Below are 139,212 nucleotides of genomic sequence, written 5' to 3'. Positions count from 1 at the left end.
CTGAAGTCTGCACGCTCTAGAGAGCCCGTGCTCTGCGACAGGATGAGCCACCTCAAAGAGAAGCCTGCTCGCCACAACTAGGGAACGCCCACGTGCAGCGACAAAGCCCCAGTGCAGCCAAAAATTTAAAAATCATTAAGAAAATAAAGTCTTGGGAAGGAGAGGGACACGCCAACCTTTGAGTTGGGAGGATAGGAGAGAAGAAAGGATGGAGGTTAAAATCAGAGATGTTGGGAGATGGAGAGAAATGTGCTCATATTGATGACCTCCGTCAGTCAAAAGACAGTTGAGGTCACCTTCTGAGGCTGAGGCAGGGGGACGAGTAGCATGAGTGAGTGGTGGGAAAAGTTTGGACCAGCCGTTGTGAAACACAGGAGGAAGTGCCCTTAGAGAGGGGTGGGAGGACTCTCTGGGAGCAGAAGAGCCTCACTGATGTTTCCCAACAGATTTGCCATTTGAGAGGAGCCATTCACGTGGCTCTGTTGACTTTCACCAGCCGCACTTGGCAGTCCAGGTGCAAAAGCCACACAGATGGACAGTGGGATCGACTCCAGCCTGGGAGCTGGCGAGACCAGTACTGCTGAAAGTCAAGGGCTGAGAAAAGGAAATGCCTCCGTGGGCCACGCTGGGCCGCAACATATGTCTCGTCATTTAATCCTCACAACAGCTCTGCAAGGGAGATATTTTGGTCTTTGTTTTTCCCAGGAAGAAAGGAGACTCAGAGAAGTAACTGGCTTGGCCAAAGTCACACAGCCCTGAGGAAGAGAGCTGAGCTGGAGTTCACATCCAAGGTAGCCTGACTCCCAAACCTGTGCTCCTCATATTGAAACATTTATCTAGTGCTTATTGCATGCCAAACACTGTGCTATGCCCTTTTTCATCCATCCCTCCCTCTTGTTCAGTCTTCAAAATAACTCAGTGAGGCAACCCCCTCATGGTCCAGTGGTTAGGACTCTGAGATTTCACTGCCAGGGCCCAGGTTCGATCCCTGGTAGGGGAACGAAGAGCCCACACATGGTGCTGTGCAGCCAAATAAAAAATAGTCTTTTTAAAAATAGCTCAGTGAGGCAGGGATCAGGATTTTCCCTGTTTTGCAGCTGAGTTACAGAGGAGGACTAAGCCATTTGGCCAAAGTCTCCCAGCCAATGAGTGGCAGAGCCGGCATCCGAAAAAGGAAGTCATAAACCAGTATTGTCCAGTTATTTGAACATGCTTGAAGCTGCAGACTGACAGGCAAAGACAAACGTGTAATATCAGTGGCGCATCTGAGCCTAGAGCTCTTAACTGCTACACTGTACTGCTTCTCTCTTTGCAAGTCTCTGCACATCTTCATTTTTATACCGTTTTTTAATGAAAATTCCAACCATACAAAAGTAGAGAGAATTTAGTGTTAAGAATTCATGTGACCAAACCCAGATTCAGTTCTTTCCCACTTTTCCCCATTCTTACTTCATCTCTATCCCGACACACTTCTTTTTTCTAGAATATTTCAAAAACAATCTTAGGCATCAAGTCATTTCATCCATAAATACTTTGGTAAGCATTTCTAATGAGGATTCTTTTTTTTTTTTTTTTTACATAATCACAAGCCATTATTTTAACAAAAATAACAAAAATTTCTTAATATTATTAAATCCCAGGCCATTTTAAGAGGCTACTGATTGTCTCAAACGTCTTTTTAGTTAGTCAAATCAAATCCCAAAAAAAGGATCCAAATAAGGTCTTACACGTGGGATTTTGTTGTTTTTGTCCCATTAACCTCTTTTCATCTGTAACAATCACCTCCGCTACCATTCTTTGTGCCACTGATTTGTCTTTTTGACATATCAGGAACTGAAGTTCAGAGAGGTTAAGTGACTTACGGAAGGTCACCCAGCTAAGAGCTAGACTTCTTATCTGGGACTGCCCCCGGAGTCTGTGTTACTACTAGGAGGAGCTTTAGTGCCAGAGGCGGTCCCAGCTTTAGTGCCAGAGGAGTCAGGCAAAGCAGCAGGGAGAAGGTAGATAGAGATGTCACCTGGGCCTGACAAGGAGAAGGTAGATAGAGATGAAAGCGATAGCAGTAACAACATTGTTTTTGCTTTTTGACTGATTCAGTGCTTGCGAGGGGCTGGACATCTATTCAGAGCTCCATGGCACTATTTCATTCAGTCCTAACTACAACCACAGGTAGGTCATACTTAACCCCATCTTACAGATGAGGAAACTGAGGCACAGCTTGGCATATGGGGTTACCCTAAGTCGCACAGCTAGGGGAATAGGTCAAGTTAACCTCAGAGTCTGTGCTCTTCTTGATTGTCACTGAGAGGGTACTTTTCAGAAAACTGAGATTTTGAGGCCTCTGGGTTGGGGGAGAGAATGCTGGCCCGGGAGCCAGACACCTGGGCTCAGGCTCCGGGTCTGCCAGAGACAAGCAATGTGATGCCCAGTAAGCCACACCCATCTCCAGTGTCTTCATCTGCCAAATGGAGTGACCCTAAGAGATGATCCCTGAAGGTGCTTGCCCCTCCCCAGGGGCAGGGTTCTCAGAGGACCTCTTCCCCGGGATGGATGGCGCAGGCCTGGGCGCAGTGATGCCGGAAAGGAAACCACCCTCCACCTCTCCTTTCATTTCCACACGGCTCGGGCTTGCTTAGATGTTTTCTTGGTGCATCATAGTGCAGACCCTTTCCACGTGTGCGGAGTGTGCCATTCTTTCTGCAGTCCCCATGACCTCCCTGGAGGGTGGGGTCTGCCTGCCTCTTCCTCTGGAATTCCCCTCGAGCCTCTGTGGCACCTGGAGTACCCTCAGAAAGGATGTGGCGAGGGTGACTGTTTTTCTTATGGTTTGAGATGGCTGTCACATGCTTCGATGTCATCCTCGTTGAAGAATCATTCTGAATCACAGGATCAGACAAATAAGTCATTGGCTCAGAGGCTGAAGCCAGAGTAGTTGCCAGAGGCAGGTCCATGGGGTCTAGGGTGTGATGCAGAGCCCCAGATGCCAGGGCAAAGCCCGCTGGGCCTGGCTGCACGCCATGGAAAGGCCGTAGAGCATCAGGATCTTGCCACTCAGGGCTGGAAGCCCTCTAGACACCTTACTTCTGTCCCCAGATCCAGATGACCATGTGGGCAGCTACAAGGTCTCTCAGGAGTAGGCGGTGTTTAGAGAAAGGGCTGCCCCAGGGAACACGGGGAGCCAATAAGGTCTGAATGGACGTCTACATAAATGATCCTGAACTCAAGTATCAAAAGTGCTTTACAAACAGTGAGCTACAATAAACCCTGACTATAAGGTCCTGAGATTGCAGAGCAACAAGTAAGAGACTCCCAGGCACTAACAGATCTGGGTTCAAGTTTAGGCTCCTCTACATATCAGTTCTGTTATTTTGAGCAGGTTACTTAACCTCTGTGTCTTAGTTATCTCAACTGTAAAATGAGTCAGGTAGGGTAGCGGTATCTCTGGGTCTTTTCAGCCTGGAAAGTCTAGGGTTCTAGGTGATTGCTTCCAACACTCTACCCCTTGCTGAAAATTCATGGTGAGAGAAGGGACTCCATTTGCCCAGGCATATGGCACATACCTGGCAAGTGACAGACGTTCAGCAATGTTGTTGTTAATATTTTCTGTCAGGGGACTAATACTGGCTGTCATTTACTGAACAGTGACTATGGATGACCCCCATGGTCTATGTGTTATCTATCGCTGCACAACTTATTTTCACAAAACTCAGCAACTTAAAACAATAATAAACATTTATTTTTTTCACACAGTTTATGTGGGTCAGGAATTCAAGAGCAGCTCTTTATTAACTCATGAAGTCAATACTATTATCGCAGTGGTTCCAGTTTAGTGTCTCTAAGGAAGTTCTAGTGAAGATGTTGGTGCTGGGAGTATAGTTCGGTTTATCTTAAGGCTTGCTGGAGCTGGAGGAGCCACTTCCAAGATGGCTCATTCACATGGTTGATGAGTTGGTTCCCCAGCAAGTGCACCTCTCCACAGGGCTGCTTGAGCATCCTCATGACGTGGTGGGTGACTTTCCCAGGGAGAGTGATCTGAAAGAGCAAGACAGAGGCTGCCATGGGCAAAGTCCACTGACGATTCCCAGAAAGTACAAACAGAATCTGGGTAATAAAAAGGCTAACCTTTTTATCCCCTTTGAGTTTACCCGGGTTTCACTTTCTTCTAGGGTACCATGTGCAGAGGCCTTGCAGCTGGCACTTCAGACCAGAGTTCCCTGAGAAATGGCTGCACCCGACGCTTCAGCTTGGCGGGCCATGTGCAGAAGTGCCGCCCACGACACAGCCATTCAAGATGGCGGTGGCGGGCCTTGTGCAGAGATGCTGCTCCCAGCAATGCAATCTGAAGCCAAGAATGGCACAGCTACGTCTGACCCACAAGAGCTCTGGCCCTACTCTGTGCTGACGGGAACCCTATAAAGTGGCCCTGCTAATGGCCTTTTGAAGAGAGCATGTACTCCAGAGTGAGAACTAGCACCTCTCTATTCTTTGATTAAAGAATATAGCTTTCATTTGCTTTTGAACCAAGCTCAGCCTTAGAACTCGATCTTGTTCTAATAGCTCAAACAACACTGGGACTGAAAGATCCTTGTCAGGGACCAACTTGAGAGGATCGTTGACAACATTCTGGCAACCTGAATGGGATGCACTGTGCCTTTTTCATCCTAGCTCCAGCAAGACAATGGTGGAGGCTTTGGGAGGTTGGCCTGAGAATGTCTGACTCTGATCTTTGAGCTCACTCTGATGGAGTAGGACTGCAGCAGCCCTTGGTCAAAGTCAGTGCAACTTCGCCCAGCAATCTGATACCAGGTGTGGCGTACACACAGCGTAGCCCTGTGTGTGCAGAGCTGTGCCCCTTGAGAGGATCACACTGTGGCATCGCTGGGATCAGAGACTGAAGCTCATGCACGTCTGCCTGCTGCCTCAGACTGGCCTCTTCTTGGTACCAGACACCCAGGAATGATGGGGGCCATGGACAAAAGGGAGCGGCAGCAGTCTTGCCCTCTGTCTCTCCAGGAGTGCTGTCTTCTTGACCCCTGTACAAGGCAGTGTGTTGGCACCAGGAACTTTTGGTCTCCTCACCAACCTCCAGGGAATGGCAACATTCTTCATAGTCACTTTCAGTTTGGTAAAGGAAAGTGACTAGCCCTGTGAGCTAAGAGGTGAGACTAAGGAAAGACCCAGGTAATGAGGATGCCTGACAAAAACAGAATGGGGGCATTCGATCCAAGTTCAGAAAAAGGCTCCCAACGTAGGTAACAACCTGTGACTTGACCTCTTCCGGTCAGTGCTAATTTCTCTGAAATGGGCTGGGGAGCCCTGTGAACCACTCCCCCCAAATAACAGAGATATAGAGGAGGAAAGGTCAGAGGATAAAAAGGCCCAGAGGCAAGCCCACCTACTACTGGCTATTACCCTCCAAAGTCAACTGGTTGGTACAGGAATTTGGACTAACTGCACCCAGAGACATTCAACTCTGCTAAGTACCCTGGCTCCACTGGGGGGTAGCATGCCAGGACACTGGGACCTCATCAGTGTGCGCCATGCATAAACAAGAGGGCCGCTGAAGATAAACATGTCTTTGTCGCCCCTGAAGAGAGGCAGATTCTGGCCACTACCCTCATAGGTAGATGGTCCAAATAGATGAAGAAAGACAGGCCAGGGGGCTCCTACGCTGTCATTCCAACTGACCCCTGAGGAGACCCAGCTGAAATTGCACAGAGGAAGGAAACCTACTGGATTCTTAGTAGAAAGCAGTGCCACTGTCTCAGTTCTGAACACCAGATCAGGCAGACCCAGGCACGAGAGATGTAACATGATGAAACTTCAGGGAAGGCATTCATAAGCCACTAGAATGTAAATTGGGTGAACATACGCTCATGACTTCCCAAAAGTGAAAGTTGCTCAGTCGTGTCCGACTCTTTGCAACCCCTCCAGGCCAGAATACTGGAGCGGGTAGCCTTTCCCTTCTCCAGGGGATCATCCCAACCCAGGGATTGAACCCAGGTCTCCTGAATTGCAGGCAGATTCTTTACCAGCTGAGCCACAAGGGAAGCCCAAGAATACTGGAGTGGGTAGCCTATCCCTTCTCCAGGGGATCTTCCCAACCTGGGAATTGAACAGGGGTCTCCTGCATTGCAGGCAGATTCTTACCAACTGAGCTATCTGGGAAGCTCCATTCCTTCCTATATGTCCCCAAAGGCCTTGTACCCTTGCTTGGAAGAGATATCTTACATGAATTGAGGGTTACCACCCACCTAATGGGAGAGATTGGGGGCAGGAGGAGAAGGGGACGACAGAGGATGAGATGCCTGGATGGCAACACCAACTCCATGCACATGAGTTTGGGTGAACTCCGGGAGTTGGTGATGGACAGGGAGGCCTGGCGTGCTGTGATTCATAGGGTCGCAAAGAGTCAGACACGACTGAGCAACTGAACTGAACTAATGGGAAACAAATTGGGGACTGGCATTCCCTTAGACAAAGGACACAAGATGACAGTGTTAATGGCTGAGAACAAACCTCCACAGGTAGAGCAAGTCGATCTCCCCAGAGTAAATCCCAAGGTCTGAGTACAGGAACTAGTGGACGAGCCGTAGAAGCCAATCCCGTGATAGTCCATCTAAAACCTGGGCATACGTGGCCCCTAGAAAACAGTACACTGTCTATCAGGAGCTCTTGCTGAGCACTGCCCCTATCAGACAGGGCCTAATTGACCAGAGCATCATTAGACTTTGCCAGTCACCTTGTAATACTCTCATTCTCCCTGGAAAGTTCAATGGGGAAAACCAGAGGGTACAGGACCTCAGGGCAGTCAGAGAAGCCACCAAGCCTATATACCAGCAGTCACTATTCCTTACACATTGCTGGCCACTCTGTGGCCCACCAGGGCCTGGTGTTCTGTATTAGACTTAAAAGATGCCTTCTTCTGAGTCCATTGGCCTAGAGTCACAAGAAATTTTGCTTTTGAGTGGCAGGATCCAAACACGCAACAAAAACAACACTGCTGGACATTCCTGCCACAAATGTTCAAAAATCCTATCGTCTTTGGGGAAACTTTAGCTAAAGACCTAAAAGATCTATGTCTAGAGGAGTGAATCCTTCTCCGGTAGGTAGGCGGCATTCTGACCAGCAACCCTACTAAGGAGACCTCTGACAAAAATACCGTAACCGCCCTGAACTACCCAGCCAATAAAGGATATGAGGTGTCCGAGTGTGTGCTCAGTCGCTCAGTTGTGTCCAACTCTTTCAGACCCCATACGCTGTAGCCTGCCAGGCTCCTCTGTCCATGGGATTTCCCAGGCAAGAATACTGGAGTGGATTGCCATTCTCTTCTCCAGCGTATCTTCCCAACCTAGGGATCGAACCTGCATCTCCTACATCTCCTGCATTGGCAGGTGGATTCTTTACCACTGAGCCACCTGGGAAGCCCCATGAGGTGTCCAAGAAAAAAGGCTCAAAATCACAAGCTAGGATGACCTATCTAATCCTCATTCTCACAGGAGGTCAGAGAAGCCTAACCTGGACAAGCTATCTGTAGCCTTGACCCTCCTAAAACTAGAAGATAGTTTTGGCGCTTCCTGGGGATGGCCTGATTTTGCAGCATCTGGATCCTTGAAAATGAAAGTGAAGTCGCTCAGTCATGTCCAACTCTTTCAGACCCCATGGACTGTAGCCTACGAGGCTCTTCCATCCATGGAATTTTCCAGACAAGAGTAATGGAGTGGGTTGCCATTTGCTTCTCCAGGGGATCTTCCCGACCCGGGGATCAAGCCCAGGTCTCCCACATTGCAGGCAGACGCTTTTACTATCTGAGCCACCAAGGAAGCTCCTATCTGGATCCTTAACTATGGTCTAATAACCCTCTATATGAAAAATTGAAAGGAAAGGTTGATAATCCTTTGGAATTTAGAATGTGGAGGGGTCTTTGAAGAATTTAAAAAAGCAACTACTTCAGGCCCCTGCTCTGGCCCCCCCAGACTTAGCTAAACACTTCCACTTTTATATTCATGAGAGATGGGGAATAACCCTTGGGGTATTAGCTCAAAAATTGGGACCTCCTTACCTGGGTGCTTGTTTATTTCTCTAAACAATTAGATAAACCCCCTAAGGGATGGCCTCTTTGCCTATAGGCTGTAGCAGCTACCACAGTTCTGCTATAAAAAAAAAAAGGCTGAAAAGTTAACATTTGGTCAGCCAGTCACGAGATAGACACCACACTAGGTTTAGGCTTTAGTAAGTTCTCAGGGAACAGAACTTACTCTAGCTATGACAAACCTAGACAGTGTATTAAAAAGCAGAAACATCCCTTTGCTGACAAAGGTCTGCATAGTCAAAGCCATGGTTTTTCTGGTAGTCATGTATGGATGTGAGAGTTGGACCATAGAGAAAGCTGAGCGCCAAAGAATTGATGCTTTTGAACTGTGGTGTTGGAGAAGACTCTTGAGACAGCAAGGAGATCAAACCAGTCAATCCTAAAGGAAATCAACCCTGTATATTCCCTGGAAGGACTGATGCTGAAGCTGAAGCTCTAATACTTTGGCTACCTAATGTGAAGAGCTGACTCATAGAAAAAGACCCTGATGCGGGGAAAGATTGAGGGCAGGAAGAGAAGGGAATGACAGAGGATGAGACTGTTGGATGGCATCACCGACTCAATGGACATGAGTTCGAGCAAACTCCGGGAGATAGTGAAGGACAGGGAAGCCTGGCGTGCTGCAGCCCATGGGATTGCAAAGAATCGGACACGACTTAGCAACTGAGCAACAACAACAAGGGAGCAGAATGACTGCCTCCCAGAAGGTTAATTCAAGTTCAGCCTATTCTTTTAGACAGCACAGTGGCTACCGAAAAAACCTGTCACATGCTAAATCCTGCCAGCCTGCTACCCACAGAAATAGGGCCCCTGACACATGGTTATACAATGCCATAGACATAATCTGTAACAGTTGCCCCAACCTAGGAAGTGAGTCTCTCCCAAATGCTGAAGAGGAATGGTTCACAGATAGGAACAGCTTTATGAGAGAGTGAAGAAGCCCGGTGGGCTACACACTAACCTAGACCCAGTCATAGAGGCATGAAGCCTACCCCTAGGGACTTCTGCCCAAAAGGCCCTCACCTAGGCCTTGGAACTTGAGACAGTGAAGATCTTAAAGGCTGATACAGCTTCCAGGTATGCGTATGCCATCCTCTACACACACAGAGCTATTTGGAAGAGCAGAAGTATGCGGAGAATAAAGAGGTGACACGTGGCTTTAGCATATTGAAACTCATCGAAGTAGTACAGCTTCCATAAAAGGTGGTAGTGATTCACTGTAGGGGTCACCAAAGAAGGATGTCAATAAAAAGAAACAGGATCTCCCTGGTGGTCTAGTGGGTAGAACTCTCTTGCTCTCAGTGCAGGGGGCCTGGGTTCAATCTCTGGTCAGGGAGCTAGATCCCTCATGCCACTGTTAAGAGTTTCCATCCTGTAACTAAGACTCAGCATAGCCAAATATATATATATATATATGTTATATAGATATGCTGTATATATATATATGTTATATATATATGTTGTTCAGTTCAGTTTAGTTGCTCAGTCGTGTCCGACTCTTTGCGACCACATGAACCGCAGCACACCAGGCCTCCCTGTCCATCGCCAACTCCTGGAGTCCACCCAAACCCATGTCCGTTGAGTTGGTGATGCCATCTAACCATCTCATCCTCTGTTGTCCCCTTCTCCTCCTGCCCTCAATCCTGCCCAGCATCAGGGTCTTTTCAAATGAGTCAGCTCTTCACATCAGATGGCCAAAGTTTTGGAGTTTCAGCTTCAGCATCAGTCCTTCCAATGAACATCCAGGACTGATCTCCTTTAGGATGGACTGGTTGGATCTCCTTGCAGTCCAAGGGACTCTCAAGAGTCTTCTCCAACACCACAGTTCAAAAGCATCAATTCTTCGGTGCTCAGCTTTCTTTATAGTCCAACGCTCACATCCATACATGACCACTGGAAAAACCATAGCCTTGACTAGATGGATCTTTGTTGACGAAGTAACGTCTCTGCTTTTTAATATGCTGTCTAGGTTGGTCATAACTTTCCTTCCAAGGAGTAAGCGTCTTTTAATTTCATGGCTGCAGTCACCATCTGCAGTGATTTTGGAGCCTAGAAAAATAAAGTCAGCCACTGTTTCCATTGTTTCCCCATCTATTTGCCATGAAGTGACAGGACCAGATGCCATGATCTCCGTTTTCTGAATGTTGAGCTTTAAGCCAATTTTTTCACTCTCCTCTTTCACTTTCATCAAGAGGCTTTTTAGTTTTTCTTCACTTTCTGCCATAAGGGTGGTGTCATCTGCATATCTGAGGTTATTGATATTTCTCCTGGCAATCTTGACTCCAGCTTGTGCTTCCTCCAGCCCAGCATTTCTCATGATGTACTCTGCATATAAGTTAAATAAGCAGGGAGACAATATGCAGCCTTGATGTACTCTTTTTCCTATTTGGAACCAGTCTGTTGTTCCATGTCCAGTTCTAACTGTTGCTTCCTGACCTGCATACAGGTTTCTCAAGAGGCAGGTCAGATGTTGTGTGTGTATGTGTATATATATATATGTATGTATACACACATTTGACAGGGAAACCTGGCATGCTGCAATCCATGGGGTCGCAAAGACTTGGACACCACTTAGAGACTAAACATACACAAATATATATTAATATATAAAGAGAAACAACAAGACAGACACAAATGCCAAGAACCGGTAACTTGGGAATTACCCCTCATACCTTCAGATCCACCCAATTTTTTCCCAATATACACAAAGGAAGAATTTGACAAAGTGGCATGAGTGGCTAGTTAATGAATGTGCAGCTTGTCAAGCCATCAGGGAGTCTCATCAAGGAACTCACCGCGGGAGAGAAGCCCTTTACTGAGCTGAAGTCATGGTACCCCAGGGCACAAAAAGTAAAATCAGTCAGCTAGTTGAGACATGCCCCACTTGCCCAATAAACTTCAACAGCAGATCCTGCAGAGGCCCCCAGATAAGACCCATTCAGACCAGAAGAACATACCCTGGGGAAGACTGCCAGATTACTTTCACTGTCATGCCGAGAGGACTGGGCAACTTCAGCTATCTCTTTGGTGCCAGTACACATATATTCTGGGTGGACAGAAGCATGCTCTGATAGAGCTGAAGTGGCAGCTGAAGTGGCTAACACATTACTAGTAGAAATAATCCCTAGGTTCAGGTTCCCAGAATCCCTACAAAACAATAATAGTCCAGCATTTGTGTCTCAAGTGATGAAGAGAATAACCAGTTTATGTCTTGGGTTTTGCAATCAGCCTGAAGACCCCAGTGACCAGGGAAAGTAGAGAGTTCCAAGCAAACCTTGAAATGGGCCTTAGCCAAACTTTGTCAGGGAACTCAAGAAAGCTGAAACAAGTTGCTTCCAATTGTCCTGCTCTGCATGTGATTAGCCCCAAGAGTTAAGTTCATTTGAACTCATGTATGATAGACCCATTCCCCTAGCCCAAGAGAAAGGACACCTCAGCCCCCTTGAAATGGAACAACTCAAGTATGTCCTCCAGGTAGGAGAAACCATGAAAGCTGTCAATGAATATGGTAACCAGGTACTGCGCACACCCACTGACCTGACCCTACATAACTTCCCGCCAGGACACTAGGTGTACCTAAAAACCTGGAAAACCAGCAGCCCACAAGAGACCCTGGTCATCATTGCCTTTGCCCCTCCTCCCTGGACACACTTATCTCAGTGCTTGCAAAATGAAGGCCTTTTATTTCCAATTTATACTTCCCATTTTAGGAATTAAAACATGCTCCCTACTATTACTCCATGGTGAACAAATTTCTTCTATAATGTGACCAGAGATATTCAGGAAGGACAGAACCCCACTGATTGTTAGACCTGTCTCGTTCAACTTGAAACAAGAAAGGACCATCAGACGTATTTAAGAGGAACCCCAATAACCAAGGAGGAGACGCTAAATAGCACCCTCCTCCCAAATGGTAATAAACTGTAAACAAGTTGAAGGCACAGCTGGTCGCACTTACGGACCAACAGCATCAACAATTATGTAAATCAGGCCATCCAACTCAACGGAGTCGATTTTGGTACCTGGGTGCCCCAACAGGATCCTGGATATACTCACATGGATGAAAAACTAGAGCTCTGATTCTTCAAGGATTCAAGCAAGTAACACAGGGTCAGTGTGCTTATGAAGAGAATATGCGTTCTTGGGTAAGCCTCCAAACTCAACGAGGGGCTGGGTGTCTGAAATCTTAGAGGGGATACATCACCATAAGTACTGGGACCAGATCCAAACTTCTTTTTTTTAAATCTAATTCAGTGGCTGATTTTTTAAAGAATCTGTGTGTGTGTGTGTATGTGTGTCTTGTTTTGTTTGTTTGTTTTCAATTTTGGCTCTGCTGGGTTTTCGTTGCCACACAGGAGCTCTTTGTTGCGGCACTCAGGTTTCTCCAGTTGTAGTATGTGGAATCTTAGTTCTCTGATCAGGGATCGAACCCAGGCCTCTTGCATTGGGAGTGCAGAGTCCTATCCACTAGACCACCAGGGAAGTCTACTACAAATTAGGAGTGCAATGGTTATTGCACTCATTATGGTGCTGGTGATCCTGACCAGGGGAACCACATATAACACTATCAATGCAAAAATCTTAAGTCACAGTGTGACAGTGACCAATGAGACTGGCCTCGACTTCAAGCTATTACAAACATTTAACATGTGAAGTAGGCCAAACCCTTAAACCCCATACAAAAATCTGTTGGCTCACTGGCCAGTATGGCCCTACAGAACCAAACTGCCCTAGATTACCTGTCAGCTGACCGAGGAGGGGTCTATGCACTAGCCCATTGGTCAAGCTGCCCTCATGTCAATGCAAGTGGCCTGACTGAAGGAAGTGCACACAGGCTACCGAGAAAAGCAATTTGGCAGACCAAGGCCAGTGTCATCTGGCTGAACAAATGTGGAGCTGGTGAAACAGGCCCTCCCCAGGGCCACTTGGTGGCTACCTTTCCAGGGCTCCTTAATAACTGTTGTCCTCCTACTGATATTTGAGCCACATATCTTAAATTGTCTGGCATCCTTAGTCTCCAAAGGTTAAAATCTATAAAACTTTAAATGGTGGTCACTCAGGCATATGAACAATCATGGCTAAGGCTTGATGAGAACATAAAGCAACTGGGGAGTTCTGCTCCTTTCTCGAGGTTGTGATGATGCCCAAACTCAGCAAGAAGCAGCTGCAGAAGAAGGACCTCTTTGACCCTCGGTGCCCCTCAAGAATGAGGAGCAAGACAGCAGAAGACAGAAGAAGGACTTGTCACCAGCAAAACCCATGAACAATTCCCAGGGAATAAAAATAGAATCCGATTAATAAAGTAAACTCTGTGGCTTCCCTGGTGGTCCAGTGGTCCGTCTTCCAGGGCAGGGGGTGCAGGTTCGATCCCTGGTCAGGGAGCTAGGATCAGGCATGCCTTGGCAGCCAGGAAACCGAAACATAAAACAGAAGAAATATTGTAACAAATTCAAGAAAGACTTTAAAAATGGCCCACATCAAAACAATCTTTAAAAAAATAAAGCCTACCCTTTCTTTTTCCTTTGTGCAGTTAGTGTCCTTGGCGTAGTTTTACTTGCTCACAGGACGTCACCTGCAAAGGCCTCGCACTCGAGGTTTCAGACCAGAGTTCCTAGTGGGGAATGGCAGCGCCAGCACCTCCGCTCTGCAGGGCTGTGTGCAGAAGCACCGTGCGTGACACTCAGTCCATGCAGCGCGCAGAGATGCTGTACCCAGCTCTGCGACCTGGAGCTCCCCCCGACCCGCAAGACCTCCACCCCGCCCCCACTGACAAGATTCCCATAAAGCAGCCCCGCCCCTGGCTTTTGCAGGAGCTGGCACCTCTCCATTCTTTGATAAAAGAGTAAAGCTTTCCTTTGCTTCTGAACTGATCTTGGTCTCATTCTGTTGGTTGAACACCACCAAACAGACGGACTCATGCTGGGAACCACATTGGGAGGGTCTGTAAAAGTGGTAAAATCTTTAATGAGCTAGACTCAGACATCTCACCCTATCATTTCCCTTGTATTCTATTGGTCACATAGATCAACCCTGATACAGGGTGGGGAGGAGAGGGCCTGTGTACTGGGAGGCAAGAATTATTGAGGACTATCTTGGAGGCTGAATACCACAGTCTGTTCTTAATGTTTTGCTTTCTTTTTAACTTTTTAAAATGTATTTATTATCTTGACTGTGCTGGGTCTTCGTTGCTGTGGGTGTGCTTCCTGTAGTTGCAGCCATCAGGGCCTATTCTCTAGTTGCAGTGCATGAGCTTTTCATTGCGGTGGCCTCTCTCGTTGCAGATCACAGGCTCCAGGGCACATGCTGTTCAGTAGTTGCGGCTCATGGGCTTAGTTGCCCTGCAGCATGTGGAATCTTCCGGGACCAGGAATCGAACCCACGTCCCTTGCATTGGCAGGTGGATTCTTATCTACTGGACCACCAGGGAAGTCCTCTGCTAAGTGTTTTAAAGCTATTCATTAATCTATTGCTTCATGAAGTTGATACTGTTATCATCTCCATTTTACAGATAAAGAAATTGAGTCACAGAGAAATGAGGAAAGTTGCCTAAGGTTACACGTCTAGGAAATAGTCTGGAGCAATTGCTACGGACTTAATGTCTGTGTCTGCCTGAAATTCATATGTTGAAGCTCTTACCCGCAATGTGATGGTATTTAGAGATGAGGTCTTTGGAAGGTAACTAGGGTGAGATAAGGTCATGAGTTGGAGTCCTAGTCCAATGGGATCAGTGTCCTTAGAGACAGGAGAGCTTGCTTCCTCTCTCTCTTCATGCACACACATGAGGAAAGGCCAGGCAAGCACACAGCAAGGTGGTAGCCGTCAACAAGCCAAGAAACCTCAGAATGAAACCTACCTCGCCAGCACCTCAATCTGTAACTTCCCAACCTCCAGAACTGTGAGAAATAAACTTCTGCTGTTTAAGCCACCCAACCTGTGGTATTTTGTTATGGCACCTCGAGAAGACTAAGACAGGCCTTGAACTCATAGTTCAGGATTTGGACTCGGAGCTTTAGGCTGCTTTAGCCCCTGTTCTTAAACTTTGCCTGCCTCTGCTGCTGCTGCTGCTGCTAAGTCGCTTCAGTCGTGTCTGACTCTGTGCGACCCCATAGACGGCAGCCTACCAGGCCCCACCGTCCCTGGGATTCTCCAGGCAAGAACACTGGAGTGGGTTGCCATTTCCTCCTCCAGTGCATGAAAGTGAAAAGTGAAAGTGAAGTCGCTCAGTCGTGTCCGACTCTTAGCGACCCCATGGACTGCAGCCTACCAGGCTCCTCCGTCCATGGGATTTTCCAGGCAAGAGTACTGGAGTGGGGTGCCATTGCCTACTCCATTGCCTCCCTCTACTGCCCCATTAAAACTGGTCTTGACTTGCCCTGACCCTTGTCTGCCCCCTGGGCTGTGCAGAGAGACTCTCTTCTCTGATAAAGGGGCTGGAATAGCACGGAGAAGATCTGGGAAGGAGCTGGAGGAAGCCTCATGACAGACTCAAGGCCCAGGCTCAGTGCTGACCCTGGTGCTCTAGTCCTAATACCCCAGAGAGTCTCGGGGGCCAGCTCTGCCCACCCAACTCGGCCTGCTGCTCCCCGCCCCCACCAGCTTGAACCTAGGGTTTGCCACACACACCCTCGGGTGATCCAGATCGTAAACAGTAAGCGGGCGGAAAACAAACTATATTTAAACCTGCAGTTGCCCCATAAACAAAAGCTTAAGAGACAAGTGATGATTGGGAGAAAACAGTAGAAACACACTTAAAGACCAAGTGTCAATATCTATAAAATGTTAATATTCTGAAATAAACAAAGGCTGCCAAAAAAAAAGCAATTTACAAAAGAATAAAAGTCAATGTCCCCTCCTCTCCCAAGCCAAATCAAAACAAGGCCCTGTTCCTAAAAATGGTTTTAATTTCTAAAATCTCGTTAAAACTACAATAAAATCTGATGTTTCCTCTGATATTCAGCCTCCAAGATAGTCCTCAATAATTCTTGCCTCCCAGTACACAGGCCCTCTCCTCCCTGCACTGTATTAGTGTTGATCTATGTGACCAGTAGAATACAAGGGAAATGATAGTGTGAGATGTCTGAGTCTAGCTCATCAAAAATATTTAAGATTAATAGTATCCAAGGTTGGTGAAGGTAGAGGGCAATCGACATTCCCACTACTCTTGACCTTGGGGGAGGGGGTGCAATATTTATACATGTATTCAGCAGTTGTAATCTGAGGAATCTATTTTATAAAAAAACTAGAAAAATGATGTTATAGTTAGCTCTTAATAAATAGGTATAGATACTCAAATCTATAGATCTATTTAAATACAAGGATATTTTCTGCAGTACTGTTTGTAGCAGCAAAATCTTGGAAACAACCCCAATGTCTGTCAATGAAACAAATAAATAAATTGTTATGTGGTTGCTTAGTGAATGTGTGTGTGTGTATGTGCGCTCACTTGTGTCCCACTCTTTGTGACCAATGGACTGTAGCCTGCCAGGCTCCTCTGTCCATGGGATTTTATGGGCAAGAATACTGGAGTGGGTTGCCATTTCCTCCTCCAGGAGATCTTACCAACCCAGGGATCGGACACTTGTCTCCTGGGAGTCCTGTGTTGGCAGGCGGATTCTTTACCACTGAGCCACCTGGGAAGCACCTGGTTGGTGGAGAGTATGCAGCAATGAGAATGAACACACATTGTCACGTTCAAAGACACAGATGAATCTCACAAAGAATGATGAAAAAAAGAGAACATACTATGTGATTCTATCTTCATAAAGTTCGAAACAACCCGAACTAATTTCAGCTTTTAAGAGTCACGGGACTTTTCTGGTGGTCCAGTGGCTAAGACTGCATTCCCAATGCAAGGGGCCTGGGTTCAATCCCTGGTCAAGGAACTAGTTCCCACAGGCCGTAACTAAGACCTGGCACAGCCAAATAAATAAATTAGTAAAATTAATTAATAAAAATGTCAAGATAGCGTTGCCCTCAGTGGGTAGGCAGGAAGGGGTGGAAGAAGGCTCCAGGAAGACTGCTACTGATCCTGTCCCTGACCTGGGTGCAGTTATACAGGTACACTCATTTTATGAAAATGCCTTGAACTGTACAGTTATGGACCGTGCCCTTTTCTGAACACATATTATACTTAAAGAAACAATTTCCTAAAAAGTAAAGCAGAAACATACCCCAATAAGCATTCCAACTGTCTGTAGACTAAAAATAAATATACCTAAAATGACATGGAGCTTTTTATATAGAATATCAACAGGAAAAGATGTCAGCAATATATCATTAGGCACAAACAGAAAAATACATGCCACATATATGTAATCCAATTTTTTTCTATTAAAAATAATATATGTGTTATGAAAATAAACTTATACATCAAAAGTGTTGTACAGTCATAGAAAATGGCTGGACAGAAATCTTGACAGTTAAAAAAAGTCACTGTTCCTATGGATTAAAACTCAAGGACCTGGGGCTCCTTACTGAGGCCTCTAATGGGATCTATCAGGAAATCTGAGCTACAGATGAGTGAGCTGGGCTCTCACCTCAGTCAGAGCTGGGCCCTGGCCAGGAGGTCAGAGGGGACTTAGGATCAAGGTTTCTGGAAGCACTGTGAGACCCCAGAACCGCCAAGTCAAGGCCTGGGGAGTGCATTTTAAGGCCCCTCTGGGTAGGGGGAGGACAAGAGAACTGCCCTCATGGGCCCCACTGGTGGTGGGAAAAGGGGGGAAACAGAGGGGCATCCCAGCCCTACCCAGGGACCCCACTTAATCAACACAACCCTGAGAGGTAGGCATGACTGTTTTCATTTCTAAATCAGATGGCGAGGTATTAAGTACCTTGCCCAAGGTCACCCAGGTAGTAAATGGAACAGCTGGGCCTTGAACCCAAATCTGTCTGAAACTCAAGAAGTGTTCTGTCGTAGGCTGCAGAGGAAGGGGATGAAGACAGCAGGAAGGAACAACCTGCCCTTGACAAAGACTTAGTAACCCACCCCGGCAGGTAGTTGCAGGGCTCAGAGCCTCCAGAGCCCCCCCACCTACCAGGAATCACAAAAGCAGGTTCTGCCCAGTGTCTGCAGCCATGCCACCCATCTGGGGTCATGGCTCAACCACTAAACCTGGCCCCAGAGGCCGCTCTGTTAACACAGCACTGACAACTCTGCTGGCAGCCCAGAGGCTGGCACCATCCAAAACAGATCCCGGGAGGGAGAGCCTGCCCAGTCCACTGCTCCTCTGCACACAGCCACCCCCCACACCCCAAACCCCTCCACCCCTCCTTTCCTTGTCCCCTGCTCCTGGGTCCTGAGCCCCTCCGACTGTTGTCTGTTGGGAAGAAACAAAGGATGGGGCCATGGGGGCTAGAACAGTCTGGGTCCTAGATTCAAGTCCTTGAAGTTTGAGCCAGATGTGACCTGGATGATTGTCCTAAGCAGCTTAAGAGAAGCTAATTTAGTCAATGTTACTCAAGGTGGGGGCAGGAGTTAGGGGTTGGGAGCCTACTATGTACCAGTTTTATTCAGTTCTTACAGCTGTGAGAGGTGAGTATCTGTGTCTCCATGTTACAGATAAAGAAACTGAGGTTCGGAGGGGAAGTTACTTGCCCAAAGTCACCCACAGCTTGGAGTCTGGAACCAAGAAAGACCTAGAGTTTGAGCCTGGCCCTGCTACTTACTGGCTGTGTGGTCTTGGGGAAGTTACTTTACCTCTCTGAGCCTCTATTCCCTCATCTATAAAGATGATATTAAATATCTATAAAAATGAAACAGAAGTCGCTTGGTCATGTCCGACTTTTTGCAACCCCATGGACTGTAGCCTGCCAGGCTCCTCTTCCATATGATTCCCCAGGCAAGAATACTGGAGTGGGTTACCTTTCCCTTCTCCAAGGGATCCTCCAGACCCAGGGATCGAACCTGGGTCTCCTGCATTGTAGGCAGACTTCTGTCTGAGCCACCAGGGATGCCCACTAAATTTATATCTAACTTATTATTCTGAGGATTTGAAAAAGGTAGTGTTAACACTCTTAGCATGAGGGAATTCCCTGGCAGTCCAGTAGGTAGGACTCAGTGCTCGCACTGCCACGTGTCTGATCCCTGGTCAGGGAACTAAGATCCCACAAGCTGCACAGCAAAACAAGCAAACAAAAACCCCAGCAAACGCCTAGCATGGTATCTGGCACAGAGAAGGTCCTCGGTCAGTTTTCTTATGATTAATTTAATTATCTGACCAATGAGAGGGTTCACTCCCAGGAGCAGTGAGGCCAGGGGAAGTTTTTAATCCTCCCAGATCAATCCAAGAGGTCTTCCTGAGAGAAGCAACACCTGTCACTTTTTTAACTCAAGACTATGAGCTCACTCTGTGTGTGTGTGTGTGTGTGTGTGTGTGTGTGTGTGTGTGGTTGAGGTGGGGCCGGAGCAGGGGGTATTTGGTAGAAGGCAGCACCATGCAGGGAGCAGGGGAGAGTTGCATCAGTCTGCTGTCTGGGGGTCAGATCAGGTCTAAACACGGGCAGACCTCCAGGACTCGTTCTCGGAGGAGGTCCCAACAGCCTGCTATGGCACCTTGGATGATAAACAGGTTGTCACCCTCCGAGCCCCAAGTGAACTTGACAAATCCTTGGCAAAGCTGAGAAGAGGCCCGTCTATAAATACTCCATGACTCAGGAACAGTGTCCTGTTGAAAGGACTGCTGGTGTTTATGGTTCTGCTGCTCTGTGGATGCATTCCAGCTCGTGGACGAAGGTCTGGGCCACCCTGAGGTCTCAGACCACCCAGTCTGCTCTGCTGGGGCAAGTCTGGGGCCCGGGCCTGGCTCACCAACCAACGCCCAGCTTAGAGTCCAGTCCATCGTGAGAGTGAGAAAATCTCTCATCTCTCCAGGTCTCCTGTCATCCAGGAAATGAAACACGTTGGCTCCCCATGCTTTTGCAGATGGGCTATAAGGCAGGGTTGCCTACTGGTTGGGCACACAGGTTTGTTTTCTTTCGGGGTTTTTGGATGCTGGAAAAACATAGACTCAAGGCCCAATTTCATGCTTTAACTAGCAATGTGACTTTAAGTCAGTCACTTCACTTTTCTGAATCTTGGTTTCCTGGACTATAAAATTGGAACAATAATGGAAATTCCTTTGCAGGATTGTCATGAGGATGAAAAGACAATCTGTAATGCACTTAGCACAGTAACCAGCATAGAGTAAACCTTCAGTTAATGACAGACACTAAGATTACAAAGTAAGCTGTTTAAAATATTTTGAGGGACTTCCCTGGTGGTCCAGTGGCTAAGACTTTCCACTCGAAATGCAGGGGCCCTGGGTTCCATCCCTGGTCAGGGAACTAGATTGCACATGTCGTAACTAAAGAGCCCAAATGCTGCTATGAAGATCAAAGATCCCATGCTCCCGTGTGCTGCAAAGGCCCAGGGAATAACTAAGTATATATTTTTAAAATTTTGAAAATGGAGTGCTTTAGGATTTGGTTCTTCCAGAGAGATCTTCAGGGAGTCATTAGATAGCCCAGATCTTCACCATCTCTCTGCTTTGTAATTGTGACAAGCCAAGGTATGAAGAAAACAAAGCGGTTTCCAAGATTGGTAGGAAAGGGCCGGGACTGTCATTCATTCGACATCTACTGTGTCAGCTGCTGTCACTAACATCATCATCTCACGGGACTCCCCAGCCAACAGCAAGGTGTAACTCCCAGAAGACCAAGGTCCCGTGAACCTCACCGGATGGCAGAGCTGGCATCTGCACCCTGGCCTATGTCCTGCCAAAGTCCTTGCTGTGTGTGACCCATCCCACCACACAGCCTGGCTGCCTCCATGGTCTAGAACAGTGGCCACAGAAGGGGTGGAAGCCAGAGAACGAGGAAGAGTCAAGAGTTTGGCTAGAGTCTGGGAGAACTTAGAGAACTGGAAACACAACTGAAGATAGGCAGCTGACTGGGGAAGACACACAACTTTAGGGCCACTGCTTTCTGAAGTCAACCAGTGGACAGACGGGAAAGTACAGCTGAAGTCAGAGGAAAGATCAGCCTGGGATGGAGGGGAAGGTTCTTCGCTCAAGACTGTCTGAAATACCTTCTGAACTTACAACCCCCACAAGACCCTCTTCTTCATGGCTTTGAGGGCCCTTTCTGAAGACCCACCTCAGGGCCTTTGCATGTGCTGTGTGCTCTGCCTAAAATAATCCCTCCCCTTTCTCAACTGAGATGTTACCTGTCCATAGAGGCCTTCATGAACCATTCTATTTAAATAGGTCCCCATCCTATTACTCCTGGATTCAGCACCTGTTCTTTCCTAAAATTTATCACAGTCTTTAATTGTTTTACTCAATTTCCTTGTCAATTTTGTCCCCACCTCCACCCAATAAAGTATCTGTTCCATGAGTACAGGGATTGGATGTGGTTGTTCACTGATATATCCACAATCCCTGGCATATAGTAGGAGCCTAGAGAGCATTTGTGGAATGAATGAAAGATTCCAGCCCTAATCTCCTAATTTCCCCCTTTTTCTGATTCTCCACTCCTTTGAGAGGGGTTTCCCACTATTTCCCCAACATACCCGCCTCACCCTCCCCACTTCTGTGTCTTCACTTGGAGGGTCCTCACTCCTCTGTCCACTCAAACCCTGTCCAGGGCTTGGCTCCTCTTGGACCTCCTTTGGGAAGTCCACTGACCTCTGGATCCAGGGCCCTGGGAAGTGAACCACAAGTGAACACTTGAAGTGAATGGTGGCCCTGCTTGAAGTATCACTATGTATGTGATCTTGCGCAAGTCACTTCAGGGTGTTCGTTATATCCTTGGCATTGTACCTAAGGAAAATAATGCAGAAGCAGAGAAAAGTCATACATGCCAAAGGTATACTTTGAAACATTTAAAATAGAAGGAAACTTTTTATTTTTAAAAAGCACGTTTAAATTTTTATTTTTATTTATTTATTTATTAGTATTTGGCTGCACCAGGTCTTATTTGCGGCACACGGCATCTTCAGTCTTTGTTGTAGCATGCGGGATCATTTTAGTTGCGGTATGTGAACTCTTAGTTGCGGCACATGGAGTCCAGTTCCCTGACCAGGGATGGACACCGGGCCCCCTGCACTGGGAGTTCAGAGTCTTAGCCACTGGACCACCAGGGAAGTCCCGGATAAAAATTTTAAACAACAATAATGTTCAGTATAATAATAATAAAAGCTACTTTTTATTGAGTGCTTGAACAAGCCAGGTAGCGAGTAGGACATTAAGAGCTGTGGTTAAGAGCATAGGTTTCACAGCTTCAAGAGCCTCACCACTTCCTCTCTGTGATTTTTTTTTTCTCTCTGTGATCTTGAACCAGTGGCTTTACCTCTTTGAGCCTCAGTTTCCTCCTCTGTAAGATGGAGACGATAAAGATCCCTATTCCTAGGGCTTTTGTTGTTATTGTTGTTAAGTAAATGTTTTATTGACTATAATCCAAATAGGGAAAAGCTACAAATAAGTGTACTGCTGCTGCTGCTGCTAAGTCGCTTCAGTCGTGTCCAACTCTGTGCGACCCCGTAGATGGCAGCCCTCCAGGCTCCCCTGCCTCCGGGATTCTCCAGGCAAGAACACTGGAGTGGGTTGCCATTTCCTTCTCTAATGCATGAAACTGAAAAGTGAAAGTGAAGTTGCTCAGTCGTGTCTGACTCTTAGCAACCCCATGGACTGCAGCCTACCAGGCTCCTCCATCCAGGCAAGAGTACTGGAGTGGGGTGCCATTGCCTTCTCCGAAATAAGTGTACAGCTGAGTGAATTGTCACAAAATAAGCAGGGCTGTGTAACCAGCAGTAGGGCAGCTTTGAGGATTGCATGAACCAACACCCAAAAGTACCAGAGCACTGGTAACAGCTGGCTAATAATGCCTGCTCTGATTTCATGGGCATCTTGCTAAGTACTTTCTTTATGTGCATTATTTTTATTCAGTCTTCACAATAACTCTATGAGGTAGGCACTAATATTACCCTCATTTCAAATAAGGAAATCTAGATTCAGAGAAGTTAAATATACTGGCCAGTGTCACAAAGTTAGTAAATGACACAGGTTAAGCGAGGAACCCAAGTCTTTTGCCAAAACCTTCCTCCCAAAACCCCTGATATACTGATTTCCTGAGACATCTGTCGCAGCATCAACTAATTAAGGAAACAAAATAGAAAATCAATGACCAACTTGAAAAACTATGGTCTTCTGAAATGAGTCGATTAAATAAATATTTATTGAATAACTACTATGTTCCAGGCACTGTTGTAAGCACTAGAGATACAGATCAAGCAAGATAGAAAAGTTTCCTGTCCTCATGGAATTTATATTCTGGTGAGAGAAGACAGACACAGATGTAAATAAAGAATTTCTGATAGTATAAGTGCTATCAAGAAAATAAAACAGGATAATAAGATGGAGTGAGTGAGTGAAAGTTGTTCAGTTGTGTCTGACTCTTTGCGACCCCATGGACTTATACAGTCCATGGAATTCTCCAGAACAGAATACTGGAGTGGGTAGCCTTTCCCTTCTCCAGGGGATCTTCCCAACTTGTGAAGCTTTAGATAAGGTGTTCGAGGAAGACCCCAAAGAGGGGACCTGAATGGCGTGGAGGAGCCGCCACATGGCGACCCTGGGGAAGTTCAATCCGGAGGCGCCACGAGCTTGGGTGTTTAAGGAACAGATGGAATATGAGGCAACCATTCTAAAATATCATTTTGAAAACTAAAACCTGAAGCAAGTAAAATTTTTAAAGTACAAGATACACTAAGATGCTATCTCATCCCAACCTTTCCTAGATAGACAGAATTCTCAGAAAAGTGAAATGGTTGATTTATTGAGGTGTGATTATGGGTTTTTTTTTTTTTTTTTTTTTTTTAACATTTTCTGTTTTGGAAATATCTTCTGTCTCTACTGTTGTCATATTATGGTTTCTGCAATTTTTTTAAGTCAAGGAAAAAAAAAGGAACATTCTAGGAGTCTCACACAGAGACTCCTAGAACTGAGTCAACTAAAAAAATATCTATTGAAAAAAAAATGTGTTGAATAGCTAAGTCAGTTGTCTGGTTACTGTGAAGATTATGCACGTGAGATGGACATATCTTCTTCATGAACATGCTGTGCCATCTCCAGCCGGTCACACTCCTTCTCCAGACCACAATATAGAGCAGGGAGGATGCCACACTTCCTGGAACACCGACCAAAAGTGAGATCCCTCATAGAAGAAGACACTGGCAAAGTCAAGCCTTTCTGCTGCTATTCATGTGACACACAATTATAAGCATACCTTTTTTAATATTAAGAAAAAACACATTGAATCATTAATAAAAATCAATCAGAAGAATGAAACAACAAGCCATGGACTGGGAGAAATTTGCAAAAGACATTTGATAAAGAACTGCTATCCAACATACACAAAGAAGTCTTAAAACAATGATAAGAAAATTAACAAATGAATTAAAACATGGGCAAAAGATCTGAACAGCTCACTAAAGAAGATATATCGATGGCCAGTAAGCATAAAAAGGACATGCAACATATATGTCATTAGAGAATTGCTAATTAAAACAGTGAGAGAGATTTCCCTGGTGGTCTCGTGGCTAAAACTCCATGTTCCCAATGCAGGGAGCCTGATTCGATCCCTGGTCAGGGAACTAGATCCCACTTGCCACAGTGAAGAGTTCCCATGCTGCAAGAAAGATCAAAGATCCTGTGTGCCGCAACTAAGACCCAGCACAGCCGAAAAAAAAAACAACTAATGAGATACCACTACATCAGTTCAGTTCAGTCGCTCAATCCTGTCCAACTCTTTGCGACCTCATGAATTGCAGCATGCCAGGCCTCACTGTCCATCACCAGCTCCTGGAGTTCACTCAAACTCATGTCCACTGAGTCGGTGATGCCATCAAGCCATCTCATCCTCTGTCGTCCCCTTCTCCTCCTGCCCCCAATCCCTCCCAGCATCAGAGTCTTTTCCAAGGAGTCAACTCTTCGCATGAGATGGCCAAAGTACTGGAGTTTCAGCTTTAGCATCATTCCTTCCAAAGAAATCCTAGGGCTGATCTCCTTCAGAATGGACTGGTTGGATCTCCTTGCAGTCCAAGGGACTCTCAAGAGTCTTCTCCAACACCACAGTTCAAAAACATCAATTCTTCGGCACTCAGCTTTCTTCACAGTCCAACTCTTACATCCATACATAACCATTGGAAAAACCATAGCCTTGACTAGACGGACCTTTGTTGGCAAAGTAATGTCTCTGCTTTTTAATATGCTATCTAGGTTGGCCATAAGTTTTCTTCCAAGGAGTAAGCTAATGTCATGGCTGCAGTCACCATCTGCAGTGATTTTGGAGCCCAAAAAAATAAAGTCTGATGCTGTTTCCACTGTTTCCCCATGTATTTGCCATGAAGTGATGGGACCAGATGCCATGATCTTAGTTTTCTGAACGTTGAGTTGTAAGCCAACTTTTTCACTCTCCTCTTTGACTTTCATCAAGACGCTTTTTAGTTCCTCTTCACTTTCTGCCATAAGGGTGGTGTCATCTACACATCCATGCTGCTGCTGCTGCTGTTGTCGCTTCAGTTGTGTCCGACTCTGTGCGACCCCAGAGACGGCAGCCCACCAGGCTCCCCTGTCCCTGGGATTCTCCAGGCAAGAACACTGGAATGGGTTGCCATTTCCTTCTCCAATGCATGAGAGTGAAAAGTGAAAGTGAAGTCGCTCAGTCGTGTCCGACTCTTCGCGACCCCATGGACTGCAGCCTACCAGGCTCCTCTGTCCATGGGATTTTCCAGGCAAGAGTGCTGGAGTGGGGTGCCATCGCCTTCTCCACACATCCATAAGAATGGCCAAATCCAAAACACTGAGTGTACCAAATGCTGGGGAGGCTGGGGGGCAGTGCTGGTGGTTTAGTCACTAAGTTGCATCCGACTCTTGTGACCCTGTGGACTGTAGCCTGCCAGGCTCTTCTGTCCATGGGATTGTCCAGACAAGAATACTGGAGTGGGTTGCCATTTCCTCCTCCAGGGGATCTTCCCCACCCAGGAATCAAACCCGGGTCTCCTGCACTGCAGGCAGATTCTTTACCAACTGAGCTATAGGGGAAGCCTGAGGAGCAGTAGCAAGTCTCATTCATTGCTATTTGGAATGCGACATGATACAGCCACTTTGGAAGGACAGCGTGACAATTTTTTACAAAGCTAAACATACTCTCACCACGTTATCTAGCAATCATACACTTTGCCATTTATCCAAAAGAGCTGAAAATGTGTGTCCATACGGAAAGGAAAGGAAAGTGAAGTCGCTCAGTCGTGTCCGACTCTTTGTGACTCCATGGACTGTAGCCTACCCGGTTTCTCTGTCCATGGGATTTTCCAGGCAAGAATACTGGAGTGGGTTGCCATTTCCTTCTCCAGGAGATCTTCCTGACCCGGGATTGAACCTGAGTCTCCAGCACTGTTGGCAGACACTTTACCATCTGAGCCACCAGGGAAGCACACAAAAACCTGCATGTGAATGTTTATAGCAGCTTTATTCATCATTGCCAAAACTTGGAAGCAACCAAGATGTCCTTCAATGAGTGAATGAATAAATAAACTGCAGCATGACCCATTATATTATACAATGGAATATTATTTAGCACACACACCAAAAAAGAGCTCTCAAACCACATACAAACATGGAGAAGGGACTTCCTTGCTTCAGTGCTTAAGACTCCCAACTTCTGCTGCAGGGGGCAAGAGTTCAGTCCCTGGTCAGGGAACTAAGATCCTGTGTGCAATGAGGTGCACCCCTCCCACCACCAAAAATATGGAGAAAATGTAAAGGCATATTACTAAGTGAAAAAAGTCAATCTGAGAAGACTGTATGATTCTAACCATATGACATTCTGAAAAAGGCAAGACTATAGAGAGAGTAATAATTTCAGTGATTGCTGGGAGTCTGGGGAGAGAGAGTAATCCATAAAGCATGGGGAATTTTTAGGGCAATAAAAATGGTGCTAGAATGGTAAACACATATCATTACACACTTGTCAAAACTCATACACAGAGTGATGTCAATTACAGACTTTGGGTGATAGTGATATGTCAATACCAGTTTATTTATTGTAACAAGTGTAACGCCAAGGTGCACAACGTTGATGGAAGGGGAGGCTCAGGGTGGGGAGGACAGGGCTATATGAGGACTCTACATTCTGCTCACTTTTACTGTGAACCTAAAAACACTCTAAATACAGTAAAGTTGTTTTTTTTTTTAAGTCATTTAAGAAAACAAAGAAACACTGTCTGATAAAATTATTAACTCAGGTGGAAGAAAGGGAAATTCCTGGAAGAACTTTTTTCCTTGAGGTCTGTCTCTCACACAGGAAGGAGCGAGAAAGAAGTCACGCATCACAGAAGAGGTTAGGCTACTCTTTTCCAGACAGTGCACACTAAGCCCTGTGCTTATATGAGTTATTTCATTTGTTCCTTCAGTGACCAAATGAAAACGTTTATAGTACACAAAAGACTTGGGAGTCATTATTATTCCCAGTTAACAGTGGAAGGAACTAAGGGTTACAGATACTCCCAGTCACCCCGGTCTATCTGAGCCCAGAGGCTGAGTTCTAAGCCACTAAGGCAGGTTGGGGGGCTCTCTGAGCCCTCTTCCACCTTCAATATTCCATCCATGAGTTGATTTGTCTCTTCCAGAAGCATCACTGGGGGGCCTTGCCTCACTTGGGCATTGCATTCCTGGAAGGACAGTGCTGTGTCCTTAGGAGACTGAGAATTTGACCGCCTAGAGCTCACTTCATGCAGGAATTTCACACCTTCCCAGACCCTAGACTGCAGGTGGAGAGTGTCTGCCGGGAGAAGGGGCCAACTGCTCCCACAGAGAGCTCCACCTCCAGACCTCAGCCACCTGTTCCGCAGCCCCGCCCTGCCAACCTCCACCTCAGCATTGGAATGCTAAATCCAAGAGCTGGTGGGGCTGGTGGGGTATTAATAACTGGACGCTGACGCTTGTGCTGATTAGAAAGGCATTCCCTCCTGGCAGCTGAGACATCTGAGTGCCTTTTGAGCTCATCTCTCCAGCCCTTCCGTGGCCCTGAAGACAATGGAGGGTGGCAGGATGATAAGAACAATAGCCACCCTGTTTGAGGTGCTGGAGAGTGCCAGGCCGCAGTGCCAAATGCGTCATCCACAGGGCTGCCTTCAGTCCCTTCAGGTGCTTTTCATATCCCCTTTATGTGCATGGGGAAACTGAAGCTCCTGGGAGGTCAAGGAACACGCCGCAGGCCACACAGCAGGTGAGCCTCTGGGCAGGGACTCAGATGCTTTCTGCCAGCAGCATTGAGCTTTGCCGTGGGTGGTGTGAGCCAAAGACTCGCGTACTGCTCAGGCCGCATAAACACTGCAGCCCAGTTCCTGTAACTTCCAGGAACAGAGTGACGGGGACGGTATGGCGTGTGGGGGCGGGGCGACTTCCGGGAAGTGGGTGGCAGAACCCGGCCTGTTGACCAGACCTCATGACCACCCAGTCTGGGAAAGTGGCCCTCTCTGGCTTCTGGGTGGGGAACTGGGTGACAGAAACCTCTGCCCCTACTGTGTGGGATGGGCAGCCTTGACTCTCCTGTTTACTTCCTGGTGCTAGTTCTCCACTCCGCAATGTCCTCTTCATCCCCTTGAGTACCTTGATGTACCCGACTAGCTGGGGCCTCCCAGAAGACAGGGTCAACTCCTCTGAGAGGAGAGCAAAGGGCTCATTGCCCAGGGCTAGAGTTTTCTAACTTTAGTTTTTGAGGAGTAATACAGCATAGTGGTTAAGCCAGCAGCCTCTGGAGCCAGACTACTGCTGGGTTTCCCTTCTAGATCTGCTACTTAGGGCTGTGTAGCTTTGGTCAGATTCTTTAATCTCTCTATGCGTCAGTTTCCCCATCCGTAAAATGGGGGAGAAAAAACTACCTCATAGGGTTGTCGTGAAAATTAAATCAGCTAATAAATGTAAAGTGTACATTTCCATAATCATAAAGCCTGGCACAGAATAAGCACTCAATCAATGTTAGCTGCTATTTTCAAACAGTGTTACATAAAGAATCACAAACAGGATGGAGAGAATTCCCTGGGGAACCAGTGGTTAAGACTCTGCACTTCCAATGCAGAGGGCACCGGTTTAATCCCTGGTCAAAAAGAAAAAGAATCACGAAGAGAATGGAAAAGGGAAGAGGTTTACCAAGCAAAAAATAATCTTATCTTCACTCGCATGTTCATAACAGCCCTATTTACAATAGACAAGATATGGAAACAACCCAAGTGCCCATCCATGGATGAACAGATAAAGGAGATATGGTGTATATACTATGAAATGGAATGGAATACTAATCAACCATTGGAACACTTTTGTTGTTGTCGTTTAGCTGTTTAGTCGTGTCTGACTCTTTTGTGACCCCATGGACTATAACTCACCAAGCTCCTCTGTCCACAGGATTTCCAGGCAAGGATACTGTAATGGGTTGCCATTTCTTTCTCCAGGGGACCTTCCCAACCCAGGGATTGAACTGTGTCTCTGACATTGGTAGGCAGATTTTTTTTTTTACCACTGAGCTATCAGGGAAAGCTATTGAAATATTCATCAACCATTTAAAAAGATGAGCTCTTGCAATTTGCAATGGCATGGATGGACCTTGATGGTACTAACTGACATGAGTCAGGGAAAGACAAATTCTGTATGAATTTCATTCATATGTGGAATGTAAGAAACTAATAAACAAATGGACAAAAACAAAATAAATGAATAAGTCAAACAAAAAGAAATATGTAGATACAGAGAATAGACTATCAGGTTACCAGAGGGAAAGGGGTATTGGGGAGGGGATGTTTAAAGGATATCAACTGTGTGATGATGGGTGGGAACTAAATTTTTGGTAATGAGCACATTGTAGGGTATGCTGAGTAGAAATATAAGGTGGTACACTTGAAACTTGCATAGTGTTTTAAATCAATGTCATCTCAATGAAAATAAAAAATAATCTGTAAGCCCACCATTCAACACAACCACTGACACTGTTTCACTCCATTTCCTTCCAATATTTTTTTCCTGTTCATCATTTTCACAACATTACAATCATAATGTACTCAAAAGTTGTACAACTTTGGGACTTTTTTCATTTAACATTTTATCCTAAGTCTTTTCAATAATTATTCAATAGGTTCTTATTGAGGGTCTATTGGAGAAGGCAATGGCAACCCTCTCCAGTACTCTTACCTGGAAAATCCCACGGACAGAGGAGCCTGGTAGGCTGCAGTCCATGGGGTTGCTAGGAGTCAGACACGACTGAGCGACTTCGCTTTCACTTTTCACTTTCATTGGAAGTGAAATGCATTGGAGAAGGAAATGGCAACCCACTCCAGTGTTCTTACCTGGAGAATCCCAGGGACGGTTGAGCCTGGTGGGCTGCCATCTGGGGTCGCACAGAATCGGACACGACTGAAGCAACTTAGCAGCAGCAGCAGAGGGTCTATTACATATCTTATTCTAGACTCTGGGAAAATAGCTGCCAGCAAAACAGACAAGCTCCTTGTCTCCAGGAACTTATAGTCTAATGGGCATTGCTACATTGTCTTCAGAACTCATGCTTTTACACTGCAGTCTCATCTACATACCACAGAGAACGCTAATGTGAAGCATAGAGTTCCATTAATTTTTACATATATATTTACCCATGTAACTGCCACCCAGATCAAATCACAGAATATTTCCATCACCCCAGAATTTTTCGCCTTCCCTATCAATAACCACCCCTCTTCTGTACAGATCAGTTTCACCTGTTTAAGAACAGGATCTGCTCTTTCGAGAAAGCCCATTTTTTTCTTTTATAAATTATGAAAATATAGCACATTTACAGGACGCCCAGAAAATACAGGACAAAGTTACATATTGTTCCACATTACAATTGTTTAAGTAGATAAATTAAGATTTTTCAGTTTAGTTCAGTCGCTCAGTTGTGTCCAACTCTTTGCTACCCCATGGACTGCAGCACACCAGGCCTCCCTGTCCATCACCAACTCCCGGAGCCTGCTCACACTCATGTCCATCGAGTCAGTGATGCCATCCAGCCATCTCATCCTCTGTCATCCCCTTCTCCTCCCGCCTTCAATCTTTCCCAGCATCAGGGTCTTTTCCAATGAGTCAGTTCTTTGTGTCAGGTGGCCAAAATAGTGAAGTTTCAGCTTCAGCATCAGTCCTTCCAATGAATATCCAGAACTGATTTCCTTTAGGATGGACTGGTTTGATCTTGCCGTCCAAGGGACTCTCAAGAATCTTCTCCAACACCACAGTTCAAAAGCATCAATTCTTCGACGTTCAGCTTTCTTTATAGTCCAACTCTCACATCTATACATGACTACTGGAAAAACCATAGCTTTGACTAGACGGACCTTTGTTGGCATAGTAATGTCTCTGCTTTTTAATATGCTATCTAGGTTGGTCATAACTTTCCTTCTAAGGAGTAAGTGTCTTTTAATTTCACGGTTGCAGTCACCATCTGCAGTGATTTTGGAGTCCCCAAAAATAAAGTTTCTCACTGTTTCCATTGTTTTCCCATCTCTTTGCCATGAAGTGATGGGACCAGATGCCATGATCTTAATAGTCTGAATGTTGAGCTGTAAGCCAACTTTTTCACTCTCCTCTTTCACTTTCACCAAGAGGCTCTTTAGTTCTTTTTCACTTTCTGTCATAAGGGTAGTATCATCTGCATATCTGAGGTTATTGATTTTTGAGGTTATAATCTTATAATCTGAAGTTATAAGATTTTTAGTCAGAGTTTCAATATCAAACTCTCAGAAATTAATAGAATGAATGTACAGAGAAGTAGAAGAATATAGTAGGCCTGAAAAGCATTATGAAACAAGTCAACATAATTAATATTTATACAATTTTCTCACAACAGTAGGATACAAATTCTATTCAAGTTCCCATAGACTATAAACTAGGAGACACTGGAACATATCCAGAGACATAAGACCAGGGGCAGAAATGTCATGGTCGACAGGTATTGAAATCATACAGAGTCTGTTCTCTTATTTCTGTGTAATTATGTTAGAGATCAATATCAAAAGATATTTGAAAATAACCCACATATTTTCAAGTGCAGTATGACATTTACCAAGAGAGGTCTCTGATTTAGCCATTGAAAGACTCAATAAAGTTAGAAGACTGAAAAAACAGGGTGATCGCAGAGGAGAATTCCTATTTTTTAATGGCCGCAGAATAACCTAACCTGTAGATATGTTGTTGGACTCATCTTTTGCTTTTAGCTTCTCAGAGTTACCAATAGTGCTATACTGAAAGCCACATTTTAAATTATTCCCTTAGGCTCAGTTCTCAGAAGTGGGATTGATTTTTGAAAGGGTTCTTGACAGACTGCTTTGTTAAAATGTCATATAGCTCCACAGGTAGCAAGAGGGACAAGCTGTGGGCACACAGCATAGCCACAGTCCAGCTCAGTCACCTGCCTCCTTAACTAGACTCACCTAGAACTGAACTAGAATCCTCAGCATATATAATACCGTAGTGCAGAAAGGCGTGTCCACAAGTCTGACCGGCTAGAGAAGGGCTCGCAGGGCAGAATCTCCCTCGGTCCTGACTTTGGCACTCAACGTCACAATCTCTGAACTCTGACTCCTGCAGCCCTCCACGAGGGCATTCACCTTTCATCGGTGGACTGACAAAAACCAAGCAACAGAGTCTGATTTAGTCAGTAAAGCAGGTATCAATCTAAGAACTTACAAAGATAAATTTAACAAGAATGCACACACGAAAAGACTGGTGTGTCCTCTCTACCCTTTCCCCAAACACTGCTTCTCTGTGTGCGTGCTCACTCATGTCTGACTCTGCAACCCCATGGATTGTAGTCTTCCAGGCTCCTCTGTCCATGGGATTCTCCAGGAAAGAATTAGAACGTGTTGCCATTTCCTTCTCCAAGAAACACTGCTTAGCCCCTGCTTTAAATAATTATTGACCAAGTATTTAAAGAACGTCAGCTTATGTCTCACTTGGACCCTCAAGTCTCAATTTCAATGCCACCTCCTGTCAAAAGCTTTCCCTGACCCTCCAGATCCCTTCATGTAAGAACAGTTTAGGGTCCCCTCCTCCAGGTTCATGGAATCCCTCTCTGGCACCAATCACACTATAGTGTCTTTGCTCATTAAGGTGTTTCTGTCTCCCCTATTAGACTTTGAGGGCCATGAGGGCAAGGGCCTTATCTTCTTGTTCACTGCTTTTTACCAGCATCTAGCACAATTTCTTGCACATAGCAGGCACTCACTAAATAGCTGTTGACAATGAATAAAGTACCTGCCATGTGCCAGGTACTAGCTGACTCCTCAGGAAAGGTATGTGTAGTGAAATTTGCTGGCTGTTCTCCAAACCTCTGGATTTCAGCCACTAAGTCCCATCCTCTAGGACACAGCTTGGTCAAGAAAGAGCCCACAACCCTAGATAAGTCAATCAGGTCCAAAAAGACTCAGTTCTTAGACTATGGTTTGAGGAATAGAGATTTGCAATTGACTTTCCTGCTCCTGTGGGATACGAGCTCCCATGGCTGAATCCCTAGAAGCCCTGCTGGGCCCATGAGAAGAGCCAGAAACACCATCTGGGCCCATAAGAAGAGCCAGGATTAAGATGAAGTCAGCATCGTTGAGGGCTTCCCCAATGGCTCAGTGGTAAAGAATCTGCCTGCAATGCAGGAGACGAGGCTTCGATCCCTGGGTTAGGAAGATCCCCTGGAGGAGGGCATGCCAACTCACTCCAGTATTCTTGCCTGGAAAATCCATGGACAGAGGAGTCTGGCAGGCTATAGTCTGTAGGGTCACAAAGAGTTGGACATGACTGAAGTGACTTCGTACACACGCACAGCATCATTGAAGGGTCTTTGGTGGTATATGAGCAGCTGAATCAAACCTTTCCTGAAGCTAGCCCTCCCATCTCCATTCTTCTCAGTCAAGCATGCCAATCTTCCTTTCAAGTAAGTTTGAGTTTCTGCACTTATAACATGAAGCATCCAAAAGGGTCAGAGGTCAAGCTTCATCATCTCAGTACCTGCTGAGAAACTGAGTGGATTCACAGTTTGGGGTGCTCTTGGGACCTTATCTTGTAGCCCTCAACTCCTCATCCATGACTCATTCACCATGACTCTCAGACAGGGACAACCCCCAACAGAAGCTCTTGGACCAATGGCAGGGGATATGGGACTTGGTCTTAACTACCAGATGCTCCAGCTGCTCTCAGTCCTCACCAAAGAGATAAATAGGACCCATCCAAAGACAAAACAGCTTGCATCTGACACGTGATCTTCTTGCACCTCTAAATCACTTGTCTGGGGTCTAGGTCCGAAATGACCATTTTAGGGAATTTCCTGGTGGTCCGGTGGTTAGGACTCCATGCTTTCACTGCTGAGGGCCCAGGTTCAATCCTTGATCAGGCAACTAAGATCACACAAGATATGTGGCATGGCACACACACAAAAAAGAAATGATCATTTCAATCTTCTTGGTACCAGCATAATGAAGATGTAGGATTGAAGAATCAGAATGTTAGAGCTAATCAGACCCTTCTTTTTGCAGATGGAGAAACTATGGCTCAAAGCAGGGAGGAAACTTGCTCAAGGTCACACCACTCATTAGTGCCAGAGCTGACACTCTCTTAAAGGAGTTTCGGCATCAGCCTCCCCCTGCAGAGATGGGGCTGGGGCTCCACCAGCTGGGGAAGCAGAGAGGTAGGGATACTGATGGGGATTCTCCCTACTATGAGAGGGTAGGAGCTGCTTCTCAGTCATCCTTAATTGTTTGGTAGCATTTTGACAACACTTTTTTGTTGACCTAGGATGAGATGACTTCAGAGGGCACAAAGTCTCTGACAAAGCATCATCAATGACGTCTCTAGAATTTCTCCAGGGGGGATCTTAGCACCAGCAATCTGATGGGAAAGGGACCAAGAGACTCACCTTCGAGCTGTATTTACATAGCAAGTTTACTGTTGTTACTTAGACGAGGATTTTTCGATTTCCACATTACTGGCATTTGAAGCAGGATAACTCTTTGTTGTGGGAAGGCTGTCCTGTGCATTGTAGCATATTTAGCAGCATTCTTGGTCTCTCCTACTGGATGTCTACAGCACTTAACCTGCCCACTGTGATAACCAAAAATATCTCCAGATATCACCAAATGCCCCAAAAGACAAATTGCCCCATTTGAGGAAACACTGACATACCTGCATGTTTAAGTGGCTGAGGGGGCATGATGAGGATTCTTCTAAAAGAAGAATGGAGATAAAAACACAAGGAACCACTCCCTGCTGCAAGAGAATAAAACCGTTGGAGGGATAATCAGCTCTAGGCGAACCATGAACTTTGGTCTTACTTGCCCCGCTTCCCTTTTATGACCATTTTCTTCTCTTTTTTGGCTCCCATTCCCACTTAGAAAATAAAATTAATAAACCATTCAGAAAAAATTAATATTTGCATTCACATTAGAGTGAAACAAGCAGTGTACAATAGTTACAAGCGGTTATAAACACAAGATACACTTAAGATGTGAGCATTTCCCTGTATATAAGCTATATCTCAAAAAAAAATAATAAAGCATAAAGCAATTATATGCTGGATTCAACTCCAAATTTATACATTTCCTAGCTGTGTGACTTTGTGTAAATCCTCTCATCTCTCTCTCTCTTTTTTTCTGCCATGCCACTCAACTTGTGGGATCCTATTTCCCTGACCAGGGATTGAACCCTGGCCCCAGCAGTGAAGGTACAGACTCCTAACCGCTGAATCACCAGGGAATTCCCTCCTCTCACCTCTTAGAACCTCCGCTTCCTCAGCTGTAAAGGGGGTTGGCAATAGTATGTGTCAGAGGATAACTGTGCAGAGCCAATGATATAATGCACTTTGCATAATGCCTGTCACCGAGGTAATGTGTGTAATAGCTATTATGTATTCAATTCACATTTATATTACCTATTTATATTTATCTAGTTTATAGGTGAAATTGCTCCCTGATGATCTGCTTCCTGTGGATCTGTTCTGAACTGTTGCTTCTTGACCTGCACACAGATTTCTCAGGAGGCAGGTAAGGTGGCCTGGTATTCCCATCTCTTGAAGAATTTTCCAGTTTGTTGTGATCCAGTGTCAAAGACTACTGCGCAGTCAGTAAAGCAGAAGTAGATGGTTTTCTAGAATTCTCTTGCTTTTTTGATGATGTTGGCAATTTGATCTCTGGTTCCTCTGCCTTTTGTAAATCCAGCTTGAACATCTGGAAGTTATCAGTTCACGTACTGTTGAAGCCTCGCTTGGAGAATTTTGAGCATTACTTTGCTATCAACTGTGAGGTAGTTTGAGCATTCTTGGGCATTGCCTTTCTTTGGGATTGGAATGAAAACTGACCTTTCCCAGTCCTGCAGCCACTGTAGAGTTTTCCAAATTTGCTGGCATATTGAGTGCAGCACTTGAACAGTATCATCATTTAGGATTTGAAATAACTCAGCTGGAATTCCATCACCTCTACTAGCTTTGTTCATGGTGATGCTTCCTAAGGCCCATTTGACCTTGCACTCCAGGATGTCTGGATCTAGGTGAGTGATCACACCATCATGGTTTTCTGGGTCATGAAGATCTTTTTTGTACAGTTCTTCTGTGTATTCTTGCCACCTCTTCTTAGTATCTTCTGCTTCTGTTAGGTCCATACCGTTTCTTTCATTGTGCCCATCTTTGCATGAAATGTTCCCTTGGTATCTCTAAATTTCTTGAAGAGATCTCTAGTCTTTCCCATTCTATTGTTTTCCTCTATTTCTTTGATCATCTAGGAAGACTTTCTTATCTCTTCTTGCTATTCTTTGGAACTCTACATTCAGATGGATATATCTTTCCTTTTCTCCTTTGCCTTTTGTGTCTCCTTTTTCAGTTATTTGGAAGGCCTCCTCAGACAACCATTTTCCTTTTTGCATTTCTTTTTCTTGGGCATGATTTTGATCACAGCCTCCTGTACAATGTCACGAACCTCCATCCATAGTTCTTCAGGCACTCTATCAGATCTAATCCCTTGAATCGATTTGTCACTTCTACTGTATACTCATAAGGGATTTGATTTAGGTCATACTTGAATGGTCTAGTGGTTTTCCCTACTTTCTTCAATTTAAGTCTGAATTTCACAATAATGAATTCATGATCTGAGCCACAGTCAGCTCCTGGTTTTGTTTTTGCTGACTGTATAGAGGTTCTGCATCTTCAGCTGCAAAGAATATAATCAATCTGATTTCGGTATTGACCATCTGGTGATGTCCATGTGTAGAGTTGTCTCTTGTGTTGTTGGAAGACGGTACTTGCTATGAGCAGTGTGTTCTCTTAGTAAAACTCTGTTAACCTTTAACTAGCTTCATTTTGTACTCCAAGGCCAAGTTTGCCTATTACTCCAGGTATCTCTTGACTACCTACTTTTGCATTCCAGTCCCCTATGATGAAAAGGACTTCTTTTTTTGGTGTTAGTTCTAGAAAGTCTTCATAGAATCTTCATAGGTCTTCATAGAACCGTTCAACTTCAGCTTCTTTGGCATTAGTGGTTGGGACATAGGCTTGGATTACTGATATTGAATGGTTTGCCTTGGAAACAGAGATCATTCTGTTTTTGAGGTTGCACTCAAGCACTGCATTTCAGATTCTTGTTGACTATGAGGGCTACTTCATTTCTTCTAAGGGATTTTTGCCCACAGTAGTAGATGTAATGGTCATCTGAATTAAATTTGCCCATTCTGGTCCATTTTAGTTCACTGATTCCTAAAATGTCACTGATCTCTTTGAGATAGAAAAAGTAAGGTCTAGAAACACAGCAATTTTCTATGGGACTCTGGACCCTTGGCTTATTAGTCCCACTGAGTCTCAGTTTCCTCAGCTGTAAATAGTATGCCAATGCTGTCCACTTTGTAGAGTTCTTGTGAGATTTATAAATGACATGACTCTAGACGGGTCTGGGAATTCAGACTTGCCTTAAGACAGGGGCAAGCAGCTGCACCAATAGAACCTGCCAGCAGGGGGCAGGAACGCTACATCCAAGTTCCCACCTATGGAAGACATTTCATTTTTTGAGCACGGTTGTCTTTTTATCATGGAAAAATTCAGACACAAAAAGTAGAATAGCATAATGAACCCCATGTACCCAGGTTTCAACAACTATAAATATTTCAGCCAGTCTTCCTCCCTCTTTTTGTTTGCTATGCTGCTTGCAAAGTATTTTAAAACATATCCCAAATCTCATTTCATTTTATCCAGAATACATCAGTATGCATTTCTAATTGAAAAAGGCTTTTATTACCACAGACACTATGTCATTATCACACCTAACAAAAAAGAACAAATAATTCCTTGATCTATTGTTAATATTCAAATTTCCCTGATTGTACCAAAGATGTCTTTTGATAGTTATTAATAATCCACTTGAACTATTAATGAGGATCTAAATAAGGTTTTTGCATTTGCTGTCTTGAGTTTTATGATTTACCATTCTACCTTCCTTTTTAATTTTCATGCAATAAATTTATTGCAGAAACCAGGTCACTTGTTTTGTATGAATAGAAAGAAAGTGAAAAGTGAAATCGCTCAGTCGTGTCCAACTCCTTGCAACCCCGTGGATTGTAGAGTACCAGGCTCCTCCGTCCACGGGATTCTCTAGGCAAGAGTACTGGCTGCTACTGCTGCTAAGTTGCTTCAATCGTGTCCGACTCTGTGCGACCAGATGGCAGCCCACCAGGCTCCCCCATCCCTGGGATTCTCCAGGCAAGACACTGGAGTGGCTTGCCAGAATACTGGAGTGGGTTGCAATTTCCTTCTTCAGGGAACCTTCCCAACCCAGGGATTGAACCCTGCCGGGGTTCTTTTTTGTTAGGTATGATAAGGACATAGTGTCTGTGGTAATAAGACTTTTAGAACGTTCCACATTTTGAGTTGGCTGACTGTGGTGTTTGTCTAAGTTCCATGTTTCTGATAAACTGGTAACTAGATCTTGGTCTGTTTAGGCTTCCTTTTTTTTTTTTTTTTTTCTTCAGGCAAGAATATGCTATGGAAAGCACTGTGTGCCCCTCTTAATGATTTTAAGGCTGGTCAGTGGATTCAGGCAGTGTTAGCCTAAAGTCTCACTCAATTACAAGTTTTCTCAATAATCTTTCATCCAGTTGTTTCAGCATCATTTCATGATTGCTTCCTAGACTCATTATTTCATTAGGTTTTGCAAAACTGTATTTTTCTAATCCTATCGTTTCTTCTGCATTTATTCATTGGAATTCTTCTATAAAAATAACTTTTTCTTATCTACTATTTGGTTACCTGCAATATAACTCATCAAGAAAAGAACAGAAAAATTTTTATTTTCCTTTATCCATTAATGGTCAGAGTAATGAACTCCATTGACAAAAAATGTTGTTTTCCTTGCTGCTGCTGCTAAGTCGCTTCATTCGTGTCCGACTCTGTGCGACCCCATAGACGGCAGCCCACCAGGCTCCCCCGTCCCTGGGATTCTCCAGGCAAGAACGCTGGAGTGGGTTGCCATTTCCTTCTCCAGTGCATGAAAGTGAAAAGTGAAAGTGAAGTCGTTCAGTCGTGTCAGACTCTAGCGACCCCATGGACTGCAGCCCACCAGGCTCCTCCGAGCAGGGAGGTATAATCAAAATACTTATAAGCCACTTGAAAGTATTTTCTCTTGTAGCTATATCACTTCATTTGTTTCCATTTGTTTTTAATTTTCATGGAGTGTTTTATTCTACTGAACTTTTTTTAATATAAATATGCAACATTTACATTTCTAAGTTTCCAGCTACATAAGGTACATTCACAGAGATCTCATTCCCATCCCTACCCGCTCCATCCCACAGAGCAGATAATTTTTAGAAGATTGAGTTTATTCTTCCATTGTTTACCTTTAAATATAAGCAATTAATGTATATTTATATCATCCCACTACTTACACAGAAGATAGCACTTCCACAAACACTATCATGCACCTTGCTTATTCCCCTTATATACATGGACATTACTACTACTATTAGTTTCTATTTCTTTATAAGAACTTATCCACCTATCTTTTTACAGCTGCATAGCACTTCATCCTGTATTTGTATGGTAATTTATTCAGCTAGTTAATTGACACATGAGCAGTTTCCAATCTTTTGCCATTGAAAATAATGCCATAGTTTTTTTTTTAATGCCATAATGAATAGCCTTGTGCATAGAGCTTTTTGTATTTTGCCAATATATCACTAGGATAGACTCCTTAAAGTTTAGCCTTGACATAAGTTTACTGGGTGAAAGAGTAAATACATAGGTAACGTGGCTATAGATTGCCAAATGTCCTTAATTAGAGTTACATCATTTTGCCTTCCCACAAGCAGTGTATGACAATGCTATCTATCCACAGGAGTATTTTGGTGCGGTATCAGACAGTGGATAAATAAATCACAGTGGGTAGATAAATCACAGACAAGGCTCCTGTCCCCAGAAACTCTGAGTCTCGTAGAAGGCTTATGGGCAAATATAGTGACATGTGGTAATCTACGGTGCTTCCCAGGTGGCCCTAGGGGTAAAGAACCCACCTGCCAATGCAGGAAGATCACCTGGAGGAGGGCAAGGCAATTCACTTCAGTATTCTTGCCTGGAGAATTCCATGGACAGAGGAGCCTGCAGTGCTACAGTCCATTGTGTCGCAGAGTTAGACACGACTGAAGCAACTTAGCACAGCACATAATGTAATCTTTATTCTGAAGCTTAAGCTTCAGAGTCCATCACTTACAGAGATACTTTCCAAGGCCCCACCACTGTATTCACAGGCCCATTCTGTAATCTTTTTCCTAAAGAGGACACCCCAAATTACTAAAACGTCCACCTCACAGGCTTTAGAGTCAGTTTCATAACTTTTGAATTATGGGAGTGGATTTCAAGTTCTGCAACCACCTTGAGAGGAGGGATTCTTGTATTTAGTGACTAAGATAAACAAAAAATAACGTTTCCTCGGCCAGAGACACCACTCCTGATTCTGATCAGTTACCCACACAGGTAGTCAGCTATCTACACAGAGCCCTCAACTTTTCCTCTCAAGGGCAGAAACCAAACCTTAGAATATATCAGTAGTCCTAGTAGACAGCCGAAGACTGGTAAATGACGTGCAGGGCAAAAATCGAACAGATTACAGAGCAAGGTTTCGGTTTGTTTTTTTTGTTTTTGGTCAGGATAAGTAGGAGAATTTACACCAGGGGAGTGGGTATTCAAGGCAAGTGCCCCCTCAAAAAAAAAAAAACAAAAAAAAAACACCTTTCCATCAAAGAATGCAAAGGTCTGCGTCCTTACCTGTAAAAATAGGGTTAGTAATAAGCCCTTCCCTTGTGGAGTTTCTTTAGGAGTAAGAAAGATCATTTAAAGATCTAACCCAATCCCAGACATTCGGGAGGCCCACATATGGAGGACAGAAAATAAAATGGGTAATTGGTTGACCCTTGAGAGCAGTTAACAGGGATTCTTTGCGCATCACGCCTTATACAGCACTGGGAGGAGGAACAAACACTAGGTGGGGATTAAACCCGTGAAGAAGGAATGGACGATTCTGGCGGTTGCTTACTGATCCGCGAAACACTAACTGAATGACCGATCGGTCCGGGTCTTTGAGCAACTGACAGTCCAGAGTTGGCTGTCTGGTGAACGCGGGCCTGCATCTGGCCAACGGCAGTCCGGGGCCCCAGTGACTCAGGCTGACCGTCGGGCCACTTGCACGGCCGTCCTCGCTGTTAATCTCGGTCCAGGCCGGCCCAGACTTCGGCCGCTAGCCGCGCAAGGCCAGGGGTTGGGGGGGGGGGGGTGGTGTCCCGACTCTCCACGTGCAGCCCGCGGGTGCCGCGGCCAGGCAGGGCGTGCGCGGAGGCCGCGGCCCCTTCCTCCACGCCGGGGGCAAGTGGCCCCCGTCTCCCGGCTGCAGAGCCTCGGAACAATGAGGCGCCGGGTTCTTTAAGGGAGATACCACCGCGCCGGCGGGGCAGGGGACCGCGTCTTCCCAGATGATCGCACCCAGCCCCGCGCTACCGCCGCCTCGGCAACTGCACAGCGCGCAAATATGGCTCAGTGTCTCTGACAAAAGGTGCAGCCTCCCTGCCGGCGGGGCGGACGCCAGGCCTCCCAGCTCGGGCCGTGCTTCCCCGCGGGGCCCCGGAAGAGGCCCGCGTCCCGCAGGCATCCCAGCCCGGCGCGTAAGAAGATGCCCCAGGCCTTCCGCCCCAGCTACCCCGCACACCTTCCCGCAGCTCGGTAAAGTCAGAAATGGGGGCGGAGCGGGGGAGGGGAGGCGCGCCAGGCGCGCGAACTTCCCTCAGCCGGGACCTGAGGCTGAGGAATCACTCCCGCCGCAGGCACCCGCTGCGGCTGGAGAGCGACCGAGCCCCCGGGCGTGGAGTGGCCTTGCCGCTCCCGGTCACCCCCGCGGGGAGGAGGCACGAGTGGTGCATTCCAGAGCGCGCAACCCCCTTCCGCGACTCCCCCCGGCTCCTGAAAGCCAAGGGAGTCGGGAAGCCAGCGGAGCGCCAGGCGCGCGCCCCGCGGGACCAGCGCTCGGCGTCCCGGGTCGCGCTACGGAAAGCCGGAGGGGGGCGGGGCCGCGAGGCGTAAGGGGGTGTGTCCGCGCGCACCACGGGGGCGCGCGCCGGCCTCTGACTGGAGGCCGCGGCAGCGGAGGCGCGAGCTCCCCGATAATGGCGGCCTGCAGAGCCCGTGAGAGAGAGAAGCGGCGGCGGCTACCCTGAGGTAAATCTGGCCCCTCGGCTCGGCAGAGAGGCCCTGCTGCAGATCCGAGGGCCCTGCACGTGCCTCCCGCCCCAGGCGGCCTGTCACTGAGCTGTCAGCGGAGTCGTCCCAGGGAAGGCCCCGCGCGCCTCAGGCCTCCGGCCCGCACCCCTCAGGCCACCGGCCCCAGCCGCGGCCTCCTCTTCTGCCCCGTGGCCTCCTCCCCAGGCCCCGGCCTTAGCCGCCGACCCGGAGGAGTCGGGACAACTGCAGGACTGCCTCCTCCGGGTGAAGGGCCCTGAGAGGATCCCCTCCGGGTTTTCTCTGGAAGCCGCCGAAGAGGGGGAGGGCCTGATACTTGGCCAATGAGCGGGGCCCTGGGCCGCCGCGTCGGGCTACACCTCTGCCCAGGACTGGCCCTTCCCGGGCGCCAGCAGGTGTACAGCCGGGCCGGCCAGTGTCCTAGCGCCGGGTGGAGGCGCGAGGGCCCGGGGGGATGCCGTCCCGAGTTCCCGAGGCTCGCACGGTGTGCATCACCGCGCTGTGTTTTGCCCCAGGATCTCAAAGACTTCACAAACACCCTCCTTCCCACGTAGTCAGGGGGGTATGGGGCAGCTTTCAAGGCACGAACCACTTTGAGAAGGTTAGGAATTGGCGATCCACGGAGGACAGGAACGAATGTCCACTGTGTAGCTGGGGCAGAGAATTCTGTGGCAGGAAATCCGACGCTCGGAAATACTGTAGGAATTTGAAGACCGGTGTCCAGTTAGAGGAAGTGGGACTAAAAGCAATCTAAGAAGCTTTCATTTTCTTTATTAAATCTGTTCTATCGACTTAAAATGACTGGTCCCAACTTGACAGGCTCTATTTGTCGGTCGCTTTGTGTTCCCCTAAACCGTACACTATAAAAATTGTACAATCTCAGGTAACTTTTCTTGCCCATGCTGGCATTCTACAAATGAGAATTGGTTCCTGAAGCTTATTAGAATTTTGACAGTCTTCGGAGAATGAGCAGGCACTCTTCAAACTCTTAATTCAACACGTGTTTCCACGCAAGGCCTTTCTTTGCCCTTGCCTTTAAATGATTTATCAAGTTGAATTCCAAAGAACTCTGCCAGAGAACCTCTTAATATGCAGGAGAGTTTTCATTGGCAAAAATGTCCTAGATCTAAATAGCTGTTGTTGAAACAAGAAGAGCAATAACCATATTCTAAGTAGCTTAGTTTATCTGTAAAGGAACATTTTTCTCCACAAACTTTATTTGCAAGAAATAAGGAAATAAAATTAAAATAGGAATATGTGTAGTTTGATCATTTACTTTTAAAAAAGAAAAATAACTACTCATTTTTACTTGTGTGCAGTCTCAGTATCTAAGCCTAAGCCAGGTGTTTGTGTTTCTAACTGAGTTTTGCCATTTTTTAGGAACTTTTATATGTATCAGTTTTCAGGGGAAGCAGGAGTTTTGATTGTTTTTTCATGATCAGTAAATAAGAATATGAACTTTTTGTTTTATCTTTAGCAGTGGTGTTTTGAAGCAGTTCATGTAAGAGGTTGTCAGAGCATGATGGCCTGGTTTCAAATCCCAGGTTCACCAGTTACTTGCTGTTTGACCTTGGGCATGTTGCTTAAACTCTGTGCTTTAGTTTTTTTCATCTACAAAATGAGCTATTATGCTCAGTTTCTACCTCATAATGTTGTTGTGAGGATTAAATGAGCTTAATATATAAAGTGCTTGGGACAGTTTCTGATACATGGTAAGTACCACATTACTGTTACTATTATTAAATAGTAGTGTTACTATTATTAAAATATTTACATTTGCCCAGTGTATAGCAAATATTGTTCAAGCACTGCAGACAGTGAGACAGATGATAACTACTAAATCGTGCATAAGAAGAAATTCAAGCCAGTAGGTATACTTAATTTCAACAGAGCACTTTGTTCATTTTTCCAGAAACCTTGACCTTGAAGATGGTGAGTAGCCAGCCAAAGTACGATCTAATACGGGAGGTAGGCCGAGGTAGTTACGGTGTTGTATATGAAGCAGTCATCAGAAAGACCTCTGCACGGGTGGCAGTGAAGAAAATTCGATGCCATGCACCTGAAAACGTTGAACTAGCCCTGCGTGAGTTCTGGGCACTAAGCAGTATCAAGAGCCAACATCCAAATGTGATTCACTTGGAGGAATGCATCCTACAAAAAGATGGGATGGTGCAAAAGATGTCCCACGGCTCTAATTCTTCCCTTTATTTACAGGTATGTATGGTTGAATGGGAAATAGAAATGATTTGAAGGTAGCATTGGTCAGCAGTGAGAGGAATGAAAGAGTCAGATGAACTTCTACTTTAAGTGCAGGTGTTTATGTCGTTAGGAATAGATAGGGGTCTGCCAAGAACTGAGTAGATGTTTCCTCTAAAACAAGGTTTTATTTAAACCTGTGATGCAAATACCTAAAAATAACATAAGCCACCTGTTATGCCACGATACTTGCCAATCTGCATAGGAATGGGACAGCATAGGAACTAGAGAGGTGATTGAGACTAGAGTCTAATTAGTTCACTTATTTGAAATCAGTTTTTTTGGAACTGAAGACAGAAGAAAAGGGAAAACTCTACAACCAGTAGCAGTACCCATAGGTAATTGGGCTTTTCTTTATCACTGACATGAACTCATATTCATGTTTTAGAAGGTTGTTTAAGATCCTAACCATGCAATTCCATTGAATTTTCATGGAGTTTGTGGCTTAGCACCTGAATGTTACCAACGACTTAACATTTGGCTTCCTACTCATTCCATACTCTGCTCAGAACAGTCCTGTCAGAAATGTGCTATTATTATCATCGTTATAAATGAAGAAACTGAGGCTTAGAATAGATAATGAATTGATCCAGAATCACATAGCAAGTGGCAGAATTGGGAGCTAAATGTAGGACTATCTGGCAGCTAAAACTTGTGCCCTATAACCTCTAGATTACCCTTTTGCCTCCAGGTTACTCTTCTGTAGACTTGGGGAAAGCATTAATATAGGAAAACAGAAAGTGTGATTTTTTTTAAGGTTGATTTCTGCCATAGATCAAAATCTCTGTACTTGAAGAGAAAATATACTTCAGACATAGCTAGTTAAAGGCCAGAGCAAAATTTCTTAAGTCCAGTAATTCTTGGAACATGAACAACTTTCCACGAGTGTTTCTAAATTCAGAATTTACCATTAGGGTACAAAAGGCTGTTTTAAAACAGCAAAAGCTTTTGTTCTAGGAACAACAGAACAAACACATTATTCTATGTAATTAAAAAACTAAACTTTCATTGTATGGTGAAAAAATAGCAGCCTTGAGAACCTAATTTCTCTCAAGATAGGGAATATAAACATAACTATTTAGTCTTTATTTGTTTTACTTTGTATTCATCTAGAAGTGCTTATTAGATAAGTTACAATGATAAAAAAAAATTGGAAACATTCTTACCGCATTCCACATAAAAGTAGCTAGAACCTTGCTGGACTTTGCCTTGAATTTTGGAGACTAAAATGCATAATTGAACTATAAATGCAAGGATATTTAAACATATGGCTTAGTGCTGATGATATCCTTGAGTCCAGATGGAGCAACTACTATAATAACTAGGTATTAGCTAGCTAATCTCTCAAGGCTTTAAGATGTAAAGCCTTGATTTGGTGATTTTTTTTTTTTAAATCTAAAGTACCTTTTTGTTTAGTAATCTATTTCATCTTTTTAAGGCCTGATAGATCTGTGTTTGACTTATGGCATTTTTTGCTAGCTGTATGACCTTGGATAAACAACCCATCTTTTCCCAGCATCTGTATCTTCAAACGTAAGGAATAATAATTTCTGCCTTCCATGGGACTTGTCAAAATAAGATGTGATGCAGACACAGTACTTGGCATATAGGAAGAACTCAGTCGTAAGCAACTCTAATAAAATTATATTTTCTACAGATTTATTTAGTTAACCAAACATTCACCAACACATTAACAAGTGCCCTCTCTAAATTTACACTAGTGAAGACAACCAATATTTACACATGGTAAAACCAAACAAATCTATAGTGTGACAACAGAGTCTCTACATATGGTCTTCACTATTCTCTACATTTTTTTTCCTCCATGTTTTTCTAGATATCTTTCTTGTTCTCAGTTGGAATCATTCAGTCAGTTCCTGATAGCTAAAAACCTTACCTAGAAGAAATATAAAACAAACAGTTAACAGAGGACACATCTTATGCATAGAAACTTTATGGCCAATATGTATACTTATCATGAGTGTCATGAATGAAAAGTATGGGATGATGTAGGTGCATGTAGTAGGCAACCTGACATAATCCTGGAGTTCAGGAATTATGAACTGTTTCAACCGAAACTTGCAAGGTAAAGAGGAATTAGCCAGGTGAGTGAATGAGAAAACTTCCCAGGCAGAACAAACTGTACATACAAATGTTTAGAAGAAGCAAAAGGCAGGAAGCATTCTAAGAACTGAAAGAAGATAAAAAGACTGCAGTGTGCAAGGAGAGTTGTTTTAGTTGAGACTGGAAAAGTCAGCAGGGTGAGAGTGCACAGGGTCCCACAGCCCATGTTAAAGAGCTTAGACTATAGCCTAAGAGAACAGGGACGCTGTTAAAGGACTTTAGGCAAGACAGCCAATGGCTGCCATCTTCTGCACATGACAGTAAGCAGATTGGGCTCTGTCTTTCTGTAGCTCTCAACCAGGGGCCCTCAAACTATAGCCCTCGGCCTGTTTTTGTATGGCCTGGATACTAAAAATAGTTTTTACATTTTTTAAGAGTTTTTTTTTTTTAAGAAGAAGAATATGGAACTGAGACCTTATGTGGCTTGTCAAGCCTAAAATATCTACTATCTGGCTTTACTCTAAACCATTATTTGGATGCTGGAACTCTGCATTGCTGAAAGCTATTTAGGAATTTTGCTTTTGAGAATGAAAAGAGGACATGACGGAAGAGTGATGATGCTCATCTTTAATCTGAGCATATTTAGTAACAGTGCACCTGGTAAATAATTGTGTGATCTGGACCTTTCTGTTCTTTCATTTTCTGTCTCAGTGGCAAACACATGCAACAAAGAAAATGCATGCAAAGAAGACTTCTGCAGACCATTGCAGTTATGGCTGCTGTGGGGGAGACAGCATGGAGAGGTGTTCTTTGCCTCTGCCCACCGAAAAGACAAAAGGAAATACTAGTAGATTTATAGCAGATCACTCACTCTTCAACAACTCTTCACCTTCCCTACTGAGTTTCTGTTCAGCCTGTGAGCCTGAAAAGGACACCATAGGACAAATGCTTTCAAAGCACTGTAATTGAAAATGATAGTTCATGTTCAGTGAAGTAATTGAGATTATTGAATTTCAGGTGGTAGGGGAGTTATAATTAGATAATGATATAAGTAAAACAGTGCTTTATTCTAGATTTTCAGCTTGTATCAAATATACAAGCTCAGTTTTGAATTTTTATATCAAAATGCATATGTGATTTTTATAAATTGGTTTTTAGAAGCCATCTATTGATAGAGATAGCCTTCATATTTGCATTCTGCTTATAGAAGTTCTTACAATAATGATGTCAGTCTTTAGTTTTATCAGTGACTACAGGAGCACTTTATTTCTGTAACAACTGGTTGTTCCTTCATAATTTTCTCTTAGTTTCACAGATTATGTTGATAGTGTAAGTGCAATAAGCGAGAAGTAGATTTCAGGCAGTTTTATGGAGTAGAATGTCCTAACTGATGTTTATACCCCGGTTGGCAATCTACCAGATCTAGGTGCTGAAACTTTGATCTTTTCAGGAAGCTATTAGCTAGCCAGTTAGAATTCAGCTCCATTGACACATGCAGCAAATGTACAAGGAGTTGAACACTTCTCAAAATATAACTATTTTTAATGAAGTTTTTACCTCTTGACTTAGAAATTTGGTGTATTTTTATTAGGGACAAAGTGACAGTTTGAAGTACTAAAGTTTAAAATAAAATGCACATATGAAAGCACTAAACAAATAAAATATTTGTGGAATTTCCAATTAAAATTAGAGACTAATTCAACCAGTGACTGTTTCTCTATAGCTGAATTATATAAACCATGCAGATGATTATAATCTGTTTTTTTCTTTCTTATAGCTTGTAGAGACTTCACTAAAAGGAGAAATTGCCTTTGATCCCAGAAGCGCCTATTACTTGTGGTTTGTGATGGATTTTTGTGATGGAGGAGATATGAATGAGTATCTGTTGTCCAGGAAACCCAATCGTAAAACTAACACCAGCTTCATGCTTCAGCTGAGCAGTGCCCTGGCTTTCTTGCATAAAAACCAGATCATCCATCGAGATCTGAAGCCTGATAACATCCTGATTTCTCAAAGCAGGTTGGATACCAGTGACTTGGAACCTACATTGAAAGTGGCTGATTTTGGTCTAAGTAAAGTTTGTTCAGCATCTGGGCAGAATCCAGAAGAACCTGTCAGTGTAAACAAGTGTTTCCTTTCTACAGCTTGTGGAACAGATTTCTACATGGCTCCTGAAGTGTGGGAGGGACATTATACAGCAAAAGCTGACATCTTTGCTCTGGGGATTATCATCTGGGCAATGCTGGAAAGGATCACCTTCATAGACACAGAGACAAAGAAGGAACTCTTGGGGAGTTATGTAAAACAAGGAACTGAGATTGTGCCTGTTGGGGAGGCACTTCTGGAAAATCCCAAAATGGAACTTCTCATTCCTGTGAAGAAAAAATCTATGAATGGGCGAATGAAACAACTGATTAAGGAAATGCTGGCTGCAAACCCTCAGGATCGTCCAGATGCTTTTGAACTAGAACTCAGATTAGTACAAATTGCATTTAAAGATAACAGCTGGGAAACGTGACACATATATTATTTGCAAATATCTTGGATGATATGCTGCTTCTGTTTTAACAGTGATGCAACATAATGTGGCTGAAAAAGAATATAAAAAGCTAAACTCCACCTTTTAAGGGTTTAGATTTTATTGTGGGATTTTTTTTTTTTTTTCCTCATTTTTCTTAAGTCCAAGCTGGCCATTCTATTAATATGTTTTAAAAGTGTATTACCAATGTGGATGTAAATTTTTTTAAATGATCATTGGTAGAAGTTTGGCAGGAAAATTCTCTATAAGAGCCAAGAAAAGAAGAGTCCAGTTTTCTGGAAATATGTCTCTAAGTATTTTAGACATTCCTTGTCAGTATTAGGAATTTCCATGGAAAAAAAGGTTTGCATGCTGGTAATGCAACCTTTGAAGCTTTGTAAAGGAAACATATATGTATATATTTATGTATATGTAAGTATGTGAATGTGTGCATTTTGCATTCCATATGAAAAAAAAATGCCACTTCTGTTTAAATTATTTGATGTAGGTTTGGATTTTTTGAGATTTGCTGGTGAAATCAGTAATGAAAAATAAAAGAACCTTCCCTCTTCCTACCCTGTCCCTCCCTCTAATGAAATCATACTAAGTTTTTATTTTTATAATGTTATACAGCTTTTTTTAAGACATCATTTTGGAGAGTCCAAAATTATCTGGCTAAATGTAAGTGAAAGTAAGTGATCCAAAGCTGCTGAAGTTTGTTTGAGCTCTCCAGAGCCCTATAGCTGCAGGAGTTGAATTAGCCATGCAATCAATGTGGTACAGGTTTTAGGTAACCAAGCATTTAATTAACCAATTAAACCACTGCATTGGAACATGACTGCACTTGAGCATCTGCAATCTAATATAAGTCTGAACACAGGATTCTGCTGTTTCTGAAAACTTTGCTGTATATAAACTATAGTAATTGATATATATTAACTTTTTATTTTCAAGACTTTGTCTAAGCCTCAGCATAAAGCTGAAGAAACCAAATGAGTTCTACCCTTTCATTGCCTGCTCTAATATGGTCTCATGTTTAATCACTGGAATTCCTTTCATTTTGGCCCTAATGCTGTTTTCGCTTGTCTAATTTGACACAGTAATGGTAGTGATATGGTTGTATTCAGTGTTGACCACTTTTTTCTAAGGTGGGAGGTGATACCTATACAGTTTGGCAAATGGGTAAAATACTGTGGCATCAGTTATGTCTTTCAAACAGAGAGGTTATCAGTTTTATACAATCACTTGGTATGGTCTATGTGAAGAACCAATAGACCATTATTCTTCTTGAGACCATTCTTCTTCTTGAGGTCAGTTTGATTTTTAACCCCATATGGTTGTCTCCAGTTTTTTGTTTTTTTTTCCTATAAATGCAGATAGTTCAAATCTAAAGGAAGAAAGTTTTCCTAAAACAGATCATTAGCCTTTAAGGTTGTTAATACTTTAAGACCATTTGTATATAGGTTAATCTTTATAAAGCACTAGAATCTTTGGTCAAAAGTAAAAAAAGTTTAAAGGTATTAGAATATTGAAATCATTGATAGTTCACATAGTCTCCTCAGTTTTTTTGAACTTCCACAATTTTTGGAATATTCCTACCATAATTTTTTCCTTATTTAAAATGTGTTCAGGGGACTATAAAAGGTGAAAAAGCACAAAAAATTGGAGTACATAAAATTTCTGAACTATGCATTACTTGGTGTGAAGTTTAAAATTTAGACTGAAAAGGTTTTACTTAAAACCTCTTAAATGAAAAAAAAGATGTACTTTTAACATTACTTCCAAGCTAATAATTATAAGAATTATTTTCAAAATTGGAGGTGGAAATACACTGAAACTTCATGATAATTGACCCTTTGGATCACCAAATTAGTAGAACACAGATCTGGCCAAGTAGATTGAGTTACTGGAAGTAGAAAAGCATTACAATGTTTTATCAATAACATGGCACTTCAGCAGAGATTCATGATGACTTAGGTGATGGTATGCCAATGCTTCATTTGCTCTTCAAATAGCTACATGTCATGGTTTCCTAAGTAGATAGCTTTTGGTCCCACCTCATTTAAAATAGTTAACAATTATAATTTATTTTGAAAACTATTTTAATTTACCTGTGAAGTGGAAGTATTCCTTTCATTGGCGGTAAGGATGTGAGGCGATCAGGAAGATTCTTCTGAAATTTTCTTAAGTCCCTGTATTCTAAATAGCCTATGATACCAAGAAAAATGATAGTAAATTCTTTGTCTTCATTCTTTCAGTCAGGAGGTATTTATTAAGTACCTACTGTGTGCTCAGCACTAAAGATCAGTTGATAAAATGACAATTTAAAAATGGCATGTAGCCATGGGCTTTTCCAGCAAGGAGTAAGAAATAAAGTGATACTTGGAAATTCCTGGATATTGCTTAGAGGAAAAATGAAAGCAAGAGTCTGTGCACAGTGCCTTGCCCATAATAGGTACTCAATAAACTGTTGTTCCTCATAGAGTCTCTTGCCATGGTTTATAGTGTTTTATGAAATTTGTCTTAATTGAAAAAAGACCAAATATTTCAAATAAGCTTATAGGCAGCTGTGGCCAGTTAAAACAATGGGATTGTACAGTTAGTTCCTAGAATGTTATTTTGCACTAGTTGTCACTTAGAAGGATGGGGTTCCTGTAGTTTTTTGGTGCTAAGGGATACTTTGTCACTATGATGAAGTAAGTGTTAAGTGTCAGATAAATAGCACACTGAATAGTTCTTTCTGCTGGTCTGTTTTTTCCTCTTTGTTGTTGTTGTTGTTGTTTTTAACTGTAAAATGTTTATCAATCAAACTATTGTAGCAGCTACAAATAATTCACCAGCATGACAAAATGGTCAAAAAATAAGTCATCAGCACTTCAAAAACAAAAGCAACTTTTGAAATTTTCTTTTAAAATTGTCAAATATATTTTATGAAGAATTTATAAAAGGGGGAAATGATTGTAATTTATTGTTCATGACTTTTTTTTTTTTAAATAAAGTGCGTTTCAACAAAAAATTCCCTGGAAATTCTACATTGCTGCTTTGGTGGCTCTGTGAGTAGTTCTGTAATGCTTTACTTCATAGATATAAAATACAGCATATAAAATTTGAAGCAATATTTTTTCAGCCTTATCTATTAAATGAAACTTTCTATAATAGAAGCTGTTACTGAGGAAAGGATGACTGAATTATAGGAGTTTCTTTCAATATTTCAAGGTCTCTAAAATTTTAAAGCTTGCTGTATTAGAAGAATTTGGATTGCCTGAAATAAATGATTTTTTTTTCATTTTTCTTTCTATCTCATTCAGCTGAGGATGCATATCAGACTCAGAATGAATTGTAGTAAATATACTAAGCGAATGTAATTTTTCAATCTTTTAAGTTGAGTCTATGGTTTATTTTGTATATAAAAAGTCATCTGAGCCATTCTTTTCTTTTACAGGTTCTATTATGTATGTCTTCTCCAAAATAAACAAAGTACAGATGATGCAGTGTACTTCATGGTCCAATGGAATAGCAGAGGGAAAATTAGAGACAGAAAACATTAATTCTACATGTGACCTAGTGATGAGTAGGAAAGTAGGGGTCAAAATTGTGGCTGCTTCTAACTCTACCACCTCCTGGTATAGCCTTTGCAGGCAAGTAAATTTTGCTTTATGTTTAGAGTTTTGGGATTTTTTAAAACTATTTGCTAGCCATTTCCTTTGCAGTTTACAAAGCGTTTTCACATAGTTTTTACGTATCTTTTCAAATGGGGGCTAATTTCTTGAAGAATTTAATAGCAACTTAACACCAGTTAGGAAGTCAAGGTTTTACCCAACACAGGGTTTCTCGTGCCTAATCTCTGATGCTGACTCAGAGTTTTTTCTGACAAAGCTTTATCTTTCTCTCTGAAGTAAAGACCTTAGGTTGTTTTGGTCTTTTCTTAAAATTCAAATATTGCTCTCTTAGTCGACCAATCATTGGTGTCCTCTCAAAGTGCAGTGTAATGATAGACAGTTGGCTTGTGGTTTGATAGTAACTCCCACTAGAGAAAAACCTAACAGCCACACCTCTTGGAGGCCACACCTTTTTGAGGGCAAAGTGCCTCTTTTAAAGGCAGCACTTTCCCTTTTGCAGTTGTCATTGGTTAGAAGAGAATTGTTTTTTTTTTAAAAATTGCCCAGGCTTGAGACTTCACTCTTGCATTTCCTGTTCAGCCCTGGTATTTCAAGCTTAGCTTGTTCTGAACAGAGGTTAGGCAACTTAATATTGCTGAAGGCATCGTGGTCTCACTGCGGAAGCGCAGGCTTTGCTGTAGCAGGTGGATTCTTTACTGTCTGAGCCACAGGGAAAGTCAAGTAAAGATGTTACCTTTGCTGTATTCATGTTAAATACTAGTATTCACGAATGCCTACACAATAATGGGTGACCTTGGGCAAGGAACTTCATTCTAAGCCTGTGTTCCCATATCTGTAAAATAGAGGTGATACTACTTACATTTCAGAATTTTGTAAGGGTCAGAGATAATAAAATGCCTGGCACATTAAACTCTCAGCTGGTAGCTATCGCTGGTACTGTGTTCTGATTTTGATGATACAATGAATGAATGGTTATATTCCCTCTGAGCCAGTCTTCAGTGGTAGCTTTTATTCTTGTCCCTTTTGGGGAGAATCTGATGAAGGCACTACATCCTCTCTTTGGGAAAATACTTGTAATTTCGGGAGATTTATAGATGCTTACATGGACCCCAAGTTAAGGGAGGCTGAGTATAGGCTCCACTGAGTACCTCTATGTTATTTCTCCTGGGTTGAAAGTGGGACATATGTGAAGAGATTTCTAGGGTGCATGAACCACTTTGTTTCTTGACCTGAGTGCTGGTTAGACAGGGTGTGTTTGCTGCTGCTGCTAAGTCACTTCAGTCGTGTCTGACTCTGTGTGACCCCATAGACGGCAGCCCACCAGGCTCCCCCGTCCCTGGGATTCTCCAGGCAAGAAAACTGGAGTGGGTTGCCATTTCCTTCTCCGATGGATGAAAGTGAAAAGTGAAAGGTAAGTCGCTCAGTCGTGTCCGACTCTCAGCAACCCCATGGACTGCAGCCTACCAGGCTCCTCTGCCCATGGGATTTTCCAGGCAAGAGTACTGGAGTGGGGTGCCATTGCCTTCTCCGAGAGTGTGTTTACTTTGTGAAAATTCATCAAGCTGGACTTAGAATTTTCACACTTTTCTCTAGTGACTTATACTAATGTGTGTAAGTTGCTCCATTGTGTCCAACTCTTTGCGACCCCATGGACTGTAGCCTGCCAGGCTCCTCTGTGGAATCCAACAGGCAAGGATACCGGAGTGGGTTGCCATGCTCTTCTCCAGGGCGTCTTCCCGAACCAGGGATCAAACCCACGTCTCCTGCATTGGCAGGTGGATTCTTTACAGTCTGAGCCACAGGGAAAGTCAAGTAAAGATGTTACATAAACAAATATGCATTGGAGCTGGAAACTATCATGACAGCTGTTGTCAGAGGCAGAGAGGGAAAAAACACAGACTTGGAAATCAGACACTACCTTTCTGTTACTAGCTGTATGTCTTTCATGAGTTTCCTAACCTCTCAAATCTATAGCTTCCCACATGTATAAAATAGAGATGATAAGTGACTCTGCTGCTGCTGCTAAGTCACTTCAGTCGTGTCCGACTCTGTGTGACCCCATAGACAGCAGCCCACCAGGCTCCCCTGTCCCTAGGATTCTCCATGCAAGAACTGCAGTGGGTTGCCATTTCCTTCTCCAGTGCATGAAAGTGAAAAGTGAAAGGTAAGTCGCTCAGTCGTGTCCGACTCTTAGCGACCCCATGGACTGCAGCCTACCAGGCTCCTCCGTCCATGGGATTTTCCAGGCAAGAGTACTGGAGCGGGGTGCCATTGCCTTCTCCGGATAAGTGACTCAGAACACCTCAAAGATGAAATGAGATATTGCGTGTAGAAATGCACAGCAGAATCAACATGGTACTGATGGACCATCAGTACATCCTTGTGAGGAAACTACCTGAGAGCAAGAAGAATGAAAGGGTCAGGAGAATAACCTTCCCAGCTCACGAGACCATAGATGATCGCCGCTCCCATCAGTCAGAATGGAGAGCTCCCCTAATACATCACAGGAGTACATCCATCAGGAAGCAAGGCCAAATTAGTCCTAGGTGAAAGGGTATTCTGGATCTAGCAAGCTTAAAAGTATGTCTTGAATGGGTAATTTTTTTTTTTCCCTAAGAAACTTCATAAAATTCCAGTCCTCAATAATGTAAAGTCCCAATCATACAATTAAAAGGTATTAGGGCTTCTTTTTTTTTCTTTTTTCAAACAGGAAAAAAGTATTTAATACTTTAACAAAATGCAAAATAAAAGTAACCAAGTTACAAAACGTAAGTTCCTTTGGTTCAATAATCACACCACTATTTTATCTTCCAGTGGCTACAGACATCATCCCTTCAAAGTGAAGTCAGACTGTTTCCCTCATATGAAGACATGGTGCGAAAACAATCATGTAGCCCACTGCTCAGCGAAACTGCTGACAACCCATAGGAGACAGAGCTGTCAGGGAGGAAAAGGGGGAGCAGGTTGGTCTGAAGTGAAAAGGGAGACTCTACACATGCAGAACAGGTCAGGGGGTGGGGGGGGCTCTGTGCTGGGTCACTGTGGTAGGAATCATACCCCTGTACAAGCCACATGAGGCTGAGGACCTTGGTACTAGGCGGGGCTTCCTTGGTGGTCCAGTGATTAAGAATCCGCCTTACAAAGCAGGAGACACAGGTTCAGTCCCTGGTAGGGGAAGATCCCACATACCTCAGAACAACTAAGCCCCGGTGTCACAACTCCTGAGCCTGCACTCTCTAGAGCCTGTGCTCTGTAGCAAGAGAAGCCCGTGCACCGCAGCTAGAAAGCAGCCTCTGCTAGCCACAACTAGAGAAAGCCTACACGCAGCAATGAAGACCCAGTGCAGCCAAAAATAAATAAATAAATAACGATGGTAAATAAGTTTTAAAAAAGCATTAGGCGTGTAAAACAGGAACCAGTATAAACAGACCTCAGAAATAAAGCAGATAGAGTAGTATACAAGGATTTCAAACACACTTGGCATGTATATTTGAAGGCAGAGGGAAGCATGAGCATGGGAAGGAGAGAAGGAATGGAATATGTATATTTGAAAATGAACTTTGAAAGATATAGTTACTGAGATTAAAAAATACACAGAAATTAGACATTATAGATGACTAGCGACCTTGAAGACAAATCAGCATAAGCTAGACAAAATGAAGCAGCAAGAAAAAAAATAGTGAAAGCAAAACAAAATGCACAGAGCATTGGTGAGCCGTGAGACATCAAGTGGCCCATGTATTAATATAATTGGGGTTCCAGAAGAAGAGAAACTTTGGGGGATGATGGGTATTTTCATGGGTTTGGTACATATATCAGAATTCACCAAACTATATGCTTAAATGTATATTATTTTACACCAGTAAAGTCATTTAAATTTTTTAAAAAACTGATGCCTAGGGTCCATCTCATATTAAGTGAGAATTTCAGTAGGCAGGGCCTTCCCACTAGTATCTTTAAAATATTAGTGATCCTAATGTGAAAATAGGATAAAAATGTTGCAATTGAAAGAGCACTGGTCAGGCTTTGGGACAGGAAACAAAGTCAAAGGGTAGTATCTTTCAGATTCACTTATCTCCTACCAGCCAGCAGCATAAGCCCCATTTCAGCACCCCACCCTGTCTTTGCCCTCAGACTCCTCCTACCTCATGGTAGAACTTAACTGTTTTCTGAGAAACAGACAAGATAAATCACTATTCCATATTTTACTCTAGGAGAAGGCTACTTAAACAGGAATCTAACAAAGAACTCCAGCATTGTCCACCAATTCCCTAGAACTGTAAGCAAAATTTTATGTATGTATACATTTTTCCAAGCTGATGGTTTGTAAACTTTAACAGATTCTTAAAGAGGTCCAAAAGGCTAAGAACCACTATTCTAGTTGCTGAAGGAACCACTGCAGGAGAACTCTGGATAATAAAAGGAAAAGAATGGACACTACAGTGTTTGGAAAGCTGAGTCGGAGACAATGCAGGCTGGAGTTGCCTGGTTGTCTCCGGAGAGGCAGCCATTCCTCTGCAGGCCTGCGTGTCAGAACACAGCTACCTGTGTCTGCAGGTGCTCGGGTCCTTCTCCAGCTGGCTCGCAAACCAAGCAGCCCGCTCCAGAGACTTGACTAAGGCCCTGCCTTTTCCATTTTAGCAGACAGGGTTCCTGAAGCTGATGAGAGATGCATTGGCAGGCAGTGACTAGAGGAGGACACTTGGATCTTCCATTCCTTCCAAAAGGAATGTCCATGTGTGGAGGCTACAGTGGTTTGTTAAGACACATTCTTTTCTTTTTGTTAATAATTATTTATTTATTTTTGGCTATGCTGGGTCTTCATGCTGCACGGGCTTTTCTCGTAGCTCAGTTTGTAAAGAATCCACCTGCAATGCAGGAGACCTGGGTTCGATTCCTGGGTCAGGAAGATCCCCTGGAGAAGGAAATGGCAACCCACTCCAGGATTCTTGCCTGGAGGATCCCATGGGCAGAGGGGCCTGGCCGGTTACACTGCATGGGGTCACAAGAGTCGGACATGACTTAGCAACTAAACCACCACCAGCAGCAGCAAGTGGGGGCTACTCTTTGTTGTAGTGCGTGGGCTCCCATTGCCATGGCTCCCCTTGTTGCAGAGCACAACTCTGGGGTGTGTCGCCTTCAGTAGTTAAGGTGCGTGGGCTCAATAGTCGCAGTCCCCTAGAGTTCTCTAGAGCAGGCTCAGTAGTTGTGGTGTGGACTTAATCGCTCTGCGGAATATGGGATCTTCCTGGACCAGAGGTCAAATCGGTGTCTCCTGCATTGGCAGGCAGATTCTTTACCACTGAGCCATCCAGACACTTTCTTTAAGGTAGCTCGCTCACCTGTTTTTCAACTGTTTGAGCCATTTCATTGCCCTTGAGACTTAAAAAGCAAAGCGCTTGTCTCCCTACTGGGATAAGTGAAGTTGTAGGCCCCCAGAACAGAAAGCTCTATTGCCCTCCTTGACATGGCACAAGGAAAATTGCCTCTTGAGAAAATTAGCCCTACTGTGTGCCAGGCACTTTGTTAGATACTTTAAAATACTGTTTTATTTATGGGAATCCTCTTCCAGTTTACAGATGAGATGTAGGCAACAGTGACACACTCTATGAGAGAGAATAGTAATAACCCTTAAAACGCATCAAGTGCTTACAATGAGCCAGGCTCTGCTTTAAGTTGCTTCACAGGCAACTTATGATTGTCACATATGATCAGTCATATGACTGACACATATGATCTCCCACAACCGTGCAACATAGGTACTGTTCTTTACCAAACCAGAGGCACAGAGAGGTCATCTGCCCAAGGTCCACAGTTCAGGATCTGATGCCAATCAACTAATGATGAATACAGTTAGTTCAGACCCAGGTTATCTTGACCTGACAGCCACAATCTTAATCACTACACTGTACAAACTGAGGAAGCCCATAATTGAGGAGAGGTCGTGGAGATGCTGAGATGGACCATTGCTGGGACTGTGTGTTAGGAAAAAAAGGTTAGATGAATATAATGAGATCAGTTTATAAAGGGTCTTTGAAGACAGACAGAAGAATATGACCTTATGATCAAAGCTAAAAAACTAATGTCTTGGCACTTCCCTGGTGGCCCAGTGGTTAAGAGTCCACCTTGTAATGCAGGGAACACGGATTTGAGCCCTGGTTGGGGAACTATGATCCCACATGCCACAGAGCAACTAAGCCCACACACTCTGGAGCCTGCCCATCAGAACTGGAGATTCTATGTGCTACAACTAGAGAATCTGTGCACCACAACAAAAGATCTTGCATGAAGCAACTAAGATTGGACCCAGACAAATAGTTTTTTAAAAACTTCAGTTCAGTCACTCAGTCGTGTCCAACTCTTTGCGATCCCATGGACCACAGCACTCCAGGCCTCCCTGTCTATCACCAACTCCCAGAGTTTACCCAAATTCATGTCCATTGAGTCAGTGATGCCATCCAACCATCTCATCCTCTGTCGTCCCCTTCTCCTCCTGTCCTCAATCTTGCCCAGGTCTTTTCAAATGAGTCAGTTCTTCGCATCAGGTGGCCAAAGTATTGGAGTTTCAGGTTCAACATCAATCCTCCCAATGAACACCAAGGACTGATCTCCTTTAGGATGGACTGGTTGGATCTCCCTGCAGTCCAAGGGACTCTCAAGAGTCTTCTCCAACACCGTAGTTTAAAAGCATCAATTCTTTGGCACTCAGCTTTATTCCTAGTCCGACACTAGTTTAAAAAACTAATGTCTTTTTATTCCACCTCACCACACTATAACATGCAGAGGTTCTTAATATAGAATCCATGGATGGACAATGGAGATTTCAACCTCCCCCTGAAACTTTAGTGTATCAATGTACACGTTTGTGGGGACAGGGATTTTTAAAGAACTCCATGTCTTTCAGAGATTCCTAGCAAAGGTTCTTGATCTTTGGAGGGCGAATACCAATGTTTTAAGTTCCCTTTCTGCCCCAGTGTTGATGTAACCTTGGGTAAAACTCAGCCTGTGTTTCATCATGTATAAAATGGGGATAATAATGTCTACTTCTCTAGGTTGGCTGTGCAAATTAAATGACATACTGACATTATAATTCATAATATATATTTCATACTATATAAAACTCATAACATTAAAATGTATAAAAGACTATAAAATGTCAGAAAACAAATGTGAGTTACAATGAAAACCACATTGTAACTTTTTTTTTTTTAGCAGTACAGTGAATTGTGTACCTGAGTAACCCTCCTGATGAAAACTTTAAAACATTGCATAAAAGGGTATTTAAAAATTGATTTTTATGGTGTTGCTGAGCTGCTATGAAAGCAAGTGAGCGAAGTCATTCAGTTGTGTTTGACTCTTTGCAACCCCATGGACTGTAGCCTACCAGGCTCCTCCATCCATAGGATTTTCCAGGCAAGGGTACTGGAGTGGGTTGCCATTTCCTTCTCCAGGGGATCTTCCCAATCCAGGGATCGAACCCGGGTCTTCCACGTTGCAGACAGACACTTTACCACCTAAGCCACCAGGGAAACCAGGAATATGCCAAGCCCCCAAGTGAAGTGAAACCAGGAACTGTGGAGAGGGGAAAGTAAATGCCCAAATTGTCCTTAACCCTCAGAATGCCTGTCAAACCCTGGGGACCGTAATGTCCTCCTTTCCTATCTGGAAAAGATATATGGGAGACAGGAAGTGACGCCAAGGGCCCTCCCAGATGGAATTCTAATAGGCAACACTGCACTGCAGACAGAATCTTTACCGTCTGAGCCACCATGGAAGCCTCTATGCTGTTGTTGTTCAGTCGCCCAGTCATGTCTGACTCTTTGTGACCCCATGGACTGTAGCACACCAGGCCTCCCTGTCCCTCACCATCTCCCGGAGTTTGCCCAAGTTAATATTCCTTGCATCAGTGATGCTGTCCAGCCATCTCATCCTCTGATGCCCTCTTCTCCTTCTGCCCGCAATCATTCCCAACATCAGGGACTTTTCCAATGAGTCGTCTGTTCACATCAGATGACCAAAATACTGGTGCTTCAGCTTCAGCATCAGTCCTTCCAGTAAATATGCAGTGTTGATCTCCCTTAAGATTCACTGGTTTGATCTCCTTGCTGTCCAAGGGACTTCCAGGAGTCTGCTAGAGGAGACTCCCGAAATATAATACAGTTCAAAGGCATCATTTTTTTGGCATTCTGCTTTCTTTACGGTCCAGCTCTCACAACCGTACATGACCATTGGGAAGACCATAGCCTTGACTATATGGAAACCCCTATAGGAAATCCCAAAGGATTATAATTACAATGCAAGCGTCAATGCAAAGTAAACCCTGACACTCAGAAGAGAGGAGATATGTAAGTTTCTGATATCAACTCTGGCCCAGGGAAGAGGAGAAAATAAAAATTCTCCTTTAGAAATTCATAATTTACAAATCAGTTTTCTTATAAAATTGTAAGTCAAATCACATAACTTTTATAATCCTAAAACACTCAAGTGGAGAATTTAATTTAAAGGGGTGTGGGCTGATGGTACCAGCACATTATTGACAGAAATAAATGCATATAGTCTATGAAGGAACTAAATTTCAACACAGGCCTCAATTCTCACAAATTTCTAGGCAATTTGGGCAGCTCAGGGTAAAAAAAAAAAAAAAAAAGTTGCCAAACACATGAGGTAACAAGGCACCATAATGGAAAACAAGTAGAACTGAGATGTGGTGGAAACAGATCTTCAAAGATATTGGAAGTACCAGACACACAATATAAAATAAACTTGTTTACTGTATTCAAAGAGATAAAAAAGAAACTTGATACTGTGTGAGAACTAGTATATTTGAAGAAAGAATCAACTTTCAACTTTCTAGAAATGTAAAAATATGTTAATTGAAATAAAAATTCAGTAGATAATAGGTTAGAATTGCTGTTGTTGCCGCTCAGTCACAGTCCTGTCTGACTCTTTACGACCCATGGACTGCAGCTCGCCAGGTTTCCTTGTCCTTCACCATCTCCCAGAGTTTGCTCAAACTCATGTCCACTGAGTCAGGGATACCATCTAACCATCTCATCATCCTCTGTTGTCCCCATCTCCTTCCTTCTATCTTTCTAAGCATCAGGGTCTTTTCCAATGAGTCGGCTCCTCGAATCAGGTGGCCAAAGTATTGGAGCTTCAGTTTCAGCATCAGTCCTTCTAATGAATATTCAGGATTGATTTCCTTTAGGACTGACTGGTTTGATCTCCTTGCAGTCCAAGGGACTCTCAAGAGTCTTCTCCAACGCCAGAGTTCAAAAATATCAATTATTCAACATTCAGCCTTCTTTATGGTCCAACTCTCACATCCATACATGACTACTGGAAAAACCAGAGCTTTGACTGGACAGACCTTTGTCAGCAAAGTAATATCTCTGCTTTTTAATATGCTGTCTAGGTTTGTCATAACTTTTCTTCCAAGGAGCAAGCATCTTTTAATTTCTTGGCTGCAGTCACCATCTGCTCTGATTTTGAAGCCCCCAAAATAAAGTCTGTAATTGTTTCCCCATCTATTTGCCATGAAGTGATGGGACCAGATGACCTTCTTAGTTGTTTGAATATTGAGTTTTAAGCCAGCTTTTTCACTCTCCTCTTTCACCTTCATCAAGAGGCTCTTTAGTTCTTCTTCAATTTCTGCCATAAGGGTGATATCATCTGCTTATCTGAGGTTATTGATATTTCTCCCAACAATCCTGATTCCAGCTTGTGCTTCATCCAGCCTAGCATTTTGCACGATGTACTCTGCATATAAGTTAAATAAGCAGGGTGACAATACACAACCGTGACGTACTCTTTTCCCAATTTTGAACCAGTCCCTTGTTCCATGTCCAGTTCTAACTGTTGCTTCTTGACCTGCATACAGGTTTCCAGGAGGCAGATAAGGCAGTCCGGTATTCCCATCTTGAAGAATTTTCCAGTTTGTTGTGATAATCAAAGGCTTTAGCATAGTCAGTGAAGCAGAAGTAGATGTTTTTCTGGAGTTCTCATGCTTTTTCGATAATCCAACATATGTTGGCAATTTGATCTCTGGTTCCTCTGCCTTTTCTAAATCCATCTTCAACATCTGGAAGTTCTCAGTTCAAGTACTGTTGAAGCCTGGCTTGGAGAATTTTGAGCATGACCTTGCTAGCATGTGAAATGAGTGCAATTGTGTGGTAGTTCAAACATTCTTTGGCATTTCCTTTCTTTGGGATTAGAATGAAAATTGATTTTTTCCAGTCCTGTAGCCACTGCTGAGTTTTGCATAGTTACTGGCATACTGAGTGCAGCACTTTCACAGCATCATCCTTTAGGATTTTAAATAGCTCAGCTGGAATTTGATCACCTCCACTAGCTTTTTTCATAGTGATGCTTCCTAAAGGCCGCTTGACTTCGCACTCCAAGATGTCTGGCTCTATCTTAGAATTGCTGCGATAACCATTACAAGAGTCTACAACCTCCAAAGAAATAGAGGCGAGGGTTAGGGAGATCAATCAAAAAAAACAATGTTTAAAAAAAAACAACACAGAGGGGGAAAGTACAACAAATATAGTGCATATTACAAGATGAGAGAAATAAATAAAAATATATCAATCTCAGTGAATGAGCTAAACTCTCCAAATCAAAGTTAAAGGATATCACACCAAATAAAAGAACAAAAGCCAGCATTGTTCTATTTACAAAAGACAGATCTAAAACATATGAACACAGACTGACAAAGTTTGGAAAAAGGAATACTAGGCAAAAAATAAATAGGAAAAAATAACTATAATAAGATGAAAACCAACACTAGAGATAAAGAGGGTCACTACAGGATGATAAAGTTCAGTTCACCACAGAGAGAAAGCACATTTATAAGTTGGTATGATCTAATAATACAGCCTCAAAGTACTACAGGGAGAAATGGACAAATCCATCATCTCACAGTGGAATATTTTAACACAAATTGTGAAATTTGTAATAGTAATTGATAGGTCAAATAAACAAAAATTCAGTAAGGACATGGAGATTTAAATGATACAATTAATAAGCTCTATATGTTCCAGTCATCTCTATGTCCCCACTGTCTAGCCCTATTTCACTGTTTTAATTGCCGTAGAATTAAATAAACCATCTCTTAAGCTCATGCTTGTCACACAGAAAGTGCTTACTAGATGTTAGTGATAGCAGCAGCTTATTGTGTAACTTTGGTCAAGCCATTCAACCTGTGAGCCTCAGCTACCACTTCAAAAAGTGGCCATAATAATAAATTATTTTCCCAAGTTTCTTTTGCAAACGGAATGAGCATAATGTTCATGAAATATGGAGGAAAACATAAATGAAGGAATCATTGCTCTCACCAGTTAACTGGTATTACAAAGCACCAAGTGTCAAGATAAATAATATCAGGGCACTCACCAGGTAGAGCAGCAGTGCTAAGGATGTCCAAAGGGTGCCCAGTTATGCTAAGCAGTGGTGTGGACCCTTGGGCTATTGGAGCTGGGAGCAAGGCTGGCAGATGGAGGCCAATCAGGAAAGCTTCTAAAAGGGCAAAGGCTGCCCTCTGGTGGATATTGTGGTTCAGTCACTCAGTCCTTGAAAGCTGGTGTCCACCACAAACCACCCGGAGCCCTCAAATTCACTGCCCTGTACACTTCAAGGAGCAGCTCCTTCAGGAATCCTCTGGCCCTCTTCCTGAGGGAATTCAGTAAGGAATGTTAGTGGGAAGAGCCACAGCTCCCACCACTGCAGCCTCTCTGGTGATCTCCCACCCTCTACCCATGCCACATTCCCCTCAAGCCTCCGCGACCATGCTGTGGCTCAGTTGGTGGCATAATCCAGACCCTCAGGATGCCTGAGCCCCTGGTCACCGTGCTCTTCTCAAGTCAGGGTTATTACTGTTGTTGTTATTACTGTTGTTGTTCAGCTGTTCAGTCGTGTCCAACTCTTTGCGACCCCATGGACTGCAGCATGCAGTTTCCCTGTCCTTCACCATCTCCCAGAGTTTGCTCAAACTCATATCCATTGAGTTGGTGATGCCATCCAACCATCTCATCCTCTGTCACCCGCTTCCCCTCCTGCTCTCAATCTTTCCCAGCATCAGGGTCTTTTCCAATGAGTCAGCTCTTCAAATCTGGTGGCCAAAGTATTGGAGCTTTAGCATCAGTCCGTCCAATGAATATTCAGGGACCTTACCCAGCCATTTACGGTTGTAGCTGGGCTGGGGACTACCAAGAAGCAGCCAAGTAACTGTGGATCATCTGGGATCCACATTTACTCCTCTATGCCCCCATGGAGCAGCCTATTCGCAATCAGGTTGAACACTCCTGCCAGGATAGTAAGCTGGCTTCTTGACTTCTGGCCCCTGGATACAAGGAGTCCAAAGCACCCAGAAAAACAGACATAGGTTAGCATTCAGTGTAACTTTTTTGGGCAAAAGTGTGCCCCTTTTGAGAACCAGGACCTTAAACCTGCAGAGTGGCCAAGCTGGTAAGCAGGAGGTCTCCAGGGGATTATCAGAGTAAGGGAAAGTGGAGTCACTCATGCTTCAGCCCCGCAGTTCCTGTATGCCTGTATTCTTCCTTATGGGGACACAGCACCATGAAGGTCTTTGATTCAACCCATGCTTTGGCGCCCCTGGAGAAGAAAATGGTAATCCACTCCAGGATTCGTGCCTGGAAAATTCCAAAGACAGAGGAACCTGGCGGGCTACAGTCCATGGGGTTGCAAAGAGTCGGCCACGACTAAGCACATCAGCACATGATTTGGAGCAAGTACTGCCCGTCAGAGTTCCACTTGAGCTAGAACTACGTTATACCCTCACCTCTCTCAATCACTAGATGTGGGCCACCCCCCAGGAGATTGTGACCTTGGGGAGGGGGACTCCCAGCAGCTGAGACAGACCTGAAGGAGGTGACAGCCACAGGCCTAGGAGGTGACAGCCACAGGCGTCAACTAACTGCGACTAACTGGTGAGGGGAGTGAGCCCTTCCCCAAGGGCGCATTGTGAGTAAAGGACTCAGATTATCCACATGTCCCTTCCCCCTGCCCCACCAACCCACACACCTTTTTCCTTAAATTTGCTGTCCCCACGTTCCCAAGATGACAGACTAGTTCTAAGAATCACATCCAGAGAAGCAAAGGTGCCTTTTCCTCCAGTGTCTCATTGAGAGTGAGGAAGCCCTTCCGAGGACTTCCCCTCTTGTGTCACTGACCAGAAGGAAACTGCATGGTTCTGGAAGGGCTTCTAGGGCCTAAAATTCATATCACTCTGGTCCCAAGGCCCATCCTCTCAAGAAACTCTCTGGTCCCCTTCACAGTCCCTCCAGGGGCTCTTCAAAATTCATTCATGAAATGAATGTATTGAGCACCCACTGGGCACTGCTACTGTTCCAGGTGTTTGGGATATATCAGTGAACCAAACAGAGACTCCTGCCTTCACTGAACTTACATTCGAGTGTGTGTGTGTGTGTGTGTGTGTGTGTGTGTGGCAGGGGGCGGGGGGGGTGGATATTTATGAGCATAAACAAGTAAATTATTCAGTATGTTAGAATATGGTAAGTTTTTTAAAAAGTCAAGAGGAAGCAATGAAAAAGTGCTGTGCTGTGTTCATTCTTAAGCTGTGTCCAACTCTTGCAACCCTGTGGACTGTAGCTCACCAGGCTCCTCTGTCCATGAGATTTTCCAGGCAAGAATACTGGAGTGGATTGTCATTTTCTCCTCCAGGGGATCTTCCCCACTCAAGGATCAAACCCAAGCCTCCTGCATTGGCAGGTGGATTTTTTACCACTGAGCTGCCTGGGAAGTCCCAAAGGAAAGTAGAGCAGAGTAAAAATGATTGATATGTACACCCTACTATATGTAAAACAAATAACCAACAAGGACCTACTGTATGGGCTTCCCTGGTGGCTCAGAGGGTTAAGCATCTGCCTGCAATACGGGAGACCTGGGCTTGATCCCGGGGTCCGGAAGATCCCCTGGAGAAGGAAATGGCAACCCACCCCAGTACTCTTGCCTGAAAATATTCCATGGATGGAGGAGCCTGGTGGCTACAGTCCATGGGATCTCAAAGAGTTGCACACGACTGAGCGACTTCACTTCTCACCTACTGTATAGCACAGGGAACTCAATACTCTGTCATGACCTATGTAGGAAAAGAATCTAAAAAAGAGTGGATATGTGTATAGCAGATTCACTTTGCTGTACAGCAGAAACTAACATACCATTGTAAATCAACTATACTCAAACAAAAATTAATTTTCAAAAGAGGATTGGGAATGCTGCAGAAAGGGGCTGACTGACTTAGTAAACTTAGTAAACTTAGTAAAGGTCATGGGAGGTCTCACTGGGTGAGATATCAATAAAGTCCTAAAGGAAGTGAAAGAGGCATCAAAGTGGAGACCTAGAGAAAGGGCATTCCAGGCAGAGGGTCAAAGGCCCTGAGGTGGATGTAGTCAGTGTGTTCAAGGAACAGGCCAGAGGCCAAAAGTACCTTGGGCAAACTGAGCGAGAGGGAGAAGAGTAGAACATCGGGTCAGAGAGCCAGCAGGGCCAGGCCATGGAAAGCCTTGCAAGTCAGTGAGGACTCTGGCTTTCTCTCGAGTGAAATGAGGAGACTTTTTTCTGGGACTTGAGCAGATAAAGTGACAGGATTGACTTAGGTTTTTAAAGGACTGATCAAGCTGTTATGCTGAGAACAAACTATTAGGGATGAGGTTAGAAGAAGGGGGAGAAGGCAATGGCACCCCACTCCAGTACTCTTGCCTGGAAAATCCCATGGATGGAGGAGCCTGGTAGGCTACAGTCCATGGGGTCGCTAAGAGTCGGACACAACTGAGCAACTTCACTTTCACTTTTCACTTTCATGCATTGGAGAAGGAAATGGCAACCCACTCCAGTGTTCTTGCCTGGAGAATCCCAGGGACGGGGGAGCCTGGTGGGCTGCCATCTATGGGGTCGCACAGAGTCGGACATGACTGAAGTGAGTTAGCAGTAGAAGGGAGACTTAGGGACTTCCCTGGTGGTCTAGTGGTTAAGACTTTGCCTTCCAAGGCAGGAGGTGTGGGTTCGATCCCTAGTTGGGAAGCTAAGATCCCACATACCTCTCAGCCAAAAAATCAGAACTTAAGATGGCAGCGTATTCAATAAAGGTTTTTTAAATGGTCCACATTAAAAAAAAAAAAAAAACACTTTTAAAAAAGAAGAAAAAAAAGGGAGACTTACAGACTATTGCAATAATCCAACTAAGAGATGGTGATAGCATGGACCAGGGTAGTCAGAGTGGAGGAAGATAGAAGTGATCAAATCTGGAGAGTTTCCATGGGGGTCCAGTGGCTAGGACTCCACGCTCCCAACGCAGGTGGCCCAGGTTCAATCCCTGGTCAGGGAACTAGACCCCACAATGTCGCAACTAAGACCCAGCATAGTCAAATATATAATTTAAAAAAAAAACAAGATAAAATCTCATGTCTTCTGAAGATGGAGCCAGCAGATGCTGCTGATAAATGAAACATGGAATGTCAGAGAGAGACAGAGAGATGTCCAAAATTACTCCAAGGTTTTGGCCTGAGCAATTAATTGGAAGGACATAGGGATAGAGAGGGATCGACTGAGAAAGGCAGTAGTGAGAAAGATATGGGGGAACAGGAGATAGATCAGTAGTTTAGTTTTGCACGAGTTGATTCTTGGGTTACCAGATATTAGCATCCATTCAAAGTCCAGTAATCCCTAAAAGGTCTGGCTTTTCCCGTCCCCCTTTCTTGGAGGAAGATTCCCAGCATACATTTGTGGCAGTACCACGAAGTCCTCCCTGAAGGGACCTGGCCTCCTAGGACTTCAGGTCTGTGAACTGGCTTAGACGCGGAAATTAGCTGACAGGTTGAGATGCTCCATTGTGACAATTTAAGTTAGGCTTCTGGCCATAAGACATAGCTTTGTTGTCATTGTTGTTTTCCTGTTATGTAACTCTATCATATTTATTAAGTTGCTTATCTGTTTCATTCCTAGAGACACTCTGATCAAAGATTGCTACAAGCCAAAAGATTCTAATTATCACTTCATCCTGCCACAGGAAACAGTTCAGCCACTTTTCCGGTGTTCCTCTAGGATCCTGTCATCTCCAGTGAAGTCAGGGAGCCCATTTCAGGGGCACCTCTTTCAATATCCAAACCACAGAGGACATCCACCCCAACACTTTTCAAGGTTACTGATGCTGCTGTCTCTCATGCTTATCTCAACACCTCGGTGAAAAACTACCCTCTGAGTGCCCTTGGGAATGTCCTTGGTGGGAATAAGGAATATGTGCAATTTCATGTGCTAAATCTTCTCCAACCTTCCTATCTTTTCTTTTTCCTATCTTTTTAATGTATATATATTTTTATTTGCTTACTTGACTGTGCTGGAGTTGTATCACACCAGATCTTGGCTCTTTATTTCAGCATACAGGATCTCTCCTTTTCAGTTGGGTCATGTGGGATCTAATTCTCCCACTGGGGAGGGAATCCAGGCCCTCTGAGTTGGGAGCACGGAGTCTTAGCCACTGGACCACCAGGAACGTCCCAACATTCCTATCTTTTTAGACATCAGACACATTCACCAGGTATATGCTGATATCTCAGCCTCACTGAATACAGGTCACGTTGAGTACTAGGTTCAGTCAACTGAATAAGCCAACTATGAGAGCTACTTTCAGCTGCAAGAGATAACATGTTAAATCTAAAATCTCCAGCAAGGGCACTCAGAGCAGCAAAGTCAGCCTGAACTAATGCTGCAGTCTTTCTTCCCTGACTCCACCCCAGCTCTACTCAGTTAGATTCTCCAAGGGTGGAGACCTGGTGTCGGTCTTGTTAACAAGCACCCCAGGGAGTTCCCTAGTGGTCCAGTGGTTAGAACTAGGCGCCTTCACTGCCAAGGGCCAAGGGTTCAATCCCTGATTGGGGAACTAAGATCCCCCAAGCTGCTCAACATGGTCAAAACACACACACACACACACACACACACACACACACACACAAGAATTTCAGGTAAACTTCATGGACCAAACTAGAATCCACCCTAGGAATAGTTTTGGGGAACCAATGGTCTAATCTATTTTCCTCCTTTTAACACATCAGAACCTAAGGCCAGAGAGAGGAAGTGACTTGCTCCGGACCAAAAGTGAGTTCATGTCCAAGTCAAGACCATAACTCCGGCCTCCTGACTCTTTATGGGAATTTCTGCTGCTCTTCTAGGCCAGTTTTACCACAAACCTGGAGGGATCTGGTCAGCACACCTGAGAAGTTAGGGTGGAGATGGGTCAGAATGGTGGGCAAACCAAGGCTGCACATTTTCAACGCTACAGGCACCGTGAGGAAGGGACCTAGTTTGGGAGAGAATGATGGGTTTCCTTCTGGTTGATTTTATTTGTAAGTGACTGAAAAATCAACCCCACCAAAAATAAATAAATAAATAAATGTACTGGCTTACACAGTGTAAAGCCCATATGTAGGTTTGCTTTAGACATGACAAGATACGGAGGCTCCGCTCATCAAGGTTGGTTTTCACTATCTCTGAGCTCTGTTGACTCTGTCCTCGGGCAGACTGTCCTCTCAGGGATCTGTCTGCCCAGGTTTGTGCATAGCAGAGAAGAGAGGGAAGCTTTGTTTCGGCCACTGAAGCAAAAGTCCTTCAGCCATAATCAAATTAAATGAAGTGCTGTAAGCCAGAGGGATGTGATAGATTTTTTGACCCAGACCTAGGTCAAGGGCCCCTCTGAGTCATGGTACCCCACTCTAGAAGCACAAGGACTGAGAATGGGAGAAAAAGTGGCCAAGATCAGGGCAAGAGTGCCAGGAGAAAGATGAGTAACTGCTGAAAGGCAAAAAGTACAGATGTTCCCAGGCCTAGGAACGATGGGGAACCTGACAATGGCCATGGAGAAGGCAACAGTTACAATCCAGTGGTGATATTAAGGTGTTGGATATAATGCTATGATGATGTGAGAGGTGGTATTTATAATGTCCACCTCTTGGGATGTCTGCCCAGCCTTCAAACTCCACCTTCTTTGGGAATTGCCCTCCTAACATATAAAAGGGTAGGTCCTAGACTTCCCTGGTGGTCCAGTGGTTAAGAATCTGCCTGCCAATGTAGGGGACACAGGTATGATCCCTGGATCAAGAGGATCCTACATTTTGTGGAGCGACTAAGCTCATGTGTCACAATTACTGAGCCTGTGCGCTAGAAACTGGGAGCCGCAACTTCTGAGCCCATGTGCTGCAACTACTGAAGCTCACACATGTAAAGCCTGTGCTCAGCAACAGGAGAAGCCATTGCACTGAAAAACACACACGGCAACAGAGAGTAAGCCCTCACCGCAACTAGAGAAAGCCTGCTCAGCAACGGAGACCCAGCACAGCCAAAACTAAACTAATACACATTTTTAAATAAAAATAAATAAATAAAAGTGTATGTTAACATCAGGGCTTCCCCAGTGGCTCAGCGGTAAAGAATCTGCCTACAATGAGGGAGCCACAGGAGATGTGGGTTTGATCCCTGGGGTCGGGAAGATCCCCTGGAGGAGGGCATGGGTACCCACTCCTGTATTCTTGCCTGGAAAATCCCATGGACAGAGGAGACTGGCGGGCTACACAGTCCATAGCGTTGCAAAGAGTCGGACAGAACTGAAGTGACTTAGCGTGGCTCAGAATGTTAATATCAAGTATGTTCACTGTGATACAGGACCTCCATGACCATAGCTCAGTGCCACTGTTACAAGTGGTCAGAGATGCTCCTGCCCATTAGGGGGTCCTTGATATCAAAAGTACCCCAAAAGTCATTTATTAAGGACCACATGGGCATCTGCCACTTGGGACCCAGTGCTCTGTGCTGCACAGAGTAAGGCATAACCCTCAACATCTGCTCAGACCTAACTGCACTTGGCCCCAGGGAAATAAACGCTCTTCTCCACATCTCCTGCCTCTCCTCCAAACAAAAGACGGTTGCATCCCAGTGCCGGTAGGTTTGCACTGCTGCTGAAATTGCTGACAGCCACTGCTTGGAGTGTGGGGGAAGACTGGCGAAAGCCCGTAGGTAAGAGAAAATACAAATTAATTAGCTTGTCAAATCCTTCCTCTGAGAGCACATTAATGCACAGATTCGTGCGTAAGGGGGTATTGTTTCCGAGCAAGGGCTCAGCATCCATTTTCTTGCTTCACTTCGTGTTCCAGCGGGTAGCATGGTGTCTGCAATAGTAGCATATGATGGCTGAGGAACATTCTGCAATGTTAAACAATACATTCAGCACTTAAATTTGTAAACGCAGGCAAGACATTACATGCAAGAAGCCTGGTGCCAATTCTATACTGTTATGAATCTAGACATTGCTGTATGAGATGGTAACAATTGTGATGTGAGAGACAGGGATTTATATAATGCCATTACAATAGATTGTAATATGTTCTATGCTAATGGTAATTTATTATATACACACCATTTAAATGCACATGTTATGTAACATTTATAGCTCATCTGTAAATTTAAGTACTGTTTTAAGAATTTAATTTTTTAAAAAAAGAATTTTTTTTCAATTCTAATTACTACTACCTCCGCACATCAAAGTTTCCCCAAATTGAAATTTTAAAAAACCAAAAAAAAAAAAGACTGAAATTAAAAAAAAAAAAGACTGTCTAATTAGGCATTACTATCAGTAGAATACAATTATATGAAATTTTTATTATTTAATTAAATTGATCATTTAATTGTGTTGATCATTGAGCAACACAATTGATCATTTTGCTGAAATCAAAGCAAGAAAAATAGGTTTTATGGAATGAAGATATAATAATATATGAATTATTGTATCTTTGTTTTTTCACTCATCTAATATTGCTGCCCCTTTAACAAACCACCTGTACATCCTTAATGATAATTAGATACAGTCATCTTTGGTACTTTGCTGGGGTTCTCTGTATAAAAAAAGCAAAACACAACAAAACATTTTTCAGAGTGTCTTTATGAAGGTGTAATTGTCGAAGTAGGAGGATAGATCTGTCATTGCTTTCTGGGAGAAGCCCCTGATTCCCTTCCACATGTTCCTCTATTTCCCTTAGTGGAGACTGGATGCTTTTTGTTCCTGGTGCTCAGTCTAAAGGTGAAAACAGTGGTGGAAGGTGGAATGCTGGAGATGGGGGTAAGGATGATGACCAAGGAGTAGGAGGTGAATAAGGCTGGAGCAGCATGCAGTCGGGGCCTCCCTCCTTCCAGTCCTGGCTCAGGGTCCTGAAGATGAAGTCCTGTCCAACCAACAAATAAACGAAGTAAGCGGACAAGCGAGCAGGGAGGGCCGACTTGCCCAACCCGAGAGGTAGAGTCGAGGCAGGCAGGGCGGCTCAGCCGGTCAGAGCCGGCTCCGGAGTCCCAACTCGACCCTCTGCAAGCCGCGTGACGCTAGGTGAGCCGCTCGGCCCCCTCTCTGCCTCGGCTTCGTCACTGACTTCACGCAGGGTTTTTTAAGGAGTAGGTGAGGTACCACTGAGAGTCAGACCTGGAGCCGAGAGCTTAGAACAGAGCAATGGCTCAGTTTGGCTTTTGTTCTTCCAACTCTAGGTTGTCAGTTCCTGACAGCAGATATCCGATTTGCTTCCCGTGGTTCATTGGCGACTTGTAGGTGCTCCGGGGGAAAAACGTTTAAGGACACCTCCCTCAGAGGGAGGGGGCGCAGGCGCCGGGCTATTGTTGCGGCCGAGATTCTTTCCGAAACGGAAAGCCCTGAATTAGGGGACCGCGGCTCTAATCTCTGTGGGGCTCGCCCGCTGCCGGCGGAGGCGGGGCGGGGGCGGGGGCGGGGGATAGGGGGGCCCCTTCTGGGGGTGCTGGGGTGTCACAGACGCCAGCCTGAGCCCCGCCCTCTCTCCCTGAACCCTCCACATTTGATCGAACCCCGTGCCCTGCTCTGAGCCCCCCACCTCTTCTTTGACCGCCCCCCCCTTCTCTCACTGAGCCTGCCTTTGATCCGTGTCACCATCGTCTCACAACCTCTCGCATCCCATCCCCAACAGAAATCCCCTCCAGACCCCAAATCGATACCCTTCCTCTTTGAAAGCTTCCCACCTCACTCCAGGGGCAGAGCAAATGCTGCACCCCCTCCCATGGCCCCTGCTTTGTTCATCTTCTGTTACATCAGGCTGCTCTGCCCAGAAGCTGTGATCAGTCCTTCACACCTCTGTTCACAGCCCACCCCACCCCCCTGCAGCAGGCGGAGCTCCCGGAAAGCAAAAGCCAGGTCTGACCCATCTGCAGACCCCTGAGCAGAGGGCAGTGTTCAAAACGACTTGTTGAAAGTGGCTGAGAGTGAGGCTAGGGGATTAGGGGGAAAAAAAGAGAGAGATTTGGGCCAGAGGTGTCAGTTAGGTGTTGGAGGACAAGACCCAAGAGGTCAAGACTCCTGCCATTTACCAGCACCTGAGGCCCCAGTGCTTTTCTCAGGCACCACTTCTTCATGCCACACTGAAAGCTGGGGTTTTTTTCCCATTTACACAGAAAGGAACTCAGAGAGGTTAAGTTCTTACTTCAGGCAACACAGCCAGTGAGGGATGGGCCAGGTTTAGAATCAAAGGCACGGACACACATTTCTGCCCTGGGACAGTGTGGATCTGGGGCTTAAAGTGGACCTGAAGGGTCTCCTGATTCCCAACACTCGCTGGAGCTGTGCCCCCACCCTCCCACCACCCTCTCCCTGAAGGAGCCAGTTCTGACTCAGGCCCATTCCCATCTATCCTCATCCTCGGGGTGATCCGGGAAGGAGCTCAGAGTCAGGAAGGAAACGTCCCTCAGATTTGGCCTCCCCCTCAACCAAGGCCCTGGCTCTGGGGCCGGAAGGAATCACTTTAGGGCTCTCCCAGGGGACCCACGACCAGAAAGAGAGGCGATCCGGTTCAAGTCAAGTGTGGCCAAGACACAGGCAGGGCAGGCAGCTGGAGCCCCACCTCATGATGTCCACACCCCACCTCTTAGAGGGCTGACTCTTTCAAGGGCTCTCTCACTCACAAACCCAATCCTATCTGACCTTGACATCATGACTTTGCTCTCCAGGATCCTGACCTCCTGGGATAGACTACTGTCTCCTCTCAGGCTGGGAGCTCCTGAGAGCAGGCTCTTTGACCAAGCCCCGTCCAGACCCATGGGGGCAGGGCTGTGTCTCCCCTCTAAGACTGGGGGCTCCCAGGGCTGGGACTGTGTCTCCCCAACTCTTGACCACTCCTGAGGGGAGGTGGGCTCACTTCCACTCACCCTCGTCAGATCGGGGGCCACTCCAGGGCAGCGACCTGCATTGACTCTGAAGGCCCCTCTTTCCGTAACCCGGTGTCTGTCCAGGGCTGAGAAGGAGGCCCCTTGCCTGCCCTTCTTCCCAACCAGGATGCTCCTTTAAGACCAAAAGGATGGGGGTTGTGTAAGAGTCAGACACAACAGCCCCATCCTCCCCCTCCTTCACAGGCCAGGTTTCCTGCCATTGACAGCATCCCAGCTGGGCTCTGCCCGGCCTCATGCTTAACCCCTTCAAGGCCAGATCTCAGGGCTACTGGGCACCCCAACCTTCATCCATAAAACCAGGAGAATGAAAGTCCCTACTTCATTGGGTGGTTTTGAGGATTAAATGTGTTAATCATTGTGTGAAGTACTTAGAACAGTGCTTAGCATATATCAGTCTCTTAATACATATTAACTAGTATTCCTCATTGTGTGAACTTGATAAATCATTTCACCTGAGTCTCATTCTCTTCAGCAGTCCAATGGAGAACATAATAAACCTACTTCTGAAACGTAGTCCTGGGGATGAATTCTGATCATGTACATTAGAACATTTTGTAGAGTGCTGTAACAACACAATATGGATGGACAAAAAAAAAAAATACTCCCTTTAACTAGGTAATAAAATTCGTTACCAGGAGATGGGCCTTGTAGTTTTCAGACTTATTACCTTACTTGCCAGGTTGAGGGTGCAGTGGAAAGAGTGGATTTGGGGTTGGAATTAGGTACCCCCAATCCTGTTTCCTTGCCTATCAAGTACGGTGGTCACCCCTGCTGGGTCTGCTGTTTAGGGTCTTTGTGGGGGACAAAGGAGATCAGAGAACAAAGGTATGAACATGCTTTGCAAACATTAAAAAGTGCTAGAAGGGAGGGAAAGAGATTTGTGAAGAGTCGGGAGGGGTGCGGGGACCCCTTGGCAGGGGCATTAGTCTTGGGGCTCTGGGTGCTGCAGAGTTTGCCCAGTGGGGAGAGAGTAGAAGGTGCACTCCTGGAACCAGCATTGTGGGGACAGGACTCCCCCTTGAGAAGTGAGGTGTCAAATAAGAAACTAGGCCAGCTCTAGAAGTCCCCGATGGGGGCAAAGAAGGAAAGAGGTCCTTTCCCCAGGCTTGGACCCATCCCTTCATTACCCTCTTCCCAGCCAATTCCATTTGCCATCAGAGGATATTGGACAGAGGCCCCTCCAGTAGGCTCCCTTGTGACCTTCCTGCCAAGACTTGTTGGGAGGGGCTCACCCTGCATATCTGCAGCACCCCTCTCCCCACTTTTAGGCTGCAGATTCTTGGCCTCACCCCTAGGGAGAGCAAGCTTGACACCTTTCACACACGCAGGCCAGGGCAGGTCTAAACCTGCTCCAGAGGGAAAAAGCATGGTGTACTAGAACCCTGCCCTGCCTTCCCATCTGAACGAAGAGCATCCGCCAAGGCCCAGCAGAGCAGGCTGACCCCACGTGAATAACTTGTCCCCACCCCAGGCCTCTGGAGGAAGCTTGGGAACCAGAGACCTTGTTTGGGATGCTGGCTGTGCCCCAAGCTTACTGTGCCTCTATGTAAACCACTTAACCTGCCAGGGCCTGTGTGACCATTGGCTAAATAAAGGAGCTGGACGTGGTCCAAGGGTCCTCTCCTGCTCTGAGATGGTGACCAGGAAGGAGTTAACAGAGGCCAGGCTCCAGGTCAGGAAGGCAAGAGTTAATCTTGGGGGTGGAGGCTCTCTTGGCTTTTCCTGTGGAGAGTGAGGTTTGGCTGCCACCAAAGTTACTTCCAGTCCCCGCTGTCCCTCCTGCCTTCAGTCTGGACCTGCCGGGGGACCCTGGCATTCAGCCTCCCCATGCAGAGGTGAGTGCATCCTGAACCTGGAGCTGGGGTGGGAGGGCACCCAGACACCCAAGGGTACGGAGGCTGGCACCAAGCCAGGGAGCACTGTCCCCCAGCCCGCATCTGTGTCCAGAGCCGAAAGCTTGGGCAAAGTTCATCAGTCCACTGACCCCAGCGCTGGGAGAAGGTAGGCAGAGGGACAGAGGGCTCAAGGATGTCTGCCAGGCTTTTAGGGAGGGAATGTCTGCGGTCCAGCACCAAGGAGCTCAGAAGGCCAGGAAGAGGCAGTGGACAGCAAACTATTTTGGTCCCTGTGTTTAGGAACTTTTTATAGTCTCCTGCTCAGGGCTGGGAAGAGGAGGGGGCAGGAGGGTACCCATGAGGTCAGACAAGCACAGATCCCTCCTGGGACCTTAGAATCAGACCTGTTGCCAAGTTGAGTCTTTGGGAGGCAGGAAGGAGGGCACTGCCAGGCTCTCCTTGCTGCCTGGGTTCCCAGTCACCAGCTACCTATGGGCTGACTTACTGGACACTAAGTGGGTGTATGTAAGTGTATGTGTTTATACTCATGCAGGCTGCCCTGGGGGGAGTGGGATTGGTAGAGTTTCTACTCCAAGACCCCTCACCAGGGCTCCCCTCCCCCCATCCCTGGCAAGTTGTGTTTCTTTGTTGCCTCCAGCCCAAGGTCTCCTCAGCCCCTAGAACTGCTGTGTCCCTCTCAGCTGAATGGAGGATGGGAGGAGTAGGGAAACAGAAGTGGGGTGGAGTGTGCTGGGCTGTGTGGGTGGCCCATTCTATTACTGCCAAAGGAACTGTCAGCTCTTGATTTACAATCCCCCTGGGCCCCCTTCCCCAGCAGAAAAGGAAGGTGGAGAAGAAGGGTCATGGGGGTCTCAGGGTGAGGGACCCAGAGGGCAGGTTTCTGGGAGTACAAGTTCCTGGGAAGAATTAGTGGAAGGAACTTTTTAGAGAGGTAAAGGGCCCATCTCTCGCAGAAATCGCTTGGTGTTAAAGCAGCAAGAACAGAAGCAAAACAGAGAGGAAAGTTCCGATAGGCAAGTGAGAGATTCAAACTACAAAGCGAGAGACCTGTGTTCCAGTCCTGGGCCCAAACTCTCAGTGAGACCTGAACTAGCCCCTCCTCTTTGCGCCAGTTTTCTCTTCTGTGAAATGGAAGTGCAGGGGGCAAACAAAGTGATGTTTACAAGTTGGGCATTCTGGAATTCCCTTCGAAGGGGCACAGACTGAGTGGCATATAGCTGGCTGAAGTGACGTGGTGACCATGTCCCTCTCTTTCCCTGATGGCCCTGCTGGGCCTGGGCAGGGCAGTTGGCTGCAATTACCGGAGGCTCCTACCCTGTGGTTATGTCCCTGACCTCTCTGCTTGGGGGCGGGATGGGTGGGTCCTGCTGGAACCAGCGGGTGGCTGGGAAGCCTCCTTGTCTTGGACTCAAAGTTGCTAGGTTGGGAAGAGGTATTTTTTCCGGTTGAGGCTACTTTCGGGAACCAGGCCGGGGAACAGCCCCATTTCCTTTTCCAAGGGTCCGGCTTGCTGATGCCTACTTGGCATGGCCCTGTGGCCAGAATGGGGCACGCTCAAAAGGGCCTAGGTCTCTGGATGGTCAGAAAGCCCCTGCCCATTGTCTCTGAGGGATCAGGGAAGGGATACCTGAGCCTCTGCCCCCTAGGCATGGCACCTGGCTGACTTGCATGGGGGAGGGGTGGCTGGCTGACCTTATTCCCAGGAATGCCTTCAGGAGAGTCATCTCCTACCTCTCCCCCTGACCACTCCTCTTTCCCCAGCAGGTCCCAGGGAGCCCCAGCCAATTGCTCTCAGTTCCTTCACTATCTGCCTGCCTCCAGTGGCTTATGGAGCACTGTCCTGCCCAGTTCTGCTAAAATGCTCCTGGCCTCTCCCTCCACCCCGTCCCGGGGACGGACCCCCAGCGCAGTGGAGAGGCTGGAGGCCGACAAAGCCAAGTATGTCAAGACGCACCAGGTGATCGCGCGACGCCAGGAGCCGGCTCTGCGTGGGGGTCCCGGGCCGCTCACCCCGCACACTTGCAACGAGCTGGGGCCCCCTCCATCGCCCAGAACGCCCAGGCCCGCCCGCCGGGGCAGTGGCAGGCGACTGCCAAGGCCTGATTCCCTCATCTTCTACCGCCAGAAGCGGGACTGTAAGGCTTCGGTGAACAAAGAGAATGCCAAGGGCCAGGGGCTGGTGCGGCGCCTCTTCCTGGGCAGCCCCCGAGACGTCGCCTCGAGCAGCGCAGGCTCATCGGAGCGACCCGCGGCTCCCGGGGGATGGACCGCGCCCCAAGATGCCCCGGAAGCGGCGGGAAAGCGGGCATTGTGCCCCACGTGCTCGCTGCCCCTGTCGGAGAAGGAGCGCTTCTTCAACTACTGCGGCCTGGAGCGCGCGCTCGTGGAGGTGCTGGGAGCCGAGCGCTTCTCTCCGCAGAGCTGGGGCGCCGACGCCAGCCCCCAGCCCGGAACGTCGCCGCCGCCGGGCTCCGGAGACGCCAGCGACTGGACGTCCAGCGAGGGCGGCGCAGATCGCCGGGACGGTGCGGAGGGCGGCGGCTCAGCGGCGGCGGGCTCGGAGCGGGACGGGCGCCCCCAGGTGTCGGTGGTGGAGCGCAACGCGCGCGTCATCCAGTGGCTGTACGGCTGCCAGCGCGCCCGCGGGCCACCGCGCGAGTCCGAGGTGTGACCGCCGCCGCTCGGGGGCCGGCTCTCCTGGAGTTGGCGGTCCGGGGAAGGGCAAGGAGCGGGCGCGGGGCTGGACCCGGGCAAGGGCAGGGGCTCCCTGCCTCACGCGTCGAGTGCTTTGGGGCAAGCCCTTCCCTCTGGATCGCGGCGTCCACGCTTGAACCTTCGGAGCTTGGGACCAAACGGTTCCGAAGGCCCTTCCCAGCGCAGACTGAGGACGGGGAGGTAGCCGGCCTCGCGGCCCCTGTGGAGGCCGGGAGGTGAGTGAAGACTGGGTTGGGAGATCAGAGAACCTGCTGAATAAAGCCAAAACGTTCTTTAACGGACTCGGAAGGTTGGATTACAGGGCAGATGCGCCAGGGTTTTGGAGTGTGGCTTCCAGACTGACTGTGTGACCCTGGGCCAGCACTCCGCCTCTGGGAACCGCAGCGACACCCCCTCGGTTGATCAAAGTATTGAAATGGTCACAAAGCGCTTGGCAAAGTTGAGGAAGTGCTAAGTAAACGAAGCCTCTAGGACCACTACCGAATTAGCATAATACTAACAGTAACACTATTATGATCATCTCTGCCACTGACCGCGCCCCACCACAGGGGTGGGGTCCAAACTATTTTGGGGGATAGAGGTTGAGGGAGGGGTCTGCTCCCAGAAATCTGGGGTTCACTAGTCCCCGAAGGCCCTCATTCCTGGAGCTTTGCCGCCCATTTTGGTTACTCGGTAGGAAGGACTGAAATGTGGTGAATCCAGAATCAGGATAATAAAGGACTTTTCAAACCAGGATTTTGCCAGCCCACAGCCTCACCTCATCACTGCCTTTCTTTCCCTTAAAACAAGGTCACCTGTTTTCCTCACACGTTCACACCTCCAAGTCTTTATTCACTTCCTCTTCCTTTTAGGCAGGTTACCTTCCCCTTTCTTTCCACTCAGCTAAGATTCCGTATATGCGTTCTCTAGCTCTCTCTCGGGAACTCCTGAATTTCCCAGCGGGTCTCATCTCCTCTGAGCTCCCAAGTACAGCCTGATTTTGGGGCCTCAACCTATCACCTTGCGTGGGACCCGCTGGTAGTCTGGGTTCTCTTGTTAGTCTCTGACCTTCCCCTAGTACAGGGACAAGGCCACAAGCAAAGTGTCGAATTAAAAGCGGCTGGAGAAGGCGGCAAGACCTGTCCATACTGGTAAGATGGTACCCCAAATCGAATACAATCTGTACTGATACCAGGGATGTCCCTGGTCGTTTTTCTCCCTGTAGGTTTGTGGGGGCACAAGGCGAGGACCACTCCAGTTGGACCCGGGCCTGAGGTTGCCCACCCCAAAGCAGCCTTCTCCGTCCGGACATAAAAGCACGCGGTCACCAGAGGTGTCAGGCCAGGTTTTTATCCGGAAGGGGAGGAGCGGGCGCCCAGTTCGGCCAGCCGGCCGGCTAGTCGCCCTTGGGTGCCGCTTTCACCCTCATCTCGGCCAGTTTGTGAGTGAGGAAGCCCCACTTGAAACCGGCCACGGGATCAGCTTCGCGCGGCTCGGGGCGCTCGGCAGCCTCGTCCCCGGCTTCGGGGTCCGGCTCCGGGGTGGGCTCCGCTCCGCGCAGCATGGACGCGGCGGCCGCCTGCTGCTGCTGCCACCTGCTGGCGAACGCGTCCCAGAAGCCCGGCCCGCGCGCCTCGGCCGCCGCCTGCGGGGCGGGCTGCGCAGCCAGCGGGCTGCGGGAGAGAGGCGGGGTCAGGGGCTGGCCGGGAGGCCCCGGAGAGGCCAAAGGACAGGAGGCGGGGTCAGGGGACCTATCGTGGGGCCAGTGGGGCCCGGGCGAGGTCGAGGGCTGGGAGGGAGGAGAGACCCGGGAGACTGGGAGGAGGTCAGGGCATGGAGGCGAGAGGAGTACTCAGAGGCTACTGGGATAGGGGTCAGGGCATTAGGTGAGGGGGTCTGGGCTTCCCTCGTGGCTCAGCTGGTAAAGAATTCGCCCGCAATGCGGGAGACCAGGGTTCGATCCCTGGGTTGGGAAGATCCCCTGGAGAAGGGAACAGCTACCCATTCCAGTATTCTGGCCTGAGGAATTCCATGGACTATATAGTCCATGGGGTCGCAGTCGGTCGGACACGACTGAGCGACTTTCACTTTCGCTGGGAAAAAGGGTCGGGATCAGGATCCGTGGGGAGAGAGCCGGGCTCACGGGGTCAGAGTTGGTACTCAGGGAGAGGGAGGAGGCCAGAGCAGGGGAGATGGAGGCTGCGGGAAGGTGGGGAGGAGCCCTGAGAGAGGAGCGGGCGGAAGGATGGGAGGTGGTGGTGGCACCCGATCGGGGTGGGGGAGGGACGCGGTCAGATTCTGGAGGCGGTCCTTCGGGAAAACCCGCAGAGCCCGGGGGAAAGGGGCGGGGCGGGAACAGGGGTCTGGTTTCCCGGATGGAGGGAAAGAGGGTCCAGAAAAATGGGGGACGCTGGGGAGAGGACGGGTGCAGGGACCCCGAGGAAGGAGAAGGGCCTAGATCAAAGGCTTAGGGGAGAGGGAAACTCGGGAGGTAGCAAGGAGATGTCGGGAAGGGCAATCAGGAATGGTGTTGAAGCTTGAGTCCATGGGCAGGAGAGAGAAAAGGAACCCTGCGGCAAGAGAGATGGGCGGGTCGGGGGAACCCTAAGGAAGAAAGGAATAGGGGGGATGTCAAAAGGGAAGTGTGACTGGGCTGGAGGAAAGGGCAGAAGTGGAGTGTGTCCCAGAACAGAGCTAGGGGGGAGATCAGACCCTGGATCTGACCCTGTGGCCCCCAGCATCAAGGACTCGCTAAGACAGGGGTTCCTAAACTGTTACCCTCAAGTCCTCAGAGAGCTCGCTGAAAATATAGATCCCCGGCCTCAGCCAACACCCACTGAATCAGAATCTTTGAAGGAAGGTCTGGGAATCTGTGTCTGTCTCAAGTTCCCTGGGAGGATGAGCGTTTAGACCAATACTTAAGAACCACTGATCTGAACCACTCTCTGTTCCAAACACCTAAAACTTCTCTCCTGGTTTCCCTTATTCTAGGGAGGTGACCCCTCCCACATGGATGGGGAGAGACACAGTAATACCTTCTAGCATCTCAATCCCAACAGCTGGTAAATTCCTCCTGAGATCTAATCTAATCTCCCAGATTGGCCTCTTTCCTGCTGAGAGAGAGAGAAACAGGAACAGCCAGGGGCTGGCCCTCCCCAGTCCTCCATGGTCAGAAAGACAAAGCAGAAGGAAAGGACATGGGAGAAGAGGGTCCCCAGGTCTGTTTCAGACGGCCTCCCCCGAAACACACACGTACTGGTCAGCACAGGGCTCCGGTGGCAGCAGCTTGTTCTCATCTTCTTTGTTAAACAAAGATGACATCGTCAGCCAACCTTTCACCCCGACTCCCTGAACCTGGGAGAGAGGGGCTGAGAGTCAAGGAGGGCCCCAGCACACCTCCCAGGACTCCACAGAGGCTTCTGCCCAGTTCCCCAGGATTGGGGCGGAAAAAAGCAGAACTCACCCGGCGGGCCAGCTGTGACATGGGGTTGAAGGCCTCTTCAGTGGGTTCTGCCATCTCAGACTCCACTAACACTGGGTTCTCCTTCTGGGACACAAGACCCCCACCCAGTATGAGAGAGGCCCCAGAGGAATACGACCTCCCTTCCCTCCTGCCAGCCTGATGCACACAGACCAGGACTTGAAACCCCATGGAACAAGACACACCTAGCCCCCTGACACCCTCCAAAACTGCACACAGGTGTTTGTACCTCTATGCAAAACTACCTGTCATACACATTACCTGTAGAGTAGATCCTTGCAGACACCTTTGAGCTCACATACCTGCTCACCCACAGACACATTCATACACACTGCCACACACATGGACAAAGGCTTGCACGCCAATGGAGACACACACCTGTACATGAGTGTGCCTCCATATGGCTACAGCTCTTCACCTGTATATAGATACATGTGCTGTGAGACACTTACCCAAGGATGCTCATACAGTTCACACCTGTGCTCTTCCACAACTGCAGACAGGTGCATGGAAGCCCACTCAGCACATAAAACTTCACCCATTCACAGACACTAAAACACAGATGTACACACACACCCAAACACGCATACCATACAAACACAATACCTGTGAATGCTTCCATAGTCTTCTGCCTCAAAGGTATACACCTGAAAATGCCTATAACCTGTTCACACCTGCACACACACACACCTTACCTGGGGATTCCACACAGAAACCAATCCCTATACTGACCCACAGACACTTCTACACAGGGTCAGCCCTGGACGCCAACCTGTGTAGACATACATTTATTCACACTGACATACACACACCCTGGAACTAATTCCTGCCTCTGCCGTGTCTATTTGTGTAACTGCCATCCCTGGGGGCTCAGATGGTAAAGAATCCACCTGCAGTGCAGGAGACCTGGGTTCAATCCCTGGGTTGGGAGGATCCCCTGGAGAAGGGAACAGCGACCCACTCCAGTATTCTTGCCTGGAGAATTCCATGGACAGAGGAGCCTGGCAGGCTACAGTCCATAGGGTCACAAAGAGTCAGACAGGACTGAGCGACTTTCACTTTTACTTTCCAGAGGTAAGACTCTTTTCAAAAACCTTTTTTTTTAATGTCAGAACAAACATGGTCCAAGTAATGGCTCTGATCTGAGCTGCTACAGTGACCCTCAGTGTAACAAATGCTGCTTATCCTGCCACCAGCCCCAGGGGCTCCCTTCCTCTCAAAGCAAATCATCCCACTTCTGCTCAGCTCTGCCCGTTAGAAACGTGTGTCAAACTGAGTGTATCTGCATGGGTGCTGCCCTTGGGTCCTAAAAGGATCCCTTCCATGTGGCAGCCCTTGAGATCTTTGGAGACGCTGACCACTCCTCAGGTGCCCCCCACCCCAAGTCTTCCCTTCTTCTTTGGTTTGCTGGAATGTCCTGACTTTCTGCCAGTGCACCATGCCATTGGTCATCCCTGTATTGCCAGTTGCTTCCACACAAGTCAATGGCTCTTTCTCTCCCCTCCCTCCTCAGAACCAGTCCCTTCTTCTTCTCTGTACCTTTCACTCCTGCTGCCCCTCTGCCCATGCCCCATCCAGCAAGCAGGATGGTACCCACCTCCTCTGCCAGGCCCTCCTCAGATTCCCCACTCAGGGTCTGTAGCACTTTGGACTTGTAGGTTTTCCAGAAGGCCTGGCTCATGGCTGCATGGGAAATAGGCCTGGCACCCAGGCACGGGAAGCTGGTGGTTCAGGGGGCACCCAGTGAGTCTGGCTCCAGGAACCTGGTGAGTCTGAGAGCCTGTCCCAAGCATCAGGTGACCTCATTAAAGATGCACCAGCCTCCCCAGATGGCACAGTGCCCAGCAGGTGAACCCGATCCAAAAGAGTCTGTGGTGAGACCCAGCTTCTGCCCCTTCAGCCCCTTATCTTGACCCATATTTGCAAGAATAATGAAAACATAATGAAGACATCTTTCTTTACAGAAGCCTCCTTCCTGGGCCTAGGAGTTCTTGAATTTGATTATTTGGAAAGGCTCCAGAAAAATTCTTTTCCATTCACGAATTCTATTTACAAAGTCTTTGGGCTTAGGACCCACAGTGGTGCCTCTGCGGCTGTAGCCATACCAGCTGTGCCCTCAACAGGGCCATACCCTCAACAGGGCCCTGCCCTATACCTTCACTCAGCCTGTATGGTCTGGAGTGGGAAGGCCCCAAGGTTCCCAGTGGGTGCCCTGGGCTTACATTTCACTGCTTTGGGCTGGAAACCGATTCCTCTCCCCAGGGATGCACGTGCTGGTCTCCCTGTTTCCTGGCAACAGGTTCCAAAGAACTGGAGCCCCTGAATTATTGCTGAGTTCCTGTGGTCAACCTGGAAGGAAAAAGGCACCCAGCTCTGATGCATGGGGAAAGGCTCTCTGGCCCTCTCCCCAGACTGAGCACACACCATCTAGGCTGATCTCTCTCTTTGATGCCAGCCCACGCCTGACAGTCCAGGGCTCAGAGCAAGGGGTCAAAGATGGGAGGTCCTTCTGTGAGAATCTCCTCTTCTTGTGAGAGGAGCTGACCCCCTTGAGTCTCTGACAGGGCACTGTGATCTCTGGGAGGAATAACTGGGGAGGGGTTTCAAATGGCGAGGGCTTTCTCAAGGACCAGAGATATCTCGGCGCCCTGTGGGAGCTGGGATCCCAAACGTCTTCACTCTTACTTATTCATTTATTCACATCACAGACATTTTTCAGTGCCTCCCAGAGATGCAACATTATTCCCCCTCTCCCCTCAACCGCGGAATCTAAGATGGGGGAACCAGGAAGGTGTGACAAGGCCAGAGGACGGCGCTGAAATCGGTTGGGCCAGGCTGGATGGGTTTGGCCAGGGGACTGGCCGAAATGCCCGCAGGGCTTACACCACGGAGCCCCCTCCAGTGACCGAAGAGGACGCTTGGTGAGGCCGGATCCCGAGCTCAGTCACTGACGTCGACGACCGCCTGGGGGCGCTCGAAGCGCGAGCCGCGCGAGTGACGTCATCAGAGGCGGTCCGGTGGAGCCCGACCCGTCCCGGAGCGTCATATGACGTCATCGAGCCGTCCGGAAGCGCCCCCACGTGTCCTCCCACCTCGGTTCTGGGACCTCTGATCTTGCTGTCACCCATCATGGGTCGTTCCCGCCGAACGGGCGCGCACCGAGCGCACTCTTTGGCCCGTCAGATGAAGGCGAAGCGGCGGCGGCCGGACCTGGATGAGATTCACCGCGAGTTGCGGCCCCAGGTCGCCACACGGCCCCGGCCAGACCCAGGCGCTGAACCCGATCCCGACCTGCCAGGGGGAGGCCTGCATCGCTGTCTGGCCTGCGCGTGAGTTCTGGCCAGGCCCAGGCCTGAGGAGGAGAAGGGTCCGCGGTACGGGCCGGAGGTGTGAGGTCCGGGCCCGGGGTGTGCAGGGTTTCCCTCTCTTGGGACCCATGTGGGTCTGCCGGCCTCCCATGCCTTCAAGCCCGGAGCCTAGCGTCAGCGAATGAGCTAGGGTCAGGGAAGTAGGCCTACCTGAGAGGCATCACCTTCTGACTCTCCTCCCTACCCACCTCATCCCTACAGGAGGTACTTCATCGATTCTGCCAACCTGAAGACCCACTTCCGATCCAAAGATCACAAGAAGAGGTATGAAGGAGCAAGGAGAGGATTGATGGATGGGTTGCCGGGCAGACAGAGCTTGCATCTGGTCAGCTTTCAATTCCTATTCTTTTTTCCCAGGCTGAAGCAGCTGAGTGTGGAGCCCTACAGTCAGGAAGAAGCGGAGAGGGCAGCGGGCATGGGTTCCTATATTCCTCCCCAGCGGCTGGCAGTCCCCACAGAAGTATCCACTGAGGTCCCTGAGATGGACACGTCTACATGACATGGCCTGAGGATGCAAGGCAGAGGAGCTGCCCATGGACAGTGGTACAGGGGCCAAGCTGGGAGAGACTGTGCTTATCTCTTTTGGTTTGGGGAGTGGATGGCCTCTTCCAGATACCCTCCTTTCCAATAAAAGAAATGGATAAATAGGGCTTGCTTCTGACTCACTAACCTCCAGGCCACTCCTCCAAATTCAAGCCCTGTAAAGATTTCTCTACTACTCCTGTGTACAGGACCCAGGAATTTACTCCCTGCTTGATTCAGCCTTAGAGCCTGCATCCTTGCCATCCCTCAGGGGTCCTGGCATCTGTGCTGAAGCCCCCTTTGGAGCCCAGGTGTGTGTGGGGTGATGGGTAGGATCAGGTTTATACTCTTGCTTACAATGAGGACAGGGAGTGACCTCCAGGAAAAGAAAGAAGTAGGCTCCTGAGATTGTAGCCCCTGTGAATCCAGGGGCCGAGGTGAGAGGCTGCCTGCTTCGTCATGGAGCCTGTGGCCGCCGCCGCTGCCCCACCATCTTCCAGACAGCATAGCAGGAGCCGCCCAGCCCGAGGACAGCCAGCACTGCAGCCACAATCCCCGCCATTGGACTCCGGGGCTCTGCCTTCAGCTCCCCGGCTATCTGCATCTGGAGATGCACAGAGGGTCCACCTGAGGGGTCAGTCAAGACTACTGGGAAGACGGGTGGGGTGGAAAGGGGCTGAGAAGCTACAGCTGGGGAAAGGAGATATGGATGCCATTGCTGCCCCAGGGAGATTCCACCCCAATCCCTCTCGCTTCACTGCCCATCTGGGCCCTGGTTGCTCAGGCGGCCGGGAACGTGACAGCCTGGTGACTGGGTATCATCCCGGCCATGGTAAGGGGCGGATAGGGTCGGTGCTGGAAGCCATCCGTTGGGGTACTTACCTGTAGCACTCGGAAGTAGCCAGGGGTCAGGCATCGAAATCGCATGGTGGGTGCCGCTCGTCTCCCAGATGTCCTGTGGGGTGAAAGCCGGAATGAGGACCAGTGGCGTTCGTTCATGATACCAAGAGGCGGAAATCAGGGCACAGAGGTCCCTGCTTCTCATACGTGAGAGAGCCTTGCCCTCAGAGGATGCTCACCAGCGTCTGCCTTCCCGGGTCTGGCAGGGGCGGGACAGCCAGACCTTTAAATCTGTCCCTTCCCCCACTGCCCGCCCTGCCGGCCTTAGGAGCAGCTGTCAGGAGAGATCAGCATCAGGCCTGAGCAGCTCCTCCCCCGCCCACTGGGGAGTGCAGCCCTGGGAGGCAGGAGAGGCCTTGCCTAGCAGCGTGGACAAGTCTCAGGCCTGGACCAGGTGCGGGAGGGCCTGCCCGGCCCTGGTTTTGGCCCTGTCCCTGCCTCAGGTAACTGGATGTCACCTGTCAGCTCTCAGCAGAGGAGGGGTTGGGTACCTTTAGCACCCCTTCCAAATAGGGGCAGGCCTTTTTCACTTGATTTCTCTTAGATCAACCATACCTACCTTGGGGGAAGGCACATTTCACCCCTTTCCCCAAGATGGAGTTCCTACAGGAACTTCCCTCCTCAGCTTGGAGACAAGAATAAAAGATCTGCATCTACTGATTGAAAAAGCTGTTTGAGGTGTGTTAAGAAAAATTGTAGCTGATTGGGAATTTCCTGGTGGCCTAGTGGTTAGGATTCTAGGCTTTCACTGTCGTGTCTCAGGTTCATACCTGATCTGAGAACTGAGATCCTGCAAGACCTACAAGTGTGGCCCAAAAAAATAACTGACTGTGCTGGGCATTATTCTAAGCACTTTACGTGTATGATTTCATTTGGAATTGATTATCTCATAAAAATGCAGAAAAGTGTGTTTGCTAAATAGCATGTAGAGTGTCTGCATATAGTATGTAGAGAAGGGAAAAACACCCAGGAAACTTAACAGTGGCCCATTCTGGGCAACGGGATGGGATCCTGCTGGGGAAAGGACACATCCACCTTCCATTTGGGCTTTTCTGGTGGCTCAGCCAGTAAAGAATCTGCCTACAATGCAGGAGACCCATGTTCGATTCCTGGGTTGGGAAGATTCCCCTGGAGAAGGAAATGACAACCCACTCCAGTATTCTTGCCTGGAGACTTGCCAGTATTCTTGCCACAGATAGAGGAGCCTGGCGGACTATAGTCCATGGCATCGAAGAGTCAGGCAGGACTGAGCAACTAACACTTTCACTTTCCTTCCACTCAGTGAGCTACTATTACCTTTGACATTTTTGCAGCAAATAAGTTCAAAGACCTTTTATAAACTCATAAAACTACCCTCAAAATAGAAGCTGCGGGACTTTCCTGGTGATACCATGGATAGGAATCCTCCTGACAATGCAGGAGACACAGGTTCGATCCCTGGTCCAGGAAGATCCCACCTGCCGTGGAGTAACTAAGCCTTTGTGCCGCAACTACTGAGCCCATGCCTAGAACCTGTGCTCCACAAGAGAAGCCAGTGCAGTGAGAAGCCTGCGCACTGCAACTCTATGTTAGACCCCACTCTCAGCAACTAGACAAAGTGTGTGCAGTGAATACCCAGTTCAACCAATAAATAAATTTATTTTTTAAATCCTGATTAAAAAATTGAAGAAAATAGAAGCTGCCATTTACCATGCCTCTACTTCTCAGCCCTGCCAGGTCCTTCAGGTGGGGGTGGGGGTTGGGGGGCAGTAAAGGCACCAGCGTAGCTGTTAGGCCCCCAGTCCTTTTCGGGGAGGATCTGAGTACAAGTGGTGTCTTGTTGGTTTCTCCCCTACAGGATTGTGAGTTCAGGGAGGTCAGGCTGGCTGGCGTCTCACCCCTAGCTCATGTGCCAGCTCAGGGTAGTGTTTGATGAAATCAGGATGATGGAGATATGTCTGTTTATTGGAGCATCACAGGGAAGCTAGTGTGGGAAGAAGGAAAAGCATTAAAGGAGGAGACAGCACAGAGGAGTGTTAGAGGGATACACAGAGTGCAGGGCAGGAGGACATGCGACCAAGGACAAAGCCAGAAACGTGAGGGCCGAGCTGCAAATTTGAGCCTGCTGGTTCACAAATGAGGGAGCAAGGCCTCTGGGGACCTGGCGAGCTGGCATCCCCTTGAAGGAAGCAGCTGACAATCTGCACTCATGTTTGATGCCACGTGCGAAGGTAGAATGAGGTCAACAGAGCTGGCCAAGTTCCAGAGGACTCAATTTGTATGTGAAATTGTTAAATGATAATTAACACACACACATACCACATGGACATCCGTGGACCAAATTCAGACTTTGAATCTCTGACGATTCAGTTCCTGACAGGCTTTGGAGGTACTGGTAGAGAGTCCAAGTTAGGTGACACGGAGGGGGCAGCCCTCCCAGGCCCCTCCCCACAGAAGTAAAGCAATAACAACTCAGATCTACCTCATGTTCCAGATTTCAAATACTAAAAGACATCCTCAGAGCTAAGGTCTAATTCCCTCTCTGCTCTTCTAGAGCCAAAGAAACAGGTTCAGAGAAATGTAAGAGGTGGACTCAGTCACATAGCAAGTAGAACTGATTTTTTTAAATTGACACATAGTTGATTTACAATGTGTTGATTTCAAGTGTACAGAAAAGCGATTTTGATAAATACAGAATATAAGAATATATATATTCAGACTCTTTTTTCCTTACAAGTTATTATAAAATACTAAGTTTAGTTTTCTGTGCTTTATAATAGGTCCTTGTTAGTTATCTGTTGTATACATAGCCACGTGTATGTTAATTCTAAACTCATGTGGAACTGATTCTGGCTGACTCCAAAGTCCTGGGCATTCCCTAGCCTGGGATGATAATAATGATGATAACTGCAGACACTTAGTATGTGTCAGACGTTGTTCTAAAAGGAAAGCTCTTAACTTGGGCTTCCCATCCCATCAACTTGGATGGGAAAAAAATTATATATTTATTCCCACTGACCTCTAACCAAAATTTACCATCTCCTTCTTTATGAAGTATTAACAGTATCTGTGTTTTTGTCACCAGTTGAAGATACATTGATATCAAATTGTAGTTATCACAAGTATCTCAAAATGTTACTTATGCTCATTAAAGATTTCAAAATGCTGACAGTCATTAACCCACTGCTAAATCACACTCTGTTTCAGACACTCCTAAAACAGAGCTGCCATTGACTGTGGCCAGTAGAGGGTTAGTGGCCAAATGGTGAATCCACCTGCTCTTGCATCAGTGACTCAGATTCTCAGCCTCTCACACGCCCTATCTGTAGTTGTTTGCTGACCAATAGGTGTGAGGAGGTGAGTCAGAGACCACCCCCACAATTCAGTGTTATTCATGCTGAGTAACAATACACTGATACCACTAGAAGAGGAAAAGTTAATTTGCCAGTCCTGTTATTGATACATATTAAATACATATTACTATATGTACTGATAAATACATATTACTATATCATAAATTTGTGGGTTTTAATATATTTTGATAGTAATTGTCCTCACAATCTTCAGCATTTTGCTTTATGCTTTTAAAAGCAATGTTCTGAGAAAACGTCTAGGATTTCCACCAGACCGTCAAAAGGGTCCATAGTGCAAAACAGAGGGGGCTGGAAAGTAGTTCTAAAGGTTTTCAGTCAGTTAAGTTCAGTTCAGTCACTCAGTCGTGTCCGACTCTTTGCGACCCCATGAATCACAGCACGCCAGGCCTCCCTGTCCATCACCAACTCCCGGAGTTCACCCAGACTCACGCCCATCGAGTCAGTGATGCCATCCAGCCATCTCATCCTCTGTCATCCCCTTCTCCTCCTGCCCCCAATCCCTCCCAGCATCAGAGTCTTTTCCAGTGAGTCAACTCTTCGCATGAGGTGGCCAAAGTACTGGAGTTTCAGCTTTAGCATCATTCCTTCCAAAGAAATCCCAGGGCTGATCTCCTTCAGAATGGACTGGTTGGATCTCCTTGCAGTCCAGGGGACTCTCAAGAGTCTCCAACACCACACTTCAAAAGCATCAATTCTTCGGCGCTCAGCCTTCTTCACAGTCCAACTCTCACATCCATACATGACCACAGGAAAAACCATAGCCTTGACTAGACGAACCTTTGTTGGCAAAGTAATGTCTCTGCTTTTGAATATGCTATCTAGGTTGGTCATAACTTTCCTTCCAAGGAGCAAGTGTCTTTTAATTTCATGGCTGCAGTCACCATCTGTAGTGATTTTGGAGCCCAGAATAATAAAGTCTGACACTGTTTCCACTGTTTCCCTACTATTTCCCATGAAGTGATGGGACCAGATGCCATAATCTTCGTTTTCTGAATGTTGAGCTTTAAGCCAACTTTTTCACTCTCCTCTTTCACTTTCATCAAGAGGCTTTTTAGTTCCTCTTCACTTTCTGCCATAAGGGTGGTGTCATCTGCATATCTGAGGTTATCGATATTTCTCCCAGCAATCTTGATTCCAGCTTGTGTTTCTTCCAGTCCAGCGTTTCTCATGATGTACTCTGCATATAAGTTAAATAAACAGGGTGACAATATACAGCCTTGACGTACTCCTTTTCCTATTTGGAACCAGTCTGTTGTTCCATGGCCAGTTCTAACTGTTGCTTCCTGACCTGCATACAGGTTTCTCAAGAGGCAGATCAGGTGGTCTGGTATTCCCATCTCTTTCAGAATTTTCCACAGTTGATTGTGATCCACACAGTCAAAGGCTTTGGCATAGTCAAGCAGAAATAGATGTTTTTCTGGAACTCTCTTGCTTTTTCCACGATCCAGCAGATGTTGGCAATTTGATCTCTGGTTCCTCTGCCTTTTCTAAAACCAGCTCGAACATCAGGAAGTTCACTGTTCACATATTGCTGAAGCCTGGCTTGGAGAATTTTGAGCACTACTTTACTAGCGTGTGAGATAAGAGCTGTTAATTCAGGTACTCCGCACAGCCCTCTGAAGTACGCTCTAATACCCATTCTACAGACAGGGAAATTGAGGCCCGGTGGGTCGGTTTAGGCCTTGTCACACAAGCTAAGAAGCTGCAGCCTTGGGGTTTAGACCCAGGCTCGGGCTTCCTAACCTTTCTGTGCCTCGCTGTTGTGATCACTGCTCACTTTCTGGTCCCTTTCTGAGAAGGCCGGAAGGTCAGGTCGCATCCTGCCATTTGAGGCCAGTTTTGGGCGGAGATCCCAGGCCAGCTCCGAGGTCACCCGTGTCACACACCAGTGGCCCCACCCCCTGGTTTGGCAGCCAGATATTCTGGGATGCCTGAAGGGCGGGGCGGGAGACGTTGAGGCCAATGGCTGTGAGAGCGCCTTACCTGGCCTGCTTTGTGGGCCCAGGTATGCTAGTGGCTCCGCCCCCGGCCCCGCCCACCCCGCCCCAGGTCTGGGCTCGGGGAGCGGAAATTCCTGCGCGGGCGAGGCGGAGCGGGTGCAGTCCGAGAGGCCGAACTTGGCCATGGAGCCAGTGGCGACCTGGACCCCCAGGAAGGTGGCGGCTTGGCTGAGAGGTGGGTGGGGCCGGGGCAGTGCTGGGCCTGAGGGGCCCTGGGCCGGGAAGAGCGGAAGCAAAAAGGACGTGCCGAGTTTGTCAGTCGGTTAGTCTGTCCGCAAGTATTTACAGAGCGTCTGCCGTGAACCCGGCAGAAAGATAGTCGAGATGACTCCGCTGGGGTCCCCCGAGGACCTAGAAGGGGTCTGCCTTCCCGTCAATAGCCCAGGCAGTGGTTCTGTAATGAAAACAGTAGGTGTCGCCCCAGCTGACCGCCCGCAGTGTATCTCCTCTTCCCTCTGCCCCCGGGGCGCAGTGGACTGTAATTAATCCCACTTTTCAGATGCTGAAAACTCTACACTGAGCCAACAAATGATTTGCCCAGGCTTTGGACTAGGGCCTGCCCGTAGTGTCTTTTCCCTCCCCCCACCCTGAGGCTCCCAGTGAGAACAGAAGCCCAGGCCCAACTGGAGGGGGTCGGCACAGCCCCTCCTGAGACCTCCAGGGAGGATGAGCCCAGAGTGGGAAAGGCTGGTGAGAAAAGGCCCAGAGTGTCAGCGGACTCAGAGAAGTGTAGATGGTCTGCTGTGGAGTTGGAAGCTGGGAGGTGAGGACCACATTCCTCCCACAGGCGGAGCCAGAGTTGGAGGGAGGCAACTGGAGTCGTCTGGGGACAGACTCAGGGTGACCATCCCCGGGAGGAGCAGGGACTCAGGGCTGGAGTCAGTCTCCCAGACTGAATTCCAGGCCCAGCCCCTCTGCTCATCAGTTCTGTGACCACAAATCTCCGTTTCCCTATCCACAAAATGGGAAAGGCAGCTCTGATCTCTTGAGGTTAGACCAAATAAGACAATTGTGATGAGGGCCAGGCTCAGCGTCAGGGTCTGTTGGGAGGGAGACAACACAGCACATTCACTGTGCATGGGAAGGGGGGTGCTTGAGGCCCACGGCCACGGAGTAAAAGCTCGTGAACTCCTAGTCAAGGGCTCCTGATGTCACACAGGGGATGGGGGAAGAGCTATTGGTCACACACACATACCCCGTAAAGGACTCTGGCTTGGAATGGCAGGGGTTCCTTCAAAGAGGGAGGAAGCTAACTATTAACCTCTATGTGAAATATCTGTACTTTCTAGATTTGGTGAAGATTAAATGTATTAATATGTATAAAGCCCTTAAATTTTTCCTAGCACATAGTATTTATTTTTGAGTGTCTGCCTTATGCCAGGCCTCGGCCGGAATTAGAGATGAACACTTGTTTTAAGGCCCAGTCCTTGGAAGAGCTCGTGTTCGAGTAGGAGAGGTTGGTGCTCTGGTGCAGGGGTCTGTGGAGGCACAGGGGGCAGTGAGCGCAGCAAAGGGCCCCAGCCCAGCCTGGGGAGTTGTGGAAGGCTTCCTGGAGGAAGTTAGATGACCAAGGACATGAGGGAGCTGGAACAGCAGTTCAGGCAGAAGGAAAGGCACCTTCGGGGACCGTGAAGCAAAAGCAAAAGAACCTCCCGAGAGCTGCAGGCAGTTAGTGCTCTGGATCTAGAGTGTTGAGCATGACGGGCTGTGCCAAGAGATGAAACTGGAGAGGCAGGTGGTGGCCGGATCATACGGGGCCTTGCAGATCATGGTAGAGAGTCTGGCAACACATAACATGGGGGCTGTTATTGACTGAACCAAGGGAGTTGGTCAGGTGCTTGACATGTGTCATGTCATTTAATACACATTAGAAGTGATGTGTTTTTATTTCCCCCATTTTTTTAGGTGGAAACGGGCACAGAGTAATTCAGTTACTTGCTCAGTTGCTATCACTCAGGTCTCTCGGACTCCAAAGCCACATCAGTCATGACTTGCCCAAGCATCAGAACCCCTGTAGGATTTGTTAAAAAGCACATTGCTGGGCCCTGCCCCTGATTTCACGCCACTCGGCTTGTAGGATCTTATTCATAGTTCCCAGACCAGGGATTAAACTCAGGCTATGGCAGCGAAAGTTCAGAATCCTAACCATAGTCACCATGCTGTACATTCTGTCCCCCAAACTGACTTATAAATAGAAGCTTGTCCCTTTGGACCACCTTCACCCCTTTCCCCCACTCCCTGCTTCCTTGCCGCTGGCAATCATCAGTCTGTTCCCTGTTTCTAAGAGTTTGCGTTGTTTGGATTCTGTATATGAGATAATACAGTTTGTCTTTCTCTGATTGATTTCACTTAGCATAATAACCTCAAGGTCTATCCATGTTGCCAATGGCACAATTTCCTTCTTCCTGGCTGAATATTTGTGCATGTGTGCACGTGTGCAGGTGTGTGTGTGTGACATTTTCTTTATCCATTCATCTGTCAGTGGACACTGAGGTTGTTTCCATGTCTTGCTTGTTTTTCTTTTTTATGGCCACACCACGTGACTCATGGGATCTTAGTTCCCCGACTGGGGTTGAACCCAGGCCATGGCAATGAGAGCGCTGAATCCTAACCACTGGACCACCAGGGAATTCCCAGAATTTGTATTTCTAACAAGTCCTCCGATGAGGCTGCTGCTGCTGGTCTGGGGAACCATCCTTTGAGAACCACTGCCCTGTGTGATCCTACTTCTCAACTCAGTAGTAGCCTTGTCTGTGAAATGGGCAGGACAGAACACAGCCTTGGTCTCAGGGTGGGAGAAGGGCTCTTCTACTGACCGGAAAGGCCTTGCCAACCCCCTGAGTCCCCCGTGTTGACCCCTGCTCTCCCTCCAGGCCTGGACGATTCCCTGCAGGACTACTGCTTTGAGGACTGGGAGCTGCCTGGCAAGTACCTGCTGCAGCTTTGCCCCCGCAGCCTGGAGGCTCTAACCGTGTGGCCTCTGGGCCACCAGGAGATCATCCTGGAAGGGGTGGAACAGCTCCGGGCCCTGGTAAGTGAATGGCGGCCTAACTGGCTGCAGCTTCCACCCACCCTGGAGATGCTGATGGGGGCTGGCCCCTGCCGGAGTAACTTGCCCCCTCTCTGCACAGAGCTCAGGGCTACAGTCAGAGAACCTGCAGAGCCTGACAGAGGGGCTGCTGGAGGGAACCCAGGCATTCCAGAGCTTGGTCCAAGGTCGCCTGGGGGGCTGTGTGGAGACCCCTGCAGATGTCCTGGGCGCGGCCGTGCAGCTGGTACATGAGGCCCGTTCCCTCCTCTTCTGGCTCAACAGGTACCTCGGTCTCTTCCCAGGGTCTGAGTGACTGGTGAGGGGACCCTCTGCATCCATGGCCTCCTCCAGGGACCTGGAGAGAAAACAAGAGCTTGGCTCTTGTTCAGCTATGGTTCAGTTCAGTTCAGTTCAGTTGCTCAGTCGTGTCCCACTCGTTGTGACCCCATGAACTGCAGCACACCAGGCCTCCCTGCCCATCACCAACTCCCAGAGTTTACCCAAACTCATGTCCATTGAGTCGGTAATGCTATCCAACCATCTCATCCTCTGTCGTCCCCTTCTCCTCCTGCCTTCAATCTTTCCCAGCTTCAGAGTCTTTTCTAATGAGTCAGCTCTTCGCATCAGGTGGCCAAAGTATTGGAGTTTCAGCTTCAACATCAGTCCTTGCAATGAACACCCAGGGCTGATCTCCTTTAGGATGGAATTTTTGGATCTCCCTGCAGTCCAAGGGACTCTCAAGAGTCTTCTCCAACACCACAGTTCAAAAGCATCAATTCTTCAGTGCTCAGCTTTCTTTATAATCCAACTCTCACATCCATATATGACCACTGGAAAAACCGTAGCCTTGACTAGACGCACCTTTGTTGGCAAAGTAATGTCTCTGCTTTTTAATAGGCTGTCTAGGTTGGTCATAACTTTCTTTCCAAGGAGTAGTATGGTGGGACTGGCCAAAAAAGGTTAATTGGTCTGTGTAAGGGGCTTCACAGTGGTTTGTAATGGGGCTTCCATGGTGGCTCAGATGGTAAAGCGTCTGCCTTCTATTCAGGAGATCCAGGTTCGATCACTGGGTTAGGAAGATCCCCTGGAGAAGGAAATGACAACCCACTCCAGTACTCTTGCCTGGAAAATTCTGTGGACAGAGGAGCCTGGTAGGCTACAGTCTATGGGGTCGCAAAGAGTCGGACACAATTGAGCGACTTCACTCACTTAAGGGCACTGGGTTCCCTGGGTTCCCACCCGACCTCCAGCTTGTAACCATGTCTCATCAGCAGCATTGCATAAGGAGCTGGCTACCCCTTCACTGGCTGCTGCTTGTCCCAGAGGTCCTAGCTCCAATGTCACCTCCTCAGGGAAGCCTTTCCCATTATACACTCTCAGAGCTCCCTATGTGTCACAGGAGTAGAAGTTACATCTTTTTTTGAATTTTTGTTTCTTTTTTGGCCACACTGGGTCTTCCTTGCTGTGGGCAGGCTTTCTCTAGTTGTGGGATGCGGGGGCTGCTCTCTGGTTGTAGTACGTGGGCTGCTCATTGCAGTGGCTTCTCTTGTTGCAGAGCACAGGCTTTAGGGTACATAAGCGTCAATAGTTGTAGCTCACGGGCTCTAGAATTTGTGGGCTTCAATAGTTGGGCCACATGATTGCCCTGTGGCATGTGGGATCTTCTCAGTCCAGGGATCAAACCCATATCCTCTGCACTGGCAGACAGATTCCTAACCACTGGACCACCAGTGAAGTGAAGTGAAGTGAAAGGTGCTCGATTGTGTCCAACTCTTTGCGACCCCATGGACTATACCATCCATGGAATTCTCCAGGCCAGAATACTGGAGTGGATAGCCTTTCCCTTCTCTAGAGGGTCTTCCCAACCCAGGGATTGAAACCAGGTCTCCCGCATTGCAGGCAGATTCTTTACCAGCTAAGCCACATAGGAAACCCAAGAATACTAGAGTGGGTAGCCTATCCGTTCTCCAGCGGATCTTCCCGAACCAGGAATTGAACCCGGGTCTCCTGCATTGGAGGCAGGTTCTTTACCAACTGAGCTATGAGGGAAGCCCATAAATCATCATTGGACACCAGGGAAGTCCCTAATCATTATTGATGTAATTATGTATTTAATATCTGTCTCTCCAGTGCCTAGAACCAAGCCTGGCATTCATTAAACACTTGACAAATAAATCCTGTGCTAAAGTCTGTGCTAAAATAAATAAAGTCTGCACAGAATAAATCTGTGCTAAAGATGTATCAGTCATCTCCTTCACCCCAAACCAAAACTCATCAGGGCCTTAGATGCGTAGTTGGCTCAGGGTGGTTCAGTGGCCTGACTGTTAAGCTCAGTCCCCTAACCACTGCTCCATCCTCCCCTCTGCCAGGTACCTCTTCTCCCACTTAAATGACTTCTCATCCTGCCAGGCGATTGGGGAATTATGCGGGGAGCTGGGCCAGGCCTTGCAGGAGGTAGGAGATCCAAGGGCCAGGCTTGGCTGAGGCCATAGAGACCAAGTCAGGCTAGAGCTTTTTATAACTTGTGAATCAGCACAGGTTCGGGGGTGAGAGCAGGGAGGGGCCAGAGCAGGAAGAGAGGAGGCCCGGCCACTGGGTAGTGGGTGAGGGGGTGTGGGGGCTCCTAACTGGAAGGGGCAGCTCAGCAAGTTTGATCTCAGGAGGGTGTGGAGCGGGGGAGGGCATGTGTGGTGATCTCTGGGGGCCCGGTATCAGGGAGATGGGATCTTGGGGCCAAAGTTCTGCGGCCCTGTCGTTCCGGGAAGGGGCCAGGGTATGGGACACGCTGGGAGGGACCGCAGGGAACTCCCCTGCCCTCAGGAGAAGGCAGGGCACCCTGCTCAGGGCCGGCCCCCGCTCTCTCTCTGCTTCCAGGACTGTCCAGCGGCTGAGAAGGAAAGCAAAGTCCTGAGAATTGTGAGTCAGGGGCTGAGCGGGCCGTGGGGATGGGGTGGGACGGGACTCAGGCTAGACATCCTGCCCTCCATCCGCCAGAGCAGCCATGTGGCTGGGATCTGTTGCAACATCCTGAGCTGCTGCCCGGAGGAGCTGCTGAAGCAGAAGGCTGTACTAGAGCAAGTGCCGCTGGACGATCCTTCGGTGAGCCCTGACCTCTCACCTTTCACCTCTGGTCCCCTCAAGCAGCCTCGTGTGGGCTCGGAAATCTGATTCTAGGATCCCACAGAATCCTATCCTATTACGGCTGGATGGACCTTTCTGTACAGATGTTAAAGGTTCAGAGGACCTCCCCTGGGATCTCACCATCCTTCAGCCCCTTCTCCAGTCCAGAGGGGCTGCAGCAGGTGGGGTCTTGGTGACACATGCCGGCCCCGGGACACGGACTTGGCAGATTAAGGGAGAAGGGGAGAGGGCATGAACTTTTTTACTTCAATCCTTGACCAGCTGGGAAAACCCCAGCCCTGCCCTGTCCCTGCTTAAGCCTTCAGGAGAGTTGCTGAGAGTTGCTAAAAGCTCAGAAGTCAGTAACCTGCTCCCCTCAGTCCTTAGGGGAAGAGGAGGCAGGGCCCAGAGAGGTGCAGCAGCAAGCCCCAAGTCATACAGCAAGTCGGGCGGTGCCAACTTGAGGCCAGCTCTCTCCCCCTTTCCACCCGCCTATGAGTCCTGGTGCCCAGCGAGGGTCCTGCCCACTGGCCCTGCAGCCCCCCGACCCTCAGTGACCGCAAGGCTTTGCCTTGCAGGGCCTGGAAATCCACACCACCAGCAACTGCCTGCACTTCGTGTCTCGAGTGGGCACCCAGGTGAGAGCCCTGCAGCCTTCTCAGCCAACAAGCCCCACGGTCCTCTTTACCTGCCGGCCAAGCCCCATGAGGGTGCACCCCTCTGAACCCTACCTCCAACACCAGGTCCCCACCAACCCCCAGCTGCAAGTCCTGCCTGGAGACGAGATTGTCCAGGTCAACGAGCAGGTGGTGGTGAGTGAGGGGAAGGGCACGATGGGAGGAAGGGGTTCCTGAGTAGAACCCAGGTTGGTGGGTGGAGAGGTTCCCTTCCTTCGGGAGACCAGGGTGGTGAGCTGCTTGCCGTGAGGTCAGCCAGCTCACGTGGGTCCGAGGGGCTCCGGGAGGCTTCCTAGAGGACAGCGAGGGGAGGCTGAGCCCGAGACTGAGAGAGTGATCGAGGGGAGGGCTGTAAGGTTGCCCCGGAGACTCCCGTCCAGGTCAGTCCAGCCCCGTGTCCCCATCCCCTAGGTGGGCTGGCCCCACAAAAACGTGGTGAGGGAGCTGCTGCGGGAGCCGGACAGGGTCAGCTTAGTGCTGAAGAAGGTCCCGGTGCCGGAGACCCCACAACAGGTACCTGCCACCCTCCCCACCCCCAGTCTGCTTTCAGACCCGGGTGTGGTCCCCAGCTCCATCTCCTGTTTCTGGTTGCTCCTTAGACCCCTCCTCAGCCCCTGGACTCACCATGCCCAGTGAGCCCATCACCAGCTCCAGCCTCAGTGTCTCCCAGGTAACAGGCTCGGGCCCCGGGTGGGTCTTGGAGGGTGGGCCACAGCTCACTTTATCTCTCCCCCATCACTCCAGGACCCCGTCTAAAGACATCTTTGACTTCAACCTGTCTTCAAACCCAAGTCCTGGACCCAGCCCTCCTGCCTGGACAGGTAATATCAAAGCCCCACGTGTTAGCAGGTGTCTCAGACAAGGCATGTGGGGTGTCTGACTCTGACCCTGGGCTCTTACACCCGCAGCCTACTGCTGGGCCTGGGTCTGAGGCTCATGGAGCCTCTCTCTCTCTTCTCCCTCCCTGACAGACTCAACCTTCCTTGGCCCCAAGCCCCTGCCCAGCCCCCCTGCAACCGCAGCCACATACCTGGCAGAGGTAGCAGACACTCCGGAGCGCCCAGAACACCCTGATAGGGTAAGTTCAGGGGCTCAGTAGGGAGGGGTGTGTGGCTCTGGATGCAGACTCTTCTCTAATTGCCTGTGTCCCTTTCAGAGTCCTGTCCCTGGCTGCAGGAAATCAAAAGGTATGAAATGCACCAGACTGGGTAGGTTGGGAGGCACTCTTAGAAGTCTTTACAAGGCTGGACAAGACCACCCTCCCAACACACACGTCGCACACTTCTCCCCCGGACACAGTTCTGTTTCTGGGGTCAGACAGACCTGTGCTCCCAGCCTAGACCTCTCACGATCTCTGCAATTTTTGGGCAAACAGCTTGTCCTCTGATCTTCACCTTCCTCATCTCTTAAAATGAGAAGAGTCAACCCCCGCCCGGAACTGACACTTGCTACAATCCAAGTGCAGAGCAGGAGTTCAGAAGCATCAGCTGGGGTGCTCCTGCGGGGCCAGGGAGCAGCTTTGGGGGTCTGGGATGCCCCGCCAACCCCTCACTGACCCTTGTGTCATGCTGCTGCAGGCGTGGCGACGCGCAGGCGGGTGTCGTGTCGGGAGCTGGGCCCGCCCGACTGTGATGGCTGGCTCTTGCTCCGCAAGGTGCCCGGGGGCTTCATGGGCCCGCGCTGGCGCCGCTGCTGGTTCGTGCTCAAGGGACACACACTCTACTGGTACCGCCAGCCCCAGGTGAGACCCCGTACACACACGCACAAGTGAGTCACCTCAGGGCCATGGCTCCTGTTCCTCCTCCAGCGTTCAGGCCCATCAGTGGTCACAGGTGGGCCTCAGCATTCCCATCTGTAAAATGGGGACAGTCTTTGGCGAGAACTGAGGTGTGTGCAAAAGCAGTTTGGAAAAGGTAGCACAGGGCATGTAGAATCGCTGATTCTGCCCACCCTTCCTTCCCCTTCCGTTAATCTGTTCATCCAGTGATGGGTGCTCAAGCAATTGTCTGCTCATTCCACTAACATTCAAGGTGCCTACTGTATACCCAGCTCTGGGCTGGGCCCTGGGACATGTGGGAGAACCAGATCTTTTCTGTTTCTCAGGCCAGTGGGGACAGGGATGAATACACAGGGACAATACGGGAACATATAATGTGATGGAGGAAGAGCCCAGGGGTGGGTGGGATCCCTGCAAAGGTGACCAGTCCACCTGAAGAGTGGCGAAGGCTTCCTGAGAAACTAGTGCCTGAAGGTTAGACAGAAAGGTGCAAGAAAAACAGGCAGGGAGAAGAGCATTCTGCAAAGCAGCTTCGTCTGTGTCTGTGATGGAGCAGATGTATGAGCGGGCTCCTCTTTCCTGGCTGTTTCTCCGGATAGCTTGCCTCCATTTCCAGGCACAGAGACACCCCTTGGTCACAACCCTATCCCAGCTTCCTTCCCTGAGCCCTGGGCATTGAGAGATGAGCAGTTAGACAGCCCAGGAGATGCCCTTCCCCCTCCCCCGCTGCCATTAGGAGCCTGCCTGGGCCTCAAGGGTGTTGGAGCTCCAAGCTGACCTTCACGCTGTGATTCCCCCAGGATGAGAAGGCCGAGGGCCTCATCAATGTCTCCAACTACAGTCTGGAAAGTGGACAAGATCAGAAGAAAAAATAGTTAAGTCCTGGGCTGTGACAGGCGGGGATAGGGAGAGAAAGGGAGAGGCAGGTGACAGGAGGGGCGAGGTGGGGGCAGCAGGTGGCTGGGGTTCCCAGGCCAGCCTCTCTGGGTTTGGGATGGGCACCCCCAGGTGAGTGAGGCCCCTCTGCTCCCCGGCAGTGTGTTCCAGCTCACCCACAACGTGTACAAACCCTTCATCTTCGCTGCTGATACCCTGACGGATCTGAGCATGTGAGTGCCACTCTCTCACCCCCCACAGCTTGCATGTGAGTGCTCAGGGCCTGGGCTCAGGAGCCTGGATTCAGATCCCAGCTCTCTGAGAGGGCTGCTCAAGATACTCCCTTCTCTAAGCCTCAGTTTCACCTTCTGTAAAATGGACTAATAAGAATTCCTATCTCTCAGATTGGCTCTGAGGATTAAGTTAGAAGATGATATAAGTGAAAGCCCCACCCAGCACTCTTGAGAGTCTCTTGGACTGCAAGGAGATCCAATCAGTCCATCCTAAAGGAATATTCAGTCTTGAATATTCATTGGAAGGACTGATGTTGAAGCTGAAACTCCAAACCTTTGGCCACCTGATGTGAAGAACTGACTCATTTGAAAAGACCCTGATGCTGGGAAAGATTGAAGGCAGGAGGAGAAGGGGACAACAGAGGATGAGATGGTTGGATGGCATCACCAACTCAATGGACATGAGTTTGAGTAAACTCCGGCAGTTGGTGATGGACAGGGAGGCCTGGTGAGCTGCAGTCCATGGGGTCACAAAGAGTTGGACACGACTGAGCGACTGAACTGACTGACTGACTGACACCCAGCATGCTGCTGCTGCTGCTGCTGCTAAGTCACTTCAGTCGTATCCAACTCTGTGCAACCCCATGGACTGCAGCCTACCAGGCTCCTCCGTCCATGGGATTTTCCAGGCAAGAGTACTGGAGTGGGTTGCCATTGCCTTCTCCAACCCAGCATACTGACTCAGTGGAAACTCTCTGAGACCCATTTGCCCCTCCACAGGTGGGTGCGTCATCTCATCACCTGTATTTCCAAGTACCAGTCTCCAGGCCGGGCCTCCCTACCCCGAGAGGAAGGTGGGTATCTCACAGGGCTGGATCCCATCGAATCTCACCTGAGCCTCTGCTTTCCTGGGGTGGGGGCTGGGAATCCAGTTCCCCAAGCCCACCCCCTGGCTTACCCAACCTGTGAAGCTTCTGTGCGTCCCCCCAACGGCTCCTGTCCACTCCAGACTGCTATAGCGAGACGGAAGCCGAAGATCCTGACGACGAGGCTGGATCCTGCTCAGCCTCAGTGAGTTGGGGGCTGGTGGAGAGGGTGGTGGGGTGAAGAGCAGGGCGTGGAGCTCAGACTGATAACCCTCCTCTCCTTCCACCCTGCCCACAGCCCAGCCCAGCCCAAGCTACGAGTTCGCTCCATGGAGATCCATCACCTGCAGTCACCCCGCAGGACAGCCCGCGGACCTCCTTCAGTCCGGCGACAGGTGCGGAGCAGAGCAGGCGGTGGTGGGGTTAGTCGGGACACGGAGCTGAGACAGGGCTGGTGGCAGTGGGGCGGGCACACCTTCACTTTGCTCCCCCCTCCCACAGACAGCAGTGAAGGGGCCCTCGAAGGAATGGTCCGGGGCCTGAGACTGGGTGGTGTGTCCCTGCTGGGCCAGCAGCAGCCCCTCACTCAGGAGCAATGGCGAAGCTCTTTCATGCGGCGCAACCGAGACCCCCAGCTCAATGAGCGAGTGCACCGTGTGCGCGCACTGCAGAGCACGCTCAAGGTCAGCAGGGGGCGCACGGGGGGCTGGGTGCTGGGCTAGATGTCTAGCTGGGCCAGGTGTCTAGATGTCTAGCCCTCTTGGGCTCGGCTGCGGACCGGGTCGAGTTCTGGATTCCTGGAGCCAGGCTCTCGATTTTGAGGATGGGGGCTGGCGCTGGCTGGGATCTGGGCGCTGGGCCCTAGAGCTAGCTTTGGGCTCGGGCTCTGCCCCTTCCTGGGGTGATCCTGGCCCCTTAACCCCGACACCTCTTCCAGGCAAAGCTGCAGGAGCTGCAGGCTCTGGAGGAAGTGCTGGGCGACCCCGAGCTCACCGGAGAGAAATTCCGCCGGTGGAAGGAGCAGAACCAGGAGCTCTACTCGGAGGGCCTGGGGGCCTGGGGAGGGGAGCAGGCCCAGGGCGGCTCCCAAGTCCTGAATTCTGACCCCAAGGAACAGTCTTCCCACCCGCCACCCTCTGACCCCGAGGAGTGCTCCCCTCTCTGCCCCCTGACCCCAGAGAGTGACCCCCGACCTCCTGACCTCTAACCTTGGCCAGTACCCTAAGTTTCCGACCTCCGGCCTTGAGGACCACCTCTGACACATCTAGGACAGAGCATCCCTGCATGCTGTTCCGAGTTGGAGGCGGTGCTTGTCGGTGCCTCTGCCCCAAGCTGACCGCCTCTGCTCCGCCTTCTGCCATTTCTGCTCCTCTGCCCGCCCTGGAATGGGGTAAAGTGAAGTGAGCTTGTGCCAAGGAAGGAGCGAGAGGCAGGGGTGCAAGAACTCTTTCTTACCCTGTGCTCTTCCTGTGCCCCCTCCGCCCCTCAGCATGTCTCCATTCCCCAAGCCAGTCTGTACAGAAGTTCTTCACTTGAACCAGTGGATACTTTTCAAGTAAATAAAGTCAGTTTCTTTAACATGAATCTGCATGTGCCTTTGACTTCTGTATTAGAATCTGGAATCTGCTTCTGGGAGGGGACAGGGATGAAAAGCTGTCAGATGGGGGTGAATGCTCTTGGTAAGTAGCCCATTGCACAGCCCACCGACGGGGTCTCTAGCTGAAGCCCCATCCCTACCAGGATGGTGGGGGCTTCTCCTTAATGCCCATCTCTCCCCAGCCCTCAGAGACCTGATGGTGTTGTCCTGCGCCATCTCCAGGGGGGAACATGTGAGAAACAGAGACCAAACTTTTCCTCTACAGATGGGGAAACATACCTCCCATGGAAAGATGGGCAGAAGGGCAGCCCTGGAGACTGGGGTGGTGGGATGGGGTGGCCAGTGGGCAGGGATTCAGGATGAAGTCTGCTTGGAGGAGGACCCCAGAACGAAACACCTTTCTCCTCTTCTCTCTCCTTGGCAGGGTCTCACCTCCAGCTCCTGGATGCAGAGCAGGGACCTGCCCCTTTGTCTCCATCCAGGCTGCGTAAGAGACCTGACCTGCTCTCACCAGCCTCCGACTTGTGACCTCCCCCGTGTGCTGGGCCTCCTCTGTGGCACACCCAGGGGAGTCAGTGGGAGGAGCTTCTCTTGCTCCAGGAGTTCCTTGGTGGAATGCGGACGCTGGGGGGTCACAGAGGCCTCTGTGATATCACCACGAGGGGCGGGCAGGCGCGCTTGGAGTGACGTTTCTTTGAGGAGTCGGGGGAGACTGAGCGACATGGCAGATAATCAGAGGAGCTGGTGGCAGCAGTGGACAGACACCACCTACATCAGACCTTTGAACCGCCTGGTAGGCGGCTCCTGCCTGGCTGCACTGCCCAAGCTGGGCATCCCGGGGTGGGATGAGGCATGAGAGGACTGGACTGGGTCTGGAGGGGCACGGGCTGCCCTGATGGGCCCCCTCCTCACCCTTGCAGAGGGCTGCTCAAGAGCCCTACCGGCGGCCAGAGGAGCAAGTGCTCATCAACCGCCGAGACATCACCAGCAGGAAGGTAAGGCTGAGGCTGGGCGTGCAGCCTGGCGGGGGCTTGCAGCCATCCTCACCCCCATGGTGACCCCTCTGCTGCTGCATCCATGGGGCCACAGGCCCTCAGGATAACTGCCCCTTCTGCTTCTAAACGCCCCAGTAGGGATCCCTGCAGTGACCCGCTCCCCAACCATGATATGTTAGTAACCGCCTGGCTGTGACCCTCACAGGAGCCCCTCTATAATGAGAGCCACTCCCCAGCAGAGACCCCCAAAAGAGTCTCCCTTGCAATGACCCCAACAAAGACCACCCCCAGGAGTGACCCGCTTTTAGTGACTAAGTAGTGACCTCTACACTAATGCCCCCAATTCTATGATCCCGTCTCAGGCAACTTCTCCCCCTAAAAGTGGCCCCTGTGGGTCCCTATTCACTGAGAGCAAACTTCCAGGCAGAGGCCTCGTATGGTGACACCTGCCTGAAGGAAGGTCCCCCGTCCTCTCCCAGGATGCCTGGGACATGCAGGAGTTCATCACGCGCATGTATGTCAAGCAGCTTCTCCGACACCCGGCCTCCAAGGTGCTGCTGGCCATGCTGCTGGTGGTCAACGCCATCACCATCGCTCTCCGCACCAACTCCATGCTTGGCCAGGTGGGACTCGAGCCTGACCCCTGCTCTCACTCATCTCACAGGGGCCGGGGCAAGGCACCTCCCTCCCTGGGCCTCGGACTCCTCATCTTTTTATGATGGTTGGATTGGATGCTTTTCACGGGCCTTTCAGCACTGAGATCAAGGAAGACTTCGTGCTGGAGGGGCCCCAGCTTTGAGAAATGCATTGGATTTGCAGAGGAAGGACAGGAGAAAAATGGTGTGAGCAGAGGCAGGCCAGTGGGTGTCTTGTGGGGAAGGGTATCCCATTTTAACCAATAGTCACTGAGCGAGAATCACTCTGCACCAGATACTGGGCTCTGTGCCAGGTATGAATACGACAGACACGACAAACATGTCATTGCAAGTACCTGAGTGTCACAGGGTGTGTGGAAGCTCAGAGGAGGCATTGAACGCAATCTTGGGGTCAGGTGGGCTTCCTGGAGAAAGAGGCATTTAAGTGGAGAATAAAGAATGAGTAGGTGTTGGCCAGGCAGAAGGAGGTGGAGAAGAATGTTTTGGGCAGAAGAAATAGCATACAAGTGAGTTCTGGGTATCCAGCTTCAAGTCCACTATGACTTGGGTCTTACCCTTGAGGTTTTAATTTCTTACAAGGAGTCCACCACATACGTGAATTGTCCTTTTGAAAGCCAGTGATTTTAAAATGTTCCTGTGTGGTGACTTATAAGTTCAGAGAGGCGGTCAACAGCCAGATCACACAGCATCTTCAAGTTATATTAAGGAGGATGTCTTTGGAAGTTCAGTTCAGTCGCTCAGTCGTGTCTGACTCTTTGCCACCCCATGAACAGCAAGCCAAGGTTTATTTTTTTATTTTTTACTTTTTTTTTAAATTGGAGTATCATTGATTTCAGTGTTGTGTTAATTTCTGCTGTACAGCAGTGATTCAGTTATGTATGCATATATATATTCTTTTTTATATTCTTTTCCATTATGGTTTGTCATAGGATATTACTATAGTCCCCTGTGCTATACAGTAGGACCTTGATGTTTATCCAGGCAAGCCAGGGTTTAAAGTATGGCAGCGTGAGAGTGACTGACATCCAAGCAGCTGGTTGCCGAAGCTCAAGGAAGGGATGAGGTTGCCTGGGAGAGAGTACCGAGTGAGAAGGGGACCAAGACAGAGTTCTCTGAGAAGAGCCTCTAAGTAAAGGTCAGAAAATAGAAGAGGAAATGCAAAAGGGTAGTAAGGAGGAGCAGCCAGCCGAGTGAGAGGATCCCTGGGAGAGAACATTACCAAGGGAGCAAGCGCAGTGTCAGATGTGGCTAGGACACGAGGCCAGAAAAGGACTCTGAAACACCCCTTGGATCTTGCCCTTGTGACCTTGACAGGAGCTAACTCTGATGTGGTGGAGGCAGAAACCCACTTGCCAGGGTTTGCAGAATGAGTGACTGGAGGGCAGATCAAAACTCATCAGTGGATCATGAAAACAATTCAGAATGCAGGTAGCTTTTGATGTAGAATCAAACAAAATGAAAAAGAATGAAGTAGCAACTGTGGTGGGGAAGAGAGAGGGAGGGGAGGAGCCAGAGGGAGAGAAAGCATTATGGAGTAAAATATATATTTGAGTCCAAGTCAAAAATGCTAAAAAAGCCTGGTAGAGTGTATGTGCCGTGAAGCTCAGATCCTAGAGAGCTGTGAATGCCAGCCTGGTTTTGTACCTCACCCTGCAGGCCATAGCGAGTCATGGAAGGTTTGTGGGTAAAGAATACAACTCTGATTTAACCACAGATGCTCTTGACTTGGAGAAGGCAGGGCAACTGTTCAGGACGCTCTTTCAGTAAATACAAGAGGCTATTGCCACCTGTGGCCAGTGGGGTAGAGCTGAAGGGAAAGATGAAGGGAAGAAAAAGCCTTTCCTTGCTTTAGGTAGACACCACTGGCCCATGATGCCCTTTGGGAATTTGGAACAGGCTGGGAGCCCATAAACTTCAGCTCCCATCTGAACTTAAGAAGCTCTGCCCAGGGAGTTCCCTGGTGGTCCAGTGGTTAAGACTCTACGCTTCCACTGCTGGGGGCATGGGTTCAATCCCTGGTCAGGGAAGTAAGATCCCACATGCTGTGCTGCATGGCTGAGAGAAAAAGAAGCAACTCTGTCCAGCCTCACACTGGCTGGTGGATGGAGCTGGTGGCAAGGTGTGGGGAGCAGGAGGCGTGAAGCCCTGAGTCTGTGGGCCACGGAGGTAAAGAAAAGGGGGAGTCAGGTGACTTTTGTAACTGGCAAAGTGGAGTCGGGGGCTGGGAGCTGTTCATGTCACAAACAACAGCAGTGTCACAGCTTAACAGGAGATGGCGTGAAAGTGAGTCGTTTTAAACAGAATTCAGAATCATGGAGTCATCCATCCATCCATCAATCCATCCACCCCGGGAGCATGTCTTGGACCCATGAGTAAGGGGATACTCAGGAGTTTGGTCAAGCCAAGCCTGGGGATTTGGGAGCTGGTGCAGCCAGAGTGGTGGAGACAACCAAAGAAGCAAGGATGGGACTTGGTGTCCTCCATCTCAAGGGCCAGGGCTTTCCCTCCCGATCCTGGAGTCTGTTCTGCCTTTCTCCACCTCCCTTTTCCTACTCTAGAGTTCATGGACAAAGGTTTGTAGTCAGACAACAGTCTTTATCACTAACTGTTTGACTTTGGGCACTTCTCTGATTCCTCAAGTGCAAGATGGGAATAAAACCTACTTTGCAGGATGATGGTGATGGTAACATGAAATAAGTTTGTGGTCTTAAGAATGGTGCCTGGCACGTACGTGCAAGAGTTACTCTAAAGGGCGCTACAAAGATGCAAGCCTGAAAAGCAATAAGAATCTGGGCCTCCCCTTCCCTACAGACATCCTCTGTCCCTGGTCTTGCCAAGGCCCCACTCCACTGACTTTTCTGCCCTTCTTTTTCTCTGTCTTCCATGTAGAAACACTATGAGTTGTTCTCTACCATAGATGACATTGTGCTGACCACCCTTATCTGTGAACTTCTTCTCGGCTGGTTGAATGGTTTCTGGATTTTCTGGAAGGTGAGATCCTGGGCCCTCCCTGCCATCACCTCTACTCTTCCTTAGGGTTGGTACCCCATCCTGTCCCCACCACTGTGCACCTGGCCCTGAAACCTGAGGAGTGTGTGTGTGTGTGTGTGTGTGTGTGTATGAGTGTGTGAGTATGTTCATGCGCATGCATGAGGAAAGAAAGACTGACTTCTGAGATGTCTGTGATGTGGCAGAAAGTAATTTGTACTGGAAGTGCAGCCTTCCTGGGTCCCCGTTCCTGATCCAGCTTTCCCTAGTTCTGTGCTCTTAGGAAAACCTTGATTTCCTTATCAGAGAAATGCAGCTGAGAGTATCCACCTTCATTTACCCCTGGGTTAGGAAGATCCGCTAGAGGAGGGCATGTCAACCCACTCCAGTGTTCTTGCCTGGAGAATCCCATGGACAGAGGAGCCTGGTAGGCTACAGTCCATAGGGTTGCAAAGAGTCAGACACGACTGAATTAACTTAGCGCGCACACACACACCTTAATTTACAGGGTTCAAGAGCAGAGGGGTCAGCAGAGACTTTCTGTAAAGGGTGTTGACCTTAAAAATAATTAAGTCAGTTATTTTACCAGCAAAACAAAATGGGGGGTTTATTTGGGAATAGAAGAGGATTTGCAATTCAGGACTAGTAAGCTATAGCCAAAGCCACAGCAAGTCCAAAAATGGAGAGGAACATTATTTTAGGGAGAAAAAGGAGGCAGTTAGGAGAGGTTGATTTGAACCAAAATCTGCTGGAGAAAAGTGAGAGTGCAGGGTGAAATGGTCTTATTAGCTGAGTTTCTGGAATATTAGATTTCTTGCAGGAGATGCTCTGTACCTCTTTTCCTGTGGGGCCTATAATTGATGATTCTTTCCCAGTTGGTGATTATTCTGTTGAGTCAGTAATTGACAATTCTTCCTGTAATCTACTAGTAATCTAGTGGTACTGCATGAGAGTGCCCCCTTTTGGCCATCCAATTGCATTGCAGGGAGGTTTCCCTATAATTTTCTCAAGGGCCAGGTAAATATTTTTTTGTGGGGGCCATATAGTCTCTGTTGCAAATACTCATCTCTGCTGTAAGAGCACAAAGCAGCCATAGACAGTATATAGACAAATGAGCATGCTATGTTCCAGATAAATTTTATTTGTGTATACTGACATTTGAACTTTAAATTTTACATGTCACGAAATATTATTTTCCTTTTGCTTTCCCCCCAACCATTAAAAAAATATAAAAATCATTCTAAACCCATGGGTCTTAAAAAAAAGAGACTGCTGGTCAGATTTGGCCTTGAGCTATAGTGTTCTGACTCCTATTTGGGAGAGTATCAAAAAGATATCTGGGTAGGAACAGATCTTAACATTACATAAAGTGAAACAAAGACTCAAATTCTTTGTTTAAATGGGACTTCTAGAGTCAAAGGATTTCTGGAGTCAAGAGATTTATCTTGCCTTTGGGCATGTGCAAGAAGAGTCTTTAAAAAAAATTACCCATCAAAACTTTATACGTTTTTAAAAAGGAAGCATCATTTAAATACCATTATCAGGACAACCAATTAGAATTACAAGCTTTCCAGGGCTTAGAAGTGTCACTTCGTAGAACACAGAATGTAGAACCTAGAACAATATTTCTAAAGTATGGATGTCTTAAAGGCTGCTTTGTGAGACCAACACTTGGGAGGATGTTTATTAACAGAAAATAGAATAGGATGGTGCATATTTATTTGTCTCCATGGTGGAGGGGAGAATAGGTACCATGATTTTGTGAATATTTCAATGTACCACTCTTCAGGATACAGGCAGATATTTGTTCCCTAAGAGAGAGCATTTCTTATGTGAAAGCAGTCCTGAGATTTCTTTCGTTGTCCATAGAAATTGTTCAGAGGCTAGATAAGAAATTCAGGCAAGGCTTTGTTGGGGCCTCTGCAGTAGCAGTGGGGAGTGAGAACAAGTAACTATTTCCTTTGCTCATCTCTCCCTGATTCCTTGTATGAGGTGAGGGTAGTGGTGTGACCAGGGGTCGGACTGGAGGGGTGGTTTAGGTGGTTCGCCTGCCGTTTTGGTGGTGGTGTGTGCAGGAGGCATGTGCGAGTACTGCTTTTGCTTACTGCTTTTGAGCCCTTGCGTTTGCTTCCAGCCCCTTGCTTTTGCTCTATGCTCTTCAGAGGTGGCATTTAGGCTGTTTGGTCTTTTTGTATCTTGTCCATAATTTGCCCCAACTGCTCATGCAGGCAGTTATTTTTAGTCTCTTACAGTTTATTTGTATTTTGTTGCTTGGGGAAGTTTGTCCAGGTGCAAGCATTGCAGCAAAGGGTCCCAGATTCCTACCTGTCTCATTGGCAGCAGCAGTTAGGAGGGCCTGCACTTTCAAGGCTAAACTCTAGCGTTTCATTAGCACAAGAGAATGGGAGCAAATTTTGTGTTCCTCCCAGCCACTCTGCATATCTCCTCAAGGACAAGATTTCTCAGCCTGGGCACTGTTGACATAATTGGCCTAGATAATGCTTCATTGGGAGGGGACTGTCCTGTGCACTGTAGAATGTTTAGCAGCATTCTTGGCCTCTACCCGTTAGATGCCATAAACGTCTTCCTAGCTGTGACAATCAAGGGTATCTCCAGACACTGCCAAATGTCCTCTGGAAGGCAAAACCGCCCTCCAGAACTAATGGCTGACAACGAATGTCCCAAGCCCTAACCTTTATCTGGGGCCAGCCTCCCAGTGCCAAAAGCCAGGGCTTGTTAGAGACCCTCTGCTGTCTTCTTCCCCAGGCCCAGCCCCTCTCCTGGTCCTGGTGTACAAGGACTACTCCCCATTTAATGGGTGGATGGAAAGGGAGAAGGCAGGGGAGGGAGGAAAATCTGCAAGTTAATATTTCAAATATTACCCAGCCACATGGGATCCCCAACGTTTTTCCCACAATGCCCCCTTTTCTACAGTGCTCATGTGGCTCCTGTCTCCTCCTTACCTCCACACTCTATTAATTACTATTTTACCACCTAAAAATTTCACAATTTTCTTGCCACCTCTGCAGCTCTGGTACCCCATTCCAGTTCCTGTCTTCTCTCACAGGGTGTTGCTATGGCTTCCAGTGCACCCCACCTGCCATCAAAATAGTTTTCCCAAAGCCCAAGACAGAGTGCCCTTAAACATTCCAGTGGCTCCCAACTGTTTATAGGATCAGGTCTAAATGCCTCATTGTGATACCGACCAGGGTTCTTGGCCTTCTCCAATCAACAGAAACTGACTAGAGGCCAGACAAAAGATTCAGGCTAGGCTTTTTAGGGCCCCTGCTGCAGAAGAGGGGAAGGAGGACAAGCAACAGATTGTTTTGTTCCCTTAATCCCTGACCTGCGAGGCAAGGTTGTTCCTTACATGGGGTGGGGGTAGGGGTGTGTCTGGAGTCAGACTGGAGGGGTGTCTTAGGTGGTTTTCCCATCCCTTAGGTAGTGTTGTGTGCAGGGGGCATGTGCAATACCCTGATTTTGCTCCCAACATCCTGTTTTTGCTCCTGGCTCTTTAGAAGTGGCAATTGAATTTTTTGGTCTTTTTGTATCTTTTGTCCCAGATTTGTCCCATCTGCACATGCACTTAGTTATTTTTAGTCCCAAATAGTTTCTTTGTAGGAGAAGGCAATGGCACCCCACTCCAGTACTCCTGCCTGGAAAATCCGGTGGATGGAGGAGCCTGGTAGGCTACAGTCCATGGGGTCGCACGGAGTCCGACGCGACTGAAGCGACTTAGCAGCAGCAGTTTCTTTGTATTTTGTTGCTCGAGTAGAGGTACGTCCAGGTGCAAGCATTGAAGCACGGCAGCAAAGAGTGCCAGGTCCCAGGCTGTCTCAATTGTGCTTAAGGCTTTCCATGAAATGGCTCTTGTCTGCTTTTGCAGCCTTATCACTCCTCACCTCACCCTTGGGTGTTCCAGCTACATCAAGCTGCTTGTAGTGACATTCCTCAGATCAGATCAGTCGCTCAGTCGTGTCCGACTCTTTGCGACCCCATGAATCGCAGCCTACCAGGCTCCTCCGTCCACGGGATTTTCCAGGCAAGAGTACTGGAGTGGGTTGACATTCCTAAAGACACACTTACACGTGTGCACACGCACACATACACATACATACACACACTGCTGTTGCTCACTTTACACACTGCTGTTGCTCACTTTCATGCCTTTGTCCATGCTGACATCTAGTCTATGAAAGCTCCTTACCACTTACTCACTTGCTTTTCTCCTACTTACAGTTTAAGACTCATTCAGATGTCTTCTCTTCCAGGAAGTCTTCCTGTTTCTCCTAAGCTAGCTTAGTTGTTGCCCTGTCTCCCTAACACTGTGTACTCACCTCTCAGTTCAGTTCAGTTCAGTCAGTCAGTCATGTCCGACTCTTTGTGACCCCATGAACTGCAGCACGCCAGGCCTCCCTGTCCATCACCAACTCCTGGAGTCTCTCACCAGGAGTTAAAATTTACTGTCTGTCCACTTCCCTCAAAATAGCCTATGAGCTCAGCAGAGCAGAAATCCTGTATCTTCAGGATCTGATTTGAGGTGTGGCATAGAGTAGGAGCTTAATATTGAATGGATACAGGGATGGATCTGTAGACAGGGAGCCTTGTGTCTCCTGACTTATGTTTAGGCACCAACACTCTGAATGTGACATACCAGGAAGTCTTGTGTTTATTGGACTGCCCAATAAATTTAAGAACTTTTTTCCAATTAAAGTAATTTTTTCAAAATAAAGTAGTTTTCTTTTTGGAACTTCCCTGGCAGTCCAGTGGCTAAGACTCCATGCTCCCAATGCAGGAAACCCAGGTTCAATCCCTGGTCAGGAAACTAGATCCCACATGCTGGAACAAAGACCTGTTGCAGCCAAATATTTTTTCAAAAAGGAAAAAAAATTATTTTCTTTTTGAATATTTAATGCAGCTACATATTGGTCAAAACTGTACTGAAAGGAGCATACAAAATTCTTGTTTCTACTCTGTCCCTTCATCCCTGTCCCCTTCCCCCACCCTCTTCAGATAATCTTTGTTATTTATAATCTCTTGTTTATCCTCCTAGTGTTTATTTTGCAATCATAAGCAAATATGTGTATATTTTTAGTCCTCCCTTTCCATGCAGTAGCATAGTTTAAATGCTGCAGTACACTTTACTTTTGTCATTTAATGGGTCTTTCTGTGTCAGTACATGGAGACCTCTCCCATTGTTCTGTACTCCATTGAATGAACGTGTGGTTTAGCCAGCCAGTGTTCTATTATAATTGCTGGACACTTTAGTTATTTTCAGCCTTCTACAAATGTCATTTTGTAGTTGTACCAGAGTTTGTGTGGGATGATTTCTAGAAGTGGGATCACTGGTCAAAGGAAAATGCAGACTGTTTATTAGAGAAAATTCCCCCCGTAGCGGTTGTGCTTGAATTTGTCATACACGTGAGCTTCCTTCCTCCGTCCGTACTCTAAAGGAGTTTGTGCTGTGTTGGACGTGGGGCTTGCAAACTGTGCCTTTCTTCTACAGTGAGAGTTAGTTCAGCTCTGAAGTGGCTATTGAAGCCCTGTGCCTTAGTGTTTTCGTTTATTTTCGTTTTATTAACTGTAGTGTGTGTCCCACAAAGCTGGAGCATCCAAATGCTTTCAGGTCACCTAACTGCAGGGCAAGGCCTTTGTCAGCGGCACACTAGCCAAGGTGGGCGCTCAGCTTAGGAACTGGCGTATATGAGGGACTCAATTGTATGTTCAGACACTGCACTTGGCTGTGGACACGTGTGTGAGACAGCGAGTGCGTGGGTGTTTTGTGGCATGTTTGGGGGGCGACAGCAGGACCACAGTGGGTGGCACGTGACTGGCCCTGTTCTGAGAGCACCAGGAGTCTCCATCCTGAGGGTGTGGGGAGGGCAGACCCAGGATGAACCCGTGGGCTGGGCCTGACAGACCCTGCTGGGGCTGGCCCACCCCCCCAGGACGGCTGGAACATCCTCAACTTCCTTATCATCTTTATCTTGCTCCTGGGGTTTTTCGTTAATGAACTCAGTGTCGTGGCTATCACCTACACCCTCAGGTAAGCTGGGGGACTCGGAGTGAAGAAGGGACCCGTCTGGATCCCGGGAGAGAGGGGAGGGGGTTGTTGCAGGTGGGCATCAGCTCTGCCTTTCTGGGCAGGTGGGGCGATGGTGAGGAGGAGGGGTCTGGGAAGGGCCGAGGGGCACCCTGAGAGGCTCTGCCGCAGGGCACTTCGTCTGCTGCACGTGTGCATGGCGGTGGAGCCCCTGGCCCGGATCATTCGCGTCATCCTGAAGTCGGTGCCCGATATGGCCAACATCATGGTCCTCATCCTCTTCCTCATGCTGGTCAGTGCCCTCCCCTCCCCCCAGCCGCCCCCCTTTCCTGGACAGGCCCCTGGGTCACTGGGGATACGGGGTGTCTGGAGAGGAGAGGAGGAGGCTTTGGAGATAAGAGGAGGAGAGGCCCGCCTCCCTGTGATTCCTCTGGCAGCTCCTTTGCATGTCCTGTGTCCCAGGCCCGTGGGTGAAATCCAGGGTGGGTCTCCCATCTCTCCGGCAGGTGTTCTCCGTGTTTGGGGTCACTCTCTTTGGTGTGTTCGTGCCCATGCATTTCCAGAACATGCAGGTTGCCCTGTATACCCTCTTCATCTGCATCACCCAGGATGGCTGGGTGGACATCTACAGTGACTTTCAGTGAGTGTCCGTGGGGCTTCCGGGCCCCCAGTCCAGCTGAGCTAGGCGGGGAGGGCCTGGGGCATCCAGGGGCAAAAAAAACCACCTGGGGAGGGAGAAGGGGTCTCAGGTGGGAGTGGGGCTCCAGGACTTGGGGTGAGGGTGGCAGGAGGCGGGTGTGGCACCTGGGGCTTTGAACTGGGGAAAAGCAGACTCCTGGGGCTGAGGCCTCTAGCTTTGTAATCTACTTGAAGCCTTGTCCCTATGAAACTCCATGTATTCAAAGTCCCGCTGCAGTCTTGTTCATGGACTGCAGTCTCCCTTCATGCTCAGCAGTTGGGCAGCTTAACCTTGGGCCAGGCAGCAGGTCTGTGGTTGTACCGAGGGTCCCAAGGCAGCTCCCAGTCCACACTGGAGCCCACCAGAATGCCTCGACTCCTGGGAATGTAAGGTCTCATTTTATTCATTTTGAGACCCACTGTCCAAGGTCATGTTTGGCCGCAGAGGGCTGCCTGCGTTCTGTTCTTTGCCTCTTTCCATTTAGCCCAAATCCTTCTTGTTTCCAGGCCATTTCAGGGGCTGGGTCCCACTGACTGATTTCTTTTTATCTTCCTCATGTGAGAGTAGAAGCCCAGTTGGTGAAGGGGCTTCTACTCTCATTAGCCATTACATTATAGGCAGTGGACAAGTCATGGAATGTGCAATAAAGGTGGCCTGGCCTTTTGAGTCTTTGCTCCACTGTACTAGCCATGCAACCTTCTGAGCCTGTTTCCTCATGTGTCAACTGGAGATCATAATACGACATTTAACCATGTCATGGGTTGCTCTGAGGATTAGTAGAGACTGACATTGTGTGCACACATACACATACATGTGTAGCAAGAGAGCAAAAGCTATTATTTGGGAAAATATTTTATGGGAGGTTTGCAATAGATATTAACAGTGGTGGGATTTTTTTTCCTATATATTTTCCCTCTGATTTTTCTACAACAAACCTGAGTTATAATAAGAATGACATGATAAAAGTACAGCCAATAGATTAAATTTGATAATGCTGGTGTATGAATCCTCACCTTGCAGGGCTGGCTTGAGGGCAGCCCACTGTCTGGCAGTACAGCGGGTGCTCATTCAAGAGCAGCTGTGGGAACAATCAGGAGTCAGGCCTTAGGTCTGCACAGCAGCAGTGAGGCAGCAGAAGTCCCAGTAGGCTTTGAGATAATTTCTCCATCTCGTAGATGAGGAAACTGAGGCCCAAAGGGCCAGGGAGGTGATAGGGCCCCTGACTGCCATCTCCAGGACGGAGACAGGGGAGTACGGAGTGGAGATTGGGGGCGCCATCTACTTTGCCATCTTCATCACCATCGGTGCCTTCATTGGCATCAACCTGTTGGTCGTCGTGGTGACCACCAATCTGGAGCAAATGATGAAGGCAGAACAGGGGCACCAGCATCAAATAGCCTTCAGAGAGGTGAGTGAGATAGGGAGGGCAGAGGGGGGAAGGGGAGCGTGTATATGAGTGCTAACTTGAGTGTGTGTGTGTGTGTGTGCGCGCGCGCTCACACACTCGAGGGCCTAAAGAAAGCCAAGCCTGAGGCCTGAAGGCAGCAATCCCCACTGTGAATGCCAACTCACCAACTGGGGCTTCTGAGGGGTGTGAAGTTCCTTGATATCTTGCTCTGTGACAACTCGAAAGTGAGCAGCTGGGTGACCTTAGGGCATTTAAACCAATCTAAACCTCAATTCCTTTTTCTATAAAATGGAAGTGATAATAATTCTGTTTACTTCATAGGGCTATTATGAGAATTTCATGGGTCAACGAACAGTACTTGACACATATTAAGAACTCGATGAACATTAGCTATAGTATTACTCATCGGGGGGTAGAGCTTCCGAAAGGTGGGGAGTATTGTGTAAAGTGCCGAGGGCTGTGGACTGTGGCCTGAGAGTAGTTAGGGTTTCAGAAGTTTGCTGGGTAGGATTTATCAGGAGGGAAATGATGGGGGAAGCACTAAGTTGTGAAAAGGGGTGAGAATTTTCAGAGGGACAGACTTCTGCATTTCAAGTTGAGCTCCCACAGTAAAGGAGGGAGGCTAAGACTGGTTGGAGCTGAAATGAGGGGCGTGAGAACCCTGGCGTCCTGAGACTCGTCTCCCCTGAAGTCAGGCAGGAAGGGGCCAGGGGAGGGGGTACCGGCTAAGCTACCCTTCCCTCTCCATTCTCCCTTCCCCAGGTAGACGACAAGAAGGAAAATGGGAATAACAAGCTGCCGCTGGTGCACTGTGCAGTCGCCCGTTCGGAGATGTCTGGCGTCCCCCAAGAGCCATTTATGGGGGGCCCCCTGACAAACCTCTCGGAAAGAACATGCGACAACTTTTGCCTGGTGCTCGAGGCGATACAGGAGAACCTGATGGAATACAAGGAGATTCGTGATGAGCTCAACATGTAGGGCGGGTACAGGGGGTAACCCCCGAGTCTCATGAGTCAGGGCTCAGTGGACCCTCAGATTCTTCTGGCCTCATGCCCTGATTGATAATGGGGACCCTGGGACCCAGAGCGGTTAAGTGACTTGCCCAGGCTCCTCCCAGACTGTCTGTGCAGGATATATACCTCCTCGTAATCTCACAAAGGGCCTTGAGCCTTGGCCTGGGTCTCTATCAGAGTCAAGGCGGGGAGGGTGCAGGGGGCTGGACCCCAGGGAAGAGATGGAAGGGCCGCCCCCCAACCCCCTCCCTCGGAATGCACTCACCCTTCCACCTTCAGGATAGTGGACGAGGTCCGCTCCATCCGCTTCAACCAGGAGCAGGAGGAGGAGCTGATGCAGAGGTACTTGTCATGGAACATATCCTTGGAGAGCAGGTCCTCCGTGGACATCCGTGAGATGACTCGCGAGCAAGACTTGATCACCGCGCTCGTCAACAGAGAAAAGGTGCAGCTTCTCAGCTTCCCTTTCCTACTCAATCAGTGCTCACCCCACCACCTCACCCAGCCCAGCCACCACCCCCTTAGTCAAGGTTTCTGACTCTTTCAAGGTCTGGACCGCCCCCCTAGACTCCCAGGCACCCCAGCAGTCACCGCCCATCTGGTTAGATTCCAGCTTTTCTGGGAGGCCCTGCCCCTCCTGTAGGGCTCCACACACTGAGCCATCTTGGTCTTCAGCACCCTCAAGCTTCCTCTTTTTTTTTTTTTTCAAGCTTCCTCTTAAGGGGACTTGAGCAGCTCAGTTCCTGCTTAGTGGCAAATGCTTAGGTCCACCAGGGGGGCATAGGACCCCCCGGGTCTTGTCAGGTACGTAAGAGGAGCAGCCTCCTGAGGGAGGAAAATTCTAGGGAGAAAAAGGCCATGCCCCCCTCCAGGGGATCTTCCTGAACCAGGGATCGAACCCATGTCTCCTGCATTGGCAGGCGGGTTCTTTGCCCCTGGCGCCACCTGGGAAGCCCCATAGAACAAAGCACATTCCCACACATTTCGTTTCCTTCTCTGCTTCCCATCCCATCTGACCTGGGAGCCTTGTGGGTGTCTATGGCCTGAGAGGAGAGCGCCACGGTCAGAGAGGAGACTAAGAGTTAGACGGGAAGGACTTCCCTGGGAAGCCTGGATGCACCACTGTTGAGCTGGAGGAGGGAAGTAAGGGGGCGTCTGCCATGTCAGGGGTGGGGGATTGACAAGAAGACCTCTTGGTTTGCAGGTTCAGGAATCCAACACAAATATTAACAAACACAAGGCCAGCCGCTGAGAGGGCAGTACAGGAGCCAATGGGCATGAGCACACACCCAGCTGCTGCATCTTCCTGCATCGCTAGCGTGACATGGCACATCCTGGCCTGAGCCCATCCTCTGCCTTACACCTGGGCAGATGCCTGGGGATGGAAGGGGGCGGTATCTCTAGGACTTGGGCCTGTGAGCCCCAGGTCCAGAGGAGCACGGATGGAGAAGGTGGTGGATGAGAGTGGGAGCCTTACAGCAAGGATAAGCCCACAAGGGGGTGCTGGCCAAGGCAGCCAGGATTTACCCTCAGGATGGGCATCCCTGGTCCCCTGCTAGACCAGAACTAGATGGGGTCTAAGTGGGCCCAAGTACCAAGAGGAGAAAGATGAGGCTGGTGGGGCCAGGTATTGTGTATTGACAATAAAGTTTTGTGTTGGGATCAATGTGTCTGACTGGTAGACCTCCAAACCTCTGGAGGCAGCCTTCCCCCTCAAAAGCTTCTTTTGCCAGACGGGGGAGTAACTGACTGTCCCCCAGAGCTTCCAGTCTAATGGGAGAGAGAATCTACAGCCTGAAAAATTTTGACTTAATGGTAGAGAGATAATTCCTGCATTAGGGTCCTAAATTTGGGGGGTGAAAGTCTGGTCTTCAGGGTTGGGAGTGCCTCACTGATGGAAACACCTACCCTCTCTCTCTGTCTGAAGGTATAAAACACTGGTCCTCATTCTGGAGAGCTCTAGTCTTGTGGGGTCACCATTGACCAAATCATGCAGGTACAGGAAACTCCATCCTGGGTCAATGGAGAATGAAATGTGAGTCCTGGCAGGCTCTCTGGAGAAGAGCATGGAAGCCTCCTGGAAGGCAGCAGGAAGAATTTGAGGGTCAGGTGAATGAAGTCTGGTAGAGAACTTGGGACCTGTGAGACCTCTTTGGGGCCTTCACAGTAAGACCACTGAGAGCCACAGCAGGTCCCTGAGCCAGGCAATGCAGTCTGACGAAGCCGTGGCACGGGTGGACACTATCAAGAGCTGCCCTGACGGATTCGCATTCTTGGGCAAGTCACCAGGCCTCATTTTGCCCATCGGTGCAATCGGGAGAGGGTAAGATTGAACACCAGCTCTAAAATCAAGTGGCCGGAGATCAACTCCCTGGAGCTGGGAGTCTGATGAGATCAGCCATGTGACTGAGACTCAGGTTCCCTGCTGTTATGTGAGAGAAAGGCTGCAAGGCCTCGAGTTCTGCCCGGCTGTTCAGCGTACCCTGACAATTAGGGGCCTTGGGGACAGTCACCAGTTGGAATAGGAATCCCCAGAGGCCCACTGATTGCAGCTGATGGGAAACTCCACCCTTCATTCCCTCCCATCGGCATGGCTGCCAGCCCTGAAAAGCCCCCTGGGGCCTGCTGGGAAGCAGTCTGGACCACCAGGGCAGGGGTGGAACACTCAGCAGGCAGGTGGGAGGTGACACCAGCGCCAGCAGTTCCTCGCTGTCTTGGGGCTGCTGTCTGTGCCTCAGTTTGGACCAGGACTCCTTGCCAGTGAGCTCCGGGACTATCAACCAGAAGAACGATGGGCGGACAGTGGCTTTTGCTGCTGCTGCTGTTATTAACTGGGGATGGAGCCCTCCATCTTCCTGGTGAGTATCCACACACACCCTTTCCATCCATCCTTCTCTGGAGGCTCTCACAGCCCATCTTCTGGCTCACTGGGGAGGGGAAGCAGGTGGTGGAAGATAGGTTAGTGTCTGTCCCTAGGAAGACCTTATGTGAGCACAGCCATCTTCAACCTACTCCTAAATGATCTGAAGGCTTAGGGCACCCATGAGCTTGAGGGGCAGGGCAGGAACATGATGGGATGACCTCAGAAGAGCTTCTGGCTTTGTCTGCCCATCCTCATTCAAGATGCCATCCTTGTCTACTTCCATTTCATCTGTCATCTCAGCCGTCTCCCCTTTTCTGTCTGTCCTTTCCATCTGCGTTGGGCCAGTAGCTAGGGGCTTCAGTAGGTTAGTTCCCTCTCAATCTGGTCTAGAACTGTGGCCCCTGCAGGGGCTTGGACCCCTGCTGCCCTCCCCTGCCCTACTCCAACTGCCACCCGCAATGTCTCACTGAGCGCAACGGAGGAGTGCAACCCTGGATCCTGAGTTCATGGGACAGCACGGGGGAAGATATGGGGAGCTTTCAGGAAACTGCATGTGTCATCAATCCCCTGAGTCACGACTTTTTCCAAGACCGGGTGTTTCCTTGGCAAAATAATACCCAGGAGGCAGATACCAGTTTTGGTGAGAGGCACAGAAGGGGAAATCATTACCAGCAGCAGGTTCTGCTTATTGAGCACCTACTGTATGCTCAGCACTGTGCCAAGTGCTTCCTATGTATTGTCTCATTTAATCTTTATGAGCACCCCTGAAGTAGGCACTGTTATCAATGCTGTTTTACAGTTGAGGAAACTGAGACTCGGAGACATGAAGTGGGTTGTCTGCTCGTCACAGTGCTAGGAGTCTGTCCCAGGTCTGACTCTGGGGTCCAGGCCAGGTTCCATTGCTTCTCAAAGGAGCTACTATGGGCAGGAGGCTTCCATGTCATATACTTGTGAATTCTTAGCAAACCTCTAATTGCAACACACTTCCAATCAAAATCACAATGGTGTTAGATTCCAGTACTTATGAGGGAGAACAAAAGGTCAACAATAGCCAAGGTAACTTTGAAGACCAAGATGGGAGACTCGCACTACCTGATACTGAGACTTATGTTAAAGTAACAGTAAGATAATGTGGTGTCGCAGCAATAGCCAAGTGAACCAAGGGAATGAAAGAGCAGGGAAATTAGTTTCGATGCATAACAACAGGTAGCCTGACAAACCAGTGGGGAGAGGACAGACTTCTCCAAAGTGGGCAGAGACAACTGGTTAACCACATGGAAGAAAACATAAAATCAGATCCAGTGGAAACATCTGTCCCTGAAAATAAAAACTCGAGACCCCTATAGCACGATCTCTCTTCATTTCAGCTTGGAATTTTGCTGCAAACAGACCTATGGATCACTAGGGTTTAGAGAGGTCTTGCGATACAAAGTCCAAGTCCCTCACTGTGCTCGTGGAATGTGCAAGGACTGAGAGAGCTGTGGTCTTCCCCAGTATCGCACAGCATGTCAGTAACAGAGCCAGGTCCAGAGCCTAGCTTTTCTTTTCGTGTATCCTGGCCAGCGCTCCTGTCCTTTTGTAACCCCGTAGCTCTCTTCAGGGGTAGAAGAAAGTGAGGGTTGGAAGAAGCAGATGCCAGATGTGGGTGGGGTTGGGGAGAAGGTTCAGTGCCTCTTCAGAGCTAACTGTGGGAAGGACAAGCCCATCACCTGGGCTGGGTCACCTCTTTTCTGAATTAGTCCCTTGACAACTGCCAGGAGAAGGCAATGGCACCCCACTCCAGTACTGTTGCCCGGAAAATCCCATGGATGGAGGAGCCTGGTAGGCTGCAGTCCATGGGGTCGCTAAGAGTCAGACACGACTGAGCAACTTCACTTTCACTTTCCATTTTCAAGCATTGGAGAATGAAATGGCAACCCACTCCAGTGTTCTTGCCTGGAGAATCCCAGGGACGGAGAAGCCTGGTAGGCTGCAGTCCATGGAGTCGCACAGAGTCGGACACGACTGAAGTGACTTAGCAGCAGCAGCAGCAGCAGCAACTGCCAAGGTTACGATAACAGGGCATCAGGTGATAGACCTATTTCTGCCCATTGCCCAGGAGAGAGAGGAAGGTTTCCAAGGGATACAGGGGTAACTGATTTGGGCCTTTTTCTCTAGAGAGGGTAACTGGCTCAGCCATGAGAATAAAGCTGTGTTTTTGTGAAACAGTGCAGCATAGTAGGGAGGACATTGGGCTTTGGAGTCTGACGGATCTGGTTTCAAATCCAGTGCCACCACTTCCTGGCTGTGCGACCTTGCACAGATGCCTTCCCCTGGCTGAGCCTCAGTTTCTTCATCTGGTAAATAGAAATAATTGTCCTTACCTCACGGTGGATGTGAGGATTCAGTGTGCCAAGGCTTGCACATTGGAACAGCACCTTACTCAGACAAGGTGAAAACTGAAGGTTGTCAAAACTATCTTTGACTGCTGTTGCAGTAAATGAAGCACTTGGCTTTCAATTAGGGGGTCAGGTTGCAAAAAAAAAAAAAAAAAAGGGTATCTTTAAATATTAAAATCATATTCAATGTGGTATGAAAGTCACATCAAAAAAGGTATTAAGAAATCAAAGATCATGCTCATACATATGCATGTAAGTAAAAATCTGTGAGAAGCTACTTTAATAATAAACAGGTGATGAATGTAACAAAAAGAAATCAAAGATCAAGTGTGATAATAGATTTCCATCTTTTGCTGACTCTTGTCTCTGGAATAGTCTTTAAGCATAGTGAGACATAGTTGCCAGAATTAGTTAAATTAGCTCTCCCTGGCATCATCAGCTGAGATCTATTAGCACAGTTGTTGTTCAGTCACTAAGTTGTGGCCGACTCTTTGCGACCCCATGGACTGCAGCATGCCAGGCTTCCCAGTCCTTCACTATCTCCCAGAGTTTACTCAAATTCATGTCTGTTGAGTCAGTGATGCCATCCAACCATCTCACTCTCTGTCATGCCCTTCTCCTCTTGCCCTCAATCTTTCCAAGCATCAGGATCTTTTCCAATGAACTGGCTCTTCGCATCAGGTGGCCAAAGTAATGGAGCTTCAGCTTCAGCATCCATCCTTCCAATGAATATTCAGAGTTGCTTTCCTTTAGGATTGACTGGTTTGATCTCCTTGGTGTCCAAGGGACTCTCAAGAGTCCTCTCCAGCACCACAATGTGAAAGCATCAATTCTTTGGCACTCTACCTTCTTTATGGTCCAACTTACACATCCATACACGACCACTAGAAAAACCATAGCTTTGACAATACAGATCTTTGTTGGCAAAGTGATGTCTCTGCTTTTTAATATTCTGTCTAGGTTTGTCATAGCTTTTCTTCCAAGGAGCAAGTATCTTAATTTCATGGCTGCAGTCACCATCCGCAGTGATTTTGGAGCCCAAGAAAATAAAAGTAGCACAGAGCTGGCACATAAATGGTGCAAGCCAGTAATAATATAGTTGGTGTTGATATTACTTTACTGAATCTTGCGATAAAGATATTTGGTAAAGTTAGAACATCTGGATTGGTGGAGGGAACAGGTCTATTGATTTCTTTTTGTTTGTTTGCTTTATAGGCATTATGACAACCCGGGGGTCAATTACAACATCCTCCATGAACAACTCTGCAGCTTTGGGAATTACAGAGTATTCCTCCACAACTTCAGCCCCATCCAACAGTGGGAGAGATAATGGCCCTGCAGTTCCATCTAATGCCTCATCAACAACCGGGAGGACAACAATGTCTGAGTCCCAGCAACATTCAACACCAGTTACTCTTCTAATTTCGTCACCAACCGGCAGCTCTGCTGGATCCACTGAGCAGACAAGCCCAACACATGAGACTCAGGAGGAGAAATTAAATACAGTTATCAGTACAACCTCTGAGGGCACTACACTGCCAAATTCCATGATGACTTCCAGACTGAAGGCCCAGGGAGGGCCATCCAGAAGCACAGCCTCATCCAGCATGGCCACAACAGCAAAGCCCTCGAAACAGAACCAGAGTGCTCCAGCTGCAGCCCCATTCACATCCAGCTGTGCAGCCAATGGACTGGAGTCATCAGTGGCAGCTGACTCTTCAAAATTAGCCACAATCACAACTCCAATGGCTTTAAACACATCAGGCATTGACCTTACGTCATCAGGGTCCACAACAACCACTGTCTCTGAGATGTCAGCTACAATCTCCCGAGCAACATTGGACAAAACCACTGATGCGATAGAATCTTCACCTGTGACCACTCGTGCTGTTACTCACACCACTTCACTAACCATGACCACCCTGGAGACAACTGTTCCTGGAACAAGCATACCTGGGGCTCAGGAAGGGGTAACTACAGCTGCACCCTTCACCCTAACAACATCCTCCACGATAAGCATGGAGTCCGAAAGACATCACAATACCATCATGCAAACACCTTCTTCTCCAATGGAATCAGCCCCCAGTGCTGGTACTGCCATGACCCCGTCACCCGGGACAACAGCTGCTCATTCAACACCCCTTACTCCCATCTCCCCAGGGACAACAAAATCCTCTGCCAGGACTGGAGTCAGTCAAGTGTCCCCCAGACACACTGGGAGCAGCAGTCCTGGAGCAGAAATCTGTGCTTTGGATGAGTACCTAGCTGACAGTGGAGGTTGTATGTGCAATAACAGCTACTATGCCCACTCAGGTAAGTCTGAGGAACTCCGGACAGTGCAGCTAAGAACTCTGCACAACTCTGTGAAGGCCCAGATGAACTAAGTCCAAAGGGTATGGGAGAGCTAGTGAGGTTTAGACATTGACATCTAAAAGAGTCTACCTGGGCAGAGGTGATTTCCAGTGAGAGCAAGCGTAGCTAGACATGTGAATTTGTCTTAGTTCGGGCTGGTATAACAAAATACCATGCATAGGTTGGCTTATGAACAACAGAAACTCATTCCTTACATTTCGGGAGGCTGACAGTCCGAGATGAAGTCACGGGTAGCTTTGGTATTGGGTGAGGGCCCACGTCCTGGTTCAGACAGCTGTCCTCTTAGTGTGCCCTCCAGGATGGAAGGGGCAAGGGAGCTCTCTGGGGTCACCAATCCTGTTCATGAGGGCTTTCCCCTCATGACCTAAGTGAAGTGAAAGTCACTCAGTCATGTCCGATTCACTGCGACCCCATGGGCTATACAGTCCATGGAATTCTCCAGGCCAGAATACTGGAGTGGGTTGCTATTCCCTTCTCGTGACCTAATCAATTCCCAAAGGACCCACCTCCTAATAATGTCACATTGGATATTAGGATTTAACATATGGATTTGGAGGTGGTGGTGCAAACATATGGTGTACAGCAGAGGTAGAATGGGCAAGTCATCAACCCTCAGCCCCCAGGATTCCAGCGACGGATCTGAGATTAAGCCTTCCTGGGGGGAGTAGATGATGAGCTACCAAAGATAAAACCCCAGCAGAGGCCTGGAGGGCTAAGCAGGGAAATGGGAAAAAGTCTTGTTGAGGCAAGACAAGTGTAGCAGATACTATAGAAAAGTGGAAGTCACGGGATCTCCCTGTGTGAGTAGCAATCAACTACCTCTCAGGCTCAGCCTCTGGCAGGGCTAAAGCTGGGTCCTGGGAACCAAACATATGCCCCCTACAGTGGAAATAAATCTAACCCCCCCATTTTTCTAAAAAAAGACTACTCTTTTTTTTTTTTTTTGCCATGCCATGCAGCATGGGGGATCTTAATTCCCCAACCAGGGATCCAACCCACACCCCCTGCAGTGGAAGCACAAGAGTCTTCACCACTAGACCCCCTGGGAACTTCCAAAGCACCAGCTCTTATATTGCAGCCCATGCCTCTGACCGAACATGTCTGCCAAGATAGAATCAAGGAGCTTTTTTTTTTTTTTTTTTAAAAAAAAGGAAACAAAACCTTTAAATTCAAAGTAATAAAGCAAGTCCAGAAATGTTTAGTATTTCCATGATATTTTACTTTTAATGACTGTGAGCGGTTCATCCCAAATTCAATAGCAAGTGTGGAAAGCACAGACACAGAAAGAATAGAAGGCTTAAATATTAGCTTCACCTTCATCACCCCAAACATGGTGCCTGACATGTGTCAGGGCACCGTGTGGTGCCAGGGGCAGAAAAATCCATGCTAATCGATTTAAGTATAATTAATTAATTAATTTAGAGAACTGAAAACATGGAACAAAGCAAAATTTGTTGCCTTGTGAAGCTAAGAAATCCTGAAAAGGACGTGAAGATGTGTTCCTCTCTGTCATGACTCTCAGTGGTGCTCCCTCCCTCCCTCGGCTGTCTCTCCAGGAGTTTAGGCTTTTACAAGACAGAAAGAGCTATGGAGTTCAGACAGTTTAGGTCCCTCAAAAACCCCAGGGTCCAGGTTACCCGTTGGAATAAGAAGGAAATCAAAGAACAAAGCAAATTATTATCTCCTCAAATAATCTTGACAGGCAAGTAACAGAAGCCAATGGGTTGGAGAAGGGCAAACAGGAGAATTTATTACAAGGGTGTCTCATGGAGCCCAAGGGTAGGCTCCAGCCAGGGTCCCCCGGGACTTGGAAATACGGATGCGGTGGCAACCAGCGAGTCACCCCTCTCTCCTCTCTCAGTCTTGCTTCACTCCCTGCGGTACCCACAACTGCTTTGTTCCTCTCTCCAAACACTGGCTGTTCCTGCATCTCAGCCCACAAGGCAGGAGAGGGCTGCCTCACAACTCTCAAGCCTTATTGCCTCCTTTCAGGCTCAGTTCCTGGGAAAGAGATTCTGAGTGGATCAGCTAAGGCCAGGGATTAGGGTCCCCAGTGCAATCATGGCAGAGGGGTCTCTCCTCCCATGAGGGAGAGTCTTTAAGGGAGTGGCTATGGGTTGGACCCCCAGATTAGAACTAGTACCCCTGCCCATGGCATCACCTCGGGAGCCTCAGGAAGCTCTGTCCTGGCTCTTATCCCCCTACAGAACTATCCGGGGCATTGGTGGCTCTGCGCTGCCAGCCACAGAAAATTGAGGTGGTCCTGAGCAGCTGCTTCCTGAAGACGCGCCACTGGATCCTGGGGAAAGGCGCCTTTTCAGGATGCTCCAGTGTCAGCAAGTCAGAGGAGGGTCGCAGAGCCCAGGTCTTCACCGTGGAGAAGAAAGAGGGTTCTTGTGGACTCCACCTCTCTGTGAGCAATCTGGAAGGGATCCTCTGACAGGAAGTTGGGCTGTATGTGTGCTTCGGGGGAGGGACTGGGAAATGAATGACTGGTACCAGTTGTGACTTTATTTCAATTGAAATGAAGGATAATTCTCTGGAATGAAGTCAAGTCTTAGCAATCAGACTAGTCTTTTGGGGGAGGAGACCATGTTGTCTCTCATCAGATTAGGAATGCCTTTATAAATGGTGCCATGTTGGATGGATTGGGAAATTGATTTCCAAACTTGTCAGCCACAGAATCCTTTAAAATAATAACTACCACAACCACAACCGGTATTTATTAATGTCTTACTGTGTGCTGGGCTTCCCTGGTAGCTCAGATGTTAAAGAATCTGCCTGTAATGCAGGAGACCCGGGTTCAATCCCCGGGTCGGGAAGATCCCCGGGAGAAGGGAATGGCAACCCACTCCAGTATTCTTGCCTGGAGCATGGCTACAGTCCATGGGGTCACAAAGAGTCAGACACGACCGATTGACACACACATACTCTGTACCATGTGCTGTGGGTCAGAATCTTTTTTATATGCAATGTCTCGCTAAATCTTCACAATAATCCTGTGAAGTTTCCATTTTACAGGTGAACAATCTAAGGATCAGAGAAGCTGAGGGATTATCCCAAGTCACACAGTTAGTTATTAACTGAGCTGGCTTGTGCTCCTAACTGCTCACTGTGCTGTTACTTCCTTTCCTGGAAAGGGCTCTTATGAAAAGCCAAACATAAAAAGAAATATATAAAAATAGAGCAGCTCTGATTGAATGCAGCAGGAGGAAGAGTGCTCTGCTGGATCAGCTTCCCCCTAACACATAGGTAGACTTTAATGCCCCTTCAAAGAGGCCCTGGAGCTCTCTGGGCTCAGTTTGAAAACCAGAGTTTGTTACAATGGTGGGGCAAGGTGGGTGATGTAGTTCCTCCAGTATCTAGTTCTGCCACCCACAGATGGGTTCTCTTGCCCAAGTCAGTAGCACAGAGTTGACAGTTTCAACATGTAATAGATAAGTCCATGGCTTTGCCCCTAGAATTCTCTGTGTTCTTTTTAAAATAAACTGCCTGATTTACAGCAATAAAACAAATCATTTTGATTTGTTTTTAAGAAATCCTGTGGAAAACAACGAAATATCAAAAAAATATCCGTATCTTGGGATAAGGACCAGGCATCAGCCATTTTAACAAGTCCCACAGTGATTCTTTTATTTTTTTCCAGGAAATTCTAAAATGCATGTTGAAATTTGAGAACCACTGACACAGAGGTTAAGAACATGGGCTCTGGGATCAGTGAGATGTTGAATTCTGGCTTTGTTAGTTGCTTTGGGTAAATCTTTTAACTTTCTAACCCTCCGTTTACTCTTTTGGGAATTCCCTGGCAGTCTAGTGGTTAGAGCTCTGTGCTTTCACTGCCGAGGGCCTGGGTATAATCCCTGTTGGGGAACTAAGATCCTGCAGGCGCACTGTGCAAAGAAATAAGCCTCAGTTTACCCTTCTGTAAAATGGGACTAATAATGGACCCCTCCTCAGAGTTGCATTCAGACCATAGTGCCTGGAATATAACCCATGCTCAGTAAACTTTAGCCATTACTCTTTTCTTGGCCCCTATATTTTGGCCACGGGATTTTCCACCAGGGATCAAATCTGCGTCCCCTGCAGGGGAGGTGCAGCATCTTAACCACTGGACTGCCAGAGAGGTCCAGGCTTTGGCCATTCCTCTTGTTTAAATAAACAGCTTGTAACAAACGACGATGGAAGACAGAGATTCCCCAGGAGATCTGAGGGTAATGGCCGCCTCCCGGTTTTTTCCAGATCAACAAGAGCCATGCCCTTTATTCTCTGGAGGCGCAGCTTCTGAAATCTCACCCTGATGCTGCCAATAAAACTGACATCATGATGCTCAGCCTCAGCTGCACGTATGCTCTGGTGGTGAATGTCACTCACCCCAACCCAGTAGTCTCTTTCACGTGAGTTCCTTTTCATCAGCTGCCTCTCTGGCTTGGCCCTGCAGAGTTCCCACTGCTACCTATAATCAACGCAAAAGGAGTCAACACCCTCCGGATGTTGGTTCCCCCCGCCATGCCCACCCAGCAATCATAGGTACCTCTTGGACTAAGATTCAAAGTATTAGTGGAAGAAAAAGATGCTTTTATGAAGTAATACATTATGGGTTGTTTATGTAAATTACCTTGAGGTAGGATGGCTCAGATATCTCCAATGGCCCTGGGGTCTGAGGATCTATGACGTGGCCCCTCACTTTTTAGGAGGTCCAGGAAGAAGGTTAGCAAACTTGCCGCTCCACTCCCTTCCCGTGGGCTTCCCTGGTGGCTCAGACAATAAAGAATCTGCCTGCAATGCAGGAGACCCAGGTTTGAATCCTGGATTGGGAAGATCCCCTGGAGAAGGGCATGACTACCCACACCAGTATTCTTGCCTGGAGAATTCCATGGAGAGAGGAGCCTGGCAGGCTCAACAAAGAGCTGGAATGATTGAGCGACTAACACTTCCCTGCCCCTGGTGCTCTGCGGCTCCCAGTGCTCTGTGAACTGAGGTACAACACAGAGGGTGAGTGATACCCCGGCCTCTGGGGTTTTGTAGTGACGGTCTTATTGCCATCCCTCTCCAGGTATATCACCATCCATATTTTGGGCACTGGGGACACCATCGTCATCCTGGGCATCTACACAGACCGCCAGTGCTTGTCTCCACTTGAGAACAGACCAGCTCCCCTTCACAAGCCTCTCTACGTAGTCCTCAGAGCGACAAGCAGTGACCCAAATAGATTTGCCCTGGTGGTCAATGAGGTCTTCGCCAGCACCAGCATCTCCAGGACTGGTGCTGTTAAGGCCACCCACTACTTTGTGAAGAAAAGGTAAGTACCCGTGGGGCCCTGGTAACCTCCTTTTGCTGCTACTCTAGCTCTTGGACTGTAGCTTGGGCTGGGTGGTTTTATACCCACAAGCACAGGTCCTGTCACCCTTCTCTGTACTGCTAGTACGTAAGCAGGAGGAGAAAGTAAGTGCTGGGTGAATGTTTATTGAAAAAAATGCAAAGATTATTATCATTTCCATGTTTCAGATGAGTAAATTAAGGTGATGGGAAATGAAGTCCTATACAAGATTACAGCCAATTAACACCACTCATTCCTTGTCTTCTTTCCTCAAACAATTACTGAGGGTTTACAGTCATAAAAGTAAAAAACGGAAACAAAGCTAACATTTCAGGGTACAATACACTACCTAATATATTTGACATTTGAACAGACACTGTTCAAATCACTTCGCATATATTAATTCACATAAGACTCACAATACACTGTATGAGATAGTTATATTTTCATTCCCATTTTATAGATGGAGAAACTTCGGCTCAGTTCACACAACTCGTAAGTGGTAGACCTTGCTAAGTGGTGGTTCAGGTCCTTACCCTCAACAGCTCATGGTCAAGGGAATGAGCCATGTCTCCTGCCTCCTGGTTTTATTTCATTATTATTAACAAGGGTTCACAGAGCACAGTGAATCATTCATCGCCTCATTTATTCCTGAAAAAACCCTGTGAAGTATTATTTCCTCCACTTTAAAAATGAGAGGATTAGAGGATTCAGAATTTAATGACTAGACCAAGGCCATAATGCTGATCTACTCATGCTTCCAGAGTCCTCGTTCTGAAACACCACCAAATCCATTCTACCATGCAATTCTTCCTTTGTCAGGAGGAAAGAGAAAGTGAAAGTGAATCATGTCTGACTTTTTGTGACCCCATGAACTGTAGTCCGCCAGACTCCTCTGTCCACGGAATTCTCCAGGCAAGAATACTGGAGTGGGTTGCCATGCCCTTCTCCAGGGGATCTTCCCCAGCCAGGGATGGAACCCGGGTCTCCTGCATTACAGGCAGATTCTTTACCATCTGAGCCACCAGGGAAGCCCCTTTGTTGGAGAAAAGAGAACCTAGTGATTAAGGGTATTGGTGGCACTGCATCCAGATTGCTACCTGAAGGAACTTGGACAACCTACTTAGCTTTTCTAAGCTTCAGTTTCCTCATCTTTAAAAGAAAAAAAGGACAGAATTCCCAGTCCAGTGGTTAGGACTTGGCGCTTTCATTGCCATGGAGCTAGGTTCAGTTCCAACCACTGAGATCCCACAAGCCACATGATGCAGCCAAAGATAAAAGAAGTAGAAGAAAAGGACCATCAAGGGGGGGAACTAGAATGGATTTTATTGATAGTAAGCTTGAGTTTTGGAATAAAGAAAGTGGAAGTGAAATAGCTTATTCATGTCTGACTCTTGGCGACCCCATGGACTGTAGCCTCCCAGGCTCCTCCATCCATGGAAGTTTACAGGCAAGAGTACTGGAGTGGGTTGCCATTTCCTTCTCCAGGGGATCTTCCCGACCCAGGGATCGAACCTGGGTCTCTCACATTGCAGGCAGACGCTTTACCATCTGAGCCACCAGGGATAAAGACCCAAGGGTGAAAAATACTGGGCTTCACAGGTGGCACTAGTGGTAAAGAACCTGCCTGCCAATGAAGGAGACACAAGAGACGCAGGTTAGACCCTTGGGTCAGGAAGATCCCCTGGAGGTGGGCATGGCAATTCACTTCAGTATTCTTGCCCAGGAAATCCCATGGTCAGAGGAGCCTGGCAGGCTACAGTCCATAGTGTCTCAAAGAGTCAGACATGACTGAAGCAACTGAGCAAGCAAGCAAGCTTGAGTCCTGGAATAAAGACCCCAGGGTATAAAAAGATTACACGGGCTTCAGAAAGTACACGGGAGAGAGGTCATAGAGGTGATTCCCTAATGCCCAAGGAGGTAGCATCTGTGGGGACAGGTACTTTAGTGGGAAGATAATTTGCTCTCCCTTAGGCTTTTACATGGGCTGTTTTCTCTTCCTGGAATCCTCAACGCCCTGATACCTATATGGAAAATTCTCATCCCTTTAGTCTTTACTTAAAGGACACCATTTCAATGAAGCCTACTCATCCTTGCTATTTAAAATTGCAACTATCCTCCACTCATCCAGTCTAGATCCATATTTCTTTCTTCTACTTATCACCTCCTATTATATACTATGTTACATGAGCTCGTTTACTTTTTTTAATTAAGTTATTTATTGTATGTCTCCTCTTACCACAAGAGAATAGGAGGTTTGGTCTGTTTCACTCACTCAGTTCCCTGAGTGAACTTTCTCCCAAGCACCAGGAAGAGAACAGAACCTAAGCACAGTGAGACTGTCTGCCCACGGACTCTATCCCAGTGTTAACAGTTATAGTCAAGGGGTTACATTTAGGTTACTGTCACCTCAAAAAAGTCACCATGACAACACCATGAACAATTCAGGCCACTACCTCCAAATCCCTGAGCTCATAATTTTTTGTGTCTATCAGAGTTTGCCACCAGTAGCTGAGGTTTCCTTTTTTTAATGTGCAGCAGCTGATAAGTGATCACTGATAAACTATGTCCAGCGAAGAAGCGCACTTTACTGAAAGGGGAGGGCCTTAGAAAAACACACATAAAAATAAAAGGTCATCTTGCCTTAAGTTACTACCACCACATCATCAAAATAATAATAGAAGTAAGAGAGGAAGGAGAAAAAGGAAAAGACAGAGGGAGAGAAAAGACGTTTTTTAAAAAAAAGGAAGGAGGGTAAGAGAAAGAAAGAAAAAGGGGAGAGAGGGAGGGAAAGAGGGAAGGAGAGAGAAATGAAGGGAAGGAGAGGGAGACAAGGAGGGAAGGGAAGAAAAGGAGGGAGAGAAAGAAGTAAAGAAAGAAAGAGGAGGGGGGCAAAAGTATTGTCCTCCTATGACTGATGTGAGAATACAATGAAATAATGCACGTGAATTTTCATCATGAGACCCAGCATGTACACCCATACTGGACAAGCCAGAAAGGGGGAATCAGTGTTTGCCTGGGCTCCTAACCATGGGGGACGCTGCCTCTCCCGACAGTTGCCCGGTCAGCAAGCGGCTGCTGGAGGGCCCGCGGGCCAACGGGGCCTCCTTGGAGGTGAAACTGGCCTTCAACCTGTTCCGCCTCTTGCCCAGCGATGTGCTCTACCTGCACAGCCGAGTGACCCTGTGTGACAAGCAGGCAGGACGCCCGTGTCCACCGGTGAGCGGGCAGCACTAGGTGCTCCACGGGCCACAGCTGTGGGCGGCTAGCTGGGGAGCTGGGCTCCCTGCAATTCCTTCACCCCGAGGGTGGGACTAAGGTGGGGCCTGGAGGATGGTGGTGCTGGGGCCTGGCCTAGCCTGCCCAGGGCAGGGGGCCTGTAGATTGATCCTAAAGGGCAGGATTTTGGTGAATTCACTGGGGCAACCAGGGCATCTCAGGCAAAGGCCCGACCAGGCAAGGGCAGAGAGAGACTTCGCTACCCTTCTGCTTTGTCCCCACAGACCTGTAGAAAGAACAGTCTGCCTGGGAGGAATCGAGCCTGGGAGATCGCAACCCAGGAGGGCCGGGAGAGTGGCACTGGCTGGCTGGTGTTTGGGCCCATTCGATTAAGTGGTAACTGGATCATTTGGGGGCCTCCTTGGCTCCTCTTCCATATTTCCCCACTGACCTGTTCTGAGATGCCAACCCTTTCACCTCTTCCTACCATACTCTTCCCTCAATTCCAGTCTGTGTCCTCCTCCTTGACCCCTTTGCTCTGGAGAGATCTCCTCTCTCACCCCATCCTGGTTCCCTTTCTCACTCATTAAACTTTTCTCCTCCCATTCTCATCTTTTCTGCCCACCCCAGACCCATTTTCACCCAGTCTGTTTATCTCTTGTGCCAGTCTGCTTTTGTAAACCTTCCTGCTAGTCTGAAACCATCTCTCTTTTCTCCGTTTGGTGACAACCTTCCAAAGCTCTGACACTCACAGGAAAGTGAGAGTCTTCTTAGTAAGTCCATTCTTTAGAGGCAGAAGGTTCATCATCACAACCTTCTGAGCCCATGCTTCAAGAAATGGTCCTTTTGCTTAATCAAATAATGCATGCTGCTGCTGCTGCTAAGTTGCTTCAGTTGTGTCTGACTCTGTGCGATCCCATAGACAGTAGCCCACCAGGCTCCTCTGTCCCTGGGATTCTCCAGGCAAGAATACTGGAGTGGGTTGCCATTTCCTTCTCCACAAAGAATGCATAAATGACACTAAATAATCCCCAGAGTAGAGTGTTTAAGCCTAAAAAGTTTAAGCTTAATCTTTCTTCGTTTGCGGTTTCAGAGTCCAGTGCCTCCAGCCCCAGGAGTCTGGCAGGTTGGTACCCAGGGGTTGCTGTGACAAAGTTCTGATGGCTGCACCAGGATCTGGGGTGGATCTTATCTCTACTCAATAGTATGTGACTTGGGAGAAGTTATTTACCCTAAGTCTTAGCTTTCTCAGCTATACATGGCAGAGTTGTCATTTGGGGACTGTTTGTAGTCATAACGTTTTATCCCTTATCAGAACCTGAGGCTATCCAGAAATGATTTAGAGTAGGGGTTGAAATGTCAAGATACAAGGCCAGGAAGGAAATGACAAGTGAGGGGGTTGAGTGGAGTCCCCACTGAATGGAGAGTTCATCTCTGCATCTCCATCCATCTCACCCCCAGACCAGCAGTGGAACTGCCGCGCAGTTGTTGTTCAGTCACTAACATAGCCAACTCTTTGTTACCGCATGAATGGCAGCATGCCAGGCTTTCCTGTCTTTCCCTATTTCCTGGGGTTTGCTCACACTCATGTCCATTGAGTCAGTGATGCTATCCAACTGAGTACTCAGGGCCATGCAGTGAGCCCCAGGAAAGCTTTGTTGAAAGAATGCATGAATGACTTACTAAATAATCTCCAAAGTAGAGTGTTTAAGCCTAAAATGTTTCCTAGGCTCACAAAGCCACCTAATTCTGCTTTAAAATCATTTCTTTCTTTCCTGCAGGATCCTGGATGGCCATCTTTCTTCTCGTGGTGATAGGCTGGATGCTAGGATAAAATCCTATCCAGATACTCCCCCGAAGCTCTAGTCCTTAGCCTTTAGTTTAGTGGCCTGAGGCAAGGGTAGGGTGGAGGAAGATATAGGGGAAGGCAACTAGTCTGTCCTCTTGTTAGGGACCAAACAGGTTGGGGGTGAAGATGGAATCCATGTGTGACTTATTAAACTGTCTGGTAAGGATTGTAACCACTGAGTCTTGGACAGTGTGCTTCCTCATTTCACCTTCCCTTCCTATCTCTGGAACTCTTCCAAGGGTAGGTTTGTACTGCTCAATATGGTAAGGTGTAGGCAAAGGTTATGGCCAATAAACAGCAGAGAACTTTCCTACTTTATTTGACTCCTTTTCTGTTATCAGACCACAAAGCTTCGAGGCATTATGAGGAATGGTGTGTGTCTGTGTGTGTGTGTGTGTGTGTGTGTGTGTACATACATGTGAGAAGTAACTTTGTTCTCTGTGGATCTCGGTTCCTCTATTTGTAAGATCAAAGAATTTGACCAGATGATCTTTGCTTCAACATGGGGACTCCATGACTCTCATTCTAGGTAAGTTGCTGGGCCATGGCCAACTGGTTCCAAGTCTCCTTTCTTCTGCAGAATGGGCAATTTCAGAACTAGGATTTAATGTGTCAAAATAGGGCTTCCCTGGTAGAGAATCTGCTTGCAATACAGGAGACCCCAGTTTGATTCCTGGGTCAGGAAAATCCCCTGAAGAAGGGATAGGATACCCACTCCAGTATTCGTGGGCTTCCCTGGTGGCTCAGATGGTAAAGAATCTGCCTGCAATGTGGGAGACCTGGGTTGGGATGATCCCCTGGAGGAGGGCATGGCAACCCACTCCAGTATTCTTGCCTGAAGAATTCCATGGACAGAGGAGACTGGCGGGCTACAGTCCATGGGGTTGCAAAGAGTCAGACACAACTGAATGACTAAGCACAGCACAGCCGGTATGAATATAATATTATTCTGATCATTATTTTCAGCCTCATTAACTCCCCTTTCCTAACAGAGGGTGGATACAGGCAACAGTGTGCTACCATTTATTCATTCAAAAACAGGTTGGAATCTACTGGGGATTCAACAGCACACAAAACACAGGCTTTGACCCTACAGAGAGGATAGTTGAAGGCAGGAAGTACCACTGCATGGTGTGAACCACAAAGCAGGACAGGCTTTAAGAAGCTGACAGAGGTGGTACTTTCACAAAATCCCAAGAAGGCCCTATGCCTATTTTGTTGTTTCATTTTTAAGATACTGCTTTTATTTGTATCTATAATCATTTTGAACTGTGGTGTTGGAGAAGACTCTTGAGAGTCCCTTGGACTGCAAGGAGATCCAACCAGTCCATTCTGAAGGAGATCACTCCTGGGTATTCTTTGGAAGGACTGATGCTAAAGCTGAAACTCCAGTACTTTGGCCACCTCATGCGAAGAATTGACTCACTGGAAAAGACTCTGATGCTGGGAGGGATTGGGGGCAGGAGGAGAAGGGGA

General features: G+C 47.8%; 7 protein-coding genes and 2 long non-coding RNA genes across 24 annotated transcripts; 5 read left to right on the top strand and 4 right to left on the bottom strand.

Moving 5' to 3' along the window:
• The first annotated feature begins 42,132 nt into the window (after positions 1–42,132).
• On the top strand, positions 42,133–53,010 carry PDIK1L (PDLIM1 interacting kinase 1 like). 2 transcript variants are annotated; one of them, NM_001206373.1, is given in 3 exon segments: positions 42,133–42,373; positions 44,799–45,100; positions 48,984–49,825. In NM_001206373.1, coding segments are annotated over 2 exon segments (1,026 nt in total). In that variant the 5' UTR covers positions 42,133–42,373; positions 44,799–44,815; the 3' UTR covers positions 49,725–49,825.
• Positions 53,011–73,289: 20,279 nt separating this feature from the next.
• Positions 73,290–74,270, bottom strand: LOC107131877 (uncharacterized). The gene is made up of 2 exons (XR_009492273.1): positions 73,839–74,270; positions 73,290–73,587 (listed from the first exon to the last, which is right to left on the bottom strand). It is a non-coding gene; the product is annotated as an uncharacterized lncRNA (long non-coding RNA).
• A 2,844-nt stretch (positions 74,271–77,114) lies between these two features.
• FAM110D (family with sequence similarity 110 member D) lies at positions 77,115–80,910 on the top strand. Of its 2 annotated transcripts, none has more exons than XM_005203279.5 (2): positions 77,115–77,439; positions 79,222–80,910. In XM_005203279.5, exons 1-2 carry the CDS (start codon positions 77,432–77,434, stop codon positions 80,129–80,131), a joined length of 918 nt encoding a protein of 305 aa, XP_005203336.1. In that variant the 5' UTR covers positions 77,115–77,431; the 3' UTR covers positions 80,132–80,910. The 2 variants fall into 2 exon arrangements, with proteins under 2 accessions (XP_005203336.1, NP_001092673.2); NM_001099203.2 differs by having other exon boundaries at positions 77,354–77,439; positions 79,225–80,910.
• A 65-nt stretch (positions 80,911–80,975) lies between these two features.
• On the bottom strand, positions 80,976–88,481 carry C2H1orf232 (chromosome 2 C1orf232 homolog). 2 transcript variants are annotated; one of them, XM_059879629.1, is made up of 5 exons: positions 88,408–88,481; positions 85,233–85,984; positions 83,618–83,701; positions 83,411–83,508; positions 80,976–81,827 (listed from the first exon to the last, which is right to left on the bottom strand). In XM_059879629.1, the coding sequence occupies exons 2-5, from the start codon at positions 85,314–85,316 to the stop codon at positions 81,551–81,553; spliced, it is 543 nt and encodes a 180-aa protein (XP_059735612.1). In that variant the 5' UTR covers positions 85,317–85,984; positions 88,408–88,481; the 3' UTR covers positions 80,976–81,550. The 2 variants fall into 2 exon arrangements, 1 of the variants encoding a protein (XP_059735612.1); XR_009492265.1 differs by lacking the exon at positions 80,976–81,827 and having other exon boundaries at positions 82,777–83,508; positions 85,858–85,984.
• Positions 86,573–87,653, top strand: ZNF593 (zinc finger protein 593). Its single transcript, NM_001192186.1, has 3 exons — positions 86,573–86,964; positions 87,205–87,267; positions 87,361–87,653. Exons 1-3 carry the CDS (start codon positions 86,765–86,767, stop codon positions 87,500–87,502), a joined length of 405 nt encoding a protein of 134 aa, NP_001179115.1. The 5' UTR covers positions 86,573–86,764; the 3' UTR covers positions 87,503–87,653.
• ZNF593OS (ZNF593 opposite strand) lies at positions 87,644–89,459 on the bottom strand. Of its 2 annotated transcripts, XM_059879627.1 has the most exons (3): positions 88,605–88,637; positions 88,408–88,480; positions 87,644–88,129 (listed from the first exon to the last, which is right to left on the bottom strand). In XM_059879627.1, the coding sequence occupies exons 2-3, from the start codon at positions 88,450–88,452 to the stop codon at positions 87,983–87,985; spliced, it is 192 nt and encodes a 63-aa protein (XP_059735610.1). In that variant the 5' UTR covers positions 88,453–88,480; positions 88,605–88,637; the 3' UTR covers positions 87,644–87,982. The 2 variants fall into 2 exon arrangements, with proteins under 2 accessions (XP_059735610.1, XP_059735608.1); XM_059879625.1 differs by having other exon boundaries at positions 88,408–89,459.
• Positions 89,460–93,853: 4,394 nt separating this feature from the next.
• On the top strand, positions 93,854–105,942 carry CNKSR1 (connector enhancer of kinase suppressor of Ras 1). Of its 5 annotated transcripts, none has more exons than NM_001193165.1 (21): positions 93,854–93,953; positions 96,652–96,809; positions 96,910–97,091; positions 99,179–99,263; positions 99,684–99,725; positions 99,804–99,908; positions 100,508–100,567; positions 100,673–100,741; positions 101,018–101,119; positions 101,206–101,276; positions 101,351–101,427; positions 101,578–101,684; positions 101,763–101,793; positions 102,184–102,347; positions 103,184–103,257; positions 103,421–103,492; positions 104,273–104,346; positions 104,502–104,563; positions 104,657–104,753; positions 104,860–105,041; positions 105,296–105,940. In NM_001193165.1, exons 1-21 carry the CDS (start codon positions 93,902–93,904, stop codon positions 105,563–105,565), a joined length of 2,136 nt encoding a protein of 711 aa, NP_001180094.1. In that variant the 5' UTR covers positions 93,854–93,901; the 3' UTR covers positions 105,566–105,940. The 5 variants fall into 5 exon arrangements, with proteins under 5 accessions (NP_001180094.1, XP_059732928.1, XP_059732926.1 ...); XM_059876945.1 differs by having other exon boundaries at positions 93,855–93,953; positions 96,910–97,095; positions 99,183–99,263; positions 105,296–105,942; XM_059876943.1 differs by having other exon boundaries at positions 93,855–93,953; positions 96,910–97,095; positions 99,183–99,263; ... (1 more) ...; positions 101,206–101,427; positions 105,296–105,942.
• Positions 95,112–106,474, bottom strand: LOC112443411 (uncharacterized). 7 transcript variants are annotated; one of them, XR_009492269.1, is made up of 8 exons: positions 106,235–106,321; positions 105,567–105,987; positions 104,451–104,575; positions 102,383–103,225; positions 101,637–101,776; positions 97,310–97,893; positions 96,934–97,164; positions 95,112–95,558 (listed from the first exon to the last, which is right to left on the bottom strand). It is a non-coding gene; the product is annotated as an uncharacterized lncRNA (long non-coding RNA). The 7 variants fall into 7 exon arrangements; XR_009492268.1 differs by lacking the exon at positions 97,310–97,893 and having other exon boundaries at positions 102,383–102,458; positions 103,162–103,225; XR_009492272.1 differs by lacking the exons at positions 97,310–97,893; positions 106,235–106,321 and adding an exon at positions 106,388–106,474.
• CATSPER4 (cation channel sperm associated 4) lies at positions 106,016–122,922 on the top strand. Of its 2 annotated transcripts, XM_024982533.2 has the most exons (11): positions 106,016–106,748; positions 106,876–106,950; positions 107,430–107,573; positions 110,496–110,597; positions 116,543–116,640; positions 116,809–116,929; positions 117,144–117,277; positions 118,553–118,724; positions 119,487–119,698; positions 120,017–120,182; positions 120,942–122,922. In XM_024982533.2, the coding sequence occupies exons 1-11, from the start codon at positions 106,029–106,031 to the stop codon at positions 120,987–120,989; spliced, it is 1,992 nt and encodes a 663-aa protein (XP_024838301.1). In that variant the 5' UTR covers positions 106,016–106,028; the 3' UTR covers positions 120,990–122,922. The 2 variants fall into 2 exon arrangements, with proteins under 2 accessions (XP_024838301.1, XP_059735604.1); XM_059879621.1 differs by lacking the exon at positions 120,942–122,922 and having other exon boundaries at positions 120,054–120,173.
• Positions 122,923–139,212: the final 16,290 nt, after the last annotated feature.

This window comes from Bos taurus, chromosome 2 (genome assembly GCF_002263795.3).
Source record: "Bos taurus isolate L1 Dominette 01449 registration number 42190680 breed Hereford chromosome 2, ARS-UCD2.0, whole genome shotgun sequence".
Taxonomy (NCBI): Eukaryota; Metazoa; Chordata; class Mammalia; order Artiodactyla; family Bovidae; genus Bos; species Bos taurus.
Note: the sequence above shows the minus strand (reverse complement) of the source record. Positions and strands in the feature narration are given on the sequence as shown.

Excerpts from the sequence above, each read along its gene's own strand:
- CATSPER4 (XM_024982533.2), top strand. The coding sequence starts at position 106,029 with ATGCTCTTGGTAAGTAGCCCATTGCACAGCCCACCGACGGGGTCTCTA. Across the intron at positions 110,598-116,542 it reads GTTTCTGGATTTTCTGGAAG|GACGGCTGGAACATCCTCAA; the intron begins GTGAGATCCTGG and ends CCACCCCCCCAG. Across the intron at positions 116,641-116,808 it reads GCTATCACCTACACCCTCAG|GGCACTTCGTCTGCTGCACG; the intron begins GTAAGCTGGGGG and ends GCTCTGCCGCAG.
- C2H1orf232 (XM_059879629.1), bottom strand. The coding sequence starts at position 85,316 with ATGAGCCAGGCCTTCTGGAAAACCTACAAGTCCAAAGTGCTACAGACC. Across the intron at positions 83,702-85,232 it reads AGGAGGGCCTGGCAGAGGAG|AAGGAGAACCCAGTGTTAGT; the intron begins GTGGGTACCATC and ends CTTGTGTCCCAG. Across the intron at positions 81,828-83,410 it reads CCGGAGCCCTGTGCTGACCA|CCCGCTGGCTGCGCAGCCCG; the intron begins GTACGTGTGTGT and ends TCTCTCCCGCAG.
- ZNF593 (NM_001192186.1), top strand. The coding sequence starts at position 86,765 with ATGGGTCGTTCCCGCCGAACGGGCGCGCACCGAGCGCACTCTTTGGCC. Across the intron at positions 86,965-87,204 it reads CATCGCTGTCTGGCCTGCGC|GAGGTACTTCATCGATTCTG; the intron begins GTGAGTTCTGGC and ends TCATCCCTACAG. Across the intron at positions 87,268-87,360 it reads TCCAAAGATCACAAGAAGAG|GCTGAAGCAGCTGAGTGTGG; the intron begins GTATGAAGGAGC and ends CTTTTTTCCCAG.
- CNKSR1 (XM_059876942.1), top strand. The coding sequence starts at position 93,902 with ATGGAGCCAGTGGCGACCTGGACCCCCAGGAAGGTGGCGGCTTGGCTG. Across the intron at positions 96,810-96,909 it reads TGGAACAGCTCCGGGCCCTG|AGCTCAGGGCTACAGTCAGA; the intron begins GTAAGTGAATGG and ends CTCTCTGCACAG. Across the intron at positions 104,564-104,656 it reads CTGGATCCTGCTCAGCCTCA|CCCAGCCCAGCCCAAGCTAC; the intron begins GTGAGTTGGGGG and ends CCCTGCCCACAG.
- ZNF593OS (XM_059879625.1), bottom strand. The coding sequence starts at position 88,524 with ATGAACGAACGCCACTGGTCCTCATTCCGGCTTTCACCCCACAGGACA. Across the intron at positions 88,130-88,407 it reads GCTACTTCCGAGTGCTACAG|ATGCAGATAGCCGGGGAGCT; the intron begins GTAAGTACCCCA and ends GTGCATCTCCAG.
- PDIK1L (XM_005203104.5), top strand. The coding sequence starts at position 44,816 with ATGGTGAGTAGCCAGCCAAAGTACGATCTAATACGGGAGGTAGGCCGA. Across the intron at positions 45,101-48,983 it reads ATTCTTCCCTTTATTTACAG|CTTGTAGAGACTTCACTAAA; the intron begins GTATGTATGGTT and ends TCTTTCTTATAG.